We start from the raw sequence: 144,179 nt of genomic DNA, 5'->3' as shown, positions 1-144,179 counted from the left end.
CCTGTTGCAGAACTACAACTCTCATTATGACCTGCTAAGAGGGCTTGATGGGGGTTGTAGTTCTGCAACCTGGATGTCCACAGGCTGCAAAACTACAACTCCCACCATGAACTGTTAGCAGGACATGGTGGGGGCTGTAGTACTCTGGGGGTACTTACACCTGCCCTGGTTCCAGCTCTGTTCTTTGCTGGTTACTGTGGCTTCCTTCCCTTGATTTTCTCTCTGGTCCAGGAGGGAAGTGAAGGTGATGAGGGGGGTGCGGGCATCGCCCCTAGAGGGGGTGTATGGCGGTCCTGGCACATTTTGCGGGGGATGGGGGAGGGGTACCTACTCTGGCACTGCGTGCAGGGAAAGGGAGGAGTGTGCGGGAGGCCTGGATTATAGTGCGGGGGAGGGGTACCTGCTCTGGCACTACATGCGGGACGGCCTGGGGCTACTGGGGGGGGGGGGGGGGGGGAGGTGTTACATACCAGTCAGGTATATGCTGTCTGTCTGTTCCTCGGTCCCATGCTCCCTTTAGTGTATTGTAGTGGTAATGTAAAAGTGGTAATTTGGTGTATACCACCTTAAGCTGGTCCCCCAGCATTCCTTGTGAGGTATGGAGCACTAGCAAGCTAGCTCGATTGGTGCATGTGATGAGGCATGTCATCAATGGGTGGAGCTAATTCTCCTGTACAGGGAATCTTCCAGATCCCTGGGCAGTGGAAGCCTGGCATTACCCAGGGCAGCATCTAAGTGTCTGCACACACACTATGTGAGAAGCTGACTAGACCTAAGTCCAAACCTCTACACGCTGTGGACCTCTCTTCAGTATCCTGTGTCCGGAATCCAGTTGTATTACAGAAGACGTCCGTGCTTCTTGTCACAGGGTCCTCCGGTCCAGTTCCAGGACCTCGCAATTATACTACAGAAACCAGGTCTGTCCTCTCTTCCTCACACACCTGCACAGCCGGCATACATGCAGCACAACACACTAAAGACTCTAAAGATGCATTATTGCCCTGGAGCTCCAGAAGCTTGCTAGTCCACTGACTCCCCAAAAGTCTGCCTGTTACTGAACTGTATCCTGTCACTTACAAGTTCCTGCTAGTAAAAGCACTGTTCATTGAAAAGCCTGTGTCTATGGATTACTTATTACCCGGCAACCAGGTTAAGGAACTAGGAACATCATCTACATGATAGTCTGCTTCAGGGGCCAAGGCCTTAACACCCCTTACACTGCTCGGAGTACCACCGTCACCCGCGGCAACCGCAGTAAGGTCACCCCTGGCCACTACATGAGATTTGGCGTCACGAACAACGATATCTTTGTGTCTTATCACTACTGCTCTCAACATTGTGTGTGTTAAAACAGACTTTATCCACCTGGAATTGTGCATCACGGGCTTGCAAAAGGTTAAACCGACTTTCCCGCGCGGCAAGACTCAAGCTCCGCCCACTAGCTCCGGATTGCTGCATGTATGCCGCCAACTTGGAAAGGTTACGAACAAGCTGCTGCACTGTTACAGAACACCAGAACCGCCCCCATTTACCAACCAGATAAGTGAACTACCTTTGATTGTATTTCTCAACGGGCTTTGCTCAAGAGGGGAAGCGGGAGGACAGAGACTGAGTTATTACGACGCGCTCTTAAAGTGCCAAAGACTGCCAGCCAGCTAAAAGGGGAACCATGTCTGACCCAAGTGCCGGAGGTCAGGCAGCTGCTGCCAATCTGCCAGACCATGGGAATGTGCAGAACCCCTAGGGAATGTCGGCCCTATCATCCAACCACCTGACGCTGCTGCTGCGGCTCCAGCCCCCCCTGCGGCCCCAACTGGAATGCCGTTCTTTCTGGGCACCCCCAGTTTGCTCAAGTACAAGGGGGACCCCCACTCTTTTTCCGAATTTAAAGAGAACATTACTAGGATTCTTGAACTTGTAACTCTCTCACCTCATCAGCAGGTACAACTGTTGCTTGGACAGCTAGAGGGCCCAGCAGCCGAAGAGGTCCGTTCCTGGCCCCTCACTGAAAAGACCAGCGTGAGACAAATCTTGACCCGGCTACGCAAGGAGTTTGAACATCAATCCCCAACAGAGGTGCGTTTGAACTTTTACGACCGGCGTCAGAGGTCAGGTGAGACCCTCCGAGAATATGCTTTAGCACTCCAGTCTGCTTATAGGGCCTTACACCGTATTGATCGGCTGGACCCCACAGTAGCGGAAGGCATCATTACAGACCGGTTCATAGAAGGAGTGGACTCCCGATTAGTACAGGGCCAGCTTTGCATGCTGGCGGCCCAGAATCCTCACATGACCTTTCCGGAATTCAAAACACTGTCTCTGAAAGTCGTGGGTACTGACACTCCCGGCACCGGTCATGCTCCTTCTTACACAACTGACTCAGTCACTCTGTTTTCTACCTCTGCTGCGATCCCTCAGGGTTCCCCCAGGCAGGCGGCTCCACCTGCTCAGGCGTCTGACCCCAATACCCTGGATGTGTTGGCACAGGTAGTGGACTCCCTGTGTCAGGCTCTCAGAGAATTAAAGACTCAACCCCCGGTTGCCTGTGAGCCCCCCTGTACTCAGACAAGTTACTCAGGGCCCTGTTCCAGCTGCTCTAATGCTGAACAGCCCCCACCTGAGGACCCCCCACCCGAGGATTGTGTCTATTCTACCCACTGTAGACAAAGAGGACATTTCAGATACCAATGCTATCAGTTAAACGGGCAACCCCCGAGGCAAAGAGCCGCCCCTCGGGAGGTCCCTCCAAAGGCTCGCAGGAGCAGTGGGTCGATCGATTCTTGTCCCAATGTCCCTACATCACGCTGAAAATAAATGGTGTCCCACTTGAAGCTCTCATAGACACTGGCTCCCAAGTCACTACTATCGATAGAAGAGCTTTTGAACAGCATTGGGACCACAGTCTCATCAACCCTGTTGGTAAAACCAACTTACGCCTTATAGCTGGCAATGGACAGTCCATTACCCAGGTGGGCTACTGGGAACCCACCATCCAGATTGGGGACCGACAATTGCCCTCTCAAGGTGTGATAGTTACGGAGGCTCAGGGAGATACCACAGCGGTAGTGTTAGGCATGAATGTCATACGTCATGTATTTTCTGAATTACTTGCTGCATTGCATGCCTCTCTCCCCTCTGCTTCCCTCCCCTACAGGCAGGCGGTGCGGAAGACTATCAAAGTGCTCTCCGCTCAGCAGAAGTTTGCCAATCAGAATGGGGAGATCTGTCGGGTAAGGGTCACAGATTCAAGACCCATCACCCTGGCTGCCAACAGTGAGACCACTCTCTGGTGTCGGGCTCGACCCGGTGTAAACAATGAAGACTACACTGCTCTACTGGACTCATACCAGCTGGAAGGATTACCCCTAGTTAAAGCTGCCAGAAGCTTAGTCAATGTTTCGAACGGGCGAGTTCCAGTACGGCTTGTTAATTTGGGGGACACACCAGCGAAGTTACGTAAATTTAACACTGTGGCCAAATTATTCTGCATTGACCCTGAGAATGTGTTGGATGAAGAGATGATTGCCGAGCAAAAATCCATCAAGTCGGTCTCAAAGGGCTCTTACACCCCCACTGTTCATTGGTGGGAAGAGCTGAACATCGGTGATGCCAATACTCCCTCAAGGCACACAGAGGGCGTGAGAAAGTTGGCTAAGAAGTATCACGAGGCCTTTAGTAAACACCCTCTCGACTTTGGGAAGACTAATCTAATTGAGCACAGGATCCATACAGGTGACCATGCACCCATTAAAGAAAGGCACCGACCAGTCCCTCCGGCTAACTACCAACAAGTCAAGAAACTGCTGAAAGAAATGAGGGAGTCATCCGTTATTCAGGAGAGCCAGAGCCCATGGGCTGCCCCCATAGTGCTGGTGAAGAAGAAGGATGGGAACATACGTTTCTGCGTAGACTACAGAAAATTGAATAATGTAACCCACAAAGATGCATATCCTCTTCCACGGATCGAAGAATCCCTCACAGCACTGGGCTCAGCCCGCTACTTCTCCACTCTCGACCTCACCAGTGGCTACTGGCAGGTCCCGGTGGCCCCTGGGGATAGGGAGAAGACGGCCTTTACCACTCCGATGGGACTCTATGAGTTTACAAGCATGCCATTCGGGCTCTGCAATGCCCCTGCCACTTTCCAGAGGCTTATGGAGAGATGTCTTGGTCACTTGAACTTCCAGAGCGTTCTTCTCTATTTGGATGATGTGGTCGTGTACTCTAGCTCGTACGAGGAGCACCTCCACCATCTAGCCGCAGTATTCCAGGTGCTCACACAACATGGCCTGAAGATCAAGCCCACCAAATGCCACCTGCTAAAGCCAAAGGTGAAATACCTGGGCCATCTGGTGAGTGCTGAGGGTATTCAGCCAGATCCGGAGAAGATCTCCGTTGTCCACGAATGGGACACCCCCAAGACAGTGAAGGAGGTCAAAAGTTTTCTGGGCTTCGCGGGCTATTACCGCCGCTTCATTCCTCATTTTGCACAAGTGGCAGAACCACTGACAGAGCTACTTCGAGGATGCCCGAAAGAAAATTATAACAGACGCCTTCCGGTCCTGTGGGAAGAAAGACAGGCCACTGCCTTCCATACATTGAAGGGCCTGTTGACTTCTCCCCCCATCCTGGCTTATCCGGACTACAGTCGACCCTTCCGCTTATACACAGATGCCAGCTTTGACGGTTTGGGAGCTGTGTTGTCCCAAGTCCAAGACAACCAGGAACGTGTTGGCCTATGCCAGCCGGAGCTTGAGGGGTGCAGAGAAAAACGATAAGAATTACAGCTCGTTCAAATTGGAACTACTGGCTCTTGTCTGGGCGGTGACTGAGAAGTTCAGGGACTACCTTACAGCCACCCCCTTCACCGTGTACACGGATAATAATCCTCTGGCTCACCTGAATACTGCCCGACTGGGGGCTATTAAACAAAGATGGGCATCCAGACTTGCCAATTTCTGCTTCGACATCAAATATCGGAGTGGCAAGATGAACACCAACGCTGACGCCTTGTCTCGGTTGGCAAAAGGAGAGGAACCCCCTGAGGATGATGTTTGGGAGGATGTAGAGATGCCACCCCTCTACCAGAGGTTTGCTAACCAGAGCTCAGTGGTCGCCACACCGACTGAGGAAGGTTCCCCCTCAGAGTCTGACCCCTCGCTGGACGTATCCAGGTGGTTGCTGCTGCAGAAGGAGTCTAGAACTCTGGGAGAGCTGTATGAGGCTCTATGTGCTGGAAAAAGGTCTCGCAGAAAGCGTCCCCGCCCTGATCAGGAACTTGATCGGCTCTGGCGGCATCGGAAGAAACTCTTTATTCAAAAAGGGCTCATTCTCCGAAATTCCCTTGATCCCGTATCTGGGAGGCGGATCCACCAGATCCTGATACCCCGAAGAGACGCTCGCGTAATATTGGACCTCTATCATGACCAATCCGGGCACTTTGGGGTGCAAAAGACTGAGGTCACTATCCGGCAGAGATTCTACTGGATCGGGATGCGCCTAGACATCGAGAACTGGGTGGCAGAGTGTCCAGCCTGCAACCTCAGCAAAGCTGGGAGAAGTGAAAGAGCTCCTTTACATTCCATTACCTCACAGAGGCCTAATGAGCTGGTGGCTCTGGACCACGTGAAGTTGGCTCCAACTCGCTCAGGTTATACCTACGCGCTGACCATGGTCGGCCATTTCACCAAGTGGGTTGTAGTCGCCCCTGTGAAGGACCTCACGGTGAGAACCACAGCTGCAGTCTTCTACCGGGAGTATGTAAGGCATTATGGCTCTCCCAAAGCCGTGCTGACTGACAGGGGACCTGCATTTGAGTCCCAGCTGTTCCAGGAACTTTGTCGTTTCCACCAGTGCAAGAAGCTCAGAACCACAGCTTATCATCCTCAAGGGAATGGACTCTGTGAAAGGGTCAACCAGATCTTTATAAACCTGCTCAGAACAGCATCAGTCTCCAAGCAGGCAGAGTGGCCCCAGCTCCTGGACGAACTCGCGGAGATCTATAATAACACCATCCACTGCTCTACGGGGTACACACCCTACTACTTGATGTTTGGGCGGCAGGGTCAGCTCCCAAAAGATCGGGCTCTGGGGATCCAAGTCCCAGATTAAGTGAATCCTCTGCCAAACACTGACTGGGTTTCTGAACATCAGCACAGAATGAAAGAAGCCCAACAGATTGTGAACCATCGCATGGGCGAAGCTCAGCACAGACAAGGAGAGGCCTATAATCGGATGGCCAACGCCCCTCCACTTCAAGTGGGTGACAGAGTGTGGCTTCGCAAGTATCACCGTGCTGGAAAGCTGGACTCCTTGTGGGAAACAGAGCCATACCTAGTGACGGGTATTCCCTTTCCAGAGTCGGATGTGTATGAGGTTCAGAAGCCAGGGATGGCTCCTCAAACGGTGCATAGAAACCGGGTGAAGCTTTGTACGAAGGAAGATTTGGCAATGAGGTCTTCTCCTTCACCACCAGTGCATGCAGTTGAAGTATCAAGACCACCCGTTGCAGAAGGGCCCGCCAGCACCTTCCAGTATCTCATCCCGCTCTACCCACAGGTTCCGATGCCGGTTCCTGTTCCAGTTGCTCCCCCTGTGGCTGCTCCTTTACCGGTGCCACCTCCTCAAGCCGCTTATCTCATGCCTGGCCCAGTGCCTTACAACCTCCCTGTTCCAGCAGAAGAGTTTCAGATTCCTGCTCCAGAGGAAGTGTTCCAGGTTCCTGCACCAGAAGAAGTTCAAGAGCTGAGGCGGTCAGAGCGAAGCACCCGGGGGACACCGCCTGCCCGCTACAGAGATTAATAAAATTTTCTCTTCTTTTGTACACATGCATACTGACAAAAGTTAGCTCAGGCTAGTTAGTTAGCAACTGTATTCAAGTCTCACACCTGGGTCTTCCCAAGATTCCTCTAGAAATGGACTATTTCTTCAGAGTGCTTCACCAGAGCCTTTTGGATATGGACGATGTTTGTTATTGCCTCAAAAGAAAGACTCTCCCGAAAGAACACTCCCCTTGTTCCTGTAGCTCACCAGAGACTGAGTCCAAACGTTTATTTACGTTCCACAAGTATTGTGTTGCTTTGCTACTGAAAGTGTTGCACAGAGCGCCGAGGACGGCTTATTTCAAGAGGGGGAGTATGTAACATACCAGTCAGGTATATGCTGTCTGTCTGTTCCTCGGTCCCATGCTCCCTTTAGTGTATTGTAGTGGTAATGTAAAAGTGGTAATTTGGTGTATACCACCTTAAGCTGGTCCCCCAGCATTCCTTGTGAGGTATGGAGCACTAGCAAGCTAGCTCGATTGGTGCATGTGATGAGGCATGTCATCAATGGGTGGAGCTAATTCTCCTGTACAGGGAATCTTCCAGATCCCTGGGCAGTGGAAGCCTGGCATTACCCAGGGCAGCATCTAAGTGTCTGCACACACACTATGTGAGAAGCTGACTAGACCTAAGTCCAAACCTCTACACGCTGTGGACCTCTCTTCAGTATCCTGTGTCCGGAATCCAGTTGTATTACAGAAGACGTCCGTGCTTCCTGTCACAGGGTCCTCCGGTCCAGTTCCAGGACCTCGCAATTATACTACAGAAACCAGGTCTGTCCTCTCTTCCTCACACACCTGCACAGCCGGCATACATGCAGCACAACACACTAAAGACTCTAAAGATGCATTATTGCCCTGGAGCTCCAGAAGCTTGCTAGTCCACTGACTCCCCAAAAGTCTGCCTGTTACTGAACTGTATCCTGTCACTTACAAGTTCCTGCTAGTAAAAGCACTGTTCATTGAAAAGCCTGTGTCTATGGATTACTTATTACCCGGCAACCAGGTTAAGGAACTAGGAACATCATCTACATGATAGTCTGCTTCAGGGGCCAAGGCCTTAACACCCCTTACACTGCTCGGAGTACCACCGTCACCTGCGGCAACCGCAGTAAGGTCACCCCTGGCCACTACAGGAGGCACGGGAAGTTGCGGTCTGGCTGCTCTGACACTGTTGCAGGCGGCAGCCCAGGGCTACTGTTTGGCGGGTGGGCAGAGGAGGTGAAGCACAGGGACACTCTGATACTGGGGGCACCCTCACAGAATGGGCAGAGGATGTGGCCCAGCTCAGGTGCTCCAACATCCTCCTGAGACTATGACTCCGCCCCTGGTAAGTGCGCGGCAGAGCATGCGTTCGGGCGTACACTTACGTGGGGGGAGGAGACAATACGGCAGCTGCTGCAGCATACAGTGCTTCTTATAGCACCAGCAGGACCCGGGAGGTGGTGAACTTGAGGGGCAGGGCTGGCCCCATGCGGGTAGGTGCAGTGTCCCAGAACAGCCATTCTTATGCTCATATATTATTATAACTAGTTCTGTTCTGGAAAGCTATGGTCCACTGCAAACTACGTGTATTGTGTCCCCCTTCTCAGTATTCAGGTCTGCCATTTCAGTCATTTATTGCATGTGTATTCAGGTATCAGTGTCTAAAGGTATTATGTTGCCTCCTAGTGTTCAAGAATGGTACTTCTCATGTATATTCCTCTGTATATGCCTAATGGTGTGATGATGCAATGGCTGGATGTCACGTGACTGTGCCCTGCTTCCATTGTAACACCAATGGTCATCGAGCTTTTGGCTGGGGTTACCATGTGACTTCCTGTGCTACCTCAGTCTATTCCCTGCCACAGAGGGGGTAGGTCGTGAGTCGAGTCTTGTCCTCCACCATCAGGAGACAAGTTGTGCTTTTGTCCTCTCTCTCCCTGCTAAAGAGAGAGGCCTCTGTGTGCTCTGCTGCTCCAGTCCACTGGCTGTGTTCCTGTCTCAAGTCTCAAGATTCTCATCTGGGTGTCGATTCTTCAGTCATTCTTCAATTCCTCTCATCATCATCTCCTCAAATCATCAACAGCAAGTATTTCATTCAAGTCTCATTCCACCCAGCATCTCAGCTTCAGTTTCACTACTACTCCCATCATTCAGCACGCTACTCTCACAGCCTATTGCAGCATCACCCATTACTCTGCTTTATCCAAGATTGCCTTATTCCCGGTTGCATCCGGAGAGACTGTTACTACTAGTTACCACCGTTACAATAAATATACAACTACCGTTGTTTCTGAACCTTGGCATTGGTGTGTTCATTGGTGCCCTGACTAAGGACAACGAAGAATCGCACGCCCAGTATTCCCGCATGGTCAGGAGTCCGGTTTCCAGCTGTATCACCCTCGTGCCTACACCGTGACCACACTACATCCTACAGCTGCCCCGGTTCCTGCACCCTCACAACATCTGCACTGCGGAAGTGGCCCCCAGGGGCCAGGGCGTTGCATAGGTAAGGGCCCAGCCAGAACACACCTGACTAGCTCGCCGGGCCCCTTGATGTGGCGGGCCCCGTAGCAGCGGTTACGCTGCTACAGCGGTAGTTCCGCCACTGCTAAGGGGTGTTGTGTGTGAGGAGCAGCGCAGGGGAACAGTTGGATGAAGGGACAAGTACCCATTGCTTCAACAAGAAGGGACATGCCACCATGACTCCAATGTACTGCATGAGGCAGAGTGGGTGAGTCACTGAGGGGAGGACTACAAGTCCCAGCACAACACAGCTGTAGTCCTTCCATAGTACATATAACATTCACTATCAGATGTCTGCAGCAGGTGCCCCCACCTCCATAGCTGACATTATCCTACAGTGTAAAGAGAGCAGATGACTGTATCTAATCCCACTGTGTGTGATACCATCTACTGGGGCTCTGTATCTAATCTTACATTGTGATACTGTATGCTGGGGCTCTATCTGATCCCACTGTGTGTGATACATCTGCTAAGGTGCTGGTCAGTGAATAGAGGGAGCCAGCCAGGGAGATGAAGGAGTAGGCCACGCCCACTTTCATGCAGCCAGAAGAAAAATTCATTTATTCTTCTGAGCCAAACAACTGGGGATATCTCAGCGAGCGTACACGCTATCAACGCAGTTTAGGGCACTTTTTAAAGGGTAACATATGGGCTTTTTATTTGAGGAATTTAATTTTTTGGCTACTGCAATTATAGTTACGCTTTAAGGCCTATTCGAGATGGCTATGTGTATGCTCTTACAATCACTGACCATTACAGCAAGTATGCCATGGTGATACCAGTAAAATACTTATCAGCACAAACCACTATTCAGGCATTAAAAAGATTCTGACTGACCAAGGCCCAGTATTTGAGTCACAACTATTCCATGACATGTATACATAATAGGATATGAGCGTATTTTATAAAAAAATATTACAGCGGTGCCTTGGGTTCCGAGCATAATTCATTCCGGGACCGTGCTTGTAATCCAAATCACTCTTGAACCTAAGCAAATTTTCCCATAAGAAATCATTGAAAAGCAGACAAATGGTTCCACACCTCAAAAATAATGAATTTCTCCCTGAATAACAGGTAAAGCAAATGAAACAAACATTTAGAAAGCTGGATATGTTATCTTATAACTTACAGTAGAGTATAGCAATCAGCAGGTGGTGTATTATGTATAATAAGGGCATAAGAATTAAAACATCAGCAATTTGTAAATACAGGATGGAGCTGTAGATCTCCAAAAGGCAGGAGCAAAGCAAAGAGAAGCAGGGCTGCTGTCAAAGGTCTGTGTGGTCACATGAATGCAATGTGGAAGGAGTCCAGCATGGGCCAATCAGGAAGTGAGAATCACAAAGCTATGCAGGAGGACAGTGACAGAAACTTTTCTATACAGCAGTGTGAATGGCTGAGTGTAAGTGCAGGCAAATTATAGCGGCAGTGTGTATAGCTGAGTGTAAGTGCGGGCACATTATAGCAGGAATGGAGAGGATGGTAAGCACAAGGGCTGACAGAGACTGCAGGAAGAAATGAGCAGGTTATAGGGTGAGCACAGTATAGCAGCATTTTTTGTCCGGGGAGAGAGCGGTTACAGCTATGGCGAGATTACCTCCCCGGATGCAAGCCCCAGACTGAAGTAGATCTGCTATGATTTAAAAGGTGAGGAAGACTTCCTGGGTCAGAGTACAGTGCTGTAGACCAGGCTATGCAGACTATGCCATTCCCCACTCCCCCTCCCACCTAGTACAGGGAGCTGTTAAACCATGTCACAATTTTGAAAAACTGTGAGTTCTTCTTGCCAAATGCCCTCAATCTAAGTTACTCTTAAACCAAGGTACCATGGTATTTCTTTATTCACATTTAGTATACAAACATGATGCACTTGTTAAAAAGATTTACATAAAAACTACAACCTCAGCTGAAATGTATAAAAACAATCGCCAGACAGTAAACAATATTATACAAAGGAGCTGCAGATATCAGGTTGTGTGGGTATTGAACCATGTCATTCATGGATAATTAAGGACCGTAACCTAAATGCAAGATGACCCAGTGGTCAAGTAATTACAAATTCACCGACTCCTCAGACCACAGTAAGTAAGGTAATAATTATAGTGCCTTAAGAAGCACTATATTGTAATCCGTATTCTTCTTCTAGCTATTCTTCTGCAATTAATTAATACAGCCCGAACTCCATTCAAACTGCGTTTCAAACCCTCAGTGGTGAGAGGTGTGCTAAGTATTATTGGTTTTGATCGGATTTGTCGTTTTTTTTTTTTTTTATTACATTTAACCCTTTAAAGACAGAGCTCATTTAAATTTTTGCACTTCCATTTTTTTCCTCTTTGTGCTTAAAAGGCCATAGCAGTTGAATTTTTTCACCTAGAACCCCACATGAGCACTTATTCTTTGCGCCATTAATTGTACTTTGCAATGACAGGCTGAATTTTTTAATAAAAAACACTGCAAAACCAGAAAAAAAATAAATGTGTGGTGAAATAGAAAAAAAACAAAACAATGCATTTTGTTTATTTGGGGTGGGGTTTTTTTACGCCGTTCACCCTGGGGTAAAACTGACTTGTTATATATATTCCTCAAGTCGTTACGATTACAATGATTCGTAACATGTATAACTTTTCTTTTATCTGATGGCCTGTAAAAAATTCAAACCATTGTTAACATAAATATGTTCCTTAAAATCGCTCTCTTCCCATGCTTATAACGCTTTTATCCTTTGGTCTATGGGGCTGTGTGAGGTATCATTTTTTGTACCATGATGTGTTCTTTTTATCGGTACCTTGATTGCGCATATGCGACTTTTTGAACGCTTTTTATCACAATTTTTCTGGATTTGATGAAACAAAAAATTAGATTTTTTTGCGCTTACGCCATTTACCGTGCCAGATCAGGAATTAACCCTTTGCCTCCGCACCCTGTTTTGGCCTTAAAGAGAACCAATCATCAATGAAAATAAAAAAATTTTTTTCCCTAATTAGATGTATTTACTTATTTTATTAATATTTGTAAATATAATTGATTACTTTTTTGGCTGTGTTTTTAAAATATTTACTTTTTACTTTCCTATCTCGCGCCGGCTCTTTTCAAAAGAGCTGGCGCGAGACAGGAAGCTCCCGTCATGCAAAGCGGCAAGGCCGATCCTCTTGTTCGGTGCAGGAAGGCCGCGCGCCGCCATCTTGAATACGTCACTTTGCGTTCCAGCGGTGGAACGCAAGTAGCAAAATCAAGATGGCGGCGCCGGCCTTGCTGTAGCGGACCAGAGGATCAGGTAAAGTATAAGATACAGACTGTAAAGGCAGTCTGTATCTTTCTGAAGTCTATTTATGAAGATACAGACTGCAAATGCAGTCTGTATCTTATACTTTACCTGCTCCTTTGTTCCGGTGCAGTAATGCCGGGCGCCGCCATCTTGATTACGTCACGCTGGAACGCACCGCTGGAACGCACGTGACGTCATCAAGATGGCGGCGGCCGGCATTACTGCACCGGAACAAAGGAGCAGGTAAAGTATAAGATACAGACTGCAAATGTAGTCTGTATCTTCATAAATAGACTTAATAAAGATACAGACTGCCTTTGCAGTCTGTATCTTATACCTTACCTGCTCCTTTGTTCCGGTGCATTAATGCCAGCCGCCGCCATCTTGATGACGTCACGTGCGTTCCAGCGGTGCGTTCCAGCGTGACGTCATCAAGATGGTGGCGCCCAGCATTACTGCACAGAGGAAGAGGAATTAGGTAAAGAATAAGATACAGACTGCAAAGGCAGTCTGTATCTTCATAGATAGACTTAGGGAGAGAGAATCTTTGATAATAGGGATAGTAAATTTTAGGTGATTGGTTCTCTTTAATGACCAAGGACTATTTTTTAAATCTGACCTGTCTCTCTTTATGTAGTGATAACTCTGCGATGCTTTTAACTATCGCGGTTATTCTGAGATTGTTTTTTCGTGACATATTCCCCTTTATGTTTGTGGTATACTTTGGTTGATACACTCAGTATTTTTTTGTAAAAAACACAACATTTGCACAAAAATTAGAAAAATGTACATTTCTTTATATTCAAAATTCTCTTTTCCTAAGAAAGATAGTCATGTCACATGAACTAATTATTACTGTAACATCTACAACATGTCTGCTTTATGGTGACGTCATTTGGTGAACGTCCTTTTACTTTTTAGGATGTTAGAGGGCTTTGCAGCAATTTTTCAAATTTTCAGGAAAATTTCAAATTCAGATTTTTTTGGGGACCAGTTCAGTTCTGAGGTGGATTTGTGGGGCCTGTATGTTAGTTACCCCCATAAATCCCTCCACTGTAAAAACTACACCCCTCAAAGTATGCAAAGTAACATTTCATAAGTTTATTAACCCTTTAGGTGTTTCACAGAAATTTAAGCAAGTTGGAGGCAAAATTTAAAATGTAAATTTTTTTGGCAGATATTCTATTTTAATTCATTTTTTCCTCTTACACAGCAAATACTAACTGAGAAATACCACTCACTATTTATTCCCCTTATTCCAATGTTTCTAGAAATCCCCCATATGTGGCCGCAGTGCGTCACCTGACTCAACCACAGGCCTCAGACATGACAGAGACCTGGTGAATTCTGGGGCCTTTTTTTATTTCATGTTATTTTAGCCACTATACCATGTCACAGAGGCCTTGCGGTGCCAAAATGTTTGTTTAAGACAAGTTGACGTTCCCATCGGTACCATTCTGAGGGACATGTGACACCCTGATAATTTTTTATGACATTTTTTATGAGGTGGTACAAATAAAAAACACAATTTAGCAGCTGTTTTTCACCATTTTTTTGTACGCCATTTACTATACGTTACATATGACATATTATCGTTATTCATCAGGTCGGTACAGTTACAGTGATATCCATTTTATATAACTTTTGTTATAGTTTATGGAATTATACTATAAAAACTGTTTGTGTCTTGCGTATTGTAAGGGCAGTAATATTAACATTTTTTTGCCAATGGAGTTATGTGAGAGAGGTTTTTTTTGTGGCATAATCTGACATTTTTAGTGGTACCTTTTGGGTACATGTATCGTATTGATAGCTTTTTTTCTATATTTTTTAGGGGGCAGGATTAATAAAAAATTGTCATTTTGGTTAGTTTTTTTTTTTTTTTTTATGGCGTTAATCGGGCGGGATAATTAATATAACCGGTTAATAGACAGGGTCATTACGGACGCGGCAATACCAAATATGTGTATCTTATTCATAGGGGATCATTTATGGGGAATGTGTATATATATTTATATTTATTTATTTATATATTATATATATATTATATCTTTATTTAATTAATTAATTTATTTATGTATATATTTATGTATTTATTTATTTATTTAATTAATTACTTAATTATGTATTTATTTGTGTGTGTGTGTGTTTTTTTTTTTTTTTTTAATTTCACTTTTACAGGTATATATATAATGCAGTACAGCACCTGATCTGTGCTGTACTGCATTATATAGTGAATGGGCTGTCAGTGTTACACACTGACAGCTCATTCTAACGATCAGGTCCCTGCACTGTGCAGGGTCCTGATTGTCACTAGCCATAGTAACCCAGACGCACCGGGTAGCGTCTGGGTTACTATGGTAACCCGGGGGGCGCGGCTCCGGGGGTCGGCTAGTTGGCAGCTCCCGGCGGGGGGTACTGGAGGCTCCGGGCGGGGGGGAGGACTGGAAACTCCGGGCGGGGGGAGGACTGGAAGCTCCGGGCGGCGGGGGGACTGGAGGCTCCGGGCAGGGGTTGTGGCTGCAAGCTCCGGCCGGCCGGGCGGGAGGGGGTGGCGCTGCAAGCTCCGGGCGGCAGGCTGGAGGCACGGGGAGGACGGGGGAAGCTGAGGGAGCTGCATGGGGGGCCTGGGGAGGACATCAGTAGTGGCGGCAGGAGGAGGCAATGTGCCGCAGCTTCCTCCTGCCGCCCGATCGGCGAGGGAGACAGCAGATCTCCCCATAGACGCTGCGGTCACAACGATCGCGGCGCCTATGGGGTTAACTGTCATGGGGGGAGCACGGCACCCCTCCGGGCAGTGGCAGCAGGAGGAGGCTGTGTGACACAGCCTCCTCCTGCTTCCCGATCTCAGATAGGGACAGAGGGGGGAGGCAGAGAAGGCATGACGTCCAGGGACGTCATGATGCATTCTGCCACTGCTTTTCATGACGTCCCTGGACGTCATATTGGGGGAAGGGGTTAAATAAATTAATAATCTGGGTGATTATGCACGCGGTGATACCACACATGTTTATTTATTTATTTTTATTTATAACATGGGAAAAGGGGGGTGATTCAAACTTTTATTAGGGGATGGTTTTTTTTATCAATAATAATTTAATTATTTATTTCATTTCATAGTATATGCACACTGATCTGTCATTAAGATCTATGCTGTAAAGATATACAGCATAGATCAATGAGATCAGCACTCGATTGCTTTCGGCTGCTGCTTCCGAAAACAACAGAGTGTCGAGCCGGGATCAGCGCCATTACGGCGCTGACCCCTGCCGGCAAAGGATGTGTGAATCGCTCCTCCGGGACAATGTACCGGGGGGGCGATCCACCCCACTAGACTACCAGGTATGAGGGACAGCAAGCAATCAGATGTAGCTGTCAACTTTGACAGCTGCAGCTGATTGCTTGATTAGCTGGCACGGCGATCGGACCGTGCCCACTAATAGCCGCGGTCCCGGCCTACATGCCGCACCCGGGACCGCGGCGGTTCAGATCGGGGTCGCCGCGCGGCCCCCCTCTGAAGTCCTCGAGGCGACCACCGGGCGTAAATATACGCCCTGTGTCGTTAAGGGGTTAAAGACCCCTAGCAGAGGTCAGTCAGTGAAGTAGCAGAGGTCAGTCAGTGATGTAGCAGAACTGATACCCGCATGATACAGCAGAGCTGAGTCAGTGATGTAGCAAAGCTGATACTTGCATGATATAGCAAAACTGATTTGAAGCCAAAGCCAGGACTTTTGGTCGCTCTCTCGTCATGCCTGTGATCCCGGCCGCATAGTTGCACTCCCGGGAATATGCGTCCAGGATATTCCAGGGAATCCATGTTGAATTCCCTGGAATATCCTGCCCGCATATTCGCGGGAGCGCAACTATGCAGCCGGGATCACAGGCATGACGAGAGAGCGACCAAAAGTCCGACGGTCCGCTCATCTCTAGTGGCCAGTGACCCGAATTGGAAGGGACAAATTTGGGAATTTTGAAGATTGGGGATTAATACTCCATAGATGTATTGTACATCTTGAAGCATTCTTTCATGCAGAGGCCTGGTTTATCAGGACAGGTATCACACTGATAACACGTGTCCTGGGAGCAACGGAGCGGAGGCGCAGCCCTAGTGTAGTGCGGCTTGACTCAGTTGAATCAGGCTGCACTAGGCTGGTTTGTCAATAGGGGAAAGGGTAAACTGGTCAGGGTGGAGGAGAGAGAGTCACGTGGGAGGAGGGGTTAGGTGGGGTATAAGAGCTGAGGCGGGTGGAAATACGTCACTGCCCGCCTAGTCAGGAAAGTGAAAGTCCCACCCACCCTCCCTTAGTTGGTATTCCGTGGTCTATGGTGGTCTTGGGTTGGCGGGGTAGAAGGGGGCCCCTTGGAGGCAAATTGTAGGTGCATGGGTGGGAGACATGCATCCAACTGGATTTATGGTGGGTCCTGTCGGGCAATAAGCCCACAGGGGAATTGGTGCCTTTGGGTCGGCGAGTGCGGCTGAGGGCAGAGGAGTCAGAATGAAGTAAAATGGGGTCTCCAAGGGGACCTTCTACTCCAGGTCAAACTCAGGTCCCTACACTGTGTGCTGTTATGTTGAGTTTATATGTTTTATGCACAATTTTCTGGGTATGTTATTTATGATGTTTATTGAAAATAATGTTGGTATTAATAAATAGGGCCAACACGGCCTTTTTTCCAATATGCTGGTTGTGTCTTTACTGGGTACGGGGGGTAGTGTTCGAAATTGGGGATGAGCCCTGGGTGGGGAGTTGGGGTATTGGTAAGTTATGGTGGTACTTAGGGAAGCCAAGTATATCATACTGCAGTCATTTCTAAACCCCCTTTTGTAGCACACACGACACTTTTTCTGGCTTTTGCCCTTCTTGCCAGTGTGAGGGACTTCGCCAGGAAAGTGCTGTCCTGGCACGATACGGGGACCTCCAGTTGCAGCTGCAGAAGTACTAGGCCCTCCTCCTTCTCCTCCACAAAAAATCCGGGCCTTGACAACTGCCTCCTGAAACTGGAGGTATTTTCCAGGGTGGCCGGCACAACGGTAAAGTACAAACGCGTTGTACATTGCCGTTTGGACCATGGCTAACTTTTTGTACCAAATGTTTGTTTTTCGCAGAGCACATTATGGCTTGAGGACTTGATCTGAAAGATCAACTCCTCCCATATACCGATTGTAGTCCAAAATACAATCGGGTTTCAGTGCTACTGCAGTGGTACCGTGGACAGGGGTCGTGCCAGGACCATCCATAGTAGTCAAAATAAGGACATCGCATTTGTCCTTATATTTGATTAATAACATGTTGTCACTACAATGGGCCTTAACCCTTTGAGGACCAGGCCTAAAATGACCCAGTGGACTGCGCAAATTTTGATCTTAGTGTTTCCGTTTTCCCCTCCTCCCCTTCTAAGAGCTCCAACACTTTCAGTTTTTTATCTACAAGGCCATGTAAGGGCTTATTTGTTACAGGAATAGTTGTACTGTGTAATGGCGTCATTCATTCTACCATAACATGTATGATGGAATTCCAAATATATTATTTATGAAGATATAAATAGGTGAAATTGTAAAAAAGAATGTAATATGGTAACGTTTGGGGGGTTCCTGTGTCTACGTAATGCATTATATGGTAACAGCGACATGATACTATTACTCTATAGGTCAGCCCGAACACAACCATATGCAGGTTTACACAGATTCTCTAATGTTATATATTTTTTTTAAATGAAATCCTTTTTTTTTGGCAATTAATTATAAATAAAATGGGCCTATTGTGACGCTTATAACGGTTTTATTTTTTCACCTACAGGGCTGTATGGGGTGTAATTTTTTCCGCCATGATCTCTAGTTTTTATTAATACATATTTGTGAAGATCGGACGTTTTGATCACTTTTTATTATTTTTTTTTATATATAATGTAACATAAAATCGGTAATCCGCGCACTTTTTTCCCTCTTTTCGTGTACGCTGTTTACCGTTCGCAATGACGCTTGTTATATTTTAATAGATCGGACAATTACGCACGCTACGATATATTATATGTTTATTTGTTTATTTATTTTTATATGTTTTATTTATATAATGGGAAAGGGGGGTGATTTAGACTTTTATTGGGGGAGGGGTTTTGGGGTAGTGTGTTAGTGTTTTTAACTTTTTTTTTTTTACACATTTGAAGTCCCTTTGGGGGACTTTTACATATATTAGTTTGATTTCTGAACTGATGAATGCTATGCCATAGGCATAGCATTGATCAGTGTTATCGGCGATCTGCTCATTGAGCCTGCCTGTGCAGGCTCAGTGTAGCAGATCGCCGATCGGACCGCACGGAGGCAGGTGAGAGACCTCCGGCAGTCCGTTTTACCGATCGGGACCCCCGCAGTCACACTGCGGGGGTCCCGATCGGTAAGTGACAGGGGACTCCCCCTGTCACTTACACTTAAACGCCGCGGTCGCGCCGCGATCGCGGCGTTTAAGGAGTTAATGACACGCGGCAGCGCGATCGCTGCAGCGTGTCATTGCCGGTGAGGTCCCGGCTGCTGATTGCAGCCGGCCCCCACCTGCTATGAAGCGCGCTCCGCTCCGGAGCACGCTTCATAGCGGGAGAAACACCCAGGACGTATAGTTACGCCCTAGGTCGTCTGGGGACAGACTTCCATGGCGTAACTATACGCCCTGGGTCGTCTAAGGGTTAAAGACATCCCGTCGCAGGACTTCTGCCACAGGGTGACTGGGGAGACCTCTCTGGTTTTTCCTCACAGTGCCGCAAGCTACAGTAGCTCAGGTTCTGAGGGATTTGAAAAGAGGGAGACTGGTATAAAAGTTATCCACGTAGAGGTAGTAACCTTTATCAAGTAGTGGGAACATCAGTTCCCACACAAGTTTCCCACTAACTCCCAGAGTGGGGGGACATTCTGGAGGTTGGATGTGGGTGTCCCTCCCTTCATAAACTCTAAGGCTGCGTTCACACTACGTATATTTCAGTCAGTATTGCAACCAAAACCAGGAGTGGATTGAAAACACAGAAAGGATCTGTTCACACAATGTTGAAATTGAGTGGATGGCCGCCATATAACGGTAAATAACTTCCATTATTTCAATATAACAGCCGTTGTTTTAAAATAACAGCAAATATTTGCCATTAAATGACGGCCATCCACTCAATTACAACATTATGTGAACAGAGCCTTTCTGTGTTTTCAATCCACTCCTTGTTTTGGTTGCTATACAGCCTCAAATATACAGCCTCAAATATACGTAGTGTGAACCCAGCCTTATCTGTAAGTGTACCCTGAGGTACTCTCACAGAGTTTGTAGAGTATGATGCCGTACCTTGCCCTCTTACTTGGCAGGTACTGGCGAAATTGGACTTTCCCCTTGAAGCTGACAAGGGATTCGTCAATGGAGATATATTTCCCTGGGATATATACCTCCGAATATTTGGCCGCGAGATGATCAATGACCGGCCTAATTTTGTATAGGCGGTCGTAAGAGGGATCATCCCGGGGGGGCACCTTGCATTATCGTTGTAATGCAGGAATTTAAGGTTGGGCTCAAAGCGATGCCTTGTCATGGCCATCCGGTTGATTGAAGTGTTATATAAAATATCCACACTCCAATACTGCCTAAATCGGGTTTTTTTTTACCAACCCTCATGTGCAGCAGAAGACCCCAAAACGTGGTCATTTCTGCTGCATCAACTGGGGTCCAGCTGTGGGATCCAGAAAAAAAGAGAGGAGACGGGGTTCTGAGCCAGAAACTGCTGGGCGTACAAATTAGTTTGCACAACCATCAGACTTATCAGTTCTTCACTGAAAAAGAGTTAAAAAAAAGTCTATTTCAGTGAAGCCTGAGGGGTCAAATTGGATTCCCAATTGTCCCACAAAATCGGGAATCTGTGGCTCCAAATTGGGGGGGGGGGGGGCTGGGGTGGAGATGGGGTCACTGGGGTGGAGATCGGGGAAGGCTGCCCGAGGCGTTCGCCTTGGTCGCCTTGGTCGCCTTGGGGTCTCATCATCGCTAAATGATGAACAGGAGGAGGAGGAGGAAGTCGAAACAAGGAAAGTAGGATCTTCCTCTTCTCTCTCACTGCCTGTTTCGGTGTCAGAGGCAATAAGAGCATATGCCTCTTCAGCTGAAAAAAGACGATGGGCCATTTTTTTTTAAGATTTAGATATGGGGGATTATGTAAATTGGTAAACTTTATTTATATGTAGTGTGTGTTTTTTACACTTTTAACTTTTCAGATGAAAAAAAAAACTGTGCCCACTTGTTGCTGATCAGTGATTAGTCACTGATCAGAACAAGAGAGACAGGGGGGTGGCAGAGGGGTTTGGCAGCTGTGGGGGTGGGTGGTGGAGGAACTGTCTGAGTGGGCAGAGAGTCAGGGGAAGAGGCTGGCACAGGGGTGGGCATGTGAGGTGGCCAGGTGAGGGGGAGTTTGGCAGAGGAATGGTCTGAATGGGCAAAGAGACTCAGGGGGGAGAGGCTGGCACAGAAGTGGGAAAGTGAGGTGGGCAGGTGAGGGGGCGGCGCGGAGGAACGGTCTGAGGGGGGCAAAGAGAGGCAGGGGGACCACTAGCAGCACAGAGGATGCTGCTAGCAGAATCTCCCTGCACACACTATGCCACCGACAGACGCAACAGCACGGGCGGCACCGAGCGACGCAGGGGGAATCACAAAAAAAGGGAATTTTTTTTTATTTTTTACAAAACAAAAACCTGTGCCCACTTGTTGCTGATCAGTGATAAGTCACTGATCAGAACAAGAGAGACAGGAGCAGCTGTCTTCGACAGCACGGTTTATCAACGTCATATCGGCCCACAATGCACCAGAATCGCTGTGATTTGCTGCCCTTAATTTGCCAGTCAATCACAGCGATCGTGATGGCGTGGGGGACGCGATTCCGCGGCTGCAGGTAAGCAAAAGATAGCTGCTGAAATAATCAGCAGCCATCTTTACTTTATATGTTCGCATTAACCCCTGCAGCCGCGGAATGCCCTGGGCGTACAGTTACGCCCTAGGTCGTCTGGGGACAGACTTCCATGGCGTAACTATACGCCCAGGGTCGTCTAAGGGTTAAAGAGTCACTGACGTTAAACATTTTTTTGCAGAAATTAATAGTCTAGGCGATTTTAAGAAACTTTGTAATTGGGTTTATTAGGCAAATATGCCATTATCTACATTTAAAAAGACTTATCCCAGGCCCCCCCTCCTCTCCTTTCTGTTATCCACTGTTTAGAATCAGGAAATCGCGACTGTTTTACATCAGTCGGATCCTGTCTGTGCTATGGAGAAGGGAGGGGAAAGGAGGGAGATTAGTAGAGAGCAGAGAACAAAGGATTACACCACAGGGAGCTGCTGAAAGCTCCTATTCAGAGAGGTCAGTGCTGATGTCAGAGGAGAGAGCCTGGTGATGTAGCTGTAAATTAACTCTTTGTTCTGTTTTTATGCCTCATCTCTCCCCTCTCCATAGAAGACAGGGGGGAGAACTTCAAACTGCTTTTTCATAATAGAAATGCATTTTTCGGCTAATAAACACAATTACAAAGTTTCTTAAAATCGCCTGTACTATTGATTTGTGCCCAAATTTTTTTTAATGACAGTGACACTTTAAGGGTCAGTTCACACGTACAGACTCGCAACATAAATCTCGCTGCAAGTCTGTTAGTTCCTGGCAGTTCACTGTCACTACATACTGGCAGCTGTCTGAACGACCGCTGCGTGTATGTAATTCTGCCGGCCCCTTAACCCCTTCTGCACCCGCTCTGTATACATTACCTCTCCTCGCTGCACGGGGTCCCGGCGTACTGCTCTCCCACCCAGCCAAACAGTGTGTTGCCCAGCCGCAGCCACTGATTGGCCAGGCGGGAGAGCAGTACGCCGGGACCCCTTTCAGCGAGGACAGGTAATGTATACAGAGCGGGAGACGGGCGGGAGCAGAAGAGGTTAAGGGGCCGGCAGAATTACATACACGCAGCAGTCGTTCAAACCTGACAGACTCGCAGCGAGATTTACGCTGCGAGTCTGTACGTGTGAACTGACCCTAAATAAGTTAATCATATCTCCCCTTAATGATGCATAACTTTACATTTATCCACATTAAACCTCATTTGCCAAATAGATGCCCAAACACTCAGTGAGTCTAATGCTGGGTTTACACGGAACGATAATTCGCCCAATCGAACTATTAACGATAATCGTTCCGTGTAAACGCAGCATTATGGTGCGTTTACACAGACAGATTTATCTGACAGATCTTTGAAGCCAATACCAGGAACAGACTATAAACAGGAATCAGGTCATAAAGGAAAGACTGGGATCTATCCTCTTTTCAAGTCCATTCCTGGCTTTGGCTTCCAAAATCTATCAGATAAATCTTTCTGTGTAAATGCATCCTAATGCTGGGTTTACACGGAACGATTATCGTGCGAATTTGCACGATAACAATCGAATTCGAACGATAATTGTACGTGTAAACGCAGCAAACGATCGAACGACGAGTGAGAAATCGTTCATTTTGATCTTTTAACAGGTTCTTAAATCATCGTTCTACGTTCGCAAAAATTTCGCCGATCGTTCCGTGTAAACAGTCGTTCACTGATTTTTCCTATGTGCGAGATAGGCTTAAGCGATCGCAAAACGATCAGAAAACGAATTTTCTGTACGATATATCGTTCCAACTAAACGCTGATCGTTATAAAAGAAAAATCGTTACTTAGAAATCGTTAATCGTACGATTGGCCAAATTATCGCTCCGTGTAAACCCAGCATAAGGGTCCATTTAATTATCTGACAGATATCTGACAGATTTTTGCAGCCAAAACCAGAAATGGATTTGAAAAAAAGAGAAATCTCAGTCTTTCCTTTATGACCTGTTCCCTGTTTATAGTCCATTCCTGGCTTTGGCGGCAAAAATCTGTCAGATATCTGTCAGATAATTTGTGTGTGTAAACAGACCCTAATGCTGGGTTTACACGGAGCGATAATTCGCCCAATCGTACGATTAACGATTTCTAAGTAACGATTTTTCTTTTATAACGATCAGCGTTTAGATGGAACGATATATCGTACAGAAAATTCGTTTTCCGATCGTTTTGCGATCGCTTAAGCCTATCTCGCACATAGGAAAAATCAGTGAACGACTGTTTACACGGAACGATCGGTGAATTTTTTGCGAACAACGAACGATGATTTAACAACCTGTTAAAAGATCAAAATGAACGATTTCTCGCTCGTCGTTCGATCGTTCGCTGCGTTTACACAAACGATTATCGTTCCAATTCTATCGTTATCGTGCAAATTCGCATGATAATCGTTCCGTGTAAACCCAGCATAAGGGTCCATTTACACACACAGATTATCTGACAGATATTTGCCAGATTTTTGCAGCCAAAAACAGAAATGGATTTGAAAAAAAGAGAAATCTGAGTCTTTTCTTTATGACCTGTTCCTTGTTTTAGTCCATTCCTGGCTTTGGCTGCAGAAATCTGTCAGATATCTGTCAGATAATCTGTGTGTGTAAACAGACCCTAATTATACGTTTACACGAAGTGATAATTTGCCCGATCTTAAGGATTTCGAAGTAACAATTTTTTTTATAACGATCAGCGTTTAGATGGAACGATATATCGTACAGAAAATTTGTTTTGCGATCGCTAAAGCCTATCTCGCACATTGGAAAAATCAGTGAACGACTGTTTACACGGAACGATCTGCAAAGTTTTTGCGAACGATCAATGCCGATTTATTAACATGTTCAAAGATCAAAATGAACGATTTTTAGCTAATTGCTTGATCGTTCGCTGCATTTACACGTACGATTATCGTTCGTCTCAGGTCCGCTCAGCCAGTCAGTGACAGAGGCGGGGTCTGAGCGGGCTTGAAACGGATCCCACCTCCGTCACTGACTGGCTGAGCGGACCTGACTGTGCCAGCAGCCGCTCCCTTGGCCCTTTTAAAATTAAACGTTTTTGCCCTCCCAACATGTCTTTGTTTTCTACACTTTAAGCTAAAAGTCACTATATTGTGGTCACTATTACCAAGGTGTTCATGAACAGTGACATCCCCAACCAGCTCAGCATTGTTAGAAATAACCAGATCCAACAAGGCATCACTTCTAGTTGGCTCCTTCACAAACTGGCCTAGAAAATTATTCTGCAATAGGCTAAGAAATTCTCTCCCCTTTGTGGTTTTAGCTGAACCGTGACCCCAATCTATATCTGGGTAGTTGAAGTCCACCATTACCAATACTGTCCCCTCACGGGCAGCCCGCTCTATTTGTCTATTCAACTGACCATCTACCTCCTCAGTAATGTTGGAGGGTCTATAGAATACACCAAGAATAATTTCTTCACTCTTTACCTCCCTCTGTAGTTCTACCGACAATGATTTCACATCATCACAGTCATTGCCCGCTATTGCATCTGTTAAACTCACTTTAATATCATTAACCATGCTCCCGCTGTCTTTCCTGCGATGCACATGGCACAGGCAGTATTCCAGAGAATACAAGCTTGGAAGTCCTTCCTTCAACTTAGCACCTAGTTCTCTAAAATTATTTTTGATAGACCTCTGCCTACAGGGAGGCAGCAAACCATTCAGTGATGTAGCAGAGCTGATACCCGCATGATACAGCAGAGCTTAGTGATATAGCAGAGCTGATACCTGCATGATATAGTAGAGCTGAGTCAGTGATATAGCAGCCTTTAGGGTATGTTCACACTGAGTAAATCACGCGAAATTCCACGATGGAACTCTCTGCCGCGGAATCCCGTCTGCCTCAGCGCACACTCTCCCATAGATAGGCTATGGCACACTGAGGCAGGCGGGAACTTTCCGCTGCGGAATTCCGCCTGATTTACTCAGTGTGAACATACCCTTAAGGCCCCATTCACACGTCAGTGTCAGTTTTTACTGTCAGGACATCCTGATCAGGAGGCCTCAAAAGCCATCAGGAAAGTATCAGGATTTCGTGACAGTAGTCAGTTTTTACCTTCAGGAAACCATCAGGAAAAGCCTTCAGGATTTCCTGATGAGGAAAAAAAAAAAAGAAGTGATTTCAATATGGTGTAGTTAGTATGCCAACATACATCACAAGTACCTACATCGCTCGTCTACCCTGCCACTGCCTCCCCCTCGTCTACCCTGCCACCGTCTCCCCCTCGTCTACCCTGCCACCGCCTCCCCCTCGTCTACCCTGCCACCGTCTCCCCCTCATGCCATGTGTCATCCTCTAATCTGTTGCAGAACTACAACTCCCATCATAGACTGTGAGCAGGACATGATGGGAGTAGTAGTTCTGCAACCTGAATGGCCACATGTTGTAAAACTACAACCCCCATCATGGACTGTGAGCAGGACATGATGGGGGTAGTAGTTCTGCAACCTGAATGGCCACATGTTGTAAAAATACAACTCCCATCATGGACTATCAGCAGGACATGATGGGGGTAGTAGTTCTGCAACCTGAATGGCCACATGTTGTAAAACTACAACTCCCATCATGGACTGTGAGCAGGACATGATGGGAGTAGTAGTTCTGCAACCTGAATGGCCACATGTTGTAAAACTACAACTCCCATCATGGACTATCAGCAGGACATGATAGGAGTGGTAGTTTTAGGGGATAATCTCACCTGTCCTGGATTCTGCTCTGGCCTCCGTAGTCCTCTTCTTCTCATGGTGAGGTGAGGGGGGCGGCCGGGCTCCTGGTTGGGGGGGCTGTGAGCGCTGAGCTCCGTTAAGAGGGGGGGGCGCTGGGCTCCTGCCAGAGGATTTGGGGGGTTTGGAGCGCTGAGGTCCGGGGGGTGCGGGGCTCCTGGCAGAGGATTGGACGGGGGGGGGGGGGGGCGGGATTGGGAGCCGACGGCGATCGCAGAGGTTCCGGGGGGGGGGGGGGGTAGCAGGATGGGGGTGTCGGATGGTGTATGCTGCGGCCCGGGGGGGGGGGGGGGAAGGGAGGCGATGTGCGGCGTCTGCTGAGGTTCAGGGGCGTTATGAGGGTGTCAGGCGACGTGCGCTGCGGCCCGGTGTGTGTGTGTGGGGGGGGTTGGTGCGCAGGACCGGGGCTGAGATCCGGGGGTCAGGCTGCAGGAGGCCGGGGTAGACCTGAGGCGGCGGTAGGAAGAAGCTGGGGGACCAAAGCACACCAGCAGCGCAGAGCAGATCGGGAACAGCTGGAGCAGGAGGCCGGAGGAGACAACAGGTGAGGTTTGGGGGAGAGGGGGTGGTGGGCAAACAATCCAACTCCGCACGCTTTCCTGATGTGCATCAGGAAAGCGTCCGCGGTTCAGGCGCTCCCATAGACTTCTATGGGAGCGTCCAGACCGGATTTCCGGATAAAAATAGGACATGTCCTATAAAATCCGGATCTATTTTCCGGAACGGACACCCTTCCGGAAAAATCCGGAGGGGTGTCCGTGACTAATTAAAGTCTATGCGTCCGGAAATCCGTCCGGATTTCCTGATAGGAAATCCGGGCGGTTTTTCCGGACGTGTGAAGGGGGCCTAAAGGAGACCTGTCACCCCCCGAGAATGAATGGAGCCGACTTCTGACCAGGATATCTCCATCCCGGCTCCGGCAGCGGGACTTGGCGGGATCAGGGATACAGTTTGAGAGCAGAAAAGGTTTTCTATGCGGATTTGCTACTGCTCTGGACAGTTCCTGACATGGACAGAGGTGGCAGCAGAGAGCACTGTGTCAGACTGTAAAGAATACACAACTTCCTGAAGGACATACAGCAGCTGATAACAATTGGAAGACTGAAGATTTTTAAATAGCAGTAATTCAAATCTATATACCTTTCTGAGGGTCCATTTACACAGAAAGATTCTCGGACAGATTATCTTACAAAGATTTGAAGCCAAAGCCAGGAACAGACCATAAACAGAGATCAGGTCATAAAGGAAAGCCTGAGATTTCTCCTCTTTTCAAATTAATTCCTGGCTTTGGCTTTAAATCTTTGGCAGGTAATCTTTCTGTGTAAATGGACCCTAAAACCAGTTGATCTGAAAGAAAAATAATTAGCTGGAGAACCCCTTTAAGACCAAGGGTGTAAATGTACACCCTGGCGTTGTTAGGGGCGTGCGTGGCGACCCCGCTCTGAACCACCTCAATCCCAGGAGCTTTCTGAAGCTGCATCTAAATGCCTGTTTTCCTCATACCTAGTCTAGTGGGTGGGGGGGAATACCTCCATCTGAGCTGGCCGGGGGTCTGCGCTGTAATGGCACTGATCCCCGCTCTGCAATCTATTGTCCTTGGCTGCAGCAGCCAAGACCAATAGATCACAGATCTCATGGATCTATGCAGTATATCTATACTGCATAGATCTCAATAAGAGATCAATGTGGCTATACTAGTAGTCCCTCAGGGGTACTTCAAGTTAGGGTACAAACACACACACCGTATACATAGCGTATTTACTGCTGCGATACGCAGCAAATACGCAGCAGATTAGATCTAAATAACTGAACACAGCATCAAATCTGCACCACCAAATCTGCTGCAGATCTGCTGCGTATATGGTGTGTGTGTTTGTACTCTTAGGGCCACATGTATCATCCGGCGAATGGATGATTTTCGGCGGAAAGTGCCGATTTGCGTATTTTTTTAAGCAAAAATGGCGGATTTGCAAATAAAATATTCGCAAATCGGCACTTTCCGCCGAGTACGCCAGGGGGCGGAAAGGGGGCGGAAAAGGGGCGGAGAGTGGGCGGAACGGAGGGCGCGGACTCAGAGTCCGCGCGATTTATCATCCGTTCCGCCAGTCCGCCTCTACATAAATCTCCGTAGCGCCGGAGCTGCGGGGGCATTTTTACGTCCGGCGTAAAAAACGCCGGACTTAATAAATGCCTCCCTTAGTGTGTAAAAAAAAAAAAAGTTTTTTTTTTTAATTAAAAAAATCACCCCCCCCCCTTAATAAAAGTTTAAATAACCCCCCTTTTTCCATTTTATAAATAAATAAATATACTTGGTATTGCCACGTGCGTAATCACCCGAACTACTAAATTATTCCATTCCTGATCTCGCTCGGAAAAAATTTTCAAAATGCAAAATTGCGCATTTATGGTCGCATCAAATCCAGAAAAATTGTAATAAAAAGTGATAAAAAAGCAAGCAAGGTACCAATAGAAAGTACAGGTCATGGCGCAAAAAATAACACCTCACATAGCCCCATAGACCAAAGGAAAAAGCGTTATAAGGATGGAAATAGAGCAATTTTAGGGTACAAACACACACACACCGTATATGCAGCGTATTTACTGCTGCGATACGCAGCAAATACGCAGCAGTTTAGATCTAAATAACTGAACACAGCATGAAATCTGCACCATCAAATCTGCTGCAGGTGGGGCGTGGCTTAACCATGGCGCTGTGAGGACGCACATGTGAGGAGCTCCGTCCATAGCAGCATATCTCAGCCCGATTTTTGGTCCCTGCGACCCCACTCTGGAATGCCCGGCAGCAGGAGGAGACCCCCGCCAAGCCTCCCCATCCGGCCGACCCGCTCACCCTGCGCAGCAGCTGGGAACGATATCGCCACTCCCCAAGCGCCTCATCACAGCAAGGCCGGCTCCCTGTCATAGCGCCCACACAGAGTCCTGAGGCGGACCGCACAGACACTACGCCGTCTGCCAGCAGGCAATTGCAGGGTGAGAGATCGCCTCCGGGCACCCTTTCCACGACCCCCACCTCCCTCACAGACCGGGACTACACCCTTGGATCCCCCCTGTCCTAGTGGCTCAGTGCGGGCCCCCATCAGCTACCTAGGCGCACAGCCGCCATCTTCCCTGCATACTGATCTGCAGATGCTGAGAGACATGTGTTATCCAGAGGATTGAATCTGCCCAGCAACAAGCCATAGAGGGGGTGAGAGAGGAAATTAAGCAGCTCTCCACTAGAACATCACATAATGAGTCTGCCACTGCTACACTGTCTGCCCGTGTACAACAACTAGAGCAGGAAGCCTCTGCTAACCGCCGCCATTTGCAATCCTTGGTCCTGCATCTTGATGACCAAGAGAACAGAGGCAGGAGAAACAATATTCGTATCAAGGGTTTGCCTGAAATAAATGGGGCTGATAACTTGCCTGATAGAGTGATGGGCCTCTTTAACCAACTTACGGACAAACCTGCAGAGGCCACTTTTGTGATCGATCGAGTTCACTGGGTGACCAGAATGTCTCAGAACAACAGTGAGGCTCCAAGAGATGTGCTATGTCAACTTCACTATTTTACTGACAAGGAACGGGTTCTTAGAGCTGTACGGGATAGTGCCCAAGTGATGTTTGAGGGCACGGAAGTCCACTTGTATCCTGACATCTCATCCCGCACGTTATACATGCGCAGGCTACTACAACCCCTACTTGCTAAAATCAGGGAGTCTGGCGCTTCATACAGGTTGGGCCACCCTTTCCACGTCATCATTAGAAAAGACTCGGCCACTTTTATCTTGCGCCACCCGGATGAACTGAGTGAGCTGTTCGCATTTCTGAACATCCCAGAGTTCCCCTTACCGGATTGGCTTGCATTGGGCCGCCAAGACCAACCATCTGGACTCCCCAGAAGAAGACGTCCTTCTACTAGACGCCCCTGAAGCCCAGACCCACGGCCAGCTAATGTGGAGCCCCTGATTGACCTTTCCAGGGAATTTCCTAGGATGGCTTAATGACTCTCCCTCCCATGAACCTCTGACTGCAGGAGAGGCCAAGCTACACTGAGACTTGTTACAACCTAGATTCTTAGGGACTCTCTTGGCTACTCTCCACAAGGGCGGGCTCTTCTCCCCTTCGCTATAGCCCTGGCGGCGCCTGCTCTCCCCTCCCCTCGCAGGTTCATGTTCTGTTTATCATACTAACCTGAGGCACTGCAGGAAGACATTCTGGTTTCCATAAGTTAGCGTTAGTTATACCTCTTGTTGATAGCCTCACAGTCACAGTCTAGTTCAGGCTATTGCGTTCACTAACCTAAGCAAGCTACTCCCCTCCCTTTTACCGCTGTAGTTCGTTCTTGGGATAATTGCTGGTTACTGTACCTTACTCAACGGAATATGGCAAAGGGTTGAATGTTCACTCTATGCTATTGTCTTCTGCTAACCCTCCTCCTCCCTCCTCTTTATAGATAATAACGCTGTATTAGGGGTCTCCAGAGACCCACTTGTTTCCATGATGTTTGATATTTGTATATGCTGTTGTGGCGGAAAACCTCTCCCACGGTTTTCTACATCCTCCTTTACTTTTTCCTAGTGTAGGCCGGTTGGACCTACGTGCACCTTGGTGCTACTACCTTTCTCAGTTTTTGTCAATTTCTCACCTCTTTTCTTTGCTTAACTCTTCTTCCTAGTGTTTGCTCTTCTCGTTTTTTCTACTTTCCTCCTCCTTTCTTCTACCCACTCTCCTCCCCCCCCTCTCCCCTACCCCCTCCATTGCAGTCGGACGTTGTTCTGAGGCTACCTATCCACCATGTCACTAACCTTACACTCAAATATCCTCATTGGATCCCTGAATGTAAAAGGCCTCCATGATCCAGGCAAGAGGTCTATCCTGTTGAATTTTCTGAAAGCACAACGTGTTGGCGCTACCTTCCTCCAGGAAACGCATATAACACCCTCAGCTTTGTTTAACCTCTCTAACAGGTGGTTTCCTCATGTTTACCACAGCTTCACAGATGATACCAATGCCAGAGGCGTGAGCATCTTACTATCCCGGTCCTTGCCGTGGGAGTTCGTGGACGTTCGCAGTGATGGAGAAGGCAGACTGCTGATGGTGAAGGGTAAAATTGCATCCACAATGCACACACTGATAGTGGCGTATCTTCCAAACACGGGGCAGACCACTGCACTCCAACGGTGCTTGGAACTTGGACGAACTTGCCGAGGGGACGGTGGTTTTTGGGGGAGACCTTAATGTAGCCATAGACCCCAAGATAGACACCTCCTCGGGTACTTCACACCTACCAGTGGGAACAGTTAGGGAATTTAATGCACTACTCTGAGAACACCAACTAGTAGACACGTGGCGAATTCTCCATCCACGAGACAGAGATTTTTCGCTTTACTCTCCGGTGAGAGACAGGTATTCCAGACTAGACTACCTCCTCCTCAGGCATAGGGACCTTCATCTACTCACGGCGGCGGACATGGGGAACATCACCTTCTCCGATCATGCTATGGTCACAATCAAAATCTCACTACCCCAAACCATTCCCAAACAATGGCGGTGAACGCTTAATACGTCCCTGCTTACGGACGTGGTGGTCCAGGCAGACCTTAAAAGATCACTTGAAGAATACTTCACTACAAATGCGACAGCTGACATTTCCCCGGGTATAGTGTGGGAGGCACACAACTGTGTAGCCCGTGGCATACTGGTCAAGCACGGCGCAAGACTTAAAAAAGAACATTCCGCTAAAACACTCCGTCTTTTACGGGAGCTTCAGTGCTTAGAAAGTCGTCACAAAACGACTCCGTCGGAAGACAATCGGACAGCTCTGTTGCAGGGTCGGGACTTGCTTAGGGCCCATCTCGGCAAAAACACAGCTAGCTAAATGCAGGCGACACTTCTAAGAGCATGGAAACAAGTGCGGAAGGACGCTAGGAAGGGCACTTCGGGAACAGCGGAAACAATCATATGTACCGTCTATCCTTATAGAGGGACGGGCCCGAGCTTACAGAACGGCGGACATCGCAGAGGTTTTTAGACAATTTTACACTAAATTGTATGCTGCTGATAAAGAAAACCCAGCCACTCTAGACCCCACATTTAGAGACAAGATTCGTACGTACATCTCTCAATCTCCCATGCCCTCTATTACACCTGAAGAGATGGACAGCCTAGAAACCCCTATCACTGCTGGTAAACTGGCATCAGCAATTAAGCAGTCCCAAATGGGAAAGGCACCCGGACCAGACGGGTTTAGCCTCAAATACTATAAATCTTTCTTAGATATTCTTAGTCCCCATTTCCTTTCTGCATTTAACTCCCTATCTCAGGGGACACCTCTGCCGCCAGGAGAGCTCACATAACAGTTATCCCAAAACCGGGCAGGAACAGTGCGCATTGCTCCAATTACAGACCTATCTCCTTACTAAACGTTGACCTCAAATTGTTCGCTAAAATCCTAGCCTCTAGGTTAGTGAATATATTGCCCGCTATTGTACACCCTGATCAAGCGGGCTTTATGCCCAGCAGAGAGGCACGCAACAACACCATGAAGGCCATTAACCTGATCCATAAAGCTAATTTATTGGCTTCCCCTCTTATGTTACTATCTACAGATGCCGAGAAGGCCTTCGATCGGGTTAATTGGACCTTCATGGAGGAAACATTGAAATCTTTGGGGGTTGGGGGTTTCTTTTTTCAGTGTCTGCCGATTCTTTTACCAGTGGCGTTTTTCCGTTCAATGTCCTCAATTCAAACATGGTTCGTCTGGGGGAACAAGCCGGCACGCACTCGAAAAGCCCTGCTCACGAGACCCAAAGACTTGGGAGGGATTGGGCTTCCTGACCTTAAAAAATACCACCTAGCAACCCACCTTACACATGTAGTGGACTGGTGCAGGAATAGTGAGAGGAAACAGTGGGTAGCTATCGAACAATCTTACACAGTAGTCCCAGTACAGGGATTGGCCTGGGTTCCTGTCAGGAACTCACCTGACCTGGCTCCTGCGGCGTCTTCCCCGGCCTCTGCTCCGGCGACCAGCTCGAGAACGTGCCGGAGCTCCGCCCGCCGGAGCAGAGTGGCGTCACGGAGACCCGACGGCGTCCCTAGTAACCGGGGACGCCGCGATCTCACGTGATAGTCAGCCGGCCGGCCGGCACAGCTGGTGCGGCTTCTTGCAGGCTGAGTGACGGATCGCTCTGCCACTTGGTCTACAGCACCGCAGCTGCAGTGTTGCTGGATCAGGAGACCGGACCAATCAGTGTCTGGTCCGGGCTCCTGGTCCAGTATAAAGTAAAGTGAAAGCCAGCTGGTAATTGCTGGCTATTAGTTATTCTGATCCCAGCTCCCCCTGTCCTTCTGCGTATCCCGTCCTAATCCCTTCTGCCTGACTGCTCGTGTTCTGACCTCCGCCTGACCTCCGACTATCCTTTGTGTTACCGACTTTGTACTGCGTTGCCTGTGTGGTTTGACCCGGCTTGTTCTACTATTCTTTGTTGTGTTTGTCTGTCCGTGCTGTTCTGTGTTTCACTTACGCAGCGTGGGGAACGCCTTTGTGGTTGTCCGCGACCGTTTAGGGTCGGCCAAGGCAATTAGGCAGGGTCAGTGGTGGGTTCAGATTCAGGGCCCACTGCCTCTGTCCTGTCTGTTCTTGCCTGTCCTGACAGAATAGCCAGCCTTTACCGCCATTTGCCTCATGGACAACCGGACAGCCCAGACTAATATTGTGGACCAAATGCAGCGACTCAAAACGATGGTTCAAGAGCTCGCTGTAAGGGTCCAGGAACAGGAGACGGCACCCCGACAGCTCACGGTGACCTCCCCCACACCTCCTGAGGCACCTGTTCAACTTCCTGATAAGTTCTCGGGGGACAGGAGGAAATTCCATGCCTTCAGGGAGGGGTGTAAATTGTATTTTAGATTACGCCCTACTTCGTCTGGGGATGAGGTTCAGAGGGTGGGCATCATCATGTCCCTCCTCCAAGGACCACCACAGGAGTGGGCATTTTCTCTACCATCTGACTCCCCTCACCTACAGAGCCCCGACCAGTTCTTTTCCGCCTTAGGTCTATTGTATGATGACCCTGACTGTGCAGCTAACGCAGAACGACAGCTGACTGGGTTGAGACAGGGCCGACGTCCAGTGGAGGAGTACTGCTCAGAATTCCGGCAGTGGAGCGGTCTCTTCACGTGGAACGATTCGGCCCTCAGATATCAGTTTCGGGTGGGTCTCTGTGACAGATTGAAGGATATGTTGGTGGCATATCCTACTCCTGACTAGCTTGAGGACAGCATGACACTAGCCATCAGGGTTGACCGACGACTCAGAGACCGACAGAGAGAGAAGGGTACCCCTGACCACCCTAGAACCCCTGTATCACCGCTCTCACACCCCAAATCCTCTCTCCCAGTCTTACCATCACCCGAAGAGCCGATGCAGGTGGATGCCACCGATGCTAAAGCCCGACGTGCCCATCGCCTGAAGAATAATTTATGTCTTTATTGCGGAAAAGCAGGACACCAAGTTCGGCAATGCCCTTCCAGGCCAGGGCCACCGCTGGAAAACTTCAGCGCCTGAGAGATAAGGGGTCTCTCAGGCGCACAGGTAACCTTCAAAAATAAGTTATTGTTGTCAATCTCTTTGTCTGTGGGGAATAAAAGTATTAATGGGTACGCCCAGGTTGATTCTGGATCCTCAACCAACTTTGTTAATCCTATTTTTTTTTCTGGTTTGGAGGTATGTCCCCTGCTGCTCCAGCGTCCTATTAATGTCACTGGAGCAGATTCTGCCCCTTTTGCCCAGGGAAGTGTACGTTATGTGACACCTTGTCTTGAGGTCAAGGTGGGGTCTGTCCATGTGGAAAGACTCGACTTCTTACTCATGCATAACTTGTCATCTGACGTGATTCTGGGGTTGCCCTGGTTGGAGACTCACAACCCTGTCTTTGACTGGCCCAACAGGGAGCTGGTACGATGGGGGGCCTGGGTGTGCCTCCCACTGTAATGCTGTGTCTCTTGCGGAATGCTCCTCCGGAAAAGGGGAGGTTCCGGAATTTTTATCTGACTATGTAGATGTGTTCGACGAAAAAGCAGTAGAAGAATTACCACCACACAGACCATATGATTGTGCTATTGAGCTACTTCCTGGTGTCAAATACCCTCGAGGTCGCATTTTCAATCTGTCCTGTCCGGAGAGGGAAGCTATGAGGGAATATATAAAGGATAGCCTGCGTAAAGGTCATATACGCCCATCTTCTTCTCCCATGGGGGCGGGGTTCTTTTTCGTTGGGAAAAAGGACGGGGGTCTCCGTCCCTGTATTGATTACCGGGAGTTGAATAAAATTACGGTTAAGAATCAGCATCCCTTGCCATTAATTCCTGATCTGTTTAACCAAATCATAGGAGCTAATTGGTTTTCCAAGGTAGACCTGAGGGGGGCATACAATTTAATCCGCATCAGGGAAGGTGATGAGTGGAAGACCGCATTCAATACCCCAGAGGGCCACTTCGAGTATCTCGTCATGCCCTTTGGGTTATGCAATGCTCCGGCTCTCTTCCAGCATTTTGTCAATGATGTTTTTCGTGAGTATCTGGGACGGTTTGTTGTGGTGTACCTCGATGATATTTTAATCTTTTCCCCAGATTGGTCTTCCCATGTGTTGCACGTCCGTACGGTAATGGAGCTTCTCAGACAAAATAAACTTTATGCCAAGTTGTCGAAATGTCAGTTTGGCCTCCAGGAGGTCTCGTTCTTGGCTTATAATATTACTCCCCATTCGTTTAGTATGGACCCGGTCAAGGTGGCGGCCATAAAAAATTGGGAACGACCTAACAACCTGAAGGCCTTACAAAGGTTTTTAGGCTTTGCCAATTATTACAGGAAATTTATTAAGGGGTTTTCTATCATAGCTAGGCCTCTTACCGATTTGACCAAGAAGGGGGCAGACCTTGTACACTGGTCCAAAGAGGCTATTGGGGCATTCGACACACTTCGGCATTGCTTCTCAGAAGCTCCAGTACTGACTCAGCCAGATTTCGAACGCCCGTTTGTTGTTGAAGTAGACGCGTCCGAGGTGGGGGTAGGGGCAGTCTTGTCCCAAGGGTCATACCCACCTACGGCCGGTTGCATTCTTTTCAAAAAAGTTTTCACAAGCAGAACGCAACTATGATATTGGCAATAGAGAACTGTTGGCCATTAAGATGGCCTTTGATGAATGGAGGCACTTCTTGGAAGGGGCCAAACATAAAGTCACTGTACTCACTGATCACAAGAATTTAGTTTACCTTGATACTGCTAATTGTCTTTCTCCACGGCAGGCCCGGTGGGCACTGTTCTTTTCTAGGTTCGACTTTGAAATCACCTATCGACCCGGTTCTCGTAATATCAGAGCTGACGCCCTCTCCCGCAGCTTTGATTTTGAAGTCATACCCGAAAACTGTGTCGATACGATACTAAAACCTGGCGTTGTAATATCTGTTTTCCAACCAGACTTAGTGACTCTAGTCACGCAGTCTCAGAGTATGGCCCCCCCATAACACTCCTGAGTCTCTCTTGTTTGTACCGCCGAATCTCCGTCTCCGAGTATTGGAAGAAATTCATGGTTCTGTGTTGGCAGGACATCCTGGTATTGCTGGAACTAAAGATCTGCTGTCACGTCATTTCTGGTGGCCAACATGGAGCCGAGATGTTAAATCGTTTGTGGAAGCCTGTGAGATCTGTGCTCGATCCAAGGTTCCCCGTAGCCTACCGGAGGGGTTGTTACACCCTCTGCCGGTCCCTACGAGACCTTGGACGCACTTATCCATGGATTTTATCACGGACCTACCACTATCTAGGGGTAAAACTGTCATTTGGGTGGTGGTGGATCGTTTTTCTAAGATGTGTCATCTTATTCCACTACGTAAACTACCCAGTGCTCGCTTATTAGCTTATCAATCAGTCTTTGGAGCAGTTTCTAAGATGTTTTGTGTCTAATACCCAGGACAAATGGCGTGACTTCATTTCACTCGCTGAGTTTGCCCTAAACAACCATGAGCAGCGCTCTACTAGTATGTCGCCATTTTTTTGTAATTATGGGTTTAATCCTAGATACTCGTCCGTCCACTCTGCCGAATCTGTAAACCCTTCAGCTGAAGATATATTCTCGAAACTGTGCACAGTTTGGGCCCAAGCTCATCAGAGCTTGGTGAAAGCCCAAGAAACCTATCAAAAGTATGCCAACAGAAGACGCATATCTGGCCATCAATATGTTGTAGGTGAAAAAGTCTGGCTCTCAACTAAAAACCTGAAATTGACAGTCCAAACAGGAAAACTGGCACCCAAATACATTGGGCCATACACTATCGTAGAGGTTATTAACCCAGTAACTTTCAGGCTTAAACTACCATCGTCCCTAAAGATTCATTCTGGTTTTCATAAAGCCTTGCTGAAAAAATATGTGCCACCGGTGTTTCCGTCACCTCCTCCTGCTCCACTAGTCGTCCAGGGTGAACTGGAGTATGAGGTAGAGAGAATTTTAAACTCTCGGTGGGTACAGGGTTCATTACAATACCTAGTCCACTGGAAGGGTTTTGGACCAGAAGAGCGTACATGGGTGGCAGTTAGAGATATACACGCTCCTCAGTTAATCCGACAATATCATACCCAGAATCCGTCTAAACCCGGTCCAGTGGATAAGGGTCCTGAGGCCCCTCATAAGAGGGGGGGCTAATGTCAGGAACTCACCTGACCCGGCTCCTGCGGCGTCTTCCCCGGCCTCTGCTCCGGCGACCAGCTCGAGAACACGCCGGAGCTCCGCCCGCCGGAGCAGAGTGACGTCACGGAGACCCGACGGCGTCCCTAGTAACCGGGGACGCCGCGGTCTCACGTGATAGTCAGCCGGCCGGCCGGCACAGCTGATGCGGCTTCTTGCAGGCTGAGTGGCAGATCGCTCTGCCACTTGGTCTGCAGCACCGCAGCTGCAGTGTTGCTGGATCAGGAGACCGGACCAATCAGTGTCTGGTCCGGGCTCCTGGTCCAGTATAAAGTAAAGTGAAAGCCAGCTGGTAATTGCTGGCTATTAGTTATTCTGATCCCAGCTCCCCCTGTCCTCCTGCGTATCCCGTCCTAATCCCTTCTGCCTGACTGCTCGTGTTCTGACCTCCGCCTGACCTCCGACTATCCTTTGTGTTACCGACTTTGTACTGCGTTGCCTGTGTGGTTTGACCCGGCTTGTTCTACTATTCTTGAGTGATATCAAATACCATCCTACCATACGGCCCACGTTAACTGTCTGTTCGGAGAAGGTGATTCGCCAACACTTTATCCTGCTCAACTCACCAATGTCTCTTGTTCTGGGCCACCCGGAGTTCACGCCTAGTGTGACGGACAAAATTTTTAGACAATGGATCGCCCACGGCAAATTCAGAGCACAACATTTTCTTAAAGATAAAGCCTGGTTAACAACCATAGCGCTGTCTGACCTGACTGATCCCAGCCCACTAGGCCCATGGAGAGTAGCCCAACTCCGGCACTTTCTTGCCTCCTTACCCGACCCACATTCCTTCCAGCACACGCTCACGACATTCGAGCAGCTGTGTTCGGAAACGGAACCTATACGCCATACCTTATCACTGACGTACCAAATGCAATTGACCACCCCTGAAGAGCCACCACCTACTTTCATGCTTAAGTGGGAGACCGACTTAAGACTAACTCTGACAAAGGAACAGAGAGTTAGGATTTACCGCTTGGCGCTCGGGTCGTCCATCAGCTCCAGACTCCAAGAGGCAGGTTATAAAATACTCGCATAGTGGTACAGGGTACCAACCAAGCTCCACGCTCTGATTCCTCAGGTTGATCCCACCTGTTGGAGGTGTGGAAACCAGGAGGGAACGTTTCTGCATGTGTTTTGGGAGTGCTCCCGCCTTACTCATTTCTGGTCCGAAGTCCAACGGGTTATTACACTAGTCACAGGCCTCTTGATGCCCATGGGTCCGGCTCTGTTCCTTCTCCATCACTGTGAAATGTCCCAGAGGATCTACAAGCACTCCCTTCTTAGTTTCCTGGTGATGGCAGCACGAGCATGCATTCCAATGGGCTGGAAAAAACAAGAGCCTCCGGCATTATCCTTGTGGCTCTCCAAAATTAACGATCTGATGACCTCCAGCATACAATCTAAAAATAAGACCACCTATACCACCTGGCTCCCATGGATAGATTTCCAAAAAAACAGACGAATATAGAAGCCTCTTGAGAGCCGTTCACTGAACACGCTCTATGATCTTTCCATGGCATGGTTGGTACGGGGGGCTTGGACGATGTCCCCCTGCCTTTCCCTATCCCCCCTTTCCCCCCCCCCCCCACCCCCCCCCTCCCCCTCTGTTGCTCTGTCTTCTTCTATCTGTCCCGTTCTAGGGTCTAACTACTGTTCTTTACCCCTATATATTAGTAAAAACAGGACTTGAGCGGGGTCGGTGGGCCCTCCCCGCCGCGAAGTTACACAGTCCTCAGCAAATTTTTCTTGTATTTAAGACAGATTGTCTGATTGTTCATACCTGTTTTTTATAAGTTGTAACATGTCGGCTGTTGTGGGCCTATACTGTACACTGCTCTATGTCTTGGTACAAATAAAGAATTCAAATCTGCTGCAGATCTGCTGCGTATTTGCTGCGTATTTGCTGCGTATCTGCTGCTTATATGGTGTGTGTGTTAGCTGAGCTGGGAGTGAGGGCAGAAAGAGGTGGTGTGTGCTCAAGTCTGGAGTACACCTATGTGATCTGTCTAGGACTGGTTGGACTATGTTCAGACACATGGACTGTGTACAAGGCAGCTGCTGCTGTAAGGTCTGAACCAACACTTAGAACTTCTGTTACTGCTTTAAAGGCCAAGCTGGAACTGCACTTATGTGTGATGGCAGCATGAAGGTAATGCTGGATTTTTGTTCCATTTGTTTTTGTGGTGTGAATAAACACTAAGATTTGAACTGTGAATTGCCTGTTTTCCTCTGTCTGCGACCGCTACCTAGCTATACCTGAGCAACTCCCCTACAATATATATATATATATATATTTTTTTTTTACGGTATTTTTAATTGCACAAGTATGAATTCATTTAAATTAAATTATCGAACAACGAAACTGATTTTATTACAACAAAAATGTGTTTTATTAATTAAAGGGAACCATTCACCCCGTGGCCCACCGGCAGAAACTGACATACAGTGACATAAAGGTCAATATACTTACCACATCGCTCCCAGTCCCGTCCCGGATCCCGTTGTTGACACGGAGAAATCGTCGATTCTTCTTCTCCCGCCCATTATGGTAATGAGCTGAGATGAGTACAACGTTCATAAGAAAACGACGGACGAGTCCAACTTATTCATGAGGTCCTCTTCTCGTCACCGCCCATCCACGCCTCCTGGAAATTGATTGACGTCTTCAGTCTTCTGACAAATTCCCGCGCAGTAAACAGGATACGTGTTCGAGCCAATCGGCGCACGCGCAGTAAACAGTGGAGCTGCGGAGCGGCTTCAATTGTGCACTGCGCATGCGCCGAAAATGACTGTCACGGCGCCTGCGCGGAATCCGGCGAGTAGAAAGAAGACGAGGAGGAAGAGGACCCGGCGTCAATCAAGTGTCGGAGGCGGGGAGAAGGCTGGACTTCGGACCCGGCGGCGCTCATTACCATAATGGGCGCGAGAAGAAGAATCATCGATTTCTCCGTGTCAACAACGGGATCCGGGACGGGACCGGGAGCGATGTGGTAAGTATATTGACCTTTATGTCACTGTATGTCATTTTCTGCCGGGGGGCCACGGGGTAAATGGTTCCCTTTAAATATTAATTAGTACAAGAAGCTCCATTAAGCCGTTAATTCATATTCCCGGTAAATAGAGCATTCTGTACTAATCAATACTTTACTTTAATTAAAACATCAAATGTTTCTTCTAATTATGTTATCACAATAGCATTATTAGAAGAAACATTTTGAATTATATGTGCGCTCAGCTGATTGGCTGATCGACTGAGCGCACATATAAAGAGCCGTCCGCAGCACAGTGACTTCATTGTGCTGCGGACCAGCGAAGAGGACACATCGGGACATCGGATGGTGAGTATAAAGCTCTCCCCACCCCCTCCCCAGCACTGCACCCCTCCCAGCAAGCAAGGGGGGTCACTTAACCCCTTCCTTGCTGGGATGGGTGCAGTCTGACATCAGTCTGGCCCCCAAGGGGTTAAGGGGGATGCAATACATCCTCCCTTAACCCCTTGGGTGCCAGACTGTAAGCAGCGATCTGTAAAGATGCTGCATACTGTAAGGTGCACAACACCGCTCACAATGATGGGTGTTGTGCTCCTGTTTGTGTGTTTCTCCCTTTTTGTTTTTCAGATATCGGTATCCTGTGGATTCTGTCGGATTCGATGGACTACGTCGATGACCAGGGTTTTTTTTTTTTTTTTTTTTATAAAATGGTCAATGAGGGGTGTGGGGGTGTTTTTATTTGAATAAAAAAAAAATTTCACTTGTGTCTTGTCTTTATTCATACTTTATAGGCTTAGTATTGAAGCCGTCTAATAGACGGAATCCATTACTAAGTCGGGGCCTAGTGTTAGCCGGTATAAAATGGCTAACACTAACCCCCCATTATTACCCCAGTACCCAATGCCACCAGGGGTACTGGAAAGAGCCATTGGTTTAGGCCCTCCCCAGCCTAAATCTTACCAGCCTGCTGCTGCCCCAGTCCAGGAGCCCCAATTTTGATGCTCTGGGACCACTGGCACACGGCTCTTCCCAGTACCACTGGTAGCATTGGGTACTGGGGTAATAATGGGGGGTTAGTGTTAGCCATTTTATACCGGCTAACACTAGGCCCCGACTTAGTAATGGATTCTGTCTATTAGACGGCTTCCACTACTAAGTCTATAAAGTATAGAAATAAAGACAAGACACAAGTGAAAAAAATTTTTTTATTCAAATAAAAACACCCCCACACCCATATGCTTGTTGGAGGAGGAGGTCTGGACGCCCCACCAGCGCACTTTTTTAAGGGAGACGTTGTTTCTCGCTCGTAAATCCATTGCCATCAGATAGATGGACCCTCGCCCCCCTAACCTCCACATGTGGAAAAAACAGGTTAACACAGTAATGATGTATGATAAAATTGTTTATTTACACCGTAAATGTCCCAAAAAATTTGCTAAAGTATGGGGAGCGTGGAAAGATTCCCACCTGACAATATCTCCCCCTGACAGGACTTAATTATGTTGTTTATGTAATTGATTCACCTCTGTTATGTGAGTTTGTAATGAGTTGTTTTTGGCTGTAATTTGCTTTTACGCAGTGCCTTCTGTTATACTTACCACCTAATGAACATGCTAGAACTGTCCATATTATTCTTCTATTGGCGATACATGTGCTCTTTCTCTTTTGTACTGCTCTTTTCTACACTTTTAATAAAACTGAGTTTAAAAAAAAAACACCCCCACACCCCTCATTGACCATTTTATTAAAAAAACAAAACAAAACAACCGCTGGTCATCGACGTAGTCTATGGAATCTGACGTAATCCACAGGATACCGATATCTGAAAAAGAAAAAGGGAGAAACACACAAAAAACACACACAAACAGGAGCACAACACCCATCATTGTGAGCGGTTTTGTGCACCTTACAGTATGCAGCATCTTTACAGATCGCTGCTTACAGTCTGGCACCCAAGGGGTTAAGGGAGGATGTATTGCATCCCCCTTAACCCCTTGGGGGCCAGACTGATGTCAGACTGCACCCATCCCAGCAAGGAAGGGGTTAAGTGACCCCCCTTCCTTGCTGGGAGGGGTGCAGTGCTGGGAGGGGGTGGGGAGAGCTTTATACTCACCATCCGATGTCCCGATGTGTCCTCTTCGCAGGTCCGCAGCACAATGAAGTCACTGTACTGCGGACCGGCTCTTTATATGTGCGCTCAGCCGATCAGCCAATCAGCTGAGCGCAGATATAATTCAAATGTTTCTTCTAATAATGGTATTGTGATAACATAATTAGAAGAAACATTTAATGTTTTAATTAAAGTAAAGTGATGATTAGTACAGAATGCTCTATTTACCGGGAATATGAATTAACGGCTTAATGGAGCTTCCGGTACTAATTAATATTTAATTAATAAAACACATTTTTGTTGTAATAAAATCAGTTTCGTTGTTCAATAATTTAATTTAAACGAATCCATCATTGTGCAATTAAATATACTGTAAAAAAATAAATATATATATATATATATAAAAATATACATTTATTTATATATATATTTATTTTAACAGTATATTTAATTGCACAATGATGGATTCGTTTAAATTTAATTATTGAACAACGAAAGGGACTTTATTACAACGAAAATGTGTTTTATTAATTAAATATATTAACCATGAGAGGCATCGGCATTACTGCAGAGGATCGCTAACCCCGGTAATAGCGATTCCTGTAAACTGTTTCCCTGCTTTCCCAGATGCATTCCAGAGGTGTTTGCATCACTTTCTAAATATTTTATTTGTTATTTTTAGTTGAACCAGATTTCCAACTAAATGACCGTATGTTTTCAGCCGCATGTCTATTTTTTCCCACGGCCGTAGTTTCAGCCGCACATTTCCGGCCTTGTAAAAACTACGGCCGGAAATATACGTAGTGTGAACATAGCCTAAGGGTATAAACACACAGGACGTATACGCAGCGAGTTTCTCGCTGCGTAAACGCAGTGAAACTCGCTGCGTATCCTGTCCTGGTTTATTCAATGGCAGACAAAATTGCAGCAGGGATGAAGATCCCTGCTGCGATTTTGTCTTCAGTTCGCCCCGTTAACCCCCCGGCCGCCGGATCATACACTTTACCTGATCCCGGCTTCGGCTTGCTCCGGGGGTTCCGGTGTCTTCAGCAAGCCGGAGTGGGGACCAGGTAAAGTATAAGCTCCAGCCAGCCGCCCCCGCAGTCCCGATCAGCCCCCCGCCCGCAGCTCCGATTAGCCGGCCGCACTGATCGCTTCCGTCCCCCGCAGCCCCGATTGCCCAGCAATCGGTGCTACAGGGGGGGGGGGGGGCGTTCGGAGCGGCCGGCTGATCGGGCTGCGGGGGGCATCAGAGCGGCCGGCTGATGGGGCTGCGGGGGGGCATCGGGGCGGCCGGCTGATCGGGCCTGCGGGGGGGGGGCATTGGGGCGGCCGGCTGATCAGGGCTGTGCGGGGCCATTTGGGCGACCTGGGGCTGCAGGCGATGTACGGCTGGGGGCGATGTGCGGCCGGGGGCGATGTGCGGCCGGGGGCTGCAGTGCTGGGGGCGATCGGGGCTGCAGGGGCCCGGGCATACATTACCTGATCCTGGCTCCTGCTTGCTCACAGCACACTGATCGGCCGGGCGGGAAGTGAAGACACCGGGAGCTCCGAAGCAAGCAGGAACGGGGACCCGGTAATGTATAATGTCCGGCGGCCAGGCGGTTAATGGGGCGGCCTGCCATTGAATACACAGGCACAGGATTCACAGCGAGTTTCACTGCGTATACGCAGCGAGAAACTCGCTGCGAATACGCCGTGTGTGTTTGTACCCTTAAGGAACATTTATTTTTTTTAAAAGGTTTTAATTTTTAAAAAACATCAAATAAAATAAAAGTTGCACAAATTACATATCGTTGTAATCGTGCTAACTTGAGGAACATATATAAATCAGTTTTACCCTAGGGCGAACGACGGAAACACCCCCCTTCCCCCTTTTCCCAAATTTCAGACAATGTTTTATTTTCAATTTTACCACACATAATTTTTTTCTGGTTTCGCAGCATACTTTATGCAAACATTAAGCCTGCCATTGCAGAGTACAATTAGTGGCGCAAAAAATAAGGGCTCATGTGGGTCTCTAGGTGAAAATATGCAAGTGCCTTTTAAGTACAAGGAGAAAAAAAACGAAAGCGCAAAAATGGAAATTTTCTCAGTCCTTAAGGGGTTAAACATACATGTAATACTGACAGTAATCCATCTGGAAAGTTTCCACGTGCTTGCATGCAGCAGGCCAGATTTATCTGACAGATCTTTGAAGCCAAAGCCAGGAACAGGACTATAAACAGGGATCAGGTCATAAAGGAAAGACTGGGATCTATCCTCTTTTCAAATCCATTCCTGGCTTTGGGCCCTATTCCACAGGAAGATTATCGTTTGCATAATCGTTAACGATTAACGATCTCAAACGACCACTATTGCGAAAGACCTGAAAACGTTCACTCATTTCCATGGAAGGATAATTGTTACTTATGATCGTAATTGCGATTGTTTTTTCTTCGCTATTTATTCACTATTGCGTTCGTATCTATTGCGAACGACCGAACGATGTCTTATTCAATGCGAACGATGTGCAAACGTTTTGCGAACGAGCAACGATAAAAATAGGTCCAGGTCTTATGGGCCTATTACACCGTTCGTTAAGAGGAGCAAACGAGCGCTCTCAGCGCTCGTTTGCTCCTCGTTCCCCGCTCACTGCCGCCGCTATTCAACGCGGCTGCAGTGAGTGGTTAAGTGCGGGAGGGGGCAGCGGGGAGCTGCGGGGGGGGGGGGGGCTGCCCGGGGGATCGCTGATCGTCCGGGCAGCCCATAGGATATAGCAGCGTCTGCTGCCGACGCTCCTATTCAGCGGAGCTACAGCAGCAGATCGCTGCTATATCAGTCGCTTGTTTTTCAACATGTTGAAAAACAAGCGACTGCAACGATCAGCCGACATGAACGATGTCGGCTGATCGTTGCACTCTATTCCACGGGACGATTATCGTCCGTAGTGGCCGATATCGGCCGAATACGAACGATAATCATTCCGTGGAATAGGGCCTTTATAAAGCGATCAACGATTTCTCGTTCGGTCGTTAATCGTTAACTGCATTTCAACCGAATGATTATCGTTTAGATTCGAACGATTTAACGATAATCTGAACGATAATCGTCCGGTGGAATAGGGCCCTTTGACTTAAAAAATCTGTCAGATAAATCTCTCTGTGGTAAACACACCATTAAGGTATTGGCAGATAATATCGGTGCCTGTGATGCACATGCATGCTGCAGAGACAACCCCTGTGCGAACCTGAGCAGGTGTGGTTTATGACCAGCCGCTCTCAGCTGGGGAAGACGGGCACTGGTTATCGCTCTCTATGTGGTCAGTCAGGTGGTTACAGGCGCCGCCTGGTGTTCACCGGCGGAATGACTCGCTAAGCAGGGTCGTGCACAAAAGTCCGTCGTGTATGGCGCCAGCAACAGCTATGAGGCGGCCCCCACCCTGTAGCGTCAGCAGCCGCTCGAAACCTACTCTCGCTTTAAGAGATCTCGCGGTATCAAGCCACCCAAAATGGCGCCGATTTAACACAGCTGTGAGGAGCGTATACCCTGATAAAAGCAAGCATCGCCAGCACAAGCAATGGTAAGTGCCGGGTTCTGGGCGGCTGTGCCTGCAAGGTGGAGCGGGTGCTTGTGTGCGCCCTGCTCAATCATTAGCAGTGTCCATTGTGAATACCCGTTGTAATGAAATGTGCTGTTCCTCCTCAGGGTAGCAGTGTCCATTGAGAATACCCAGTGTAATGGTGTGTGCTGCACCTCCTCAGGGAAACAGGAACCATAGAGAATTCCCAGTGTAATGGAGTGTGCTGCACCTCTTCAAGGGAACAGGAACCATAGAGAATACCCAGTGTAATGGAGAGTGCTGCACCTCCTCAGGGGAACAGGAACCATAGAGAATACCCAGTGTAATGGAGTGTGCTGCACCTCTTCAAGGGAACAGGAACCATAGAGAATACCCAGTGTAATGGAGAGTGCTGCACCTCCTCAGGGGAACAGGAACCATAGAGAATACCCAGTGTAATGGAGTGTGCTGCACCTCCTCAGGGAAACAGGAACCATAGAGAATACCCAGTGTAATGGTGCGTGCTGCACCTCCTCAGGGGAACAGGAACCATAGAGAATACCCAGTGTAATGGTGCGTGCTGCACCTCCTCAGGGGATCAGTGTCCATAGAGAATACCCAGTGTAATGGAGTGTGCTGCACCTCCTCAGGGGAATAGGAACCATAGAGAATACCCAGTGTAATGGTGCGTGCTGCACCTCCTCAGGGGAACAGGAACCATAGAGAATACCCAGTGTAATGGTGCGTGCTGCACCTCCTCAGGGGATCAGTGTCCATAGAGAATTCCCAGTGTAATGGAGTGTGCTGCACCTCCTCAGGGGAACAGGAACCATAGAGAATACCCAGTGTAATGGTGCGTGCTGCACCTCCTCAGGGGATCAGTGTCCATAGAGAATACCCAGTGTAATGGTGCGTGCTGCACCTCTTCAGGGGAGCAGTGTCCATAGAGAATACCCAGTGTAATGGAGTGTGCTGCACCTCCTCAGGGGAACAGGAACCATAGAGAATACCCAGTGTAATTGAGTGTGCTACATCTCCTCAGGAGAGCGGGAACCACAGAGAATGCCGTTGTAATGGAGTGTGCATCCTCACTGCCCCCCTTTGGTGTCTGGCATCATCTTCTCTTGATGAAATGGTCTCACCAGGGACAGCCTGCTCAGCCAGTCACTGGACATGATGCTGTCCTGTCTCAGTCAGTGACTGGCTGAGCAGGTTGTCCCTCGCGAGACTAGCACATCTCAGAAGTAGCGGGTAAGCGCATAGAGGCTGCAGGAGGACATGGTGGTGGGGGGGTTTGCATAGAGGCTGCAGGAGAATACTGGGGAACTCAGAGATGCCACAGGAACCCACCGGAGAGGTCGTGGGATGACCCCAGCAGACATATGGGCGGGGCTAAAAAAATGTAATTCACGATTTGATAAAAATCAACATTTTGGTATAGTATGGGCTATTTGATTTTTTTTATTTTATTTAACTAGTAACTATCATTCCCTGTTGGCTGCAGAATGTGGGGTTAAAATCCTACTGTTAGCATGTCTGTTCAGGCGTGCACCAAGGATGGAATTCATTGAAAGTATTTTGAGTGTAAACAGTCAACAGCGCTGCCGGATGAATTCCGTCCTCGGCACATGCCTCAACAGACATGCTGGCAATAGGATTTTAACAGCGTATCCTGCCACTAGCAAGAAAGTTACATTTTAAGGCTGGGTTCACACTACGTATATTTCAGTCAGTATTGTGGTCCTCATATTGCAACCAAAACCAGTAGTGGATTGAAAACACAGAAAGGCTCTGTTCACACAATGTTGAAATTGAGTTGATGGCCGCCATTTAATGGCAAATATTTGCTGTTATTTTAAAACAACGGCTGTTATATTAAAATAATGGCAGTTATTTACTGTTATATGACGGCCATCCACTCAATTTCAACATTGTGTGAACAGAGCCTTTCTGTGTTTTCAATCCACTCCTGGTTTTGGTTGCAATATGAGGACCACAATACTAACTGAAATATACGTAGTGTGAACCCAGCCTCAATTTATCTGAGACCAAAAAAACTAAATTCTGTTTTGTTTTTTTTTTAGTCACTGTGCAGGATGAATCACTTTATATTTTAATCAGGGCTGTGGAGTCGTAAAAAGTGTACCAAATCCAGCTTTAAAAAAAAAAATCTTAAAAAAATTTAGAATTGAGTTTTGATATGGACTTTGTAAGTTTTGCTCATCAATATGAGCAACATTCTAATAGGACACTGGGCCTATTAGATAAGGGTGGTCGGGGAAAAGTTGTTGGTCACTATTTGGCAGTTTGTTTCTGAGCTGGAAGAGTCCATTGTGTGTGGGGAGATCTGTGCTGTTATCTTCCTGGATGCTGGATGATTGTATATGAGCAGCAGTGTAATATGAAGATATCCTGTGTAATATAGAGGAGGAGCAGACATAAGTAGTGCAGCAGTAACTTCTGTCCTCAGTGTGGTGTTTTCTCTCTGGGAAAAGATTTTGTTTTTCTTCAGTGTTCTATGGCTGTGTGTGTGTGTGTGTGTGTGTGTGTATGCTATGGCTGCAGCAGGCTGTATATGTGCGTGTATGTTATGGCTGCAGCAGGTTGTGTGTGTGTGTGATTACTATGGCTGCAGCAGGCTGTGTGTGCCATGGCTGCAGCAGGTTGTGTGTGTGTGTGTGTGTGTGTGTGAGTGAGAGAGGCAGAAATTAAAAGGGTATTCTGGGCAAAATCCAGGGGGGACAGGGGGTGGTTGATTCATAATAAAGATGTCCTATTTATCCATCCCTGTGACCCCTCTATATCACTATGTGTGACCCCTCTATATCACACGTATCTGGCATTGTTAGCAGTGTATCTTTTTGTGTATGATGAATATTAGTTAGAAACATAGAAGATTGTCAGCAGGAAAAGACCACCTGCTCCATCTAGTCTAGTTGTGAGTTGTTCAGGACATGGAGGCTGGAGACTGGCTGCATCCACTGCACACAAAGGAGAAGCTGCTTTATATCTTTCCTTATTCACTCAGAAGTCGCCCCAGGATCATGTAGGACATAAGCAAGAAGCTGCTGAGCCAGTGTGATAAATAACTCCCCTGGTATATGACTGGCCATTTATGAAGGAGCAGGAGTTGGTCCTGATAAAATTCAGAAGTCGGAGTTTGAGTTGGAGCTGCGGCTTACCAACTCCATAGCCCTGATTTTAATAGATCAGACAATTCCGCACTTCAGCAGCCTTTTCTCTCCCATTCACTTTCCATGAAGACCCTGAGGAGGAAGAAGACCCGGATCACCCCCCGGCTCTTTTTGCGTTTTAGTTTTTTCCTCCTTGTGCTTAAAAGGCCATAGCACTTGCATTTTTCCACCTAGAAACCCACATGAGCCCTTAGTTTTTGTGTCACTAATTGTACTTTGCAATGACAGGCTGAATTTTTGCATAAAGTACACTGCGAAACCAGAAAAAAATTCAAAGTGTGGTGAAATTGAAAAAAAAAAAAGCATTTTGTTTATTTGGGGGAAATGTGTTTTTACGCCATTCGCCCTGGGGTAAAACTGACTTGTTATGTATGTTCCTCAAGTCGTTACGATTACAACGATATGTAACATGTATAACTTATATTGTATCTGATGGCCTGTAAAAAATTTAAACCATTGTCAACAAATATACGTCACTTAAAATCACTCCATTCCCAGGCTTATAGCGCTTTTATCCTTTGGTCTATGGGGCTGTGTGAGGTGTCATTTTTTGCGCCATGATGTGTTCTTTCTATCGGTACCTTGATTGCGCATATATGACTTTTTGATCGCTTTTTATAACAATTTTTCTGGATTTGATGCGACCAAAAATGCGCAATTTTGCACTTTGGGATTTTTTTGCGCTGACGCCGTTTACCGTGCGAGATCAGGAGTGTGATTAATTAATAGTTTGGGCGATTACGCACGCGGCGATAGCAAACATGTTTGTTTATTTATTTATTTACTTTTATTTATAACCTGGGAAAAGGGGGGTGATTCAGACTTTTATTAGGGGAGAGGGCTTTTTACTATTAACAACACTTTTTTTTTTACTTTAACACTTATACTAGAAGCCCCCTGGGGGACTTCTAGTATAAGTGATCTGATCTCTCATAGAGATTTTTGCAGCAAAGATATGCTGCAGAGATCCATGAGATAGGCACTCGTTTACTTCCGGCTGCTGCAGCCGGAAGTAAACGAGTGCCGAGCCGGGGACGGCGCCATCTTGGAGCGGTCCCCGGCCGGCTTCAGTTACGGAGATCGCTCCTCCGGGATAACATCCCGGGGGAGCGATCTCCGCCACTAGACACCAGGGAACGGCTGAATCCGGTAATCGGATGCAGCTGTCATGTTTGACAGCTGCATCTGATTACTGTATTAGCGGGCACGGTCCCGGGCTACAAGCGGCACCCGGGACCGCCGCGGTTCAGAGTGGGGTCGCCGCGCGGCCCCACTCTGAACGTCCTTACCGGCATCAGGGCGTAAATTTACGCCCGATGTCGTTAAGGGGTTAAATTGGCATGGCCTAAAGCAGTGCTTCTCAAATCCAGTCCTCAGGCCTCACCAACAGGTCATGTTTTGAGGATATCCCATACAAAGAATTCCTGTGATAATACCTGATGCACTGAGTATAATTATATCACCTGTGAAATACTAAGGAAATCCTCAAAACATGACCTGTTGGTGAGGCCTGAGGACTGGAGTTGAGAAGCACTGGCCTAGAGTACCCATGCCCTGTGCCTGCATCGCCTCTCTGTCCGTCCTCCCTACCCCCTTCACTATTAGGAATGCCCCAGGCAGGATTTCTCCTCATCACCACTTGTCTGAACACTGCACATAAGCTTTAATAATCCAACACATGTGCAGTGTTCAGACAAGTGATGATTGGGAGAAGTTGTGCCCAGGGGCATTCCTAATGGTGAAAAGGGACGGTGAGTCAGTGCAGGCCTAGAGCAGACACTCTAGGCCACGCCAGTTTGGCACAGGGCTGCAAGTGTAAAAGTTGCTTTATAGAACAATAACTGCATCACCTGCCCAATGGGCCCAAGGACAGATCTTGGATTAAAAGGAGCTATCCGACAGTACAAGCAGTTGGGGGGGGGGATTCTCCCTCCAGAATTCCCATAGATGCTGCGGCTCGCGGCGCTTATGGGGTTAACTGCCCAGGGGGAAGCGCGGCTCCCCTCCTGGCAGTAGCAGCGGGAGGAGGCTGTGTGAGATAGCTTCCTCCCACTGCCCGATCGCTGCTAGGGACAGCATGACGTTCCAGGAACCTCATGTTGCAGGAACTACATGCTTTACATGACGTTCCTGGAAGGTCATTTTGGGCAAGGGGTTAAGCAATGACATCATTGAAGGTCCTTAATCCCTTAAGGACCGGGCAATTTAGATTTTTGCGTTTTCGTTTTTTCCTCCTTGTGCATAAAAGGCCATAGCAGTTGCATTTTTTTCACCTAGAAACCCTCATGAGCCCTTATTTTTTGCGCCACTAATTGTACTTTGCAATGACAGGCTGAATTTTTGCATAAAGTACACTGCAAAAGCAGGAAAAAATTCAATGTGTGGTGAAATTAAAAAAAAAAACAACACATTTTGTGTTTTTAGTGGATATGTGTTTGTACGCCGTTCGCCCTGGGGTAAAACTGACTTGTTATATATATTCCACAAGTCGTTACGATTAAAACGATATGTAACATGTATAACATATTGTATCTGATGGCCTGTAAAAAATTAAAACCCCTTAACGACATCGGGCGTACCCATACGCCCCCGCAGGGTGGGCTTTAACGCAAACGGGCGTATAGGTACGCCCGATGTTTCCCCGATCGCTGTGTGTTCACACACAGCGGTCGGGGAAGATGGCCTGCTATAAATCATAGCAGGCCATCTTAGCTTCACAGCACGGGGGGTGTTAACCACCCCCCGTGCTTACGATCGCCGCTATAGGCTGATCAATTCAGACCCGATGACCCGGAAAAAAATGGGGGTCGGTGCTGTCCGAGGACGGCACCGACCGCCATTACTGTAAAAAGTAATGGCGATCAGAGTCCCACAAATAATAAATACCTGCCCTGGACCCCTCAGCTAGGTAGCTGAGGGGTCCAGAGCAGGTATTTGTACATTACTCACCTGTCCCGGGCTCCTGATCGGCGTCTTCCGGGTTCGCGGCGTCCTCGTCTTCGTTCGGGTCTTCGGCTTCCTCCGTGACGTCACGTTCGGCTTCTCTCGGCTATTTTTGGCTCCAGCGTCGGCTTTTTCCGTATTTTGCGCTCTGCTGCCCTCTAGCGGCTGATATGTGTAATACACTTATCAGCAGCTACAGGGATGTTCAGAATGTAGAAAAAGGGTTTTTTTTTTTTTTTTGTTTTTTTTTTTCTTTTTTTTCAATTTTTTTTTTTTCTATTTTCCGCACCCTATCGCCGCTGAGTGTTGATCAGCATCGCACGAAAGTGCGCTGCTAATCAGCAACTCCTCCTTTTTGGCATAGGGTGTTTTTTTTCTATATTCTACTGCCACGGTCTGCTGATAAGTGCCGCGCATAAGTGCGGCATTTATCAGCAACTCCTTTGTTGGCGTAGGTTTTTTTTTTTTATACTTACTGTAAAAAAACACTACATTACACCACACTACATTGAATAAAGTTTGACACTACACCACTACATATCCCATATACCAATCCCCGTATAAAGATGGCCCCCAGGGTGTTTTCGGCGTCAGAGGGATACGTTATTATTGCCTCCGACACTGAAACAGCCAGTGAGGATGAATGGGGGGGATCCTTCTTTCCTCCATTCATCCTCATCATCCTCATCATCCAGTGACATGTCTGGGGGGTAGCGTAGCGTACGCTGCCCCCCAGACACGTCTTTTCCGCCAGTACCGTCCCAATAAGAGATGACGGTATGGCGTGAAATTCTACAAACTCTGTGAGAGTACCTCAGGGTACACTTACAGATTTAGGGTACGTGCACATTGCGGAATGGCAAAGGATAACTCTTTGTGCATTCCGCAGCTGGCACCCGCCGGCGGACTGATGCGGGCGCATGTCTCCACCCGTGTCATAGACTCCATGTTATGCATGGGCGGATTCCATCGTCCGTCCAAAGAATGAACACGTTGGACGGAGAGCAGAATCCGCCCATGCATAGAATGGAGTCTATGACACGTGTGGAGACGTGCGCCTGCATCAGTCCGCCGGTGGGTGCCAACTGCGGAATGCACGAAGGGTTATCTGTCGCGATTCCGCAGTGTGCACGTACCCTTACAGTGTATGTAGGAAGGGACACCCGAATCCTGCCCCAGATGCCCCCTCCCCCCCCATCCTCGGAACAAGTGGGAAGATCGTCCGGAAACTGATCTTCCCACTGCTGGATAAAGGTCACCACCTGTACGGGGATAACTTTTATACCAGCACCCCCTCTTCCGGTCCCTCGCTGCCTGAGCTACTGTAGCTTGCGGCACGATCCGAACATATCAGAAGCAGTAATAGCGCCCTAATATTTAGCAGCCATAGAGCGGACCCAGCGCTTCTAGATATGAAGGACCCCGTATCGCACCAGGACAACATTTTCCAGGTGACGTCCCCCACACTGGAGAACAGGAGACCCCAGAAGAAGTGCAGAGTGTGGAGTAACAGGGGGATCAGGAAGGACACCATTTTCCAGTGTGACACCTGTCCGGATCACCCCGGCCTCTGCATACTGGATCGCTCCAAGGCGCACCACACGTCACTGGGGTTCTACATTATCTAAATTCTGTCCCTTATTCCTATTTCAGGGGTCACGTTGATCCGGGGATTATTCTGATCGCCATTATGGAGTCGGGAAGGAATTTTTCCCAGTGATGAGGCTACTGTCGTCTGCCTCACGAGGGGTTTTTGCCTTCCTCTGGATCAACACAGGTTGAGTTTGATGGACATCTGTCATTTCCAACCTTATAAACTAATAATTGGCCTAATACCCCCAAATAAATTAGAATTGTCCCTTTTCCCCAGCTAAGTAGGTATGGCCGCCATTCCCATTAGAGGATGCCATGATGCAATTACAAAGCCTTTGTGCGGCCAGGACAGTAGAAACCCCCCACAAGTGACCCCATTCTGGAAACTACACCCGATAAGGAATCTAACAAGGGGGGCAGCGGGGATATGGCCCCCAAGTGACGGCCACATTTGGGACGTGAAAATGAAAAACATTTTATTTTTTATTTTCTCGGCACATGTTCTACGTAAGTGCCCGTCACCAGTGGGGTCCATATCCTCACTGCACCCCTTGTTAGATTCCTTATGGGGTGTAGTTTCCAGTTTCCACTTGTGGGGGGTTTCTACTGTCCTGGCAGCACAGGAGCTTTGTAATTGCGACATGGCCTCTATCCTCCATTCCAGCCTCTAAATGGTGCTCTGTCCCTTTGGTGGCTTGCCCTGTGCCCATATGGCACATTATGCCCACATGTGGGGTATTTTCGTACTCAGGGGAAACTACCCTACACGTTTTGTGTTCATTTTCTTTTTTAACCCCTTGTGGAAATGGAAAAAAATCAAGGCTAGACCAACATTTAGTGTAATTTTTGTAAAATTTTTACTCTAAATCATTAATCTTGTCATGATTTTTTCATTTTCACAAGGGGTTAAAAGATAAAAAAAAAACATTTAATGTGTAGCGCAATTTCCCCTGAGTACGGAAATACCCCACATGTGTACATAAAGCGCCATTCGGGTGCAGGGTAAGCCTCCAAAGGGAAGGATTTGGATGGAATGGATTTCGAGGGGCCATGTTGCATTCAAAAGGCCCCTGTGTTGCCAAGACAGTTGAAACCCCCCACAAGTGACCCCATTATGGAAACTGCAACCCTCAGGGAATGTAACAAGGGGTGTAGTGAGCATATGGACCCCACTGGTGACGGGCACAAATGTGGAACAATGTGGCGTGAAAATGAAATATTACATATTTTACACTATAATGTTGGTTTAGCCTTGAATTTATCATTTTCACAAGGGGTTAAAAGAGGGAAAAAAAACAAAATGTGTAGAGCAATTTCCCCCGAGTCCGTAAATACCCCACATGTGGACATAAAGCGCCATGTGGGCGCAGGGTAGGGCTGGGCGGTATACCGCAAAAATACCGATACCGTCACTGGCGTCGGTTAACCGACCTCAACTTAGCCAGGACGGTATCTGCGGTAATTTTTGTTTCCCAGAGAGCTTCTGCACGCAGTCGCGGCCCGGCGTGAGCGCTGCACGTTATGTGCAGGGACGCCGGAATCAGAGCGGGAGGTGGAGGAGCAGCAGGGCCCAGGTGAGAATGCCCGCCCCCGGCACCCGTCCAGTGTGAGCGCCCGCCCTCCCCCTGTCCCATCCGGCGTCCCTGCACACACAGGACATTAGCGTGCAGCGCTCGCCGGGAGGGGGAGTTGGGGGAGCGGCACCAGTCCTGTCCGAGCGCCCTTCTCCTCCGGCCGGCGAGCGCTGCACATGTTAATGTCCTGTGTGTGCAGGGACGCCGGTGTGCGCGCGGGAAGTGGAGGAGCAGCAGGGTCCAGGGGAGAATGTTCCTGAGAGAACCTGTCCTGACCGGCGTCCCTGCACACACAGGACATTAACATGTGCAGCGCTCGCCGGCCGGAGGAGAAGGGCGCTCGGACAGGACTGGTGCCGCTCCCCCAACTCCCCCTCCCGGCGAGCGCTGCACATTAATGTCCTGTGTGTGCAGGGACGCCGGTCAGATCTCAAGGTGGAGGAGCATATGCATGCAGCTCCCTGTATACCAAGACCCCTGCCCGCCCCCCTGTGTACCCAGCCACCCCTGCCCGCCCCCCCTGTGTACCCAGCCACCCCTGCCCGCCCCCCTGTGTGCCCAGCCACCCCTGCCCGCCCCCCTGTGTGCCCAGCCACCCCTGCCCGCCCCCCTGTGTGCCCAGCCACCCCTGCCCGCCCCCCTGTGTGCCCAGCCACCCCTGCCCGCCCCCCTGTGTGCCCAGCCACCCCTGCCCGCCCCCCTGTGTACCCAGCCACCCCTGCCCGCCCCCCAGTGTGCCCAGCCACCCCTGCCCCCCCCCCTGTGTGCCCAGCCACCCCTGCCCGCTCCCCTGTGTGCCCATCCACCCCTGCCCGCCCCCCTGTGTGCCCAGCCACCCCTGCCCGCTCCCCTGTGTGCCCATCCACCCCTGCCCGCCCCCCTGTGTGCCCATCCACCCCTGCCCGCCCCCCTGTGTACCCAGCCACCCCTGCCCGCCCCCCTGTGTGCCCAGCCACCCCTGCCCGCCCCCCCTGTGTGCCCAGCCACCCCTGCCCGCCCCTGTGTGCCCAGCCACCCCTGCCCGCCCCCCTGTGTGCCCAGCCACCCCTGCCCGCCCCCCTGTGTGCCCAGCCACCCCTGCCCGCCCCCCTGTGTGCCCAGCCACCCCTGCCCGCCCCCCTGTGTGCCCATACACCCCTGCCCGCTCCCCTGTGTGCCCAGCCACCCCTGCCCGCCCCCCTGTGTGCCCAGCCACCCCTGCCCGCCCCCCTGTGTGCCCAGCCACCCCTGCCCGCCCCCCTGTGTACCCAGCCACCCCTGCCCGCCCCCCTGTGTACCCATACACCCCTGCCCTCCCCCCTGTGTACCCAGCCACCCCTGCCCGCCCCCCTGTGTACCCAGCCACCCCTGCCCGCCCCCCTGTGTACCCAGCCACCCCTGCCCGCTCCCCTGTGTACCCAGCCACCCCTGCCCGCCCCCCTGTGTGCCCATCCACCCCTGCCCGCCCCCCTGTGTGCCCATCCACCCCTGCCCGCCCCCCTGTGTACCCAGCCACCCCTGCCCGCCCCCCCTGTGTACCCAGCCACCCCTGCCCGCTCCCCTGTGTACCCAGCCACCCCTGCCCGCCCCCCTGTGTACCCAGCCACCCCTGCCCGCCCCCCTGTGTACCCATACACCCCTGCCCGCTCCCCTGTGTACCCATCCACCCCTGCCCGCCCCCCTGTGTACCCATCCACCCCTGCCCGCCCCCCCGTACACACCTGCCCACCTCCCCGTAGAGGAGATAGATAGATAGGAGATAGATAGATAGATAGGAGATAGATAGATAGGAGATAGATAGATAGATAGATAGATAGATAGATAGATAGAGATAAAGCAGCAAGAGTCCGCAGCACACCAGCATGTAGTGAAGAGTGGTTCATTCCATCAAATAAGGTGCAGGATACGACGTTTCAATTCACTTCAGAATCATTTTCAAGCATGCTTATCTCTTCACTATATGCTGGTGTGGTGCGGACTCTTGCTGCTTTGTATTTTGGGATCCCCTGCCAAAGGCCTTTCTGTGTTCAGCACCCTCTACTTCAGCCTTGGATGTGCGTCTGTCACGAACGATAGATCGATATCTTTACAGCGTGTCAGTGCAGTGCCATCTACAGCCCCCTATAATGTACGTCCCTGTACTGTCACCTGTATATACTATATACCCATCATGTATACTCTGGGTACCTATAGTACATAGCTATATACCTGTATATACACGTCCTGTAGTGTGCACATAGCTGTATACCTGTATATACACGTCCTGTAGTGTGCACATAGCTGTATACCTGTATATACACGTCCTGTAGTGTGCACATAGCTGTATACCTGTATATACACGTCCTGTAGTGTGCACATAGCTGTATACCTGTATATACACGTCCTGTAGTGTGCACATAGCTGTATACCTGTATATACATGTCCTGTAGTGTGTACCTAGCCTTGGGTTGCTGCTCATTGAGTTACTGTACTTTTTTTAACTTTATTGAAACAAACTATCCCCAGTTTGGCACGGCCGAGTGGGTGTGGCTTGTAAAAGGGGTGTGGCTTACAAAGGGGGCGTGTCATAGTTATCATCCAATTATCGTTACCGCAGCTACATATGCGATAAACCGCGATATTGATTTAGGCCAATATCGCCCAGCCCTAGCGCAGGGCAAGCCTCCGAAGGGAAGGAGCGCCATTTGGATTTTGGAGGTTGGATTTGGCTAGAATGGATGATGAACGCCATGTCGCATTTACAGAGCCCTTGTGCTGCCAAAACACTGGAAACCCCCCACAAGTGACCCCATTCTGGAAACTGCACCCCTCAAGGAATCTAACAAGGGGTGCAGTGAGGATATGGACCCCTTGATGACGGGCACATTTGTGCCATGAAAGTGAAAAAATGAAATTTTTTACTTTTACGTCACATTGTTCCACATTTGTGCCCGTCACCAGTGGGGTCCATATGCTCACTGCCCCCCTTGTTAGATTCCTTGAGGGGTGTAGTTTCCAGAATGGGGTCACTTGTGGGGGGTTTCCAGTGTCTTGGCAGCACGAGGGCTCTGTAAATGCGACATGGCGCTTGAAATCCTTTTCAGTGAAATTCAGCTTCCAAAAGCCAATTGGCGCTCCTTCCCTTTGGAGGCTCGTCCTGCGCCCCCTTGGCACTTTATCACCACATGTGGGGTATTTCCGTACTCGGGAGAAACTGCGCTACACATTTTGTGTCTTTTTTTGCCTCTTATCCCTTTAAGAAAATGAAAAATTGAAGGCTAGAACAACGTTTTAGTGTAAAAAATAAATTTTTCTTTTTCACGCCATATTGTTCGGAAAATCTGTGAAGCACCTATGGGGTCCAGATGCTCACCGCACCCCTTGTTACATTCCTTGAGGGGTGTAGTTTTCTAAATGGTGTCCCTTTAGGGGTGTTTTTTAGGTTTTGGCACCCCAGAGCCTCTGCTAACCTGAAGTGGTACAGTCAAAAATGACCAAATATAACGGAGGCGTTAAAAATCACTAGGCGCTCCCTTATATCTGAGGCTTGTGGTTGCGTCAAATAGCGCAAGAGGGTCACATATGGGGTATTTCTATAAACTGCAGAAACGGGACAATAATTATTGGGGTGCATTTCTCTGGTAATAGGTTTATAATTATGAAAAATATTGGATTACAATAAAATCTCTGCACAGAAAATTAAAATTTTCAAATTCCTTACACACTTAGCTTTTATTTCTGTGACTCCCCTAAAGGGTTAAAACACTTTCTGGATATGCTTTTGCAGAGTTTGGGGGGTGCAGTTTCTGAAATGGGGTGCTTTGTGGGGCTTTCTAACATACAGGCCCCTCAAATACACTTTAAACCTGAACAGGTCCCTAAAAATATCTGATTTTGAAATTTTACTGAAAATTTGGAAATTTGCTGCTAATGTTTTTAAGCTCCCTATTGTCTAAAAAAAATGAAAGATCGTTTAATAAATGCCGCCAACATAAAGTAGACATGTTGCTAATGCTATTTAATATATAATTTATGTGGTATAACCACTTTCTGTATACGCAAAAAAGTTTCAAAGTTGGAAAAATGCATTTTTTCAAATTTTTTCACATTATTTGGTTTTTTATCATAAAGATTTGTTATGAGTATCGACTCCAATTTACCAGAAATGTAAAGTACAATATGTCACGAGAAAACAATCTCAGAATCAGCCGGATAGGTAAAAGCATCCCGAAGTTATTAATGACTAAAGTGACACAGGTCATATTCATAAAATTTGTCTCTGTCATTAAGGCCATTTCAGGCTCTGTCCTTAAGGGGTTAAAATCGCTCTATTTCCAGGCTTATAGCACTTATATCCTTTGGTCTATGGGGCTGTATGAGGTGTCATTTTTTGCGCCATGATGTTCTTTTTTATCGGTACCTTGATTACGCATTTACGACTTTTTGATCGCTTTTTATTAACATTTTTCTGGATTTGATGCGACCAAAAATGCGCAATTTTGCACTTTGGGATTTCTTGGCCCTTACGCAGTTTACTGTACGAGATCAGGAATGTGATTAATTAATAGTTCGGGTGATTACGCACACGGCAATACCAAACATGTTTGTTTATTTATTTACTTTTATTAATAACCTGGGAAAAGGGTGGTGATTCAGACTTTTATTAGGGGAGGGGGCTTTTTATTAATAGCAACACTTTTTTTTAAACTTTTACACTTATACTAAAAGCCCCCCTGGGGGACTTCTAGTATAAGTGCTTTGATCTCTCATGGAGATCTCTGCAGCATAGATATGCTGCAGAGATCCATGAGATAGGCACTCGTTTACTTCCGGCTGCTGCAGCCGGAAGTAAACGAGTGCTGAGCCGGGGACGGTGCCATCTTGGAGCAGTCCCCGGCCGGCTTCAGTAACGGAGATCGCTCCTCCGGGACAACGTCTCCCCACTAGACACCAGGGATGACGCTGCAAACGGTAATCGGATGCAGCTGTCAACTTTGACAGCTGCATCCGATTACTGTATTAGCGGGCACGGCGATCGGACCGTGTCCGCTAATACCTGCGGTCCCGGGCTACAAGCGGCACCCGGGACCGCCGCGGTTCAGAGCGTAGCCGCCGCGTGGCCCCGCTCTGAACGTCCTTAACGACCGCAGGGCATAAACATACGTCCGTGGTCGTTAAGGGGTTAAACTCCAGGAAGTACGGACTCTGATCTCCCAGGTCCTTAAAGGGGTTATCCAGCAAAAATATTTTTCTTTCTAATCAACTGGTGTCAGAAAGTACCTTTACCTTTTGTAATTTACTTCTATTAAAAAAAATCCCAATCTCATCTTCCCATACTTATTAGCTCCTATATGTCATGCAGTAAATGTTGTTTTATTTTCAGTCTGACACAGTGCTCTCTGCTGACACCTCTGGCTGAGACAGGAGCTCCCCAGAGCAGGTGAGGTTTTCTATGGGGATTCATAGAAAACCAAGACAGAGTTCCTATCTCGGCCAGAGATGTCAGCAGGGAGCACTGTGTCAGACTGAAAATAAAACCTCTCCTGCATGACATACAGCAGCTGATAAGTATGGGAAGACTTGAGATATTTTAATAGAAGTAAATTACAAAACTATATAACTTTCTGACACCAGTTGATTTTAAAGAAAAAGATTTTCGCTGGATAACCCCTTTAACCCCTTAAGGACCGGGCCTGAAATGGCCTTAAGGACTGGAGCAAATTTTATGAATATGACCTGTGTCACTTTATTCATTAATAACTTCGGGATGCTTATACCTATCCGGCTGATTCTGAGATTGTTTTCTCGTAACATATTGTACTTCACATTTCTGGTAAATTGGAGTCGATACTTTTCCAACTTTGAAACTTTTCTGCTTATACAGAAAATGGTTATGCCACATAAACTATATATTAAATAGCATAAGCAACATGTCTACTTTATGTTGGCGGCATTTATTAAACTTTCTTTAATTTTTTTTAGACAATAGAAAGATTAAAACATTAGCAGCAAATTTCCAAATTTTCTGTAAAATTTCAAAATCAGATATTTTTAGGGACCTGTTCAGGTTTAAAGTGTATTTGAGAGGACTGTATGTTATAAAGCCCCACAAAGCACCCCATTTCAGAATTTGCACCCCCCAAACTCTGCAAAAGCACACCCAGAAAGTTTTTTAACCATTTAGGGGAGTCACAGAAATAAAAGCTAAGTGTGTAAGAAATTTGAAAATTTAAATTTTCTGTGCAGAGATTTTCTTGTAATCCAATATCTTTCATAATTGTAAAGCTATTACCAGAGAAATGCACCCTAATATTGATTGCCCCATTTCTGCAGTTTATAGAAATACCCCATATGTGGCCCTAATGCGCTATTTGACGCAACCACAAGCCTCAGATACAAAGGAGCGTCTAGTGAATTTCAACGCCTCCATTATATTTGGTCATTTCTGACTGTACCACTTCAGGTTGGCAGAGGCTCTGGGGTGCCAAAACCTAAAAAACACCTCTAAAGGGACACCATTTTGAAAACTAAACCCTTCGAGGAATGTAATAAGGGGTGCAGTGAGCATTTGGACCCCACAGGTGCTTCACAGATTTTCAGAACAATGTGTCGTGAAAAAATAAAAAAAAAAATTTTTTATACTGAAATGTTGTTCTAGCCTTCAATTTTTCATTTCCACAAAGCGATAAAAGGAAAAAAAAAAACACAAAACATGTAGCGCAGTTTCTCCCGAGTACGGAAATACCCCACATGTGGACATAAAGCGCCAAGCGGGCGCAGGTCGAGCCTCCAAAGGGAAGGAGCGCCAATTGGCCTTTGGAAGCTGAATTTCACTGGAATGGATTTCAAGGGCCATGTCGCATTTACAGAGCCCTCGTCCTGCCAAGACACTGGAAACCCCCCACAAGTGACCCCATTCTGGAAACTACACCCCTCAAGGAATCTAACAAGGGGTGCAGTGAGCATATGGACCCCACTGGTGACGGGCACAAATGTGGAACAATGTGACGTGAAAGTGAGAAATTTCATTTTTTTCACTTTCAAGGCACAAATATGCCCATCATCAAGGGGTCCATATCCTCACTGCACCCCTTGTTAGATTCCTTGAGGGGTGTAGTTTCCAGAATGGGGTCACTTGTGGGGGGTTTTCATTGTCTTGGCAGCACAAGGGCTCTGTAAATGCGACATGGCCTTCATCATCCATTCTGGCCAAATCCAGTCTCCAAAATCTAAATGGCGCTCCTTCCCTTCGGAGGCTTGCCCTGCACCCACATGGCGCTTTATGTCCACATGTGGGGTACTTACGGACTCAGGGGAAGTTGCTCTACACATTTTGTGTGTTTTTTTTTCTCTTTTAACCCCTTGTGAAAATGAAAAATTCAAGGCTAAACCAACATTATAGTGTAAAAAATGTAATATTTCATTTTCACGCCACATTGTTCCACATTTGTGCCCGTCACCACTTGTGGGGGCTTTTACTGCCTTGGCAGCACAGGGAGTTTTGAAAAGCAACATGGCCCCTCGAAATCCATTCTACCCAAATCCAGCCCCAAAAAGCTAAATGGCGCTCCTTCCCTTCAGAAGCCCGTCTTGCGGCAGCATAGCGCCTTAAGTCCACATGTGGGGTATTTCCGTACTCGGGGGAAATTTCTCTACATGTTTTGTTGTGTTTCTTCTCTTTTAACCCCTTGTGCAAATGAGAAACGTCAAAACTAGATCAATGATGTTGTGTAAAAATTACATTTTTTACACTTAAACATTGGCCTAGCCGTGAATTTTTCATTTTCACAAGGGTTTAAAAGAGAAAAAAAACACAAAACGTGTAGAGCAGTTTGTCCCAAGTACGAAAATACCCCACATGTGCACACATAAAGCGCCATGCGGCCGCAAGACGGGCCTCCGAAGGGAAGGAGCGCCATTTGGCTTTTGGAGGCTGGATTTGGCTGGAATGGATTTCAAGGGCCATGTTGAATTTACAAAGACCCTATGCTGCCAGGACAGTAGTAAACCCCCACAAGTGACCCCATTCTGGAAACTACACCCCTCACGGAATCCAATAAGGGGTGCAGTGAGCATATGGACCCCACTGGTGACAGGCACAAATGTGGAACAATGTGACGTGAAAGTGAAAAATTTCGTTTTTTCATTTTCACAGCACAAATGTGCCCGTCATCGAGGAGTCCATATCCTCACTACACGTCTTATTAGATTCCTTGAGGGGTGTAGTTTCCAGAATGGGGTCACTTGTGGGGGGTTTTCAATGTCTTGGCAACACAGGGCCTTTGTAAATGCGACATGGCATTCACCATCCATTCTAGCCAAATGGCGCTCCTTCCCTTCGGAGGCTTACCCTGCACCCCCATGGCACTTTATGTCCACATGTGGGGTATTTCCGTACTCAGGGGAAATTGTTCTACACATTTCGTGTTTTTTTTATCTTTTAACCCCTTGTGAAAATGAAAAAATAAAGACTAGATCAATGATTTAGTGTAAAATTTACATTTTTTTTTTTTTACACTAAATGTTGGTCTAGCCCTGATTTTTTTTCATTTCCACAAGGGGTTAAAAGAGAAAATAAACACAAAACGTGTAGGCTAATTTCCCCTGAGTACGAAAATACCCCACATGTGGATATAATGTGCCATGTGGGCACAGGGAAAGCCACCAAAGGGAAAGAGCGCCATTTAGAGGCTGGAATGGAGGACGAAAGCCATGTCGGATTCGCAGAGTGCCTGTGCTGCCAAAACATTGGAAACCCCCCACAAGTGACCCCATTCTGGAAACTACACCACTCAAGGAATATAACAAGGGGTGCAGTGAGCATATGGATCCCACTGGTGACAGGCACAAATGTGGAACAATGTGCTGTGAAAATAAAAAATGTAATTTTTTACACTAAAATGTTGGTGTAACTTTGAATTTTTCATGTTCACAAGGGGTTAAAAGAAAAATAAACGCCTAATCACGTAGCGCAATTTCCCCCGATTACAAGAGTACCCCACATGGGGACACAAAGTGCAAAGTCACCGCACGGAAAGCCTCCAAAGGGAAAGAGCGTAATTTGGATTTTGGAAGCTAGATTTGGCCAGAATGGAGGACGAAGGGCTCTCAGAGCCCCCGTGCTGCCAAAACAGAGGAAACTCCCCACAAGTGACCCCACCAAACTCAGGAATCTGTGGTTCGTACGGGGTGGGGTCACTTGGGGGGGCTTGTGGGGCTTCCTGGGGCCTAGTCCTGGGGCAGCGCCTTGGGGGCTTGTCATCACTAAATGGTGACGACGATGAGGAAGGAAGAGGGAATGAGGGATCTTCTTCTTCTTCCTCACTGGTTGTCTCAGTATCGGAGGCAATCCAGGCGAATGCCTCTTCAGCCGAGAACAACCTGTGGGCCATTTTTTTGTTATTTTTTCTTTAGGATGCCTTCACACACACCGGATACGCACACTGCGGATCCAGCGTCAGTGCATCCCTATGATTGACATGCCACTGCGTATATGTAAGTTAACGACCGCTGGCCAGAGCATACTTTATCTCCTCCCCGCTCCGGCTTGCTTCGGGGCTCCCGGCGTCTGCTCATACCGCGCAGCCAATCAGTGAGCTGCCCCGCCGCAGCTACTGATTGGCTGAGCGTGACGTCCTGCTGAAAACCCCCGAAGCAAACCAGAGTGGGGAGGAGGTGATGTATGCTCCGGCCGGCAGGGGGTTAACTTACGTACACGCAGTGGGGAGGGTGGCAGGGGAGGGGAGAGGGGCGGCAGGACGAAGGGGAGAGCAGAGAGGGTAGGAGGAGGGGAGAGGGGCGGCAGGACGGAGGGGAGAGCAGAGAGGGTAAGAGGAGAGGGGCGGCAGGACAGAGAGGGTAAGAGGAGAGGAGCGGCAGGACAGAGGTGAGAGGAGAGGGGCGGCAGGACAGAGGGGAGAGGGTGAGAGGAGAGGGGCGGCAGGACAGAGGGGAGAGGGTGAGAGGAGAGGGGCGGCAGGGGAGAGGGTGAGAGGAGAGGGGCGGCAGGGGAGAGGGTGAGAGGAGAGGGGCGGCAGGACAGAGGGGAGAGGGTGAGAGGAGAGGGGCGGCAGGACAGAGGGGAGAGGGTGAGAGGAGAGGGGCGGCAGGACAGAGGGGAGAGGGTGAGAGGAGAGGGGCGGCAGGACAGAGGGGAGAGGGAGAGAGGAGAGGGTGGCAGGAGAGAGGGGAGAGGGTAAGAGGATAGGGTGGCAGGACAGAGGGGAGAGGGTGAGAGGAGACCGTGGCATGACAGAGGGTGGAAGGAAAGGGGAGAGTGGCAGGAGAGGGGTGGAGGACGCAGGGGAGGGTGGCAGCAGGACGAAGGGGAGGGTGGCGGCCGGACGCAGGGGAGGGTGGCGGCCGGACGCAGGGGAGGGTGGCGGCCGGACGCAGGGGAGGGTGGCGGCCGGACGCGGGGGAGGGTGGGCTGGCAGGACACGGGGGGGGGGCTGGCAGGACACGGGGGGGGGGGGGGGGGGAGCTGGCAGAACACGGGGGGAGCTGGCAGAACACGGGGGGGAGCTGGCAGAACAGAGGACACAGGGGAGGGCTGGCAGGACACGGGGGGGGCTGCAGGACGGATGGGAGCCTGAAAAAACGGAAGGGGGGCTGGCAGCACGGAGGGGGGGGCTTCAGGATGGAGGGGGGCTGTCAGCACGGAGGGGGGGGCTTCAGGATGGAGGGGGGCTGTCAGCACGGAGGGGGGGCTGCAGGATAGAGGGGGGCTGTCAGCACGGAGGGGGGGGCTGCAGGATGGAGGGGGCTGTCAGCACGGAGGGGGGGCTGCAGGATAGAGGGGGGTTGGCAGCACGGAGGGGGGGCTGCAGGATGGAGGGGGCTGTCAGCACGGAGGGGGGGGCTGCAGGATGGAGGGGGCTGTCAGCACGGAGGGGGGCTGCAGGATGGAGGGGGGGGCTGCAGGATGGAGGGGGGGCTGTCAGCACGGAGGGGGGGGGCTGCAGGATGGAGGGGGGGGGGCTGTCAGCACGGAGAGAGGGGGCTGCAGGATGGAGGGGGGCTGTCAGCACGGAGGGGGGCTGCAGGATTGAGGGGGGCTGTCATCACGGAGGAAGGGGGGCTTCAGGATGGAGGGGGGCTGTCAGCACGGAGGGGGGGGCTGCAGGATGGAGGGGGGGGCTGTCAGCACGGAGGGGGGGGCTGCAGGATGGAGGGGGGGGCTGTCAGCACGGAGAGAGGGGGCTGCAGGATGGAGGGGGGCTGTCAGCACGGAGGGGGGGCTGCAGGATTGAGGGGGGCTGTCATCACGGAGGAAGGGGGGCTTCAGGATGGAGGGGGGCTGAAAAAAACGGAAGGGGGGCTGGCCGGACTGAGGGGCGGCTGGCCGGGCGCATGGTGGCAGTGGAAACATGGGGAGGAGGAGGAGGGGAGGAGGAGGAGAAAACACCGGGGAGTCACGGGGGGGGGGGGGCGGATGGAGGAAGAGGAGGACGACGGAGGGGAAGGACGCAGGAGGAGGGAGGCGATGCAGCAGGGTGGGAAGCACAGGGAGATCATCTGTTCTGATCTCCCTGTTAGCGGAGGCGGCGGCGGCAGCTCGAGGGGAGGAGGCGCCCGGCACCCTCCAGGACCGCAACGGGCGCCGGGTGCACGCTGCTCCCATTATCTCCTTCTCTGCTGCTGATTATCAGCAAGCAGAGAAGGTGATGATGGTGGTTGTAGTGTGGATCGCCCGTGATTGGCCGGCTGGTGGCAATCACGGGCGATCGGGGGGCCGGATCAACAGGCAGGTGATGCCCGGTCACAGCTGTGATTGGTGCTGTCTCTGACAGCACCAATCACAGTTCTTTGCCGGGGTCCGGTCCCAGAAATCCAGCAAATTGCTGTGATTGGCCGATGCGAAGTCATCGGCCAATCACAGCGATCATAGTCACGGGGGGCAGGGAAAATGCCCCCTATGTGACACAGGAACATGGCTGCTGATAGAATCAGCAGCCATCTTCACCGGAGCGCCGCGCGATCTCGCGCGGCGCCCGTTTAAAGGGCCGGCGTACCGGTACGTCATGGGTCCTTAAGTGACAGGGATCCATGACGTACCGGTACGTCATGGGTCCTTAACAGGTTAAACCAGGGCAGAGTAAAAGGAGGAGGCAGAGCAACTGCTGGAGACTCTCTACTTCATAGTAATGTATCACCAGGGAGTGTCTATCTATTAGGGCTGGGCGATAATGGCGTAAATTAATATAGCGGTTTATCGCACATGTAGCCGCGGTAACAATAATTCAACGATAATTATGACACACCCCTTTTTGCAAAACACACCCACTTGCCATGCCAAATTGGCGATATTTTAATTTTAAAAAAAGTAAAAAGGAACTCACTGAGCAGCAACCCGTGGTTAGTCTATTATTATTATTATTATTTGTCATTATTTGGGGGTCTCAGCAGAGACCTGGACGTGTATATACAGGTATAAAGCCACTACAGGCTGTGTATACACAGGGGGTCACATAGGGATAGGTGTGTATGACTATATGGGGGGGTGGATAGGGGTGTATTACTATACATGGGAGTGCATAGGGATTGAAGTGTATGACTATACAGGGGGCACATAGGGGTAGGGGGCGGATAGGGGTGTATGACTATACGGGGGGCATTACTATAAAGGGGGCACATAGTGATAGGGGCGGTCAGGGATGTATCACTGTACGGGGGGGGACAGGGGTGTATCACTGTACAGGGGGGGGGCGGACAGGGGTCTATGACTGTACGGTGGGGGGGCGGACAGGGTGTATGACTATACAGGGGGGGCAGACAGGGGTGTTTGACTATACGGGGGGGCCGGACAGGGGTGTATGACTATACAGGGGAGGTGGACAGGGGTGTATGACTATACAGGGGGGGCAGACAGGGGCGTATGGCTATACAGGGAGCTGCATACCGGGACCTGTAGTCCCCTCAGTAAGAATACAGGACTGTAACATAAGAGGAATGGATGGCTCCAGCCATTCATTCCTCCTATGTTACCATCCTGTATTCTTACTGAGGGGACTACAGAACAGCCGCAACCAAGTGCTGCTATGACATGGCCGCCTCCCTGCACACACAGGACAACATGTGCAGCGCCGGCCAGGTGTGTGTGTGGGGGGGGGGGGGGGATGCTCGGTCGGGACTGGTGCCGGTCCCTCCTCCGAGCAACCCCCCCACACCCGGCCTGCAAGCCCTGCTTATGTTGTCCTGTGTGTGCAGGGAGGCGGCCATGTCATAGCAGCACTTGGCAGCGGCTGTTCTGTAGTCCCCTCAGTGTGCAGGGACGCCAGTCTGGACTGGGGGAGGGGGGCGCATTCTCACCTGGGCCCTGCTGTTGCTCCACCTCCTGCTCTGATACCGGCGACAGGACGGCAGCAAGGACATAAAAATACATAGAAATACAAAAATACCGCAAATACCGTCCTGGCTAAGTTGAAGTCGGTTAACCGACGCCAGTGACGGTATCGGTATTTTTGCGGTATACCGCCCAGCCCTACTATCTATGCATGTCTGTCTGTCTCATAAAATTTCTGTATAGTAAAAGCAATCTACTTTTCTCCTGTTCTGAATTACAAGTCCCAGCATGGCAGACCTTCTTGACCTGCTGGGACTTGTAGTTATGCTTAGGCCATGTTCATGCAGGAAAAAAATGACTAAGTCCCCAAACAGCTCTTTGAATCCTCAGTTTCTGTTGAGTTCATATGCACTATTTTCGGCTTATTTTCGATATGATATTTTGGAGACATTGCAACTAGGGATGAGTGAACCGGCCGAAGTTCGGGTTCGTATGTACCTGAACTATCGGCTTCTTATTCCCTCTGTCTGGCCGCTCCGTGGAGAGGGTGGGTACAACCTTGAGGACCGCCTGGAAAACTGGGATACAGCTATAGCCATAGGCTGTGTCCCAGTTTTCTAGGCGGTCCTCAGGCTGTATCCACCCTCTTCACGGAGCGGGCAGACAGCGCGAATCAGAAGCCGATAGTTCCGGTTCATACGAACCTGAACCTCGGCCGGTTCGCTCATTCCTAATTGCAACCAGTTACAAGAGAGTTATGGACTCAACACACAATGGTTGTTCCAGAACCAATTACTATTGTATCTTATTGTATGTTGTACTTTGAGTTGTATGCAATCTTGTGGACAGTAGTTGTCACTTAAAGGAGAACTCCAGAGGAAAAAAAATACAGTGTAAGGTGGGGGAACATAATAAAGAATGTTTACATACCAGACTCCCGTCAGCAATAAAAAAAAAAAAACACACTGATGCGAACAGAGCCTTAGGGTATGTTCACACTGAGTAAATTAGGCAGAATTCCGCAGCCGAACTTTCCGTCACGGGATCCCGCCTGTCTCAGTGTGCCACAGCCTGTCTATGGGAGAGCGCTCGCTCCTTTGCTGCTGCTCAGAGAGGTGACACCTCACTTCTTTAAGTGGAGAATAGCAGCAGTGGAGGCGTTCGCACTGGGACGGGCGGGATTCTGCGGCGGAGAGTTCCACTGCGGATTTCCGCATAATTTACTCAGTGTGAACATACCCTTAGGCTGCATTCCCACGTTCCGTGATCCTGACAGATCACGGACGTGGAATGCATGTACCGGAGCGCCCGGACAGCATCTGTAATTAGATGCTGGGAGCGGGGGAGACTGTATTCATAAGCGCTGCGCTGTAGTAACAGCACCGTACGGCTGATTCATTACAGCGCAGCGCTTATGAATACAGTCTCCCCCGCTCCCAGCATCTAATTACAGATGCTGTCCGGGCGCGGGGGGACTCCGGTACATGCATGTCAGGATCACGGAACGTGGGAATGCAGCCTTAAGGTGCACAGTGGTAACGACTATGTATCTGTTTGACTTGACAATGCATGCAGAAGGTTAGAATGGTCATGCAGAAGCCTTACATTAAAGGGGTAGTGCGGCGCTAAAAAAATATTCACAGAATAACACACATTACAAAGTTATACAAATTTGTAATGTATGTTATGTCTGTGAATGGCCCCTATCCCGTGTCCCACCACCCCCGCCCGTGTACCCAGAAGTGTTGGTGCATTATACATTACCTGATCCGTGTCGAGGGCCGTCCGCCATTTTGTGCCAAACGTCATCTTCGGACGGACGGCCGTGCTCCCCCCTCCCCCACCCGGTCAGTTAACCCCATAAATGCCGATCGGGCAGCAGGAGGAGGCTGCGGCATATTGCCTCCTCTTTCTGCCACTGCTGGTGTCCTCCCCAGCTCCCCCCGCATCGCATCGCGGGGGGGAGATCCGTCCCACTAGACACCAGGGATGTTGTGCATGAAGCACTTTAATGCAGCTGTCAGGTTTGACAGCTGCATTGAAGTGCTTAATTAGCCGGCGCGGAAACGGGACCCGCGCCGGCTAATAGAGGCACTGCCCGGCTGCACGTGTCAGCCGGGATCAGCGCCGCTCTAAACACCCCCCGCGGCACCATGACGTACCAGGTACGTCATGGGTCGCTAAGGGGTTAAATAAACAAATAAAAAAAGGCCCCAAAATTCACCATGTCTCTGTCATGTGTGAGGCCTGTGGTTTAGTCAGGGGACGCACTGCAGCCACATTTGGGGGATTTCTAGAAACACTGGAATAAGGGGAATCAATAGTGAGTGGTATTTCTCATTTAGTATTTGCTGTATTAGAGGAAAAAATGGATTATAATGGAATATCTGCCAAAAAAATTAAAATTTTAAATTTTCCCTCGAACTTGCTACGAAACACCTAAAGGGTTATTAAACTTTTGAAATGTTACTTTGAATACTTTGAGGGGTGCAGTTTTTACAGTGGAGGGATTCATGGGGGTAACTAACAAACAGGCCCCACAAATCCACTTCAGAACTGAACTGGTCCCCCAAAAATTAGAATTTGAAATTTTCCTGAAAATTTGAAAAATCGCTGCAAAATGTCAAAGCCCTTTAACATCTTAAAAAGTAAAAGAACGTTCACCAAATAAATGTCACCATAAAGTAGACATGTTGTAGATGCTGCAGTAATAATTAGTTCATGTGGCATGACTATCTTTCTTAGGAAAAGAGAATTTTTAATATAAAGAAACATAATTTTTTCTAATTTTTGCGCAAATGTTGTCCTTTTTAAAAAAAAAAAAAATACTGAGTGTATCAACCAAAGTATACCACAAACATAAAGAGGAATATGTCACAAAAAAACTATCTCAGAATAACCGCACTAGTTAAAAGCATTGCAAAGTTATTACTACATAGAGACAGGTCAGAATTGAAAAATAGGCCCTGGTCATTAAGGCCAAAACAGGCTGTGGAGGCAAGCGGTTAAAGGGCCTTTTACAAGGGCTGATTGTTGTGCAATAAAACATTTGAATTAAAACATATTGTGTAAACAGGTCAATGATCAAACGACAAATGAAAATTTGTTCATATATATATATAATAGAGCATCTTTTGATCTGAACTCATTTTGTTGAGATGTTCATGGTGTGAACCATTTAAGATGCAATTGCAGATTGGGGAAGGTCCATTGTGTCTCTTCTGTATAGAACTGAAAAATAATGACCTCTAACTGCTGCTTTATTTACAACAAATAAGAGATCCTTTTCTGTCTTATTTTTATTGTTTTGCAGTGAGTAACAATTGTTTTATTTTTATAACAATAATAAAATGCTACCTACATAATAATAATATTCTATATAGCACCTACTATACATATATATGTTCTTTTAGGAAAAACAAGAGGAACAACCAACAGAGGCACAGACTGCAGATACCGTGCTGTCTACACCCCAGTCTGTAAGAGGGGTCAAAGTTGAAACCAAGAGACCAAGAGAAGGGGGCAGAAAGAAGAACCTCTTGCCCTCACGTATGTATAGCATAGTCAAGCACTGTTTTATGTGCAACATATTGGTAATTGGTAGGTGGAGGTAACAGAAACACTGTGAACAGAAAAACATTTAGATCCGTAGGATAGGAGATAATAAACTGACACTGGGGGTCCAACTGCCCGGACCTCTCCCTCTTTAAAGCAAATGTACCATTTCAATCCACAAATTAATCCTTTTATAGGACCTTAAAGTGACACTGTCACCCCCTATTTGCATTTTGACTGCTCTCCATAGGTGTAAAGGGTAAATGTTACAGCTTTCATTACTTATTTTATATTATACCTCATGGTGCTTGTTCTGGTAAAAATACGTTTTTATCACCTGTGGATTGGTATATGTGGGCGGGGCCCTCAAACCTTTTGTGCCCCTAGCGCCACTTAGCCCCGCCCCATCTGTGACATCATCACCGCATATGCCCCACCCCCTTAGCAGCCATTGGAAGGGCCAGCCTAAAGCTCTAGGCCCCACCCCCCTAGATTGTCCCACACCAATAGCCGCTGAGAGGGCGGAGCCTATGCGACAATGTCACGGATAGGACGGGGCTAAGTGGTGCTAGGGGCGGGGCGATGTGGCACAGAGGCTATGAGGCCCCGCCCACATACACCAATCCACAGGTGATAAAAACGACTTTTTACCAGAACAAGCACCATGAGGTGTGATATAAAATAAGTAATGAAAACTGTAACATTTACCCTTTAAACCTGTGGAGAGCAGTCATAATGCAAATAGGGGGTGACAGTGTCACTTTAAGGGTGCCTTTGCTGATTCTGCCGATGTTGTGCTTTTTTAATCTACTGCCCTTTTTCTGCGATCTGCGCCATTTTCTTAATATGCAAGAAGGTGCACATCTCATGGGATGGGATATTGGGGCACTGGGCTATTCTCCAATGCACTGAGCGACCTCATTTGCATATTTAGAAAACCGCGCAGTTTTGCAAATTTGTGGAAGAATCAAGTGGCAGTTTGGGAAAAAAGGACAACATTAGCAGAATCAGCACATCGGCGCCCATAAGGTCGTATAAAAGGCTTAATATGTGGATTGAATTGGTACATTTGGAGATGGGAGAGATAGCATGCTGCTCGCAAAACCGAGGTAGATTGCTCGTCTGTTATGTTTGAGCGGTTGGAAAACAGGAACACCTCTTTCTTGAATACTCATTGTCAGAGAAGTGTACTGTATGGAGCCCCTTCCTTAGGATCGCTGCACATGAACCCATCGGTTAGGTGTCTGTAATGTGGTGTGTACAAAAATAAATCCCAGCAGACCCTCCCCTGTCCTTCCTTCCAGTAGCCACAACAGGACATCTTTCCTTGCCCCAGTGGTCACACCAGGGCCACTTCTACATGAAAAGAGAGTGATTCAGGGTCCGTGACGGCCATAAGTTTAGAAAAGGAAGTAAAACCTCTTTGTGAATAAGAATTTTCCAGTTGCCTTGGCGACTGGTTTTTTTCTGGCAATGTGTTTTTGAATAACATGGAAAATCTCTGTAAATATGTTGTATTTTGTATTATCTTGTGCAGGAAGGGGTCACAGATGTTCAACATATGGCTGTAATCGCACATTCCTTAACATGCAGGATCTTATCCGTCATGTGTCTGTCCACTATAAACCTACACAGTCTATGCAAGGTAAGATGTGTGACGTTTCCCCTTTCTCAGCTTATGGCCCTATTCCACGGGTCGTTCGCCGCTCGCTGCCGCCGCTATTCAACGCGGCTGCAGCGAGCGGGTGAGTGCGGGAGGGGCAGCGGGGAGCTGCGGGGGGGCTGCTCGGAGGATCGCTGATCGTCCGGGCAGCCCATAGGATATAGCAGCGTCTGCTGCCGATGCTCCTATTCAACAGAGCGACGGCAGCAGATCGCTGCTATATCAGTCGCTTGTTTTTCAACATGTTAAAAAACAAGCGACTGCAACGATCAGCCGACATGAACGATGTCGGCTGATCGTTGCACTCTATTCCACGGAACGATTATCGTCCGTAGCGGTCGATATCGTCCGAAAACGAACGATAATCGTTCCGTGGAATAGGGCCATTAGACTCATCAGCAGCTGTTTCCTAAATTAGCCTTGGGGGATAGGGGGCCAGACTAACTTCTTGTGTGCTGTATAACTTCCCAAAAACGTAGGTGGGTACTCCGGAGAGTACCATTACATTGCTTTAATAAAGTTATATTTCTTTGTAATATAACTTTATAAAATAAACGGATATCTTATGTACACAACCACTTCTATTGACAGGCAGCAAAGAGGGACAACATGGCCTTTTTGCATCCACCAGCATTTGTGCGGCACATTGCTACAAGTAGTTTTCAACCAATCTAACACACAGCATTTTTGTTTTTTTTTATTGCTATAGCCGATTTGACCTTTAGGAATTGAGTCATGTGTATTGAGGCTGCTCAATTGGTTTCATTTTTGGACATCTAGTGTTCTAGTCATTCTAATTTGAGCCATAGTCGTTAGCAATGTTTATGTCTATGCCATACGGTTTGTTCAGTACTGGATGATAGATTTTATTCATTTTATGTTGTTTCTTAGTTATATAGAGGATCTTTGTCTGTGTAATTAAGTAATTTATGTTATTGTATATAGGAGCTTGATAAAGGTGTCAGAATAAAGGCCCAAGATAGACACCCGTGAGGTCCTTGGAGTTATTTTGTGAGTCCTGCGCCGTGGCTGTATGTATGGTCCAATGGTCAATTCCAAACAGCATTTGTGTCTGTAACTGCAGAGCTATCTAAGCCTTGCTGTAACCAGTCCCCTGCTTGCTTTTAGGACTGCTGAAAAGCGCAATACAGAGCAGGGTCCCATTTTCCTCTGTATATTCTTATATACAGTACATAGGAGTAAGAGCCCCATTACATTGGCTGATCATTTCTTTAGGCTCAGACCTACCAATTTTGCTTTGTTACGTTTAATAGTGATGTACAGCCGACGGCTGACGATTGCCCAAACAGTTAATGCATTACACCTCTGCTCACCCAGTCTTTTCCTGCACTCTGTATGCAGCTTCAGAGTGGCCTGTCTAAGCTGACAGGTCTCTCAGTCAATCACTGACCAGGACCGCCACAGCCAGTGATTGGCTGAGCCACCTGTCAGCTCAGACAGGTCGCTCTGAAGCTGCAGCACTCTGAGCTAGGACACATACAGAGTGCAGGAGAACACTGGGAACGTGGACAGGTAAAGTATTAACTATTTGGGCAAGGGCTGCATAGACCTCTAACGATGTCCGTGCAGCCCTTGCTAAACAATAATTGGACCATGTAATAGGCCCAGTAAACAAGCGCCGATCTAGCAGAACGGTGCTTGTTTACAATATTGATCAGGCCGTTATTGGGCCGTATAATAGGACCCTAATGGTGCGTTTACACAGACAGATTATTCTGACAGATTTTTGAAGCCAAAACCAGGGACAGAATATAAACAGAGAACAGATCATAAAGGAAAGACTGAGATTTCTTCTCTTTTCAAATCCATTCCTGGCTTTGGCTTCCAAAATCTGTCAGATAAATCTGTCTGTGAAAACGCACCATAAGGTTGCCTGACATGATCGCTGTGTTTCTCTACAGCGAGTGGTTATTGCTATAACCGCTCATTGTGCTAGATGCAGATAGATTCTGTGCAGTGTATGGGTACGTTAACACATGAAGAAAATAGTGACTTGTTTTTTTTAAACCCAGTGGATTTGTTGCAGATTTCCTTTTGTGGATTATTTTAATAATTTGTATGTTCTGAATTTTCCTGCGTCATACGTCACCTGTATGATTATGCACTAATTGTCCCATGATGGTGCAAATGAACGCACCATCAAAAACCAACCAAATACACAAACCAACAAAGCAGACTATTGAAATGGAATGTGGAGATTTTGAAAACCTGTTCTTGTCACCAGTGTGGTCCATATGGTGGTCCTCACTATACCAGCATGGGGGCTTCGTAAACCCAACATGGTCTCTGTCCTTCATTCTGGCCAAATCCAGCTTGCAAAGGCCTAATGGTGCTTCTTCCTTTTGGAGGCTTCTCCTGCATCCGCAAGGCACTTTATGTTCCCATGTGGGGTATTTCAGTACTTGGGTGAAATTGCTCTTCATGTTTTGTGTTTTCTTTAACCCTTTGAGGACGGAGCCAGTTTTTATGTTTGCGCTTTGTTTTTTTCCTTCTCATGTTTAACCCCTTAAGGTCAAAGCCAATTTTCGTTTTTGCACCATTGCTTTTTTTTACTTTATGCTTAAAAAGCCATAGCACTTGCATTTTTTCACCTAGAGACCCACATGAGCCTTTATTTTTTGCGAAACCAATTGTACTTTGCAATGACAGGCATTATTTTTCCATAACATATGCTGCGAAACCGGAAAAAAATCATTTGCGCTGTCAAATTGAAGAGAAAAAGGAATTTGTTTTGATTTCGGGGAGTATTGCATTTACGCCGTTCGCCCTATGGTAAAACTGACTTGTTATGCATGTTCCTCAAGTCGTTACAATTACAACGATATGTAACATGTATAACTTTTATATTATCTGATGGCTTGTAAAAAATTCAAACAATCGTTAACAAATATATGTTCCTTAAAATCGCTCTATTCCCATGCTTATAGCTCTTTTATCCTTTGGTCTATGGGGCTGAATGAGGTCTAATTTTTTGCGCCATGACATGTACTTTCTATCGGTACCATGTGACTTTTTGATCACTTTTTTATTACATTTTTTCTAGATTTGATGCGCCCAAAAATGCACAATTTTGCACTTTGGAATTTTTTGCGCTTAGGCTATTTACCGTGCGAGATCAGGAATCTGATTAATTAATAGTTCGGGCAATTACGCGCGCGGCGATACTAAATATGTTTGTTTATTTGTTTATTTATTTATATTTATAAAATGGGAAAAGGGGGGTGATTTGGACTTTTAATAGGGGAGGGGATTTTTTATTAATAAAAAAAACATTTTTACTTTTATTTTTACTTTAACTAGAAGTCCCCGTGGGGGACTTGTATATACACAGCACTGATCTCTCATAGAGATCAATGCTGTGTATATACACAGCAAAGATCCATCAGATCGGTGATAGATTGCTTTGGCCTGCTGCAGGCCATAGCAATCTATTGCCGAGCCGGGATCAGCGTCATTCCGACGCTGAGGCCCGGCATGGGCAGAAGAACGGATCTCCCCCCTGCACTCGCATTGCAGGGGGGGAGATCCTTCCCACTAGACACCAGCGATGCACGGATCAAAGCCTCTAAGTGCAGCTGTCAGGTTTGATTAGTAATTAGCCGGCGCGGCAACGGGACCCGCGCCGGCTAATAGAGGCACTTGCCCGGCTGCACATGTTAGCCGGGATCAGCGCCGTTCAGAGCGCGGTCCCGCCAGAACCCCGCTCTGAACACCCTCGCGGCACCATGACTTATCAGATACGTCATGGGTCGCTAAGGGGTTAAAAGGCCATTGCGCCTGCATATTGTCCCCTACAGACCCACATGAGCCCTTATTTTTTTTGCGACACCAATTATACTTTGTAAATACAGACATTATTTTTCTATAAAATATGCTGCAAAACCAGAAAAAAAATTATATTAGCAGTGAAATTGGGGAAAAAAAGTACAATTACAACAATATGTAACATATTATATTATTATTAATATATTATTTGATGGCTTTTAAAAAATTAAAACCTTTTGAAAAAAAAAAACTAAATGTGTTTAAAATTGCTCTATTCCCATCCTTATAGCGCTTTTATTGTTTGGTCTATGGGGCTGTGTGTGGTGCCTCTTTTTGCGCCACGATTCGCCGACACTGGCTCAGTACAGGTGATCTCCCCTCTTTAATTGCATTGCGAGGGGAGATCCCCCACTAGACACCAGGGACAGGGGGCACAGATACTATTCAAATGCAGCTGTCAGCTTTTACAGTGTGATGGGTGTGATCGGCCGCGGCGGCTAATGCGTGGTCCCTGGCTGCACATAGCAACCGGGGACTGTGGGCTGCAGAGGGGGCTCATGCCGGGAGCTCTCTCTGATCACCCTTAACGGCCGCATGACTGGTATACCCGTCATGCGTCGTTAAGGGGTTAAACCCTTTGTGAACATGCAAAATTTAAGGCTAGACCAATGTTTTAGTTTTAAAAATTAAATTTTTTCATTTTAACTGCACATTGTGGGTGTTGTTTCCGTTATGGGGTCGCTTGTGGGGGGTTTCCACAGTTTTGGCAACATTTGGCACCTTAGTCATTCATCCTTGCCAAATCCAGCTTCGAGAATCCAAATGGCACTCCTTCCCTTTGGAGGCTTTCCGTGCACCCACTTGGCTTTTTGTCTCCACATGTTGGGTATTTCCATACTGGAGGAAAATAGCTCCACATAATTAGTGTTTTTTTTATTCTTTTAACCCCTTGTGAACATTAAAAATTTAAAGTTACATCAATGTTTTTGCATAAAATATTGTGAAAATAGAAAATAGACAGGCGCTTCCTGGTGTGGTATATCAGACAAATGTCTGTGCTCATGCAGAGTAGTGAATGATTCCATTCACGTGATGTGGTTGTGCAATATCATAGACACAACTCTACAAAGCGCAAGTGCGGTGCAGCTCTCCGAGGACCACTACTGGCAATCCAGTCACCAGATTTTGTGTAAATCAAGCAGGGACATCAACCCGGACCAGGCATATAAAAGAGGACTTCCTTATAAAGTGAAATTGCAGCCAGGCAAAAATCCTAAATAAAAACGCACGTATGCCGCTAAATGTGAATAGGACATAGATATGTGGAGCATAAAAATGTGTTTAATAAAAAACAATGTGTTTTTGCTCAGTGTTCTCATAGAGACTTCATCAGGTTGTTTTTTTATTAAATACATTTTTATGCTACGCATGCTTATGTCCTATTCACATTTAGCGGCATATGTGTTATTTTATTTTAGATTTTTGGCTGTCTGCACTTTATGAGAAAGTCATCTTTTATCTGCCTGGTCCGTGTGGATGTCCCTGCTTGTTTAGCATAAAGAATTATTTTCTCAGTGCACATTGTCACCAGTGGGCTCCATATGCTCACTATACCCCTGTTACATTCCTTGAGGGGTGTAGTTTCCATGGGAGGAAATTAAGGGTTAGGAATTAAAGGGTTAAAACAAACTTTCTGGAAATGATTTTAACCTCTTAAGGATGCATGACATACCCATACGTCATGCGCCCGTGAGAGGTGTTCAGAGTGGGGCCGCGCAGCGACCCCGCTATGAACTGCCGCGGTTCCGGGTGCCCCTTGTAGCCCGGGACCGCGGGTATTAGCAGGCACGGTCCGATTGCCGTGCCTGCTAATACAGTAATCAGATGCAGCTGTCAAACATGACAGCTGCATCCGATTACCGGACGCAGCTTATCCCTGGTGTATAGTGGGTGAGATCGCTCCTCCGGGACGTTGTCCCGGAGGAGCGATCTCCGTACCTGCTGCCGGCCGGGGACCTCTCCAAGATGGCGCCGTCCCCGGCTCGGCACTCGTTTGTTTTCGGCTGCAGCAGCCGAAAGCAAACGAGTGCCGATCTCATTGATCTTTGCTGTATAAGTATACAGCAAAGATCTCAATGAGAGATCAAAGTGTATATACTAGCAGTCCCCCAGGGGGGCTTCTAGTATATGTGTAAAAAAAAAAAGTATTGTTATAAGTAAAAAGCCCCCTCCCCTAATAAAAGTCTGAATCACCCCCCTTTTCCCAGGTTTTAAATAAATAAACATGTTTGCTATCGCCGCGTGCGTAATCGCCTGAACTATTAATTAATCACATTACTAATCTCGCATGGTAAACGGCGTAAGCGCAAAAAAATCCCAAAAGTGCAAAATTGTGCATTTTTGGTCACATCAAATCCAGAAAAAATTTAATAAAAAGCGATCAAAAAGTCGTATATGCGCAATCAAGGTACCGATAGAAAGTAAACATCATGGCACAAAAAATGACACCTGACACAGCCCCATAGACCAAAGGATAAAAGCGTTATAAGCCTGGGAATAGAGCGATTTTAAGGAACATATATTTGTTAACAATGGTTTGAATTTTTTACCGGCCATCAGATAAAAGAAAAGTTATTCATGTCAGTCAGTTTTACCAGTTTCTGAATCGCTTTGTGCCGCTTTCTAACATACAGTCCCCTCAAATACACTTCAAACCTAAACTGGTCCCTAGAAAAATATGATTTAGAAATTTTTGCAAAGATTAGGAAAATTGCTGCTAAACTTTTAAAAAAATAAGTGGTTTGGTATTTTTTATTTTGCCTGTGGCATCAATGTTTTAAAACACTGTAATGCTTGCCACAGGGGGCTGCCATGTTGAATAGTAAGTAGGAAGTATTGTGAGAGACTGAAAATTACCTGAGCTATTTCCGGCTTGCTTGCTGCTTCTTCTTGATGAGTCCTTGTGTCTATGTGCCCCTGCTCTCCCTCCCATCTGTGTTCCCCTGCTCTCCCTTCCGTCTGTGTGCCCCTGCTCTCCCTCCCGTCTGTGTGCCCCTGCTCTCCCTCCCGTCTGTGTGCCCCTGCTCTCCCTCCCGTCTGTGTGCCCCTGCTCTCCCTCCCATCTGTGTGCCCCTGCTCTCCCTCCTGTCTGTGTGCCCCTGCTCCCTCAGTGGGAGTATTATACAGTATAACATATTGCTTTATCTATGTATACAGGGTATCTGTGTTATTACCTGAGCTTCTAATGTAGCTGTAAATTGTCGGAGACGCAGTGCAGCAACTGCCCGATCAGAACACTTAGTTTGGCCCAAGTTCCCTGCCTGTACTCAGCTTATGTGACTGTGACCCGACAATAACTGAGTATAGGGCAGGGAAGTGAGCCAAACTGAGTGTTCTGATCGGGCAGTTGCAGCATTGGGTCTCCGACAATCTACAGCTGCATGAGGAGCTAAGGTAATAACACAGATCCCCTGTATCAATGGTAAAGCAATTTGTTGTAATGATTAATTGTAACCCCTATCATTAGAGCTTATGATTTGTTTGGTGTATTCCCCTATAGCTATGTAATCACTGTGAAGGATATTGCATGTGTGTGCTGTGAGTTATTGTCTGTCCCAGCCAGATAAGATACCAGTATATACACAGTCCCAGCCAGATAAGCTACCAGTATATACAGTACATGTATTATCCTCCACAGTGATTATATAACCGTAGAGGAATACACTAAACCAGTGCTTCTCAAACTGTGAGGCGGGCCTCACCAGTGAGGCGCCCCCTAGTTGTTGGTGAGGCCCAGCTGGGGAGGCAGTTTGCACAAAAGTTACTATGATCTGCACAGTCCTTTTGCTGTTTGCAACTATCTCCATTTTAGCAAAATTATAACTTGTTTTATTAGAATCTAGAGCTTGGGAGATAGGTGAAAAGTAGCCCTAGCATTATTTTCAGCTTTTAAATGGACTTTCACCACAGATGGTGAGGCCAGTGAGGCCCAGGCATTGCCTTAGTCTGTTGGGTGAGGCTCCAGTAGAAAAAGTTTGAAAAGCACTGCACTAAACTGTCAGCTTCCAGGACAGGAGTTACTGTTATCCAGAACAATTTGCAACTATTTGTTCCACTACAATTGATACATCTGTGCAGGCAGCAAATATTGTAACCAATCACCGAGCAAAGGAGTTACAGTTACTTATTAGAGTCAGCAGCTCTTGTTTCACTGAGGTGGCTGCATTTAGCAGAGCAAAGTCGTTTCTCCTACTGTTTTAATTGGTACAATTAGCCCCTATATACACCAGAGAGCAATAGCCTGTACTCTCCTGTATTATATACCTACTCTACCTGTGTATTGTGTAACACTGCGGACACCAGAGAACAATAGCCGGTACTCTCCTGTATTATATACCTACTCTACCTGTGTAATGTGTAACACTGCGGACTAGTGTTGCACGATGCACCGAAATATCGATACTACTATCGATATTCCGGGCCGAAAAACAGTTCGATACCAGGATTTCCTGGTATCGAAACTTTATGTTAAACTGCGCTATTATGCAGTTTAACATAAAGTATAGCGCAGAGAACACGGCCGGCAGCTATATGAGCGCCGGCCGTGTTCTCTGTGTGCCGCCCCCTGCTCCCACCTGTCATCTCCTCAGCGCGCACCCTCTTCCCCCGTCGGCGTCAAATTCAAATAGCCAGCACATAGCTATTGCTAGTGCCGGCTATGTAACTATATATATGCCGCTGTCACACTGACAGCGGCATTACCCCCCTCCTGAGCCCGCTCCATATACAGTGGGGGTCGGCTACTGTGTGTAGCAGACCCCCGCTGCTAATGACTGCGGGCAGAGCAGGGTCACGGGCTGGAGAGGGAGAGCGGTGTCCGGGAGAGGAGAAGGCTGGAGCAGGGGTCGGCAGGAGATGCAGCCACTACATCTGCACCGGACTATGAGGTGGTGGGGGCGGCAGGAGACTCCGGAGCAGACACAATGTGGGGGGTTTACAGTCGGCCTGACTCTGACTGGGAGGGGGAGGGGGGCTGTAACCTGCAGATCACAGACAAATCCAGGTCACCGGTAAGCATGCCCTGACACCAAGAATAGTAAAACTACAGCCCCCATCTTCCCCCCTGCTGGCTGGTGTGTGTTATATGGCTACAGCCCCCATCATCCCCCCTGCTGGCTGGTGTGTTATATGGCTACAACCCCCATCATCCCCCCTGCTGGCTGGTGTGTTATATGGTTACAGCCCCCATCATTCCCCCTGCTGGCTGGTGTGTGTTATATGGCTACAACCCCCATCATCCCCCCCTGCTGGCTGGTGTGTTATATGGCTAATACCCCCATCATCCCCCTGCTGGCTGGTGTGTTATATGGCTACAACCCCCATCATCCCCCCTGCTGGCTGGTGTGTTATATGGCTACAACCCCCATCATCCCCCCTGCTGGCTGGTGTGTGTTATATGGCTACAACCCCCATCATCCCCCCTGCTGACTGGTGTGTGTTATATGGCTACAACCCCCATCATCCCCCCTGCTGACTGGTGTCTGTTATATGGCTACAACCCCCATCATCCCCCCTGCTGGCTGGTGTCTGTTATATGGCTACAACCCCCATCATCCCCCCTGCTGGCTGGTGTCTGTTATATGGCTACAACCCCCATCATCCCCCCTGCTGGCTGGTGTCTGTTATATGGCTACAACCCCCATCATCCCCCCTGCTGGCTGGTGTCTGTTATATGGCTACAACCCCCATCACCCTCTGATTGTTAAAGTGTTACATGACTACAACCCCCATCCTCCCCGATAGCAGTTGTGTGTTACATGACTACAACCCCCATCCTCCCACCTGATAGCAGTTGTGTGTTACATGACTACAATCCCCATCCCTGGCAGCTTAAGTGTTATTGTCCATACTACCTGTCACTTTCCTGATCACGCACGGTAAACCGAGCAAGTGCAGAAACCACCCAATTCAGTACCCCATAAAAAGATGGTACTAAATAAAACTTCAGATCACAGCGCAAAAAATGCCCCTCAACCCCCAGCCAGACAGGCGGAGAGATAAAAAAAGTGAGTCAGAGTTGGGCAAGTTTTTATTTGTTTTAAATAATGGGGACTTTATTTTTAAAGTAATAAAATTAGGGAACATAAATTGGTTTGTACTGACCTGAACCTGGGGGAGGGGGGGGGGGTCATTTCTATTCTTATGTTTTGTTTTTTTTCCTTAAATATAATTTTTTAAGTATCGAATTGGTATCGAGCATTGAAAAAAAAAAAGTTGGTATCGGTATCGAACTCAAAATTCTGGTATCGTGACATCACTACTGCGGACACCAGAGAACAGTAGCCTGTACTCTCCTGTATTATATACCTCTTTGACCTGTGTAATGTGTGACACTGCTGACACCAGAGAACAGTAGCCTGTACTCTCCTGTATTATGTAGCCTCCTCTACCTGTGTAACGTGTGATGCTGAGGTGTATTATGAAAGGCTAGGGACATGCTTGTTGTAGGTGTACTTCTGTGCAGACAACAACAAAATGGCGCTGCCCAGCAGTTCACATAGTCTCGCTTTTCCCCTCTTTTTTTTTTCCCCCTGTGAAAAGAGGAGGAAGGTGATGATGTCACATCAGTTAAGCAGAGACTGCCTCTTTTTCAACAGCTGTATTTCAGGTTACTTTTACCAGCAGTTTTGCTGTTGAAGCTCCCCCTAAGGGCTATCACTGGGAAATATGAAAAATTAGATAGTAAATACATGTAAAAAAAAAAAAAAAAACACATAAATTAACAAAAAAATAGCAGATTCAATTTTATCAATTTAATTTTTTTTTTTTACTTTGTGACAAGTTTCCTTTAAGCTTTCTATTGTGTAAAAAAATTGAAAGAAAGTTTAACAAATGCTGCCAACATAAAGTAGACATATTGCTAATGTTACTTAGTATCTAATTTGTGGCATAACTATTTTTCTTACAGGCAGAAAATTTCAGTTAGAAAAATGCAAAACACTTTATTTTGGATTTTTTTCATAAAAATAGTATTGACTCAAATCTACCAGTAATATAAAGTAGAATATTTAAGGAGAAAACACAGAATCACCAGGATCAGTAAAAGCATCTCCAACTTATCAATGAATAAAGGGACATATTCATAAAATTTGACTTGGTTCTTAAGGGGTTAAAGCATACCTGTCATGCTGCTGCCAGGATGTGCGATGTTTCCACTGCAACCCAAAGTTCCAGCGTCGGCACCCATCGATTTCAGCCTAAGCATGGGACAAGTATGCTTTAACTTCTCTTCATCCCAACTTATTTCTCAAGTAAAAATGTTTAGTAAGTGCTGTGCTCTCACTCGACGCTGCCAAAGCTTTTGACAGCGTCGAGTGGGAGTATCTTTGGTGCGTTCTCACCTGTATGGGCTTTGGCCCCAATTATATCTCATGGATAAAACTCCTGTACTCGGAACCGTTGGCTCGCCTCCGAGTGAACGGCCTACTTTCGGAGCCCTTCCCCTTGGAGCGAGGTACCAGACAGGGGTGCCCCCTGTCTCCTTTTCTTTTTGCCTTAGCAATTGAGCCTTTGGCATGTATGATTAGAGCCTCAAGTGAAGTGGTTGGGTTCAGACATGGGGACATGGAGGACCGCATTGCGTTGTATGCGGATGACATGCTACTGTTTCTTGGAGATGTTTGTCGCTCCCTGCCCCCTGTCATGGATCTTATTGTTACCTTCGGGAAATACTCTGGTTTACTGATTAATTGGGACAAGTCGGCGATTCTGCCCTTGGATCCTATACCACAGCCGTTAGTTGTGGAGGGGCTTTCCATCCCTATTGTGACCCAATTTCGGTACCTGGGTATCCAAATTACATCTGACATTACCATGTATTTATCTCTTAATTTGCTTCCATTGCTGTCCAGATCTGTGCAGAAGGTGAAAACTTGGCGCAAACTCCCCCTGTCGGTGGTGGGTAGAGCCAATCTAATAAAAATGATCCTAATGCCGCAACTCCTTTATGTCTTGCACAACGCGCCCATCTGGATACCAATGGTGCATTTTAAACGCATGCGGTCATTATTTAGAGAACTAATATGGGACGGAGGGACACCTAGAATTAGACTTGACACACTGCAACGGAACAAAGACAATGGAGGCCTCGCGGTCCCTAACCCATACCTATACTATCTTGCTGCCCAGTTTCAGCAGTTAAGGGGATGGGGTGGATCGGAGCATATGGCTCCTACAGGGCTGCTGTTTCAGCATGTCTCTGGGGGGAGAGTTCCTGTCTACCTGTTGGAGATTGCAGCCCAGACCAGACCTCCGGACGTGCCTATTCTTCTGCCCATGCTGAGAAAAGTGTGGACGCAGATTAAGCGTTTTCTAGACTGTGGTCCATATACGAAGTATACCCCACTGTGGAATAATGCTAGTTTCCCACATCTGCGCAGTCTTGATGGTGCTACGTTTTGGGAACAGAGGGGATTGACTGTTCTCCCGCAGTTGTTTCGGGGGGATACTTTTAAGTCCTTTGATCAGCTGCGAGAGGAGTTGGATCTACCTCATTCTGTATTTTTCCGGTACCTACAGCTGCGTCATGCTGTTGAGGCGCAGTTTGGACGGTCTACTCCTGGCATTACTTCCCATTTCTTGTTAGACACCATACTAACTGCATCAGACTCTAAAGGCCTCATCTCCCTTATATATAAAGAGCTACTGGCTTCTTACATGTCTACTAGACCCTTGACGGTTAAGGAGCAGTGGGAGGCGGATATAGGACCCATATCGGACGAACAGTGGTATACGGTAATGGCCTTAACGCCAAAACTAGCTATACCAGAGACACACAGACTCTCACAATTGTTTCTTCTCCATAGAGTGTATAGAACGCCTTTATTTCTCTTTAAAATAGGGGTTCGTACGGACTCAAGATGCCCTCGCTGTGGCTTGGAAGAGGCGCATATCTTACATCTCATGTGGAGCTGTGTGGAGCTGGAAAGCTACTGGAGGGGAGTGGTAGCACTCATAAGGCGTGTATTTGGGATTGCGGTACCGTTGGAACCTCTGAAATGTGTTCTGGGCCTAGTGGGAGAGGACGATGAGCCTTCGGGCGTGGAATTGGCTCTCTGCAGGGTCTTATATCAAGCACGTAAACTTATAGCGAAACATTGGATAACACCTACCACAGTAACAGAATTGATTGCTAAAATTAATAACATTGTTCGCCTGGAAAAAGGTGTATATAAGAAGCGCAGGGCCATGAGGAGGTTTGAGTCCATCTGGGGCCCCTGGATAGACGCCCCCGGTATTCCTTCTAGGTCTCTCCGGAGGTCCCCGATGGAGGCTTTCTTATTGCTTGCAGATCAAACGGCTAGTGGTGCCGGAAGAAGGGGTGCTGTGGACTAGGGTCACCCACTACCCGAATTAGTTTCTCACCCCCCCCCCCCCCCCCCCTCTCTTTCCTCTTCTCTTGCCTCTACATTACGATGTTGTTCGTCAGGAGGGGGCTCCCCCCCACTTTACCTTCTGTTTCCTCTTCCTTTCATTGTCTGCCAATATGTGACCGCGGCTGGGGGATAAAATCTCTCAAATCTATCGCTATAACAGTTTCTCTTACCTAGGATTGTATGCAGGATCTAAGTCTTATTAAGCTACCTGAAAAAACTCTGTTTCAGTATATATTTTTGCTATTGTTTTCCTGTGTTTGTCCCATTGTTTGGGATGTTGGGAGGGAGAGGGAGGGGGAGGGCGAAGTAGAGGGAGGGGGTGGGTGGGATAGAGGGTGAAAATGAAACACTGGTTGTGTTTGTAAAACTGTCTTTTCAATAAAAAAGATCTGATTAAAAAAAAAAAAAAAAAATGTTTAGTAAGTCTGTTTAGTATGTCATATTAGTAGAAAAATGCTTTAAGAAATATATATAATTTTTTTTTAATTATTTATTTACTTTTTCTTTACAGACAAAAAGTTTTTTTGCTCAGTTAACGGGTGTGGTGAAAGGCTAGACAGCATGCAAGACCTCATGAACCATCTGAAAGTCCATTACAAACCTAATCGCTACTTTAAGTAAGTTTATGGAATAAGATTTTTGTTTGTTTGTTTTTCTGGTTTAGTCCTACCAAAGCTTTAAAAGCGTTTTTTGTAACCAAAAATCCAAGTTGTTAATAAAGCACCTGTGTGAGTTCACATTCACCAATACTGCATTGCATTCAGACTGGGTGTGTAAGAGAAGGTCCTACCTTATAATAATTCTAGCCCCCTGATGGTACAGCAGACATCACCTCCCCACCCCGCCACACTTCTTTGACAGACTGTCCCTATAAAAGTGTTTTTGATTTTTTTTTAGCTAAATAAAGGCAAGAACAGCCTCTATGAAAAGCTACACAAGGTGCACACTGACTGTCGGCTCTAGGCCTTGACGGCAAAGCAGGGCTTAGAGCCTCTGCAGGCCTAGGGCACGGATGCTCCAGGCATCGCTCCTCTGCGCTGTGGGAATAAAGTTTGCTTTTACCCCAAATACCAGCGTTAAGAGACAGGCAGACAGGACTGGACATGCTTTAATGAGGACTTTGAAAGTATATTGGCGGTTGGAGGTGGGTGTCCAGGCGGTACAGATTTGCTGTAAAAAAATTATTTCAGTGTTGAGGAGCTGCAAACAATGGCCCAGATGTGGTAAAAAAAATTTATGTGCAGATTTAGAGCTGACAGATAAATCTGTCGCATGTGAAGACTGTTTTGACCAACTATTAGTTTGCTTCAAGTGCACATTAGCGACATGGCTAAGAAATGGGGGCATGGTCAGAAAGTATTCCAAATTGACACCACAGGTCAATTTTTTAATGGACTTTTTTCATCAGAATACTATGTCACTGGACTCTCAGCACACGCTTCCAGCTTATGAGCTGCAGTTTGATCCGTGCAGGCTGCCATACTGGGTCCTCCCCACCCCCTCCTTTCAGACCCAGTGGCTGCAGGAATTCTGCGATGAGTGATGGAGAATGTACATGCTGCACATCCTTTATTCTTTCTTGTAAGGTGGTTGGGCTGGGCCATAATTGATTCCTTGTGTGAGGCTTCTGCAGCTACTGTCTCTTTGCAGCATGTGGAGCAATGGCCTCCTTATCTGGGGCTTAGCGACACCCCTGACAATTACATACATTGGTTGCTTGTTTTATACTAACAAATGGTAATGTAAAAATTGATTAACCTCTTAAGGACGCATGACGTACCGGTACGTCATGCGTCCGCAAGAGGTGTTCAGAGCGGGGCCGCGCGGCAACTCCGCTCTGAACCACCACGATCCCGGGTGCCGCGTGTAGCCCGGGGCCACGGCTATAAGCGGGCACGGTCTGATCGCCGTGCCTGCTAATTCAGTAATCTGATGCAGCTGTCAAAAGGCGATTCACACATCCTGCTCCGCCCGGGGTCTTCACCAAAATGGCGCTGATCCCGGCTCGGCACTCGGATGCTTTCGGCTGCAGCAGTGCCAAACGAGTGCCGATCTCATTGATCTTTGCTGTATAAGTATACAGGAAAAAAAGATCTCATTGAGAGATCAGTATACTTATACTAGAAGTCCCCCAGGGGGGCTTCTAGTATAAGTGTAAAAAAAAAAAAAAAAAAGGTGTGGTTATTAGTAAAAAGCCCCCTCCCTTAATAAAAGTTTGAATCACCCCCCCTTTTCCCATGTTTTAAATAAAAGTAAATAAACATGTTTGGTATCGCCACATGCATTATCGCCCGAACTATTAATTAATCACATTCCTGATCTCGCTTGGTAAACGGCGTAAGCGCCAAAAAATCCCAAAGTGCAAAATTGCGCATTTTTGGTCGCATCGAATCCAGAAAAAATGTAATAAAAAGCGATCAAAAAGTCGTATATAGTCAAGGTACCGATAGAAAGTCAACATCATGGCGCAAAAAAAATGACACCTCACACAGCCCCATAGACCAAAGGATGAAAGCGTTATAAGTATGGGAATGGAGCGATTTTAAGGAACATATATTTGTTACCAATGGTTAAAATTTTTTCCCGGCCATCAGATAAAAGAAAAGTTATACATGTTATATATCGTTGTAATCGTAACAACTTGAGGAACATGGATAACAAGTCAGTTTTACCCCAGGGCGAATGGCGTAAAAACAAATACCCCCCAAATAAAAGAAATGCGTTTTGTTTTTTTTTGTTCAATTTCACCACACATTGAATTTTTTCCTGGTTTCGCAGTGTACTTTATGCAAAAATTCAGCCTCTCAATGCAAAGTACAATTAGTGACGCAAAAAATAAGGGCTCATGTGGGTTTCTAGGTAGAAAAAAGCAAGTGCTATGGCCTTTTAAACACAAGGAAGAAAAACGAAAACGCAAAAACGAAAATTGGCTCCGTCCTTAAGAGGTTAAAGGAGATGGACATTTTGCACTACTAGTAGTACTACTAGTTTTTGACCACTTGGGGAAAAGCACCGTCTAAGCGATCAATCTAATGGATTGCCCACTCAGCCCATCAGTGACTGCAGTGGGGTCCCGCCCTAGTCACTGACTGGCTTACTGGGCAGTCTATCAGCTGGGTTGTGACGGTAAAGGAGGGAGAGCAGAAGGAGGCCAGCAGGGGTCCAGAAGCGGTAATGTGATGCTGCGGATAGACGGGTAAGTATAGATTCTAAACTATGTTCATCCTGGCACTGGCCTAGATTGTAGTTTTTTTTATTTCGTTGGACTTCTCCTTTATGTAATTTTAAATGTAAGAGACCTGCATTAAAGGAGAAGTCCGGCGTTTTGTAAAATGCAGCAGCTGGCAGGGGGGAAATTGATTACCTCTATTATACAAAAATGAGCCACTGACAGTTGTACAATCACTGCCAGTTGGCACAAAGTCTCCTATACAGATATACAAATATATTCCTCCTGTCTTCCACTACGAGCGGGTGGAGTGCACAGGTCTCCAAGCACAGTACACGCTGCCGGCACACCACCGGATACTGATACAGTACTTACTACACTAGGCATTATAAGGACAATAGATCGGTGATAGTCTCTCCTATACTGTATCTTAATGGTCCTAATCCTACCCACCGCGGTTTTGTGAGTACTTTTACATCAATAATAACCCGTCTAGGAACCTATCTGTGCCTGACACTACAACAAGTGGACATAACTGTTTATTACTTAGGACCCTGTTACACGGGACAATTATCGTGCGGAAAATCATTAAATCGTTTGAATCTAAACGATAATCGTTCTGTGTAATTGCAGGCAACGATCGAAAAATCATTCGTATGTCATTGATCGTTGATATAGATCTGAGCCTAAAATTATCGTTAATCATTCGCTGTAATTCCACATTCGTTCGCTCATGTTCCGCATATTTTCACTAATTGTTCAGTGTAATTGCAGATTGTTCATTGCTTTTCTGGGATCAGAAGGAATAAATGATGATAGTATCGATCGCAATAACGATCGTAGTAATGATCCTAACTAACGATTATCGTTCTGTGTAATATGGTGAACGATTTCAGGTTAACGATAAACATTCTCGTTTGCGATTGTTAATCGTTAAAAAGCGCTGTGTAATAGGACCCTTATGCTATTCATTATAAGTCACACCTCTTTGTCCCTGATGGTGTCACACTAACCAGCTATCTGAAACGCATAGGGTATAGCTAACAAAGCAACATTGGGTCATATCTGACTACATACTATTCTTTGCATCGTAAGTGCATTGTACACTATTACTAATACTAGGCCAGACTTGGACACAAACTTGCCGACAGTTGACATCTATAACTATCCTATTGTTGATTTGTGTGTGTGTGTGTGTGTATGGATATATATATATATATAGATAGATAGATAGATATATAGATAGATATATAGATATATATATATATATATATATATATATATATATCTATGTGCCAACTGGCAGTGATTGTACAACTGTCAGTGCCTCATTTTTGCATAATAAACTATAATGATTAATCACGCATAACCCTACCTCAGTGTTTATTTTGATCTTATTATTGCTTATCGTGTTAGGTACACACACTGAATATTCGTAGCAAGCAAATAAAGCTGTGTGGTTTGTTACATTTTTGTTCATGTTTCTTTATTCTTCCCCTTTAAACCTTGACAGATGTGAAAACTGTATGCAGCATTTCCGTACTCATCGATCCCTGTTTAAACACCTCCATGTGTGTTCTGACAACACTGCACGCGCAGTGTCACAAAGTAACACATCCTTGCCAGCATCTTCAGGTTCTGACTCTGCAATCCCTGCAGTGAGCCGTCAAACAAGTGTCATCCAGTGTGTTAAAAAAGACACTCCTCTACCACTGGCTGAAGATTCACCTACTACATCTATGGCAGCAGTAGCATCAACTTCAGCTGTCCATGGGGGGCACCTTCCTTCAATAAGCAACTTGGAGTCTCAAACTTCTAGCTCATTTGCAGCTTTTGACCCAAACCCATCTCCAGGACGGATGCCAGGACCATCTCAGACCAGTGCTGCCAGTTCCTATCTTCCATATGTGAATCCATCAACATACAACTTTCCCCAGGCCTCCATTTCTCAAAGACTTAAACCATTTTTGGGGAACCAAAGCCTGCCTGCTTCTAATGCCATGTGGAAAAAGAACCAAGGTCAGGCAGAAAGTTTATGATGGTTACTTCATATGTATTAAAATGTGAATCTTTGTTTTTTTTACGTTCACATGAAATGGGATGGTAGCCGCTGTGCAGTGACCAGGTTAGTTTAATGGACTCATGAGTTACCATTACAGATTCTTTGCACTTGGGTAATAGAGAAATGCGCCAAATAAGGCGCCATATCCTTTGTGAATGTTAGCTATTGTATTGTATTTTACTGTGGCCTTCATTTTACACTATTGGCCAACTGTATTGTATGTTGTCTTTCCTTATTTAATTTTGATGTTGATGCTAGCTCTGAAAGCCATTCTGGACAGGTTGTTGGGGGATCAGAAACTAAAAAAAAAAATCCCATACTTTTTAAAATATGAAGATGAAACAATGTCAATATAATTAAAGGGGTGCTCTGGCCATAAAACATTTTGATACAGTGCTGGGGCTACATAGAAAATAATAAACATCAGTTTGGCATATTAAGTTTTGCGCAAGGTTTGGTTTTGAGACCAAAGCAAGGCTCCTGCATTAAGGGTTCTGAATCTTCTATAGCAGCGCTTCTCAAACTTTTTCTACTGGAGCTTCACCTTTATAGAGCAGGGATGCCTGGGCCTAACCAGACAGACTAGGAGGATGCCAGGGCCTCACCATTTTTTGTGTAAGTCCATGCAAAAATAAAAACTATTGCTCAGTCTACCCTTCATTTGTCTACTAAACTGTACATAAGCACAAAATGAGTCAATAATGTTCCTAAACCAGAATTGATGTCTGGGAAAGGACTGTGCAGCTTATAATCCCTTTTGTAAAATTTGCCTCCCCTGCTATACCTCACCAGCAACTAGGGGGCGTCTCATTGGTGAAACCTGCCTCACAGTTTGAGAAGCACTGTTCTATGGTATATTTCAGTTTCTGTGCTGCATGTTTGTCTCACTGTGTCACTGCATTATCTAGCTATGACCATGAACACATCAAAAAGTTTCTGCTATAACATATGTATAAATATTGTAGTACCACACAGAGCATTAAAGAGGTTTTAGCGGCAAAAGTTGTTGATGACCTTCATCCTTAGGAACAGTCAGGTGCCAACATCCCCTCCCAGTAAGATGTTTGCCAGAGCCATGGTGCCAGCATACACCGAGCATTCTCCGTACACTGCTTAAAAGCCGTTCTGAGTAGAGATAAGTGAACTTCAGGTTTAAGTCCAGGTTCGGCGACTGCTCCAAACTGTAAGGTATGTGGAATGTGCACACTTCGAAAAATAGACGGAAAATTTGTCACGGAATCCTCTGCTCACGTCTCCTTCATTCTTTGGACGGACGGCGGAATCTGCCCGTTCACAGAATCAAGTCTATGACACGGCTGGAGACGTGATCAGCGGATTCCGCACCGGATTTTCTGAAGTGTCCACATACCCTAAAACTTGGCATTTAATGGAGAAGTCCCATAACAAAAAAAAAACAGAAAGGCAGGGGGTGCAGGAAAACAAAGTATACTTTTCTGTCCTCGGACCTTAGGGCGCCGCTCCTGGGTCTTGCTGACAGCCTCCTGCATCTCTTACAGCTGCAACGTCACATACCTGACTGCCTACTCAGCCAGTCAGTGACTTGGAGAGGACACTGGCAATTAATAATAATAATATTTATTTGTATAGCGCCAACAGATTCCGCAGTGCGCTTTTTTTTTTTTTTTTTTTTTTTCATTTATACACAGAAAAGAGGTTACAATTACATATGATAAAATAAAATTAGAATAAATAAAAAATATATCATAAATACGAGATCTGCTCGCAAGAGCGTACAGGCTACGAACTGGGGGTGACACAAGGCACAAGTGCTTTATTTGCCCCTGGTCCAGCCATTGTACATAGAAGGAGCTGGATAAGCCAGTTACACGCCAATGTCTTGTTACAGGTAAAACGTATAAAGTGCATGGAACCGTTGAAGATATAGTAGAAAGTGAGGAGACAACAGAAGGGGGAACAAAATTAGGAAATGTTATAAGCAAGCCTGAAGAGATGAGTCTTCAGGGCACACTTGAAACTGTGGGTGTTGGAAATAAGTCTAAGGTCTTTTGGTAGGGCATTCCAGAGAACTGGTGCAGCGCGAGAGAAGTCTTTGAGTCGGGAGTGTGAGGTTCTGATTAGAGCGTAGAGCATAGGAAGGGTGGTAGGTGGAGATGAGGGAGAAGATGTATCGAGGGGCAGAGTTGTGGAGAGTTTTATGGGTGAGGGTAAGGCATTTAAACTGAATTCTGGACTTAATGGGTAACCAGTGCAGTGACTGGCACAGGGGGGGAGACTTCAGTGTAACGGCTTTAGAGGAAGATGAGCCTGGCTGCTGCGTTCAGGGTAGACTGGAGAGCTTAGAGAAAGGAAGACCATGGATCAAGGCACCAGTAAGAGTCTGAGCTGTGTTAGTGGTGAGAAATGGGTGGATTCTGGAGATGTTTTTAAGATGTAGGTGACAGGAGCGTGCAAGAGCTTGGATATAGGGAGTAAAAGATAGATCCGAGTCTAGCATAACCCCCAGACATCGAGCTTGATGCACAGGAGTTATGCTAGTACCGCAGACTGATAGTGTGATGTTGGGTTTGTGTTGGTTAGAGGGAGGTAATACAAGAAGTTCAGTTTTTTTTAAAAAAAAAGGTTGAGTTTTAAAAATAGAGAGGTCATAGTGTTGGAGAGAGCAGATAGACAGTCACTAGTACTTTGCAGGAAGGCAGGGTTGATGTCACAGGAAGAAGTATATAGCTAGGTGTCATCAGCATAAAGATGGTATTGAAGACCAAACCTGCTGATGGTCTGTCCAATGGGGACTGTATAGAGGGAGAAAAGGAGGGGACCCAGGACTGATTCCTGGGGAACCCCAACAGTAAGAGGTAAGAGAGAAGAAGTAGAGCCAGAGAAGGATATGCTGAAGGAGCAGGCAGAGAGGTAGGAAGAGAACCAAGAGAGAACAGAGTCCTTGAGGCCAAGGGGGCAGAGAGGAGGAGCTGGTGGTCAACGGTGTCAAACGCTGCTTAGAGATCCAGTAGAATCAGCAAGGAGTAGTTTCCTTGTGATATGGCCTTCAGATCGTTTGACACCTTGGTGAGAGCAGTTTGAGTTGAGTGAAGGAATCGAAAACCAGACTGTAGTGGGTCAAGAAGAGAGTTATCAGCGAGACAGTGGGTTAGGCGAGAATAGACCAGACGTTCTAGGAGTTTAGAGATGAAGGAGAGATTGGAGACCGGTCGATAGTTGGCTGGACAGGATAAGTCTAATGAAGGTTTTTTTAGTCATGGAGTTATTACAGAATGTTTGAAGGGGGAAGGAAATATCCCAGAGGAGAGGGAGAAGTTGAATATTTTAGTGAGATGAGTTGTGACAGCGGAAAAGAGGGACTGGAGGAGGTGTAAGGGAATAGGGTCTCTAGAGCAGGTAGTAGGATGAGAGGAGCTTTGAGACTTCTTCCTCTGTCACTTGGTCAAAAGCCGAGAGCGATGAGGGAGTGGGAGAAAGAATAGGATCTATGGGACTTTGGGGCTGGGAGGTGATGTCAAAGCGGATAGTGTCAATTTTGGTTTTAAAGTAGGAGGACAGATCTTCAGCACAGAGGTAGGTGATGTATGTCTGAACTCTAGGCTTAAGAAGAGAGTTAAAGGTGTCAAAAAGGCGCTTTGGGTTGTTGGACAGTGAGGGCCACATGAAAGGCAGAGTAGTAGATTTTGAAAGTGAATTTGTAATTAATGAAATCTGCTGAAGTTCTGGATTTCCTCCAGAGACGTTCAGCAGTCCTAGAGCACCGCCGAAGAAAGTGAGTTTCCAGGGTGTGCCAGGGCTGTTTGCATCTGTGGCTGGGTGTGCGGAGTGTAGGGGGAGCTATGGAGTCTAGGGTAGATTTCAGGGTGTTGTGATAATGTTTGGTGGCCATGCTTGGACAGGTGAGGGATGAGATTGGGGACAGTGAGTATTGTAGATTGTCTATGAGTTGAGGAGTGTTGACGCCATGCAGATTTCTGTAAATGTATGGGGAGGGAGTGTCAAGAGGGGGCCAGATGTTATTGTTTGAGAAAGAAAGGACGTTGTGGTCTGATAATTTAGAAGGTTTGTTTGTGAAGTTAGAAACTGAACAGTGTCAGTAGAAGAAGCTGAGGGGCAAGAGGGGAGATTGGGATATCAATGGGGATGTTGAAGTCACCCAGGATTAGTGTGGGGACTTCTGTGGATAAGAAATGGGAAAGCCAGGTGGCATAGTGGTCCAGGAATTGTCTAGGAGAACCATGTGGACAATAGATAACTGCAACTCTGAGGGCAATTGCTCAGCCAGAACGTGATGTTACAGCTGGAGGTGACTGGTATGTGGCTACTTTACCTAAATTCCAGCCTAAAATAATAGCTGGCGACCATCAGTGAGACCCAGGAGCAACGATACAAAGCCATGAGGACTGGTATACATTGTTTATTAAGTTTCCACATCCCCCTGCCTGCCTTTCCTTTCCTTTTTCTTTTTTTTATTTTCATGGGGCCTCCCTTTAAACTTCATGTGTCTGGAAAGTTGGTTGCCTCATAGGGGAGACCTTGAAAGCATGGATACAGCCATAGGCACTGTTAATGTTTCCCAGGACTTCCAAGGGTTGTATTCATGTTTTTCAGGGCTCCCAAGGGCAGCAATCAGATTTTCCACATGTGGGGATCCAAATGCCGATTGTTCGGGTTTAGAGAAGTTGCCGAACCCAGACTTAGGCTGCATTCTCACGTTCCGTGTTACTTACGTGGAATGCCTGTAACAGAATCTCCCCCCGCCCAGGCAGCATCTGTGATAAGATGCTGGGAGCGGGGGAACTGTACAGATATGCACCGCGCTGTAATGCATATCTGTACAGTTCCCCCTTTCCCAGCATCTTATCACAGATGCTGCCTGGGCAGGGGGAGAGTCCATTACAGGCATTCCACATCCGTGTTCCGTGAAGAACATGGAACGTGAGAATGCAGCCTTAGGGTACAAACACACACACCGTATACGCAGCGTATTTATTGCTGCGATACGCAGCAGATACTCAGCAGATTATGTCTAAATAACTGAAAACAGCATCAAGTCTTCAACATCAAATCTGCTGCGTATCTGCTACATATACTACATATACGGTGTGTGTGTTTGTACCCATAAACTTGGAGTTCGCTGTTACTGCAGATCAGATCGCATTGACTCCTATTGGAGCTGTGCTGCAGTAAACCAGTTTTCTGCTCTTTCAATGTATATGGTGGTAACAGGCCTACCGTTGTCAAAAGCAAAATTTTAGCCAAACCTAGACTTTTTTTTTATGACTATGACTGCACATTCCCGTATATAAGTTTCATGAAGATATATATATATTTTTTTAAGTGGCCGTGGGTGATGCAAATAGTTTATAAATGTATCAGCAGATTAGATATTTTGAACTAAAATGCACCAAACAAGCTGCAAATGCATTAATAAAGGTGGGCCATGGAGTGTCTTTTAGTGTGAGACCCTGGTCTGACAATCTCAGAAAGACAAGCATCTATGATCTTGGTATGGCCTGTTCTTCCTCAGATTCTAACCTCATTTACAAAATCTCTCTCAAACCTATTGACCTCGACACATGAATAGAGAGGGGAGATGCTCTTCTCTCTCCCAAATCCAATAACTAGGTCCAATTCCAAAGTCTAGTTTATCACTCGAATCAGTCTTTGCTCCTTTTCCTTTGTTGGGGTGCTAGTTAACACTGCTGTCTCGTCCAGTCATTTGATTATAATCTGTAGGTGTAAAAGCTAATTGTGCCATCCGCCAACCATATACATTGGCAACGTGCATAGACAGGCATGGACACCGTTAACATAAGCATCCTGTCAGCTAGTGATTGCATTCGGATCACTTACCGCACGCATGTGTTTTGACTTGTCTGCAAAACGTGGTGTGTTGTGCTTTTGAGTCTGTGTACAAACAGGCATTCTTTCACCAAATTACCCAGTGTTAATCACTAGCAGCTGACTCTGTTTGGGTCATTGATGTTAGGGGTTTGTCTGGGCAGCAAAAAATGTCTGACCTGGTCTGCTCCCTAGCGCTCCACTTCCTCCCTTGTAACTGTCTCAAAAGTATACCTTTCAAGACCAGAGGAATCCTATTTTGCGAGCATCGCTGATGCTCTTGCAACATCCTGCAGCTATTGGACATCGCATGTGGGCAAAACCACGCTCGTGGCGTGCCCCTGCCGCCCTCTCATCACAAAAGGTTTACTTCTAAGACGGTCAGAAGAAGCATGTGAGGCAGAACAGGTGAGACTGTTTTTGTTCCCTGTACAACCCCTTTAATTAGGCCCATGCTTGTAGATGGTTCTTGAAAAGCCCATAGTGGATCTACCTGTAGTAGAAGTCTGTCCATCCTCATTATTTCTAGTGCCACTTGTATCCACTTGTGCCACTTGTATCAAAAATCTGAATGAGAAACTGCATCAAATGCTGTGTGTGAAATTTGAAATTCCGCTGCGAGTGGTGTCATACATAGCGATAAAACAAATCCCAACTTAATAAGAAAAATGCACACAAAAAGCATATACCAATGCACACTATTTTATTGTACACTATCCCCCCAAAACTGCATCATGGAAGTCAAGAAATACCAACCAAAAAGAAAAGCCACAGCACACACATCATATAATGAAAGGCTCTCTTGGTGTTATTAAAGTGATATTGTCACCCCCGTTCCATATAAGGAGTTCTTAGCACCATTCTTAAGCTTATATTTTGGACATTTCATATATAGGATTTTGTTGTGGTCTCTCTCCTCAAAAATACATGTTATTGTTGGTGGACAGTGCCATAGTGGCAAGGCTTAATGGCCGTGGAACACCATATCTCGTCCCACATCAGTAGACCCTGCCTCCTCTGTGATGTCACTGGCGTCTAAGTCCTCTTGGTCAGCCTATTCCAGTGGATGCGGAGGGTTCCACTGCCGTTAAGCCCTGCCCCTGTGGCACTGTCCACCAGCAATAACATGCACTTTTGAGGGGAGAGACCACAAATAAATCCTTAATACGGTATGATATGAAATGTCCACAATATAAGCTTAAGAATAGTGCTGAGAACTCCTTATAAGGAAACTATCACTTTAAATACAGCCTCTGTAACAGCCATGAAAGAAGCACTCCCTGTAAAATATCTGTGTGAACCAAAGGCCAGTTTGTCTGGAATGATCCTATAAGGCTGATATCTTACATGGCAGTGTTTTGGAAAACTTTCACTGCAATGGGTTCAAAAGGAATGCGAATTAAAGGAAGGAGTTAGAGCTCTTTTATGAAGGTAGGCGCCAAGCTGGCAGCAAGCACTTATTGATATCTTTGCTAAGCCTTTACAAGGCTTATGAAGGGGTTATCCAGTGCTACAAAAACATGGCCACTTTTCCCCCTCTCTTGTCTCCAGTTCAGGTGTGGTTTGCAATTAAGCTCCATTTACTTCAATGAAACTGAGTTGGAAACCCCACCCAATCTGGAGACAAGAAGGGAAAAGTGGCCATGTTTTTGTAGCGCTGGATAACCCCTTTAATCAATTGTGCAGCCTGTTACTTTCATCATAGTTGCCTGCACAGTCCCATTTACATGGGAAAATTGGCAAAAAAAAAAAGAACAGAGCTGTAGTTGATGGCCAAATTCGAACAGTGAGTAGGCTCGATCATCACTAGTGCAGACGAATGATGTATTTGATGAAAACGGAGCACAATAAAAACCCATTGAAGTCAATGGGGAGCATAACTGCTTCAGTGGGTTCTGTTTCTCAGTTATCAAATCGGAAAATAGAAACAGAATTGTGGGGGAGGGTAAAAGACTGGTGTAATCCTAGCCGTAGGCCTACATTCAGCATTAAAGCGTAACTGTCATGTTTTTTGTTATTGCAGAAATCAGTAGTATAAGCGATTTTAAGAAACTCTGTAATAGGTTTCATCAGCCAAAAAAGCCTCCTTCTGTACTCAAGAAGCAATCTCCCAGCCTCCCCCCCTGACTTCTTATCTGTGCATTATCAGGCAAACACATCTTCATTACAGAGAAGCCAGTGAAGATGGGTTCTGCTCTCTCCATTGTAAGCCTATGAAGGGGGGAGGGGCTGAGGGAGATGAGGGAGCAGGAAGAGGTGACATGAAGGTCAGCTGTTTGTAGACTCTCTGGGCAGCTAAAACGCTAAATTCAGGTGTCAGAAAGGTCAGTGCTTATCTATGAACTTACTGAGAGAAGATTGCAGGGTGTTGTGCTTTGCAGAAATCCTCCATGCTCAGTCACTCCTAACAGCCCCTCCCCACTCCATAGCCACATAATGGAGACAGAAATCCTGCTTCCCTTACGTCCCATTGGCATCACAACATATGGGGTAAATTCGCCCCTGCGAGCCCCTGGGACGAAGGAATATTTAATGAAAAAATAACAATTAAATTTTAATCCCCTCCTCCATGAGGTATAAATAGGCTCCACCTCCCCCTAGACCTCAGTCTTTTTTTACTTCGTTGCTGTTAGCCCTAGGGGACTTTGTCCCTCCTCCGTTTTTATGCTTTGTTAACCTGTTGCATTCAGGTTTTCTCTCCAGGTAATGATTGCTGGGATGCCGCTGGAGCCGGTGTCCAGGTAGTATCCTGATATTTGCTTCTGCAGGTCTTAGCTTTTAAGTTTTTCTTACCTAGTGCGTCTTGGAACGCACTCTGCGTGTCACCCGAGCCGCTGGTTTTTCTTCCAGTTGCATTCGACTGTGGAACGCATCGGCGGTGCGTGCGTCTCAGCACTGCGGCATCAGCGTCATGTAACTTCCGGGGGCCGGCAGCGGCGCGCGCTCTCTGCATGCCGGATTAGCTGTGTGTTCAAGGCAGAAGGTAAGCTGTTGCTACCTCTAGGTCTGGCTGTCTTCCTCTGGAAGGATTTTCTGTGGCTCATTTGGATCTAATAGAAAACATCTGAGTGCAAAGTGCTGTGATCTCTCTTCTATATACTTAAAAGTAAGTGTTGCTGCCACCTAGTGTCTCTTTCCGATATCACTCTAGCCAGGCTAGTGGTTTATATGTATTGTAATACATTGATTATTTGCAGATGTCTGAAATGGAGACCAGTCCTGCTGCTGGTAAAAGACCTTCTAAAGAAGCACTTCATGTGCCGAGTGTGAGACTCCTCTACCTGACGGCTATGGATACCGTAGGAGGATCATTTTTTCCAGATAAGATTCATCCTTTCTTTCATAAAAATATTTATGAATGCCTAAAAATATTTATAATACCTAAGTACGCTGTCCTTCATGCAGACCTAAACCTATGAGGAGCCTGATGTTCAGGATGTAGTTGTATGGGTCAAGGACTATGTGCAAAAGACTTTAGCGGCTAATGAGAATCGCCGCCCGTGTCCTAAGTTAAAGACCAAATGGAGTATTTCTCTCTCTACTCCCAGCCTCTGAGTATATTACTTTATGGCTGTAGGATTATGGTCATTTTCAGTTTTACTGTGATTGATGAAGTTAACTCATCATCTTCTTCTGAAACCTCTTCTACTTCTGAAGATGAGAAAGAATTATTCAGGGGGTATTTCACAGCTGATAGAATTCACAAGCTCTGCTAAGCTGTGCAAGCTGAAATATACCCTGAGGAAATAGAAGAGGATAGGATTGGTCCTCCTCAAAAAAGCCTAGGGCTTTTTCTGTGGGTAAGACTTCATTGTCTATGTTACAGGCGGCAAGGAACCGGAAAAGGCTCCGGGTTTGAGCAAGAGGTTTAAGACCTTATATGTTCTCAAGGAAGAACAATGTAAGGACTGGATTGAGCCTCCAAAGGTGGACCTGGCCATAGCCAAACTGTCAAAATGTACTGTGCTGCCTGCGGAGGACGGATCCAATCTTAAGGATCCGATGGATAGAAGGGTGGAGGTAGCCCTCAAGAGATCATATACGGCAGCGGCAGCCCAAGGGGCAGTCTCCATTTCTTCTTTTGAGGTTTCTAGAAGCCTAAGAAGATGGCTGACCAAGGTCCAGGAAAATTTGGAAGCTAGAGCTAGCAGGGACAAGGTCCTTCGCTCCTTAAAAAAGGTCATTATGGCCATTGACTTCCTCTGCGATGATGCATCTCAGGGAACCAGGTTAGCGTAAAAAAACTAGTACGCTCTCAACCGCTGCCGAAGGGCGCTATGGTTAAAACCCTGGGTTGGAGATGCTAACTCCAAAATTCAGCTCTGTAATATGGAGGTCCAGCCAGGTAGGCTGTTTGGCTCTGAGCTGGATAAATTAATGGAGGAATTGTCTGACAAGGAGGGGAAGTCCCTACCATTGTCCTATAAGAGCGGTGATTCCTTTCGCAGAGCAAAATCTCCTCAGCGAGGCAAAGAGAGATACCAGTACAGAGGTCGAGGAAGAAACTATTCCAGAAGAGGTTCTGGGAAGCAGCAGAATAAGGACACCAACAAGAAACCAGACTTCTGACGCAGAAGCTGTCCAGTGGGAACACGTCTGAGTTTGTTTCTCCCTGCCTGGGAAGAATTAAGAAAAGATCACTGGGTGTTAAATATTATTCAAAATGGTTATGTCCTTCATTTATCATCTCTTCCTCCTCCAAGATTTCTTCTGTCAAGAAATCTTAAGCCAGAAAGACACTTAGTCCTAGAGACAGAAATTCTTTACCTCCTTTCCATTGAGGCTCTAGAGGATGTTCCTCTATCAGAGATCGGTCAGGGAGTTTACTCCCCAGTGTTACTAGTGCTGAAGCCATCCGGAAATTGGAGGCTTATTATAGATTTGCGATATCTCAACAGGTGCATCGTAAAGAAGACGTTCCACATGGAGAACATAAGATCGGTAAAATCTATCCTCCAGGAGGGAGATTTTATGGTCACCATAGATCTACCGGATGCATATCTTCATGTACCGATTCTGAAGGCTCACAGGAAAGCCTTCGCCATCCAAATCCAGGGGAAGGTAAGACACTTACAATTCAAAGTCCTTCCATCCGGAATACCTCCGCACCCTTTGTTTTCACAAAGGTAGTGTCACCATGATGGTTCGCTTTTACAGGGGATAAAGTTATCCCTTACCTGGATGATTGGTTGATTATGACTCAGACTCAGGATCTTCTGAGAGTTCAGTTGAACTATGTCCAGGACATACTTCAACAATTAGGTTGGCTTATCAACATAGAGAAATCAGACTTAATTCCTAATTCCTCCTCGTCAGGTATCCATAAAAACATAAATGCGCTTTCTAGGGCTCCTTGCCTCAGCTGCGGACGCGGTGCCATGGGCGTTATGGCACATGAGATTTCTTCAGAGAGAAGCACTAACAGTATGGAACCGAGGACTGAAGGACTTGGATGCGATGCATGTTCTATCGACTCAAACAAGACATTCTCTAATGTGGTGGAGACAAGTCAAACATGGAGTTTTATTTTCAGAACCACACTGGATAACCATCACGACAGATGCTTCAGGAACAGGTTGGGGAGCTCATCTGACAGTCATCACGACTGCAGGATCTTGGAGTCAACAGGAATCCGCTCTGCCCTCCAACGCGAGGGAGCTTAGAGCGATTTACCTAGCTCTTCTTCATTTTTCTCCTCCTATTTTACAGAGAGCAGTCAGAATCCGGATGAACGACATGACCTGTGTGGCGTACCTAAACAGGGAGGTACCAGATCCCCTTCTCTCCTCAGGGAAGTAGAGAAGTTTTTTCTGTTGGGCAGAAACCAGAATAACCAGACTCTCTGCGATTCATATCAGGGGTGTCGACAATATATTGGCGGATTGACTGAGTCGAGGCCTGACATTACCGGGGGAATGGTCTCTCTCAAGGAGAGTGTTCATTCAGTTAACCCAGAGGTGGGGGCTTCCTCAGAGAGACCTCATGGCATCAGCAAGCAATGCCAAACTGAGGAATTTCTGCTCCCTTTACAGGGCAGACAATGCCACGGTAGTGGACTCAATGACAATACCATGGACATACCAGCTGGCGTATATCTTTCCTCCCATAGCCATGATTCCCACAGTTTGACGAAGATCAGTCTAGATCAGTCGTCAGTAATAATAATAACTCCCTTCTGGCCGAAGGGGTCATGGTTCACCCTGCCCATGAATATGAGCAGAGGGGAATTTTGGAGATTACCTCTGCATCCGGATCTAATATTCCAGGGTCAACATCTGTGCAGGAATCTTTCCAGCCTCAGCTTGACAGCTCGGAGACTGAGAGGACCGTATTGGACTCTAGTTTTTCTGAGAAGGTATAGTATACTCTTTCTCACGCTCGTAGTTGCACTACAAATAAATCTTATGCACGGATTTGGAAGATTTTCAAGATTGGTGTGCAAGCAGGAGTATTGATGGACTTAAACCTTCTACTCCACAGTCATTGAAGTTTTTACAGGAAGGCTTCTATAAAGGATTAAAACCTAGTTCCATCAAGGTGCAGATAGCAGCCCTCTCTGCACACCTAAACTCACGTTTCTTTCAGATCTTGGGAGGTAAAGAATTTTGTTAAGGCTAGACTAGGCCTAACCTGGTAAAGCAGGTAGACCCATGGGACTTATCCTTTGTGTTGAGACGCCTGTGTCTTCCTCCCTTTAAGCCTTGGGAGTAAGTAGACTTCAAGTTAACATTGAAAGTTTCTCTTTTACTAGCCATTACCTCTGCTAAGAGAGTTGGAGAACTTCAAGCCCTTGGCTCCGCACCTCCATACGTGATTTTTTCCCAAGACAAAGTTATCCTTAGGTTCCTTCCAGGATTCCTGCCTATGGTGGCTTCATTTGCCAACATCAACCAGCCAATAGTATTGCCTGTATTTTCTCCTACTGGATCATCTAAAGAAGACTTGGATCTTTCTTTATTGGACGTATCCAGAGCTATCAAGATCTATCTACATAGAGTAGGTGATTTTCGTAAAGACGAGAATTTCTTTATCCCTTTCACAGGAAAGAACAAGGGGAGAAAGGCTTCAAAACCTTCAATATCCAGATGGATCTGTGACTCCATTGCCTTATGTTACTCCTCTGCTGATCTGGATCCACCAGAATTTACCAGGGCTCACTCTACTAGAGCTGTGGCCTCCACTTGGGCAGAGCGGGCCGCTGTGCCACTTGAGGACATATGCCAGGCAGCTACCTGGTCGTCTTTGACTACCTTTGTGAGATATTTCAGGCTGGATACTTCTTTCTTGTCAAGAGCAACCTTTGCAAGATCTGTTCTTAATGCGGACGTAATAAATAACCCGCCCATTGGGGATAATGCTTGCTAATTCCCCATATGTTGTGATGCCAATGGGACGTAAGGGAAGCTAAAATTATTATGTTAATTTGTTTTCCCTAAGACCCATTGGCATCACAAGACTCCCTCCCTGTGTTTTATGTTTCTTTATAATTAGACTGAGGTCTAGGGGGAGGTGGAGCCTATTTATACCTCATGGAGGAGGGGATTAAAATTTAATTGTTATTTTTTCATTAAATATTCCTTCGTCCCAGGGGCTCGCAGGGGCGAATTTACCCCATATGTTGTGATGCCAATGGGTCTTAGGGAAAACAAATTAACATAATAATTTTAGCTTCATCTGATGTGAGGGGGGAGGCTGGGAGATTGCTTTTTCACTACAGAAGGAAACTCTTTTAGTATATAAAACCTATTACAGAGTTTCTTAAAATCGCTTGTACTGTTAATATTTTAATGTTTTCAGAAAAATGGCCCAGAAATGACAGTTACGCTTTAAGTATTTCATTTTTATCGGTTATACAGGTAAATTTTCTGAGTGCCAATCTCAACATGGAACGTTTATTAGGAGCTGCCACTATTGTTAGGGAAGGGTTTGTCTGATGTAAACTGTACATTCTCACACTTTTAAACCTGTCACACTGCCTAATCTGTAGGCACTATTATTGAGCAAGTGGAGCTGAGCAGATTGATATATCATCTTGTAAGAAAAGTCCGAGCATAACTTGTCATTTACACATGTCTCTGCTCATTCTGGGCTAAGTAGTCATGTGGGCGGTCCTATTCTCTAATTGACAGCTATGTGTGTGCAGGTAGAAAGAGCTGTCAATAACTAAGTAGGACCACCCTATTGACTTCTGAACCCAGAGTAAGTACAATAGCTAAGTGAGTGGCCCTACTTGGTGATTGACAGCTCTTTCTACCTGTACATCTGCATACAGATAGCTGTCAATCTGAATAGGACCGCCCACATGACTTAGGCCAGAATGAGCAGAGATTTACATGATGACAAGTTATCCTGAAATGCTTCCTAAAAACCATATATCAATCTGTTAATCTCCTCCTGCCTTTACAGTTTTTATATATAGCAGCACAATAGTTAAAGATATTAGGTGCTCACCTCACCGGACTGGACCACCTATCTATCTGAACATCCAAATTATGCAGGGAGACAGCACTTCCAAAAGCAAACATGTCATTTATTCCACACAGCACAGTGACTTTTCGGCTTATACCAAGCCTGATGCTTGAGATAGGCTTGGTATAAGCCGAAACGTCGTCGTGTTTTGTGGAATTAATTACACGTTTGGCTTTAGTAGTGCTGTCTGCTTTCATCATTTGAATTTTCAACATGACAGGTTCCCTTTAATGCTTCAGAGTGCCGAGTAGAGTTTTAGGCTATGTTCACACAATTTATTTTTTGTATTAACCACGGCCGTTGTTGCAAATACAAAAAAATACATTGCATTGAAAATTAATGGGATCCCGGCGGGAGTGTATAGTGAAGTGTAGCAAGCTGTAACATTTTTCTACATTCTGGAAGCACAGCTGGATATATGAAAGTACCATATGTTTTCTTGACCCAATAGCTATCTAACAATGTTAGCATCCTGTCAGATTCGATCGTGTTATCTCTGCTGCCGGATGGCGGGGGGCTGCACTTCTAGGAGATCCGTGACGCGATCCTCTTCCAGTCATTGCAGCACGGATTGTGTGAATGAGGCCTAAGAAAAGAGCCAGCTTTCTCCATAACTAAGTAAGCTGTACTTGTATATAAGGAAGCTACAAATTCTGTTGCGTTTACTGCTGGTGGAAGCATTGTGGTATAAGTGCAATGGGGAAAAAGTGTGTAGTTAAAAAACTGCAGTCATTTTGTAACTGCAGGAGATTCTTTTTTTAATTTGGTAAGTACTTGTTTTCATTTCACTTGCTCTTAAAGGAGAAGTCCGGCCAAGTACTTTTTTTTTTTTTTTTTTTTTATGCAGGGACAGTGGGGGAACAACTCAATTTACCTCTCCCCGTGCCTCTTCAACATCTTATTGCCGCTCGTGCCCCCTGCCAGGCTCTAGGATCTTAACCAGATCTGACGTCAGCACCGGTTGACTGGCTGCTCTGCTAGTCGGTGACTGAGGCGGGACGTTGCTGCAGTCACTGATTGGCTGAGCAGCCAGCCCATCAGCCTAGACAGGCATTTTCCCCTCATGTCATGCCATCATCACAACTCAGAAGAAAATGCCTTCCGGGGGGGTTCCCAGCCCTGGTCACATGGCGGATGACAGGCACGGGTTGTAAGTAAGGACTATTTATTATTATGTTTGGAAAACAGTTGGTTCAGGGAGATTGTGAGCAGTAGAGTAGAAGCATAGCACGTTGGCAAAATTGTTTTAGTGTTCTCGCTGATCTAGATAGGGTTGTTGTTTTGTTGCTGATGGAGACATGACTGCTCAGGTGATTCCCAATGGGGAAATTGTTTTAGATGGGCCACTGAGTGGTAGCAAGTCATCAGGGGCAGAAGTAAAAATTTGTGTTCTTGTTGGTGACTCGATTATTAGAGGTGTTATTTTAGGACAGGATGAAGATGTGTTTCAAGAGGTGAGATGGCTCCCAGGTGCTACTGTCAGCAGGCATAGGACACGGATTGCAAACATTGTAAAGGCTGCTTGTAGGGATTGTGAAGTTGATCTGGTGGCTAAACTAGGAACAAATGAAATCCCAGAATAATGTGAATTTGGTAAAAAAAAAAGGAATTCCAAACATTTAGCATGGAGCTGGGCAAGATAACAGATTCAGTGACATTTTCAGAGGTTTTGCCGATCTGTAATCAGAGTAACAAGTCATGTCGTATCTCAGAGTTTAACCCCTAAGCGACCCATGACGTATCTGGTCCCCGCCGGGACCCCGCTCTGAACGGCACTGCTCCCGGCTGCTATCTGCAGCCGGGCAGTGCCTCTATTAGCCGGCGCGGGTCCCGTCAAACCTGACAGCTGCATTGAAGGGCTTTATACACAACATCCCTGGTGTCTAGTGGGTCAGATCTCCCCCGACCCCCCCCCCCCCCCCCCGCGATCGCACGCGATCCAGTCTTCTGCCCGCGCCGGGCCTCAGCGTCGCAATGACGCTGATCCCGGCTCGGCAATAGATTGCTGTGGCCTGCAGCAGGCCATAGCAATCTATCGCTGATTTAATGGATCTTTGCTGTGTATATACACAGCATTGATCTCTATGACAGATAAGTGCTGTGTATATACAAGTCCCCCAGGGGGACTTCCAGTTAATGTAAAGATGTTTTTTTATTAATAAAAAAATCCTTTCCCCTAATAAAAGTCCAAATCACCCCCCTTTTCCCATTTTATAAATCTAAATAAATAAACATATTTAGTATCGCCGTGCGCCTAATGGCCTGAACTATTAATTAATCACATTCCTGATCTCGCACGGTAAACGGCCTCAGCGCAAAAAAAAAATTCCAACGTGCAAAATTGCGCATTTTTGGTCGCATCAAATCCAGAAAAAATTTAATAAAAAGTGATCAAAAAGTCGCATATGCGCAAACAAGGTACCGATTGAAAGTACCTTGAAGCGAAGTATGTGGCAACTCCAGGAGAAGAGACGAAAGTGCAATGGGAAAGGGCCCAAAAGGAATATGCAGATATGTTAGAAAGAAAGGCAAAAAATTGTTTATTTTTCCTGGGTAAGAAGTTGCATCTAGACAGTGGGAAGCCAAATAGGCAGATAATGGCTATAATTAGAAATCAAAAAGAAAAAAGTCAGATTTCTATGATTAAGGAGGGAGGAACAGAAGTTAGGACCCAAGAGGGGATATTGGCCTGCTTCCTGGGATACTATAATAAGTTATATAGGTCAGAAAGTGTTAAAACACAGGAGGAAATACAAGTATTTTTGGACAAGGTAAACCTTCCAGTATTATCAGAAGAAAAGAGGGAATTATTGGGGGCCCCCCTTTCAGTAGAGGAGTTTAGAAGTGTATTGAGGCAGACTCGTGGAAACTCCTCCCCAGGTGGGGATGGGCTTCCATACGAAGCATATAGGAGGTATGGAGAACAGTTAGTCCCGGCCTTGCATAGGGTGGTGATGTCATCTTTAGAAGAAGGAAGGCTACCGGAGTCTATGAGGGAAGCCAGAATTGTAGTTATACATAAAGAAGGGAAAGATGTAAATAAAGTAGATTCCTATCGGCCAATATCCCTGCTGAATGTAGATGTTAAACTATTTGCAGGGGTATTGGCCAATAGATTAAAAGGGGTTTTAAAAGACCTGGTGCACCCCGATCAGAAGGGATTTGTCCCCGGTTGTCAGATAAAAGAGAGTATTGGCAGGTTATTCCACAACATGCAGGTTGGTACTAGTGGAGGCTCCCACTCTATCCTGTCCCTTGATGCCGAGAAGGCCTTTGACAGGGTAGAGTGGGAGTTCCTTTGGGGAGTACTTAGGAAAATGGGCCTGGGTGAAAAATATATAGAGAAGGTCCAATTGTTGTATACGGACCCGCAGGCAGTGGTATTAGTAAACGGACTTATATCAGGGAGATTTACTCTAGAAAGGGGGACTAGACAGGGGTGTCCATTGTCACCGATATTATTTATTTTGGCAATGGAGCCCCTGGCTGCTATGATACGGGAAGACCAAGAGATAAGGGGATTTGGAGTTAAGGGTAAGGAGGATAAAATAAGTCTTTTTGCTGACGATATGCTGTTATTCGTAGAAAACCCGGAAAAATCTATAGATAAATTAATTGATATGATGATAAATTATGGAAGCTTTGCGGGCCTCAAAATTAATTGGGGAAAATCTACGTTAATGCCACTCTCAGGACCATGGTTAGATCACCTGGGCCCTCAACACCTGAAAATCAAAATCTTGAAGAAAGGGGAGGGTTCCAGATATTTGGGGGTACATGTGACAGGGGAGGTGGGAAAGTTTGGGGATAATAACATAGTCCCAGTAATGAAATCCCTAAAAGAGAAGGTTGCAATATGGACCAAATTGATCAGGTCTAAAGCTGATAGAATAATGCTAATAAAATCGGTAGTATTACCCAAATTACTATACCTTTTTAATTCCTCCCCAGTTTGGATTGATGATGTTTCTTTTAAGAAGATGGAACAGTTATTGAATAGACTAATCTGGGGAAGGAAAAGAGTACGAATTCGCCTTAGAAACTTTTGTATCTCCCGGAATGATGGGGGATTTGGGGTACCAGACCTCAAATTGTACTTTTATTCTGCCCAATTGCTTGTATGGGGGGAGGGAGAGAACGTCCCATTCCTACAGTGGGTGTTAAAGAGTGTAAAAGGAGAGGGGAGTGATATAATTGAGGGTTTGGAGTCAGGCCAGTTAGAGAATAAAGTATGGGACTGTTTCCCCACAGTCCGATTGTGGACTAAATGTTGGAGATCCTTGAAGAAGATATTTAGATTAACGGGGTCACTAAATAAAACTCTGTTGTGGGATAATCCTAATTTAGAAGAAGTTTATAAAATTAAGGATGTGCAAGAACTAAGAAAGGGGGGTATAAAAAGAATACAAGATGCCTTCGTAGGTGGAAATCTCCGAACCTGGCCAGAGCTGCAAAGAGAATATAGCTTAAAAGGCACAAGTTGGCTTGAGTATGGGAGATTACAACATGCATATATGTCATCAAAAGAGAAGGGTCTATTCTTGGTGCAAGAATCTCCTGAAGTATTAAATTTATTGGGAATGGAAAATAAGAAAAAGGGGCTATCAAGAATTTACTCTAAAATGAGAGATTATGTATATAAAGATATGCCAATAAAAAGCCGGAATAAATGGGAAAGTGAACTGGGGAAATTCTCGGAGGAAGAATGGCACAGAATTATGCAAAATATTAAGTTTGTCTCTGTAAATAGTAACCACCAAATGGTACAGTTCAATATTGTAAATAGACTGTATTATACCCCCTCTTTCTTAGCTAAAATAAAAAAGAGAGGTTCCCCGAAAGATGTGAGGGAGGCCCGGGAGACTGGATGCACTTAATGTGGGATTGTCCAAAAATAAGAGAGTATTGGAGTGCAGTGATAGAGGAAATAGTAAAAGAAGTCAAATTTGAGGTGCCCTTTACACCAGGTCTAGTGCTGTTAGGAGAGGATTCCCAAGTAAAAAAGAAGAAAGATAGAATACGATTAAATAAATTACTTTTTATAGCAAGATTGCAAGTGGTTAAAAATTGGATTTCCCCCAATACCCCGAGTGTGACAAGCTGGAGAGAAGCATGCAAGTTATATGGAAGTTATGAAAAAGGAAGAGAAGGTAAATAGATAGACCCAGTCAACTAGGCAACAGAAAAGAGATATGGATGAAATTGTTTATGTTGAGTGTAATACTTAATTTATGTACTGTAATGGCATTTGCTCGGGGGGAGGGGAGGGAGGGGTATCTGGGGAGGTAGGGGAAGTATTGGGTATATTTATATTTATGTTATTATGTATGAAGATAAATAAAGATTTATAAAAAAAAAAAAAAAGAAAGTAAAGATCATGGCGCAAAAAATGACACCTCACACAGCCCCATAGACCAAAGAATTAAAAGCGCTATAAGCCTGGGAATGAAGCGATTTTAAGGAACATTTATTAGTTAACAAGGGTTTGAATTTTTTAAAAGCCATCAAATAATATAAAAGTTATACATGTTACATATCGTTGTAATCGTAACGACTTGAGGAACATGCATAACAAGTCAGTTTTACCATAGGGCGAACAGCGTAAATGCAAAACCCCCCCAAAATCAAAACAAATTCCTTTTTTTTAAAATTTGACAGCGCAAATGATTTTTTTCCAGTTTCGCAGCATATTTTAGGAAAAAATGCCTATCATTGCAAAGTACAATTGGTTTCGCAAAAAAAAGGGCTCATATGGGTTTCTAGGTGAAAAAATGCAAGTGCTATGGCCTTTTAAACATAAAGTGGAAAAAGCAAAATTGCAAAAACGTAAATTGGCTTTGACCTTATGGGGTTAATGCATGGTTAAGGCAGTGATATATGGCTGAAGATTTTGGGTTTGTTAGTCAGAACTCTTGCAGGTTGTCCAAAAAGAAGATGTATAAGATGGATGTTTGAATCCATCACACAGAGGTACACAGGTATTTGGTTAGGAATTCAGATTGTGTATGAACAGGCATTTAAAATAGATAAAGGGGACAGAAATATGATTTATAAAGATAATCTCTGCCCCTGACCAGTTAAGACGAATAAGTGTATAAGGATTTTCAAAAGCGCAGTTGTTGGTGCAGAAGACGCAATGGTAGGTGCTGTAGATGCAGGGGTTCGTCTAGTTGATTTGGTTATTGTTGGTAAGGTAGATGCAGTTGGCAATAAAGGTATTACGAACCTAAGTAATATTCTACATGCAGTGTGTACAAATGCACGCAGCTTAGGGAACAAGATCTGTGAGCTGAGGGCCATTATGTCTAGGGATGATTTGAACCTAGGTGCTGTAACAGAGACTTGGTTCAAAGACTCTGATTGGGAAATAGCTATACCAGGATATATTTTGTACAGGAAAAACTGAGCAGAGAGAATGTGTCAGTATTGGGTCCACTTCTTTTTAATGACCTTGTAGAGGGGCTACAGTGTACAATCTCCATTTTTGCAGTTGACACTAAACTGGATAAAGTAAACACCACAACAAAAGAGGATAATATAATATTACAGCTGGATTTAGAGAAGCTGCAGGCTTGGGCAGAGAAATGGGAAATGAAGTTTAATGTGCATAAATGTAAAGTTATGCACTTGGCCAGTAGAAATAACAAGTACAATGATGTGCTAAATAATAAAACACTGGGTAAAACTTCTTCTTAAAAAAAAACTTGGATTATTGGTGGACAGTAAACTGAACTTTAGTGATCATTGCCAGGCAGCAGCTGCCTAGGCTAGTAAAATAATGGGATGCCTCAAAGGAGGCAAAGATGCTAAAGATGAAAACATAGATTTGCCTTTTTATAAGTCAATGGTCTGACCACATATGGAATACTGTGTACAGTTTTGGGCACCTGTATATAAGAAGGTGTAAGGATCTTCCCGGGGGATGGTGTGTTGGGCACAGTTCAGCAGCACACTTGGACTTATAAAACAGCTTGGAGTTTATTTGTAGCATAAACAGTCCATAACAGAAATATAGCAACACTGTGCTTAAAGAACAAAACAAAAGAAAAGGTCTTGCCCGTCTGGGCGCTAACTAACAAAAACAGGTTACCTCTCTGGCACTTCGATAACAGTATCGCAGGGTATGGACAATCCCCAGCAGCAGTGGTATCCCTTGCTCCCAGCAAATACAGCTTGCAGGCTGTTTCCTCCTGGCTGAGAGCAGGGACCTGTACACTGTGTGAGCTTTTTGCCTTCTCAGGCTGATTGGGATCAGAGCTCACCTGATCCCAAAACCCACACTGGATCGAGGGGGAGGGAATGGCAGATCCCACCACCAACCTATCCGCCATTCCAGTAAATCCGGCCCGGAAAAATTAAACAACGACTCAGCAGCATATCACTGCTGAGCAACCGATCTCTCCCAGATTTACCATCTCACACTAAGCTGTAACCTAGGTGAGATGTACCTCCCCTCGCACACTTTTCCTGTGACATGTCTACATATCCCCCCCCTCTTTTTCAGACCGGAGGGCTGAGCATTTAGTCCCCACAGACAGTGTACCCTTGATAGGGCGTCCGCATTTGCCTGTAATTTCCCTGGCCGGTGTTCCACACTGAAATTAAAGTTTTGTAGGGACAGAAACCACCTAGTCACCCTCGCATTTCTCTCTTTATTAAGCTTCATCCATGTTAGGGGGGCATGGTCTGTCACTAACTTGAATTTTCTGCCTAGCAAGTAATACCTGAGGGACTCTAGGGCCCACTTCACTGCCAGACATTCTCTCTCAACGATGGCGTAGTTCTTCTCAGCCGGGGATAGCTTTCTACTCAAGTACATCACCGGGTGCTCCTCGCCATTCACGACCTGTGAGAGGACGGCACCTAACCCTGTGTTAGAGACATCTGTCTGTACCAGAAACTCTCGCCTAAAGTCAGGGGTAGTTAGCACAGGTTGTTGATACAAGGCAGACTTAAGGCTTTGAAAAGCCTTCTCGGCCTCTGGAGTCCATGTCACCATTGCGGACTTCGCACCCTTTGTCAGGTCAGTTAGCGGGGCTGCAACGGAGGCAAAATTCGGTACAAACCTTCGGTAATAGCCCGTAATACCCAGGAACGCTCTGACCTGTTTCTTTGTGAGGGGTTGAGGCCAATTCTGTATTGCCTCAATTTTATTTAGTTGTGGTTTCACTAACCCCCTTCCAATAATGTAGCCCAGGTATTTGGCCTCCTCTAAGGCTAGTGCACACTTCTCTGCATTAATGGTTAACCCTGCATCACTTATGGCATCTAACACCGCCTGGACCTTACAGAGGTGACTTTCCCAATCCGGGCTAAAAATGACCACATCATCGAGGTAGGCAGCGGAGTAATCACGATGCGGTCGCAGAATCAAGTCCATCAACCTCTGAAAAGTGGCAGGGGCTCCATGTAACCCGAATGGCATCACTACGTATTGGAAGGGGTGGAGAATGCAGTCTTCTCTTTAGCCTCAGGAGTGAGGGGGATCTGCCAGTAGCCTTTTGTGAGATCGAGGGTGGTTATGTACCTGGCATTACCCATTCTTTCTATCAACTCATCTACCCTGGGCATGGGGTACGCATCGAACTTGGAGATCTCATTTAACTTTCTAAAGTCATTACAGAACCTCCAAGTTCCATTGGGCTTTGGGATTAGCACAATCGGGCTGGAACACTCGCTCTGGGACACCTCAATGACTCCTAGGTCAAGCATACGTTTTACCTCGGACGATACCGCCTCCCTCCGTGCTTCTGGTATCCTATAGGGCTTAAGGTTTACTCTGCTTCTAGGCTCAGTTTCAATATGATGATGAATGAGATGTGTACGCCCTGGGAGGTCAGAAAACTTGTCTTTATTTTTCTGCAGGAACTCCTTAGCTTCCTGCTTCTGTGACACTGATAGAGTGTCACCAGTCTTGACCGGAGGGATTGGTGGTGACAGATGACCAACAGGATTTGTCGCCACCAAGGATTCCCTGTCTTTCCAGGGCTTGATCAAGTTTATGTGATAAACTTGAAACGGCTTCCTTCTACCTGGTTGGTGTACCCTGTAGTTGACCTCACTGACCTTCTCTACAATTTCATAGGGACCCTGCCACTTTGCTAAGAATTTGCTTGCTACCGTGGGAACAAGTATGAGTACCCGGTCACCTGGGCTGAATGTCCTGATTCTTGCAGAACGATTGTAAATTCTGCTTTGGCTCTCTTGCGCCCTCTGGAGGTGTTCCCTTACTAGGGGCATTACAGTGGCTATACGGTCCTGCATCTGTGCTACATGCTCTATAACACTCTTGTACGGGGTGGACTCACTTTCCCATGTCTCTTTCGCTATATCCAATAAACCCCTAGGGTGACGACCATAGACCAATTCGAAGGGAGAGAACCCTGTGGATGATTGGGACACTTCCCTAATAGAAAACATCAGGTAAGGTAGTAAGTGATCCCAATCCCGACCATCCTTTTCCACCACTTTTTTTAACATATGTTTCAGGGTTTTATTAAACCTCTCCACTAACCCGTCTGTCTGTGGGTGATATACAGAGGTACGTATGTGTGAGATTTTAAACAGTTTGCATAGCTCTTTCATCACTTTTGACATAAACGGGGTACCTTGGTCAGTCAAGATCTCCTTGGGGATCCCCACCCTGGAAAACATATAAAACAATTCCCGTGCAATTGTTTTAGAGGCAGTGTTTCTTAGGGGCACAGCCTCAGGATAGCGGGTCGCGTAGTCTAATACAACTAAGATGTATTGGTGACACCTAGCTGACTTTACAATGGGACCCACCAAGTCCATTGCGATCCGGTCAAAAGGTACCTCTATGATGGGAAGTGGGACCAAAGGACTGCGGAAATGCGACACTGGAGCGCTAAGCTGACATGTGGGGCACGACTCACAGTATGTTTTTATGTCAGCATAAATCGCAGGCCAATAAAACCTCTGGAGGACTCTCTCCTGCGTTGTATCCGTCCCCAAGTGGCCCCCAAGGACATGATTATGGGCCATGTCGAGTACCTGACGCCGGTACGACTTAGGCACCAGAAGCTGTTCCACAACCTCATCATTAATCTTAGTGACTCTATAGAAGAGATCATTAGTCATAGAAAAACGTGGAAACTTTTTCTCAGCTTCTGGTTCCTGAGGTACCCCATTCACAACAGCGACCTGCTCACTCGCATTTTTGAGAGTGGGGTCCTGTAATTGTGCAGTACCAAAATTATCCCTAGACACCTCTAAGTCTGGAATATTCTGCTCAGTGGGAGGAGCCTCTTCCTCGCCAGCCAGGACCTGTAAAGGAAAAGCATCATTTTCATCCTGTACATTTTTATCATTGACCGTGGGTAATGCAATAGACTTAGGGGTCTCCTCACTCCTTTTAGGGGATTGTTGTTTTCCCCATAGAGCCCAGAACAATGGAAAATCACGCCCCAATATCACATTATGCATAAGGTTTTTAACCACACCCACTTCATATTGTACAGTGCCTAGTTCAGTCCCGACATTAGCCAATACTATAGGGTAAACCTTTGTATCACCATGTATGCACACCACACTCATATGTCTTTTTGGCACAAAGTCCCCAGTCACCAGGCTGGCATGCACCAAAGTGACAAGGCTTCCTGAGTCCAGCAACGCCTTAACAGGGAAGTCATTTACAGTAATGTTGCAGACTTGTGGTTCAGTCTCTAGTCCAGGAACTGCAAATAGCGACTGACGCCGGCTAGCGTCACACTCCATGGGCTCAGTGGTAAGAGGGCAATGGGCAGACATATGTCCCGTCTCATGGCATCTCCAGCACTGGATAGGGCCTGGTCTCCTTGGCAGGGAGTCCTTTTTAGGGCCACTTAGCCACCTGGGACCATCACCAGTCTTTTGCCCTTATGACACAGCCTGAGCACTCTTCCCTCTATCAGCCCCCCTCCACAATCCCCCAATAGATGGAAGTCTCTTACCAGCTGACGGCACAGATCTGGCACTCTGTGGAGGTGAAGGTGCTGCAGGAACATCACGGAGGTAGTCCTCAGTCGCCTGGAACCTCTCCACAAGGTTGACAAGTTTGTCGGCACTCCTAGGGTCACCTTGTCCCACCCAGCGTTGCAGATCAGCAGGGAGTGCTCGTAGGTAGCGATCCATCACGACCCTCTGTAGGACCTGGGCAGGAGTAGAAGTGTCTGGCTCCTACCACTTTCTTGCCAAATGGATCAGGTCGTACATCTGGGACCTCGCTGACTTGTCCCAACTGTAGCTCCAGTTGCGGACCCTCCGGGCACGGACAGCAGCAGTAACTCCTAGTCGGGCGAGTATCTCTGCTCTTAGCCGAGGATAGTCCTTGACCTCTTGCTCACTGAGGTCATAGTAGGCCTTTTGAGGTTCGCCTGTTAAATAGGGTGCAATGACTTCTGCCCACTCAGTGGAGGGTAACTTTTCTCGCTCAGCCACCCGCTCAAAGACAGTTTAGTAGGCCCCAACATCGTCATCAGCAGTCATCTTTTGCAGCGCACGCTGCACAGCTCTTCTCACAGACAAAGTCTCTGGCGCGGCTGCTGCCACCAGCTGGGGATTAGCACCTGCAGACGCCTCTTGCTTTGCTATCAGGTGCTCAATAAGTCTCTGTTGTTGAGCCATCGCTTGTTCGTGGCACAGATTAGCATCTGCCTGAGCCTGTTCATGGCGCAGATTAGCATCTGCCTGAGCCTGTTGTTGTTGCCTATTAGCCTGCTGGTGTGCGGCCAATGCCTGTTCATGGCGCAGGTTAGCGTCTGTCAGAGCCTGCTGCTGTTGCAGACTCACTTGCATTAACTGCTTCATCATTTCCTCCATGTTGCTTGGCTGTTTTTGGAGTGAAGCAGCAGTCTTCACCCAGGACATAAGCAGCTGTAGCCAAGTTGATGCACACCGTTGCCCCTAGCAACCGTTTTGCCCGCTCCGCAGCACCAATTGTAAGGATCTTCCCGGGGGATGGTGTGTTGGACACAGTTCAGCAGCACACTTGGACTTATAAAACAGCTTGGAGTTTATTTGTAGCATAAACAGTCCATAACAGAAATATAGCAACACTGTGCTTAAAGAACAAAACAAAAGAAAAGGTCTTGCCCGTCTGGGCGCTAACTAACAAAAACAGGTTACCTCTCTGGCACTTCGATAACAGTATCGCAGTGTATGGACAATCCCCAGCAGCAGTGGTATCCCTTGCTCCCAGCAAATACTGCATGCAGGCTGTTTCCTCCTGGCTGAGAGCAAGGACCTGTACACTGTGTGAGCTTTTTGCCTTCTCAGGCTGATTGGGATCAGAGCTCACCTGATCCCAAAACCCACACTGGATCGAGGGGGAGGGAATGGCAGATCCCACTACCAACCTATCCGCCATTCCAGTAAATCCGGCCCGGAAAAATTAAACAACGACTCAGCAGCATATCACTGCTGAGCAACCGATCTCTCCCAGATTTACCATCTCACACTAAGCTGTAACCTAGGTGAGATGTACCTCCCCTCGCACACTTTTCCTGTGACATGTCTACAAAGGATACAGCTGAACTGGAGCGGGTGCAGAGGAGGGCAACCTAGATCATTAAGGGAAAGGGTGGGTTACAGTACCAGGACAGTTTGTTAAAATTAGGGCTTTTTAGTTTTAAAAAAAGACGTCTTAAGGGCGATCTGATCACAATGTACAAAAATATGTACAGTACAGAGATCTTTGTAGTGATCTTTTTACTCCTAGGCCTGTAACCAAGAAAAGGGGGCATCCTCTACATCTAGAGGAAAGAAGGTTGCACCATCAACAAGTCAGGGCGAATTCCTTTAACCCCTTCAAGACTAAGCCTTTTTGGGCCTTAATGACCAGGCTCATTTTTCAAAATCTGACCTGTCTCACTTTATGCGCTTATAGCTCAGTGATGCTTTAACATATGCTAGCGATCTATTTCGTAATTTATGGTACTTTATGTTAGTGGCAAAATTTGGTCACTGTCTTGTGTTTTTTGTGAAAAACATCAAAATATGAAAAATTTGCACTTTACAAACGTTGAAATTCTTTGCTTCTAAAAACAGAAAGTCGTATCACATAAATTAGTTACTAAGTCACATTTTCAATATGTCTTTTTTATTCTGGCTTCATTTCATAAACATATTTAAAATTTTTAGGGTGTTACAGGACTTAGAAATGTATCAGTAAACTATCAAATTTTCCTGAAATTTCTAAAACTGATTTTTTTTAGGGACCAGTTCTTTTTTTTAAGTGCATTTAGGAGGCTTGTATACTGGAAACCCCCATAAGTGGCCCAATTTTAGAAACTACACACCCTAAAGAATTAATCTAGGGGTATAATGAGCATTTTGACCCTACAGGCGCTGGAGGAAAGTATTCACAATGAGGCTAGGTTCACACTATGTAACTGTGCGGCTGTATTTTTTATGCGGCTGTAAATGTGCGGATGAAACTACGGCCGTGGGAAAAAATAGACATGCGGCTGAAAACATATGGTCATTTACTTGGAAATCTGGTTCAACTAAAAATAACAAATAAAATCTTAAGAAAGTGATGCAAACACCTCTGGATGCATCTGGGAAAGCAGGGAAACAGTTTACATGAATCGCTATTACCGGGGTTTGCGATCCTCTGCAGTATGCCGATGCCGATGCCTCTCATGTTTAATATAATAAATTAATAAAACACATTTTCGTTGTAATAAAGTCCCTTTCATTGTTCAATAATTAAATTTAAACGATTCCATCATTTTGCAATTAAATATACTGTTAAAATAAATATATATATATAAATAAATGTATATTTATATATACATTTATTTTTTGACAGTATATTTAATTGCACAATGATGGATTCGTTTAAATTAAATTATTGAACAACGAAACTGATTTTATTTCAACGAAAATGTGTATTATTAATTAAATATTAATTAGTACAGGAAGCTCCAGTAAGCCGTTAATTCATATTGCCGGCAATAGAGCATTCTGTACTAATCATCACTTTACTTTAATTAAAACATCAAATGTTTCTTCTAATTATGTTATCACAATAGCATTATTAGAAGAAACATTTTGAATTATATGTGCGCTCAGCTGATTGGCTGATCGGCTCAGCGCACATATAATTAGCGGGTCCGCAGCACAGTGACTTCATTGTGCTGCGGACCAGCGAAGAGGACACATCGGGGTGAGTATAGAGCTCTCCCCACCCCCTCCCCAGCACTGCACCCCTCCCAGCAAGGAAGGGGGGTCACTTAACCCCTTCCTTGCTGGGATGGGTGCAGTCTGACATCAGTCTGGCCCCCAAGGGGTTAAGGGGGATACAATACATCCTCCCTTAACTCCTTGGGGGCCAGACTGTAAGCAGCGATCTGTAAAGATGCTGCATACTGTAAGGAGCACAACACCGCTCACAATGATGGGTGTTGTGCTCCTGTTTGTGTGTTTTTTGTGTGTTTCTCCCTTTTTGTTTTTCAGATATCGGTATCCTGGGGATTACGTCGGATTCCGTGGGCTACCTCGATGACCAGCGGTTGTTTGTTGTTGTTTTTTTTAATAAAATGGTCAATGAGGGGTGTGGGGGTGTTTTTATTTGAATAAAATTTAAATAAAATGTCTTTATTTCTTTACTTTATAGACTTAGTAGTGGAAGCCGTCTAATAGACGGAATCCATTACTAAGTTGGGGCCTAGTGTTAGCCGGTATAAAATGGCTAACACTAACCCTCTATTATTACCCCAGTACCCAATGCCACCAGGGGTACTGGGAAGAGCCGGGTGCCAGTGGTCCCGGAGCGTCAAAATTGGCGCTCCTGGACCGGGCGGCAGCAGGCTGGTAAGATTTAGGCTGGGGAGGGCCTAAACCAATGGCTCTTCCCACCCTGGTGTTACCAGGCTGCTGTCGTTTGGTTTTTAACCCGGCTGGTTATAAAAATAGGGGGGACCCTATGCGTTTTTTTTTTTTTTAAATAAATAAATAATTAAAAAAACGCATAGGGTCCCTAGGCCCCAATTTAGTAATGGATTCCGTCTATTAGACGGCTTCCACTACTAAGTCTATAAAGTAAAGAAATAAAGACAAGACACAAGTTAAATTTTTTTTTAATTCAAATAAAAACACACACACCCCTCATTGACCATTTTATTAAAAAAAAACAACAAACAACCGCTGGTCATCGAGGTAGTCCACGGAATCCGACGTAATCCCAAGGATACCGATATCTGAAAAACAAAAAGGGAGAAACACACAAAAAACACACAAACAGGAGCACAACACCCATCATTGTGAGCTGTGTTGTGCTCCTTACAGTATGCAGCATCTTTACAGATCGCTGCTTACAGTCTGGCCCCCAAGGGGTTAAGGGAGGATGTATTGTATCCCCCTTAACCCCTTGGGGGCCAGACTGATGTCAGACTGCACCCATCCCAGCAAGGAAGGGGTTAAGTGACCCCCCTTCCTTGCTGGGAGGGGTGTAGTGCTGGGTAGGGGGTGGGGAGAGCTCTATACTCACCCCGATGTGTCCTCTTCGCTGGTCCGCAGCACAATGAAGTCACTGTGCTACGGACCGGCTCTTTATATGTGCGCTGAGCCAATCAGCCAATCAGCTGAGCGCACATATAATTCAAAATGTTTCTTCTAATAATGCTATTGTCATAACATAATTAGAAGAAACATTTGATGTTTTAATTAAAGTAAAGTGATGATTAGTACAGAAAGCTCTATTGCCAGCAATATGAATTAACGGCTTACTGGAGCTTCCTGTACTAATTAATATTTAATTAATAAAACACATTTTCGTTGAAATAAAATCAGTTTCGTTGTTCAATAATTTAATTCTAACGAATCCATTATTGTGCAATTAAATATACTGTCAAAAAATAAATATATATATAAATATACATTTATTTATATATATTTATTTTAACAGTATATTTAATTGCACAATGATGGATTTGTTAGAATTAAATTATTGAACAACGAAAGGGACTTTATTACAAAGAAAATGTGTTTTATTAATTTAATATATTAACTATTAGAGGCATCGGCATTCGGCATCATTGCCGGCTATTTTTGAAGTACTCCGTACGGACCGCCTGTCAATCCACGGCCGCATTTCCAGCCGCAAACAATGGTCATGTTCATTTTTTACGGGTCCTTTTACGATAGGGCCGTAGATTCATACATAGTGTGCACTGTGCACCCGTATATCGTATACTTTCCAGCATACGCATGAACCACCAAAAATACCGCCGCACAATTACAGCCGCAAATACAGCCGCACAGTTACATAGTGTGAACCTAGCCTTAGGCCGTAAAAAAGGAAAATAGAAATTTTCCAATAATATATTTGTTTACATTAAATTATCCCATTTTCACAAGCAACATGACAGAAAACACACCCCAAAATCTGTAACACAGGTTCTCCTGAGTAGAACGGTACCCCATATGTGGGCGTAAACGACTGTATGGGCACACAGCAGGGCTCAGAAGTAGGGATGGTCCGAACCTGTTTCGGTTTGGGTTCGTACGAACCCGAACTTTCTGCAATGATTCCGGATGCCTGGCGGCTCTGTGGTGAGGGTGGATATAGCGGGAGGACCGCTTGGAAATCTGGGATACAGCCATAGCCATAGGCTGTATCCCAGTTTTCCAGGAGGTCCTCCCACTGTATCCACCCGCTGCATGGAGCGGGCAGACAGCGGGAATCTGATGCCGAGCGTTCGGGTTCATACGAACCCGAACCTCGGAAGATTCGGACAATCCATACTCAGAAGGGAAGGAGCGTCAATTAGCATTTTCAGGGCAGATTTTTCTGAAGAAGTTTCTGAGCACCAGGTGCGTTTGCAGTGCCCCAGTAATGTCAGCAGAATAGAACCCCCCCAAAAGTCACCCCATTTTGGAAAGTACACCCCTCAAAGAATTCAACTTGGGGTGTGGTGAGCATTTTGACCCCACAAGTATTAGAGGAAAGTATTCAAAATTAGACAGTAAGAATGCAAAAATTTAATTTTTTCAATATGTTTGTTTAGTTTGAAATTTCTCAATTTCACTAGGAACAGAGGAGAAGATGCACCCCAACATTTGTAATGCAGGTTCTCCTGAGTAGAACGGTACCCCATATGTGGGCATAAACCACTGTATGGGCACACAGAGGGGCTCAAAAGGGAATGAGCGCCAACTAGCATTTTCAGTGCAGATTTCTCTGAAGAAGTTTCTGAGCGCCAGGTGCGTTTGCAGTGCCCCTGTAGTGTCAACAGAATAGAACCCCCCCCCCCCCATAAATCACCCCATTTTGGAAAGTACACCCCTCCAAAAATTCATCTTGGTGTGTTGTGAGCATTTTGACCCATTACATGCCGCTGTCATGATCCCAGGATCCTCCGCTCCGGGTAGTTTCAGGGGGAGATCAGCTGTCACACTGACAGCTAATCCCCTGCTCTGCCGCCGCAAGGGGGCGGCAGAGCATTCCGATACGTACGCCAGTAAAAGGTGTACGTATTGGAATAAAGCCCATTAGTGACCACCGTGAAAATACGTATTGGTGGTCACTAAGGGGTTCATGTGATATTTTGCCAGCGCCATTACGCACGCGGCAATACTAAATATGTATACTTTTATTTTTTTTTACATTTATTATTGTATCTGGGCTATGGGGATTATGTGTAAATTTTATTTTATTATAAATGTATTTTGTGTGTGCGTTTTTTAACACTTTATGTTTTAGTCCCACCATGGGGACTTTACTGTAAAATTGCCTGATTAAAGGCATAGTGCATTGCAGTGCATCAGCACTGCAATACACTATGCCTGCAAAAGGCAAAGCTGATCAGACTTAAGCTGAGCCTGACCAGCTTCCGTAGCTGGGACATCATGAGGCTTTGGGGAAGCCTCCTGACGCCACAGCTCCATCGGGACTGTGCGATCTCACCGCACAGCCCCGATGGAGGGGAAGGGAGGATTCTCCCTTCCTCTAGCACTATAGGGGCTGCGGTCGCAGCACCTATAGGGTTAACTGCCGAGATCCGGGCACGGCCCGGAACTCGGCAGTTCCGGCAGGTGCCCGACTATCACTGACAGCCGGGCCCCGCCGGGGATGACAGGAGCGCAGCTCCTGCGCCCCTGTCATCCTGATGACGTGCCGGCACCAGGGCCGTCTTTCCCATTGGGCAGGGTAGGCGGCTGCCCGGGGGCCCTATGACTCATGTGGGGCCCCAGTGGCAGTCGCCTACCCTGCAGAAAGGGAAAGACCAGGGGCGGGCTGGGCCGGGGGGCATGTGCCGCCCGGTCCGGTCTTCCTCACCACCGAGTGGTGCAGTAGTTGAGACTGAGAGAATAGCGCGGCCTGCCCGCCGCGCTATTCCCTCAGTCTCTTCCGGGCCTCAGTGATTCCCCAGGAGCCACAGACGTGCCGCGTGCCACGTCTGCAGGCACCTACATCAGGTCCCCAGCGGTGGCGTCACTTCCCTGACGCGCCGCTGAGGACCTGAGTGGAGAGAGGAGCCGTCGCGCTGCAGCAGCAGGGAGAAGCTGCTGCCAACTGAAGATCCAGCCCGAGGAGAGGTGAGTTGTATTTTTTTTTATTTTCTTTTAAAACCCCTTCACATGTGGCCACAGGGGGGGCTGTTCTATAAGGGGGGGATGCACAGGGGGGCTATTCTACATGGGGGGATGCACAGGGGGGCTATTCTATAAGGGGGGATGCACAGGGGGGCTATTCTATAAGGGGGATGCACAGGGGGGCTATTCTATGAGGGGGGATGCACAGGGGGGGCTGTTCTATAAGGGGGATGCAGGGGGGGATGCACAGGGGGGGCTGTTCTATAAGGGGGGATGCACAGGGGGGCTATTCTATAAGGGGGGATGCACAGGGGGGCTGCTCTATAAGGGGGGATGCACAGGGGGGCTATTCTATAAGGGGGGGATGCACAGGGGGGCTATTCTATAAGGGGAGGATGCACAGAAGGGGCTGTTCTATAAGGGGAGGATGCACAGAAGGGGCTGTTCTATAAGGGGAGGATGCACAGGGGGCTGTTCTATAAGGGGAGGATGCACAGGGGGGGCTATTCTATAAGGGGAGATATACGGGGGGCTATTCTACATAGGGGGGTGCATGGGGGCTATTCTATAAGGGGGGTATTCTATATGGGAGGATGCACAGGGGGGGGGCTATTCTATAAGGGGAGGATGCACACGGGGCTATTCTATATGGGGAGATGCACAGGGGGGCTATTCTATATGGGGGGATGCAAAGGGGGGCTATTCTATATGGGGGGATGCAAAGGGGGGCTATTCTATATTTGGGGGATGCACAGGGGGGGCTATTCTATATGGGGGGATGCACAGGGGGGCTATTCTATATGGGGAGATGCACAGGGGGGGCTATTCTATAAGGGGAGGATGCACAGGGGGGCTATTCTATATGGGGGAATGTATGGGGGGGCTATTCTATATGGGGGGATGCACATGGGGGGGCTATTCTATATGGGGGGATGCACAGGGTGGGGCTATTCTATATGGGGGGATGCACAGGGGGGCTATTCTATATGGGGGAATGCACAGGGGGGCTATACTATAAGGGGAGGATGCACAGGGGGGCTATTCTATATGGGGGGATGCATGGGGGCTATTCTATATGGGGGGGTGTAGGGGGGTATTCTATATGAGGGTACACAGGGGGGCTATTCTATATGTGGGCATGCAGGGGGGGCTATTCTATATGGGGGATGCAGGGGGGTATTCTATTTCTTTTTCTCCACATGGGGCTGCACAGCAACACTGTGAGGGGGATGCGGGGACTTGATCTTGTGTTGGGGGGCCCAGTCCGCAGCTGTGCCCAGGGGCCCATAGTTTTGTTAAGACGGCATTCAGATTTGGATGTGCAGGTACGTCCTTATGCAGGAAGGGGTTAATACTTTCAAGGGAGGCCTGGATGCTTTTCTTAAAAAATATAATATTACATGTTATGGACATTAGATTTCATGTGATAGGACGTTGGAAGGAATTTTCTCCCTGTGATGGGGCAATTGTCATCTGCCTCATAAGGGTTTTTGCCTTCCTCTGGGTCAGGATAGTATGGTTTCTGTAGGTTGAACTTGATTAGGAGTGAGCTGAACGCTGGCAGTACTAAAAAATGCCATATTAAAGGCAATTAGACTTCATGTACAAGAAATTAGCAAAAGGGTAAAGAAACCTCTCTGGTTTACTAGAGATGTTAAGGCTATTCTAAAGGAAAAATAGTTGACCTAGAGGAGGTATAAAGAGACTGGTTTACCTCTGACAGAGAGACATATAAAATTATACAGAAGGAGGCAGAGCAGATTATATATGCTGTTAAAACCTCAAAAGAGGCAGAAATGGCAAAATCTGTTAGGGAGGGGAATAAAACCTTCAGATATACTGTATAAGTGGCAGGAAGAATGAGAATAGCTGCAGCATTACTAAAACAAGTAATAGAGAGAATGCGTTTATTGACGGAGATAAGGTGGTCGCTGTCTGTTTGAATAGCTACTTCTGCTAGTCAAGCTGGGTTCATTTTCCCTTTAACCGCTACCTGCTACATGTCTTTTTTTTTTAATGGTTTTCTAGTTTTTCATCTCTGCTTACTAAAGCAACTTTTTTTTTCCACTTCAATGGAAAACTAATTTTGTCCAAAATGCCCAATAGGGGGTGGGTGAAAAAATTAACATCCACTTACCTCCTTGGCTCCATTGCTGCTGCCCGCTTTCCAACGCTCAGGTCCACGGCTGTGTTCTGGTCTTGAGACAGGACTTTTTACGTGCACATCTCGCCCCAAGTCCTGGGTCCCTACCTGAAGTTCTCCTTTAACATTCAATCACTTATGCTATGCAATGCAATATATAAATTGCAGTTATACTAGACTTTTACTGCTTTGCTATTACACACTCTAAAATTGTGTTGTAGGGCAGAGTTGCAACAAATGCTGCAGCAAATGGGGCATGTACGCTAATGGTGCGTTTATACAGGCAGATTTATCTAACAGATTTTTGAAGCCAAAACCAGGAGCAGACTATAAACAGGGAACAGGCCATAAAGGAAAGACTGAGATTTTTCCTCTTTTCAAATCCATTCCTGGCTTTGGCTTCCAAAATTGGTCAGATAAATCTCTCTGTGTAAACGCACCATAAGTGGTTAAACATCTGGGATCACACACGTCAGCTGTAAAACACAGCTAATACCATCATTTTACGGAACAGGTTCAACTCCTGTGCACACTCCACACCTCAGCTTTATGGTGCATTTACACAGACAGATTTATCTGACAGATCTTTGAAGCCCAAACCAGGAACAGACTATAAACGGGGATCAGGTCATTATGCAAAGACTGGGATCTATCCTCTTTTCAAATCCATTCCTGGCTTTGGCTTCCAAAATCTGTCAGATAAATCTGTCTGTGTAAACGCACCCTTACACTACATAGTTTAAATATGGGGAACAGCTGAAGCTGAAGGCAGATACTGATCCATACTCATCAAAGTACAGAAGATAGTTGGCGTGATTAGAGCCAAATTTCTTATAAGGTGTACACACTACATATAGGGGGACATTCATCAAGACTGGCGTACTTATACGCCAGTCTTAAAGCCCCACCCTATTTTCCCCGGCCATTGTTACTCCGCCCTCTGCCCACCCATCAGGCAAGCCGGCATAGGGTTGGCGTACACCACGGAGAAGGGGTGTCTGTTAATAAATGTGCCCCTAAGTACATTTGTCTAACAGAAAATCTGCTGTGGGCAGGCATAGTGTTGTGGCAAAATTAGCATTTTTTGAGGCTTCTAACTAAATTTGACTAAAACTGTGTCTTCTTGGAGACAATGTCCGCTGTTCTTGTCACTTTTCCAATTTGTCAGGAGATGAGAATAGTAGCAATTTGGTTTCAAGTCATCATCTACTACTACCTCTTTTTGGAAGCACTTTATTGACAGCAATAGGTTTAGAATGCTCATTGTCCATGGAGCTGCCAGGAAGAAACGAATGCCTGTGGCTCCATTTAAGACAAAGAAACCGATTGCCAGGGGGCATGGAGGTTGATACCCTGCGATTTCTTACCTGTCCCCTCTCCTGTGGAAGACAATGGTAGTGGTAGTGTAAAGAAATTATACCTTTAGTTAGGGCTGAGCGATTAATTAAATTAATTTGATTACTTCACCCAGAATTTTAGAATCAATTTGATTTTGCGGGTGGTGAGGCATGCAGTGGCAGACGGTCTGGTGCGGTGAGGCGTGCGGCGGGTGCAGGCGGCCTCCAGCCACTTAAGCTAGCAGAGCCGCCCCCTAGCAATCCTGACGCACATGAAGCTCCCTGGTCTCTGGAGAAGGCCGCGGGGACTACAGGGTAAGGTGTTGCTGTGAATCCTGGAGCTGTTCAGCGGGATTAGGGGGTGCAGTGCAAACCCCCAATCCTGCTGTACAGCCCCAGGACCTGCAGCGATGCGATCACCTTACCCTGCAGTCCCCACGGCCTCCTCCAGAGACCAGGGAGCTCCATGTGCGGCCAGGAGGAGAGCGTGTGTGCTGGGGGTGAGAGGAGGAGGGGTCCCCTCTGTCACCCCCAGCTCCAAAAGCTTTTAAAAAACGAGATTTTATTTTTTGGCCATATCGCCCAGCTCTACCTTTAGTGTCTTTCGCTAACACCACAAGCCATTTTAAATAGAGCCAGACCAATTCTGTGCATCAAACTCGTGCTGTAAATCCAAGGGCACACAGAAGTCCAAGGCAAACACCGATTACACATGGCCAGGTAGCATGTTAACCAATGTATATGATTTTAAAGGGGTAGTAAAAATACAGTAAAATTGTATGCTTTATTGTTTACCAATACACGCCAACTGTAATTTTTCACAGATCTTATGTTTTATTAATGACAGCTTCTATTTAGCCCTTTTATTGTAGAATTGTAGGGATTTAAGAAGTCCTTGTAATAGCTGCTGAATGACTGCCATTGGCATAAATGCCTCAGTGGATATCACAAATGCAATAAATTAGTCCGGATTATATAAATGTCACAGAGGTTATCAATAAACCACAAGACTGTAAAAACCAATACCAAGAGATAAAGATGTAAAGCAAAAATGATGGTTTATAGTCATATGTCTATGTTTGATGCAACATAATTGACATAGTTCTTGCTTTCCTCCAGGCCATACAACCAACAGTCGCATTATTTGGGAGCATACGCGAGACAACTACAGATGTATGCTGTGTAGCTTTTCAACTGCAACTAGAGATCAAATGAATAAACACATCGAGTTGCTTCATAAGAATCCTTCCTCAACAAGACTGGATGAAATAGGATTGTAACTGGAATGTACTTGGATTCTTCTTCACTGTTCACATTAAGACAGAAAACAATACAGACAGACATAATGTGAGGAGAACTATGGATTATGGTCTACCATGCATTAGGCTGAGCATGAATGTTTTATGTACAATGAACTTAAAAGGTCACTGTCTTATTAAACAACTTCTGATTTATCTGGCTGATTTATAACATAGTTGAAATTATTTCATTTACTAAAAATGACGCCTTACCCGAGTCTCACTTCTCTGCAAACCTCTCTCTACTGCCTGTTGTTAGGGGACTATTGTCTCTAGCAGCAGAGCAAACAAGATGGAACACAGGAAGTGGGGGCAAGCTTACCTAGTGCCATGTGCAGGAAAGAGCCTGGACTGAATGTATGCTTCTGGAGCCTGACTACCTGCTCCAAAGGGTCCATGTTGTGACTGAAAGATAAGATAAGTGAGTTTCAATAGTGTACTCACCCATAGAGATCTTCTCAAAAATCTTCTTTTACAAATCACATGGTTTTGGAATCTACTACTGGAATGCTTGCTAAGCATGTTGCTGAATGCCTAGAAATTGCTATATGTGCAGATGTTATACTAGTACTGCAGGTAGTTTCAGTTTTTCTGAGCGCTTTCTTGCATTCTCTCTATCATCATCCACAGCAGCAGCAGTTCATAGCATACACCAGGGAATCTTTTGTAATGTAACCCCTTTCTTGTTGTAATCCATTTTCCTTGCCGTCATCAGCATTAGCAGTTGTTAACTCTTTAGACCTTTTATGTTTTTATAATGTAATCCATTACTTGCTGTGACCCCGTCTCTGTTTTCCTTTCTGCTCGTATAGTACGTTGCAAAGGCAGTGTATCTATAAACCCCTTTCTCCCCCCACACACCATCTATTGTTCTATACTGTAAATCATCCACCAACATTGTGGGCACTGTGTACAGTTTTGGGCACTGGTATATAAGAAGGACACCAGGACAGGTTATCAAGCTTGGGGTTTTTTAGTTTAGAAAAAAAGACGTTTCTGATTGCCATTGGAGTCGGGAAGGGATTTTCTCCCTATGACTGGGCAATTGTCATCTGCCTCTTAGGGGTTTTTGCCTTCCTTGTGATCAACACAGTAGGGTTTCTCTAGGTTGAACCTGATGGACTCTTGTCTTCTTTTAACCTTTTTAACTATGTTAGTATTTTACAGTGCCAGCCTGTTCAGTTTAATTCAGTCTCTCCAGTACTGTTGTAGCATAGTAAGGGGAAAGGGTCTATGCATGTGTACTACTATCAAATGGCTCAGGCCTGGTCCTGTCCCCTGAAATTGTGAAGATCCTATATCTCTGTCTGTACCTTTAACCTCTTAAAGGGTTATTCAGCTCAAACATAACTTTTCATAGCTCCTCTTGGGGGGGGGGTCTCCTTACGCCAGGTTTCTCTGTCTGCCTTCTGAGACAGCTAATGTAAACAAGTACCTAGCTGGCTTTATCTACAATTTTGTAGCTTCTTTGTAATGCTTTGATGGTTAATTTGGGGTCAGGTTGCTGACCTCACTGAACTCACTGTGATTATCCCTTTCCAGCATTACAAAGTTGCAAATAGGGACTTGTTTACAGGATCCATCTTGAGAGAGGGGAGAAGGAGGAAACGGAGAGAAAAGCCCACACACAGTTTTTCTCTCCAAACTAACCCCCCTACCCCAATCCCCCCCCCCCACACACACACACACACACACACACATACACCGTATGATGGGCACACAGGAGTAATGACATACCCTAGGGACAGGAAAACACGACGCGCAGTTAAAAGCTGAGGGCAGGCACGAGAGGTGGGTGGGGGATCCGTTGTGAAGATGGGAAAACCCTGCACATAAGAAAGACTGCTATTACTTGTAGGAAGATCGATCCTTCCACGTTATGTTGTCTGGACCTGTTGATTCAGGGGATGAGCGGTTGGTTCCATGGGGACCCTGCTCCATTCTGATCCTCGGGTTTGGAAATGTCCTCTGGCCTGTTCTGGCCATGTTCAGTGCTGTCTGGAGTCCCAGGAGAGAGGCCGCCTGGTTGCAGCCTATTTTTTGAGACGCTGAGCCTGGTGGTGGTCAGTTCCTGAAAGTGGCATCACCTGGCCATATCAATGAGCATGCGCTCTGGATGTGATGTTCACACGTTGCCTATGTCACATGCTGGAGATTCCATTTTCCAGGTACTTAAGTGATTCTGGTGGTGAGTATAAGATGCCGCCTGGCTTTCCTTCGAGTTGTCTAAGTGTGCAAGGTCTAACTTGCCTGAATCTTTGCAAAAATTGGCAGCACCCCTATGCCTCTGTTCACACTGTAGTTTGCACACTGCATGTGTCTTAAGTACAGACAAAAGAACAGAAAGTGCAACAGCAACTTACAGGTGCAAGTGCTTACAAGCGCATACTCCCCCTGGCGTACACACAATAAAAACCTGCTCTATAGAAATGAGGATCTTAGCAAACTATTTGATCAAACAGTGTACCATGGATGCCAGCAGTACAGGTTGGGGTGTCCAGATAGGTTCACAGTATTTTTTTAGGATTCGTGGCACCCCCAGGTTACTGCAATGTTAATCTACTGTGAGCTGATGGCAGTTCAGACTGCATTTCTACAGGTCAAAATTATCTGAAAGAACTTGCATGTTCATGTCCTTTCAGACAATATGTCAGCTGTGTCTCACCTAAGATGCCAAGTGCTCCTCAGTCCCTATCTTGCCGAATATTTCAGTGGGCAAAAAAAAAATATTAAATCCCTTCCTGACATTTACCTGAAGGGACCTCTGAACATTCAGACGGACTACTTGAGCAGGCTTCATACCTGTCGAAAGGTGCCTGAAAGATGACATCTCCAATCAGTGTTAGTAGCCGATGCCTGCCAGCTTGCCTGGCTCCTGACACTGATAAGCAGCAGCAGCAGCATTCAGCTGAGTTATATGTTTGATTTGGCTGACTAGTAGGTGCAACTGCTAGTCAGCTCTGGGTTATGTGGGGGAAGCTTAAGTCCTATCCCAATCAGGACCGGCGGCTGGGACTTCAACTCCCTTAAGGATCTACCCATACCAAACACTCATTGACTGCTATTGAGCCTAACTTGTTAAGTGCTTACACTAGCTATCTCTAACTGGTTTTGCTATTTGGTTATTCTGATCTTTGGCTTTGTCCCTTTGACTTTCCCCTTGCTATCTGTTTAGGTACTGCGATTTCTGACTGTTACTGACTTGGCTAGTTGACCCTTCTGTTATTGTGTTTTGTCTGTCCTGTGTCCTGTCTGTCTTGTGTCTCTGCACCTATTTAGTGTAGCAGCAGTCTTCAGGTTGGGGCCAGCCTATTAAGGACTAAGGTTCCTAAAAAGGCAGGGACAGATCAGTGGGTTCAGCTCCAGGGCTTCACCCTGTCCGTGTATTTGTGGGTCTCTGTCAATCGTCACAATCAAATTTTCAGTCGATGGGGGAATCCAGATATAGATCTTTTTGTGACCATACTAAATCTGAAGGTCAGTACCTTTTTCCCCCTAGATCAGAGGGACCAACCACTAGCAGTGGATGCTCTAACACAACCATGAACCTTCTGCTTAGTCTATAGTCTTCCTCCTGTCCCTCTAATTCCAAAGGTACTCCAGAAGTTTCTTTCAGAGGATACCACAATGATATTAATAGTTGCCTTCTGGCCAAGGAGGAGTTGGTTCAGGTTACTACAGAAGCTGTCAGAAGATCACCCAATCTATCTTCCTCTATTCAAAGACCTTCTTTTTCAGGGCTCAGTGTTCCATCCGAATCAAGGCCAACTTCATATATCTGCCTGGATCCTGATAAGTCCCTCCTCAGAAGCATAGGACTTTCTAACAGTGCAATATCTACAGTGGTTTGCAAAAAATTAGAATATCAACAACAAATTCAGTAATTCAAAAAGTGACCTCATATATTCTATAGAGTCATTTATTGCTGTTAAAGTTAATGATTATGGACTACAGCCAAGAAAAACCCAGAAGTCAGTATTTCAGAAAATTAGAATATTATATAAAGCCAACTTTAAAAAAATGTTTTTAACACAGAAATGTCGACCAAATGAAAAGTCTGTACAGTAAATGCTCTCAATACTTGATCGTGGCGATCAGCTGATGGCACTGCAGAGGTGTTGTGCAGGTTGCTTTGATAGTGGCCTTCAGCTCGTCTGCATTGTTGGGTCTGGAGTCTTTCATCTTCCTCTTGACAATATCCCATAAATTCTCTATGGGGTTAAGGTCTGGCGAGTTTGCTTCCTTCAGACTCTGGGACCTTGATTTCCAAATGAAATGCAAAATTTACTTTCATCTGAAATCAGCACCTTGGACCACTGATCAACAATCCAGTTCTTCTTTTCCTTGGCCCAGGTAAGACGCTTCTGGCGTTGTTTATTGGTCAGGAGTGGCCTGACACATGGAATGCAACACTTGTAGTCCATGTCCTGCAGATGTCTGTATGTGGTGGCTTTTGAAGCACTGACTCCAGCAGCAGTCCACTCTTTGTGAATCTCTCCCAAATATTCTTACAATCTTGTTAAGACTGCAGTTCTCCCGGTTCCTTGTGCACCTTTTTCTACCACACTTTTTCCTTCCATTCAATTTTACATTAATATGCTTTAATACAGAACTTTGAGAACAGCCAGCTTCTTACGTAGTGAACTTTTGTGGCTTCCCCTCCTTGTGGAGTGCGTGAATGACTGCCTTCTGCACATCTGTCAAGTCAGCAGTCTTCCCCATGATTGTGTTGCATACTGAACTAGACTAAGGGACCTTTTATAACACTTAGGAAGCCACTGCAGGTGTTTTGGGTTCATTATTCTAATTTTCTGAAATACTGACTTTTGGGTTTTTCTTGGCTCTAATCCATAATCATTAACTTTAAGAGAAATAGACGCTTGAAAAAGTTCACTCTGTATGTAATGACTCTATAGAATATATGAGGTCTCTTTTTGAATTGAATTACTGGAAAAAAAATTACTTTTTGTTGATATTCTAAATTATAGCAAACCACTCTACATTGAAGAAAAGCAGGAAGCTGCTAAAATGTATTGTTAAAGGGAATCTGTCAGCACCTGGGCTGGTCCCAAAGTGCTGACAGTATAATGAAGGTGTATGTCCCTTAATGTAACTGGTACCTTTCTTTTAGCATTCGGTGCAGTAGTTTTATCTTATTCTTGCCCGTAACTTGTAGTGGTGAGGTGTTCGTGCCTCACCTAGGCACACCTCACCACCACTTTCTGTGGTTATGTGTTATGTACAGTGTATGACACTAATGTAGCTGATCACTGATGGATCAAGAGATTTGTGAGGGCGGCCTCTAGGATCAATGCCACTATAAGGAATTTACTTCTTCCTTGGTATTTAAATATTGTATTAGAAAGTTTACCTAAATTCCCTTTTGAACCTCGCTGAAGTTTTTATCCTTTAAAACAGCCTTCCTTGTGGCCATATCTTCTGCTAGACGTGTAAGTTCAAGGTTACTGGATTATTTTTAAAATGGACCTGAACATTCTTCCTGGGATACACACTTATTGTTTTCTGAATGGTTCCTGTTATTTGAAAAAAAAAAGGCAGAAAACAGGAAGCGCCGTGTTTTCCATGATAACTAGAGAAAAAAATAATTAATGTAAATTGCAAACTTGCTTTATATCACATATACTGTTGATTTTGATTAGAAGTTAAAACGACAGTGACACTTTAAGCTGTGTCTGATTATCATCGCTCACAAGACATTGGCTTACCATCCTTTTGTGATGATCCTAAGAATAAACTAGAAAGGAAATTTCATACTCTGGATATTTTTTTCAAGGCTGGCAAATTTTAAGATACTGTAAAACAGATCTCTGAACATCTAAACTTATACTTACAGTTTCAGGGTAATAATAAGGGCAAATAAGTTTCTAGAAGTAATCTACCAAGATTAATTAAAGGTGCCATCTTTGTAGTTTATAATTCCCAGGAAATAACTTGTCCTCTTTTAATCAGGACTCATTATACAAAATAGGTGTCAACTTCCTGGGCGGAGAGAACATCTGCTTCTATAGAACAGATTTGTAAAGCCGCTACATGGACAACTCAACACGTGTTCACCCAACATTATAGACTTCAGCTTCAAAGCAGGGAAGACCTGGCCTTCAGCAGAAAGGTTCTTCAGGCTGTAGTCTCTCCCTAAGGTAAATTGTTGGTATTTCTCCTGTGGTGCCATTGTGAAATTGAGAGAAAATCGGATTAGTCCTATCATTACCGGTAAGTCTATTTCTCCGAAAAAAAGAAAGTCACAGCAAATTAATTTCGGTTAAGCCAAAACACCATATAATCCGAAATGTCACTGCAAAAAGTATTGGTGCGTGTATATATTAACCCCTTCAGGACCAGGCTAATTTTCGTTTTTGCGTTTTCGTTTTTTTTCTCCTTGTGCTTAAAAGGCCATAGCACTTGCATTTTTACACCTACAGACCCACATGAGCCATTTTTTGCGTCACTAATTGTACTTTGCAATGACAGGCTGAACTTTTGCATAAAATATGCTGCGAAACCAGAAAAAAATTATATGCGCAGTGAAATTGAAAAAAAACTATTATTTTTCTTTGGGGGGACCTATGGAAAAACTGACATGTTTTATATGTTCCTCAAGTCGTTACGATTAAAACGATATGTAACATGTATAACTTTTCTTTTATCTGACGGCCTGTAAAAAATTTTAACCATTGTTAACAAATATATGTCCCTTAAAATCGCTCCCTTCCCAGGCTTATAACGCTTTTATCCTTTGGTCTATGGGACTGTGTGAGGTGTCATTTCTTGCGCCATGATGTTTACTTTCTATCGGTACCTTGATTGCGCTATGCAACTTTTTGATCGCTTTTTATTACAATTTTTCTGGATTTGATGCGACCAAAAATGAGCACTTTTGCACTTTGGGATATTTTTGCGCTTACACCGTTTACCGTGCGAGATCAGGAATGTGACAAATTAATAGTTCGGGCGATTACGCATGCGGCGATTTATAACCTGGGAAAAGGGGGGTGATTCAGACTTTTATTAGAGGAGGGGGCTTTTTATTGATAACAACACTTTATTTTTTATTTTTTTTACACATATACTAGAAGCCCCTCTGGGGACTTCTAGTATATACACTTTGATCTCTCATTGAGATCTTTGCTGTATAGTTATACAGCAAAGATCAATGAGATCGGCACTCGTTTGCTTTCGGCTGCAAAATGGTGAGAGATTGTGAACACCATTCACACCTGTCCTCTGCCTTAGTGGGTATATCTCAAGGAGTTAATCAAGAGGCTTGACTGAAGAGCAGATAAGTCCCCGGGGTGTGGATAGCAACCCTCAGCGGGGCCTGGCACCATTGATTGAAGGTACTAAGTGATAAACAAACACAATATCTTCTTCCATTGCATCCTAAAGTGCCGGTTTTTCATGCATTGCCAAAAACACACAAAAACCAGTTTCCCCCACCTCTGCGCCCCATTGTCTCAGGCATAGGGTCTTACCTGGAGAGACTCTGTGTGTGGCTGGATAATCTGCTTCAATCGTTAGCAGTGAGAACAATGGGTTATGTGAGAGATAGTAAGAGCTTGCTAGCTAGTTTGGATAAATTGCCTAATATGGATAATGTCTCATGGTTGTCATGCGACGTTGTCCATGCAATCCATGCATTGGCCTACCATATAGGTAAGTATAGTAACTACTGTAAGCAATTGTCGGATTTCATTCTGTTAGTCACACGTTTTTTGCTGTCTAATAATTTTTTCCAGTTTTGTGGTGAATTTTTACTTTAGATGCCTGGTTGCCCTATGGGGGCCTGTTTTTCTCCTTCCCTTGCTAACATCTATATGGCCTACTGGGAGGAGGTCGTTCTGTATAGCGCCCATAACCCCTACTTTATTTTTTGGTATGGGCACTATATAGATGACCTCCTCCTGGTATGGCGGGGGTCCTCAGAAGAGGCTACGGATTTAGTCTGCTATCTCAATGGTAATACTCTAAACTTACAGTTTACGTCACAATATGAGTCAGACGCTATAGCTTTTCTTGATGTGCACTTGTGGTTTAGACGGTAAAATAGCTACTAGCCTATATCGTAAACCCACCTCTGGCAATGGTGTACTGCATGCCAGGAGTAGCCATCCACCTCACGTCACTAGAAATTTCCCCATCGTGAAATATATCCGTCTCATCCGCAACTGTTCAAATCAAGATAGCTATATGCAGGAAGCGGACAATTTGGAAAAGCGACTCCTGGCCAGGGGCTACAAAGTCCACATAATTCATAGAGCAAGACGCATAGCTAAGCAAAGGGATAGATCATACCATCTTTGTGATAGGGCAACAGATGTACCAGCAGATACTCAACCCTCAGTCAAACCCTTAACTTTTTCTACTAGTAATAGTCCACAGTTCAGTGAAATCCGTAATATTATAAATAAATATATTCCATTGTGTATATGCAGACTCCAAATGTGAACAGGTTTTGAACGCTAAGGTTAGGTATGTAGCGCGGAGAGGCCAGACACTAGGCAATTTACTCTCACCAAGTGACATATGTGCCAGAGAGATGGATACCGACAATTGGCTTAAGATAAAAGATTTTTTTTCTCAGTGTTCTCCTGTGTTATGGGTCGGAGCTTCGGGATATGTTCCTTCATTACTGCAACTCTACACACACGGTGTATGTTGAACACTGCACTGTTTGTAATTTGCAGCATGTGGGATCCAGTATCAGGAGGCTCAAGACTCGTATCAGGGAACACTTGAGTGACATACGCACAGCCATAGTCTCAAATCTCGTTCATTCTCTGGCTTCTCCAGACACTTTGTTGAGTGTCATGGAGGGGATACAAGCGGTCTGAAAATCTCAGCTGTTGAAAGGGTTAACAGACCAAAACGGGGGGGATTGGACTGATTTGTTACTCAAGAGGGAGGCATTGTGGATCCTCTATACTAGATACCCGAAAGGGTAAAATTACAAATCAGATCTATATTATATATATTGAGAAATATTTCCCCTGTATGTTTATTTATGTTACCACGTATTGTGTTTCTTTCTTTTTCAGTATTTTGTATATATACTTGTGTATTTGATGTACATATTTTTGTAAGTGTATTTTTTTCCATTTATATTGTTCTGATGCCATAGTAGTGGATGTTAATGGTCATGTGACCTTACTTGGAACAGGTGCTCCCGTTCCCCCTTTTGTGGGTCGTGTCTATCCCGAGGTAGGACGCCACATCCCATACACATATAAACCTCATACACATTTGCCATGATTAAGGGGTTTTGACCCTGCAACGCGTCGGCATGTTTTTATCTTATATTTCTTTATTTTGTTTTTGTGATGTCCCAATATATGTCCAGAACCATATATAGCCAGAACATGCTTTACTTCCAGGAGGTCCACACACTCCGGCTGACATATTTTTTATTTATGCACCTTTTGGATATGTTTACACAACCTCAAAAAAAGGGAAAAGGACCACACCTTTTATATTTAAAAAGATTACCGTTATTGCTGCAATGTCAATGACTTTAATGCAATGCATTGAAGTCAATGGAATAACGGACATCCAGTGTACACAGTGTATAAAATGACAGGTGTTGTCTGCGCGGACTTCAAAATAATGATCACGTCAATTATTTCCAGAAGTCTGTTGCAAGCAGAGGATGTTATTTTTTAGTTGTTCACGTAGAGTTGTTTTTTTTCACTGTCCTTTCATCTTTTTTACTATTAAATTCAATGGACTTTTTAATTAAAGACATACCCAAAGGCCAATTAGTACCTAAACTAGAATAATGTCAAGTCTCACTCAATCTAGGAGTCTTGGAACATTGTATAGGGATTTTATGCCTAACCAAACAATCTCTCCAAAAGAAAAGATTTCCCCTCTGCAGACAGCTGTTTCAGGGTTTTTACCCCTCTTCAGTGCAGAGCAGGGAGTTGGCTGGCTAGTGAGAGGTCTATCAACGCGGGTCAAAGGGGTACTAACTCTCATTAAGGAGAGTTCATCATAAAGACATATGAAGGCTTACAGACCATTGCGAATTCTGTGAAGAATGCATATGCATAATAGCGCTCACACCTCTTGAGCATAGAGATGTCTCTTCAAGTCAAGTCTCACTCAATCTAGAAGTCTTAGAACATGGATTGGGCATTTTATGCCCAGCCAAACAATCTCTTCAAAAACAAAGATTTCCCATCTGCAGACCAATGTTTCGGTGCAGAGCAGGGACTTGGCCTGCTAGTGAGAGGTCTACCGACATTGTTCAAAGGTATACTAACTCTCATTAAGGAGAGTATGTCATAAAGACGTATGGAGACTTACAGACTGTTGCTGCTCCATTGAGAATTCTGGGAAGGATGGATGTGCAAAATAGTGCAGCAGCCAACAGTGTTATCTTTGGCTGGTCTTCCTGAGATCAGTGATCTGTTTTCCGTATGGCTCTACTAGGCATTGCTCCCACCTAGGCAGAATCCTGCTCCACATTGATGAGGGGACAAACCCTAAAACAGCTGTGAGTGGTTGGATACCTGGCCTTGGTTTTCCTCTTGTCATTACATTGACTTTTAAGGCCACTTAATATGGTGGTTTTCCTACAATGGCCACCCCTTTGCTTGGCCCTTCTCGAAGAGATATCTGGCTAGTCCTGTGTTTTCAGACACTTAAATGAGGCTCCACAGGCTCTTTTATGCATATTTGTATTTTCCAGGGAGCAATGCACCTAGAATTTCACTGTATTGAGCGCTTTAACCAGCAGCCAACAGTGTTATCTTTGGCTGGTCTTCCTGAGATCAGTGATCTAATCCCGTAAAGTAGAATATGTTACGAGAAAATATTCTCAAAATATTTCTCCTTAAAAGGTTAAAAGGAAACTATTAGCAGGTTCGAGGAATCGATAGCGCACTGAGCGCTGAGAATGAAGGAAAGTCTCTTACCTTCTTCATTAGCTCTGTTTCCATGCCTAAACAGGTTAAAGTGTACCTGTCAATATAACTTTTAAAGTATAAATCAACAGAATATGTGATTTAAATTATGTTTGCAATACACAGTCATGTTTTTTTTCATGCTGTAAAACAAAGCATTACTTATCAGAAATCCAGGTTCAGTCTCCTGAAGGCAGCTTTTTAGTCTTGTGCTGGTTGAAGAAAAGAGACCAAACACATGAAGTCCCAGCCAGTACAGAGTGTCGTGGCTCAATGTGTCCATCAATCACATGGCTGCCTTCTCTGTGAGCGCAGATGACCTGGAAAACACTGGACTTCCTGTGTTTAGTTACATAGTTAACAAGGGTGAAAACAAGTCAAGAGTCCATCAAGTCCTCCGTAAAGAAACCCCACTGTGCTAAAGGCAAAAACCCTCATGAGGCGGATGCCAATTGCCTAATCAAAGGGAGGAAAATTCCTTCTCGATTCCAATGGCAAGAAGCACAAATCCCTGGATGAAGGTCCTATCAATTGACAGACATTAGTCTGTTCACAGTGATCGCGGCGGCCATCTTGGATCCGATGGCCGCCGCGGGAGGGGGGGGGTTAGTGACTAGGGCACTAGGGGGCTGATCTGGCGTCTGATTTTTACTTATTTCATCTCCCCCCACCGTGGATTCACGGTGGGGGGAGATGAAATACAGCGGCGGCACCGGCCCATTAGTGACCGCCGTTTCGGCGGTCACTAAGGGGTTAATGGGGGTCAGCTGCGGGATCGCAGCTGATTCTCATTATCTCCGGTGCTGTACACAGATGAAAGTGGGATCGCTGTCCCTGAAGTGATCCCGTTCTCATCACAAAGCCCCGTCAAAGCCGGAACGTATATGTACATTCCTACTGCACGGGGCATGTGCAATAGGAATGTATATATACAGATGGCTGACGTGAAGGGGTTAAACTTCATTTGTCATTTATCTGCCCAAGCTTCTAGCTTCTCCAAGTCTCTCTGTAATATTACATTATCCTCCTCTGTGGTTATTACTTTACCCAGTTCAGTACCATCTGCATATGGAGATTCTACATTGTAGCCCCTCTACAAGCTCATTATTAAATATATTAAAAAGAAGTGGACCCAATATTGACCCCTGCGGTACCCCACTAGTAACTGATCCAATCAGAGTATGCCGCATAGATGACCAATTCCTGTTTCCTATCACTCAGCCAGTTACCCATTTGCATGTATTTTCCCCTAGTCCTAGAATCCTCATTTTAAAGACTAACCTTTCATGTGGCACATTATCAATAGAAGCTTATTAGATTAGTCTGGCAGGACCACTCCATCACCAAACTGGTGCTGTGTGATACGATTTTTTTTCATTAAGTTACTTTAGGATAGCATCTCTTAGAAAACCCTCTAATACTTTACTCACTATAGATGTTAGACTTATAGGCCTATAGTTTCCAGGATCACTTTTTGACCCCTTCTTAACCCCTTAAGGACCAGCCTGAAATGAATTTTTATGAAATTTTATGAATATGACCTATGTCACTTTATTCATTAATAACTTGGGAGTGCTTTTACCTATCCAGCTGATTCTGAGATTGTTTTCTCGTAACATATGGTACTCTACATTTCTGGTAAGTTGGAGTCGAAACTTTTAACGAATCTTTATGAAAAACCCAAGATAACATGAAAAATTTTGAAAAATTGCATTTTTCCAACTTTAAAACTTTTCTGCTTATACAGAAAATGGTTATGCCACATAAATTATACATTAAATAGCATTAGCAATATGTCTACTTTATGTTGGCAGTATTTATTAAACTATCTTTCATTTTTTAAGACAATTAAAAGCTTAAAACATTAGCAGCAATTTTCCAAATTTTCTGTAAAATTTCAAAATCCGATTTTTTTTAGGGACTTGTTTAGGTTCAAAGTGTATTTGAGGGGACTGTATCTTAGAAAGCCCCACAAAGCACCCCATTTCAGAAACTGCACCCCTCCCTTTAGGGGAGCCACAGAAAGCTAAGTGTCTAAGAAATTTGAAGATTTTAATTTTCTGTGCAGAGATTTTATTGTAATCCAATATTTTTCATATTACCTATTACCAGAGAAATGCACCCCAATATTTATTGCCCAGTTTCTACAGTTTACAGAAATACCCCATATGTGTCCCTATTGCACTATTAGACACGACCACAAGCCTTAGATATAAAGGAGCACCTAGTGAATTTCAATGCCTCCGTTATATTTGGTCATTTTTGACTATACCACTTCAGGTTGGCAGAGGCTCTGGAGTGCCAAAACTTAAAAAACACCCTTGAAGGGACACCATTTTAAAAACTACTCCCCTCAAGGAATGTAACAAGGGGTGCAGTGAGCATTTGAACCCCACAGGTGCTTCACAGATTTTCAGAACAATGTGGCGTGAAAAAGGACAAATTCAGTTTTTTACGCTAAAACGTTGTTCTAGCCTTCAACTTTTCATTTTTGCAAGGGGATAAAAAACAAAAACAAACGTGTAGCGCAGTTTCTCCCGAGTACGGAAATACCCTACATGTGGACATAAAGTGCCAAGCGGACGCAGGATGAGCCTCCAAAGGGAAAGAGGCCAATTGGCCTTTGGAAGCTGAATTTCACTGGAATGGATTTCAAGGGCCATGTCGCATTTACAAAGCCCTTGTGCTGCCAAAACACTGGAAATCCCCCAGAAGTGAACTCATTCTGGAAACTACACCCCTCAAGAAATTTAACAAGGGGTGAAGTGAGCAAATGGACCCCACTGGTGACGGGCACAA

The 144,179-nt window shown here is 46.2% G+C and overlaps 1 protein-coding gene across 2 annotated transcripts; it reads left to right on the top strand.

Moving 5' to 3' along the window:
• Positions 1-46,476: 46,476 nt before the first annotated feature.
• Positions 46,477-130,617, top strand: LOC138797583 (zinc finger protein 414-like). 2 transcript variants are annotated; one of them, XR_011363953.1, is made up of 6 exons: positions 46,477-46,656; positions 72,596-72,731; positions 74,275-74,382; positions 88,132-88,237; positions 92,303-92,914; positions 130,283-130,343. XR_011363953.1 is itself a non-coding variant. In XM_069977925.1 (6 exons), exons 1-6 carry the CDS (start codon positions 46,654-46,656, stop codon positions 130,441-130,443), a joined length of 1,020 nt encoding a protein of 339 aa, XP_069834026.1. In that variant the 5' UTR covers positions 46,478-46,653; the 3' UTR covers positions 130,444-130,617. The 2 variants fall into 2 exon arrangements, 1 of the variants encoding a protein (XP_069834026.1); XM_069977925.1 differs by having other exon boundaries at positions 46,478-46,656; positions 92,303-92,808; positions 130,283-130,617.
• Positions 130,618-144,179: the final 13,562 nt, after the last annotated feature.

This window comes from Dendropsophus ebraccatus, chromosome 7 (assembly GCF_027789765.1).
Source record: "Dendropsophus ebraccatus isolate aDenEbr1 chromosome 7, aDenEbr1.pat, whole genome shotgun sequence".
Classification (NCBI taxonomy): Eukaryota; Metazoa; Chordata; class Amphibia; order Anura; family Hylidae; genus Dendropsophus; species Dendropsophus ebraccatus.
Note: the sequence above shows the minus strand (reverse complement) of the source record. Positions and strands in the feature narration are given on the sequence as shown.

Bases quoted from the DNA above. Each gene is read 5' to 3' on its own strand.
- LOC138797583 (XM_069977925.1), top strand. The intron at 74,383-88,131 runs GTAAGATGTGTG...TTTTCTTTACAG, and splicing joins ACCTACACAGTCTATGCAAG to ACAAAAAGTTTTTTTGCTCA. The intron at 92,809-130,282 runs GTCAGGCAGAAA...GCTTTCCTCCAG, and splicing joins CATGTGGAAAAAGAACCAAG to GCCATACAACCAACAGTCGC.